Genomic DNA, 141,138 nt, shown 5'->3' with positions numbered 1-141,138 from the left:
TGGTGATTATGTCTAGAGCTTAATATTATGGACAATAAAATAACGAGGTGTTATTTGGAGAAATATCATTTATTTTTAAGGAGATGTACTTTTGGGGGGAGTCATTTACAAACAAACGCAGCTTTTATCAAACTTTCTAGTGCAACCCAACCAAACTTTAAGAAAGCAACTTCTAAAAGTTGAAGACACCTCTAATTGAGAGCGTACGTTAAATAATATTTCAGATGTTTTAAACTCATAATCGCGATACATGAATACAGAAGTTTTCTCGTCTCGAAGACCTCCTATTACTCTAAACATGTAAAACTTATATTCAAGGGGTGTAAAATACATTTATCTTTCCACATTCGATTGCTTTTATGTCGTTTAAATACCAGTACTATGGAAAACATATACTTAAAGTGTGTGAAATACATTCCTCTTTCCACGTCCGATTGTTTTTATGTAGTTTAAACACCAATAATACGGAAAACATACACTGCTGGCCAAAATCTTAAAGCCAATGAACATAAAGAAAAAATATGCATTTTGTGTTGTTGAGTAGAGCTTCGATAAATGAAAATAAGAAAAGGGGGAAAAAAAACTTTTTTTTAGCATTTAATAGGGAAATGTGAACACTATGAAATTAGCCTAAATACTAGCCGGTCAAAAGTTTAAGACTATACCAAAAAGAAGTCCTAAACAGGGTAGGAAATGCCCAACAAGAGGTCTTAGTAGTAAGTTGCACGGCCGTCATTGCGAATAACTGCAAACATTCGCTTTGGCATGGTCAATATAAGAGTTTGCAGAAGGCTGACTGGAATGTTATGAAGTGGTGAAGATGGCTTCACGAAGATCATGCACTGTTTGGAATTGACGTCCATTTCTATAGACTTCCCTTGCCATCCACCCCCAAACATTTTAAATGGGATTCAGTTCGAGCAAACATGCTGGATGGTCCAAAAGAATCACGTTATTCGCCATGAAAAAGTTCTTTGTCCTGCGGGCATTGTGGTTTACAGCGTTGTCCTGCTGAAAGATCCAGTCATTTCCACACAAGCAAGGGCCTTCAGTCAATAAGGATGCTCTCTCCAACATGCCCCTGTATAACCTGAAGTTCCATTGTTCCATGGAAGGAGAAAGCATCCTAGATCCTGATGGAACCTCCTCCACTGTGTCGTGTAGAAAATGTCTCTGGTGGGATATTCTTATTGTGCCAGTAACGTTGGAAGCCATCTGGACCATCCAGGTTAAATTTTTTTCTCATTAAAGAACAAAACCTTTTCCCACTTTTCTACGTCCCATGTTTGGTGCTTTTCAGCAAAGTTTAACCGAGCTGTTTCGTAGTGTGGAAGGAGGCGTGGCGTTTCAAGACATTTACGGTTTTTAAAGCCTTTCTCTCGTAGATGCCGTCTTATTATTCTTGAGCTCCATTTTGCGTCCGTAAGGGCCTTAATCTGATTCGACGATCGGCTGGTGTCTTGCCCGACAACCCGTCGAATCCTCCTGCTCAATGTTGGCGAAATTTTCTTGGGCCGACCACTAGAAATTCTCGTTCCGTATCCCTCAGGGTCTTTTAAGAAATTTGCAACAGCAGTTTTACTGCGCCCAATCTCACCAGCGATGACACGTTGAGAGATACCTTGCTTTTGCAGCTCGACAATTCTACCATGTTCAAATTCTGTCAACTTTTTAGCCTTTGCCATATTTTTACCCAATGCAACACAGGAGATGCCAGTGGGAGATGTTGATAACGCTAATGCTCGAACACAAATGACTAAATTTCGTTACCTGTTTACCGACTAACGCTTCGTTTCAGTATGGTCTTAAACTTTTGACCAGCTAGTATTTAGGCTAATTTCATAGTGTTCACATTTTCTCTATTAAATGCTATCAAGTTTTTTATTTTTATTTTCCCTTTCCATATTTTTATCTTTCGAAGCTATATTCAAATACGTGGTTGAGTCTAACAACGCAAAATGCATATTTTTTCTTTATGTTCATTGGCCTTACGATTTTGGCCAGCAGTTTATACTCAAAGGGCTTGAAATACATTCATCTTTCTATATTCATTTGTTTTATGTAATTTAAACACCAATAATACGGAAAACATATTTTCAAAGGGCGTGAAATACATTCCTATTTCCACATCCGATTGTTTTTATATAGTTTAAACATCAATTATATGGAAACATATACTTAAAGGATGTGAAATACATTCCTCTTTCCACATCCGATTGTTTTTTATATAGTTTAAATACTATTAATATGGAAAACAAATTCTTAAAGGACGTGAAATACATTCCTCTTTCCACATCCGATTGTTTTTATATAGTTTAAACATCGATTATATGGAAACATATACTTAAAGGATGTGAAATACATTCCTCTTTCCACATCCGATTGTTTTTTATGTAGTTTAAATACTATTAATATGGAAAACAAATTCTTAAAGGACGTGAAATACATTCCTCTTTTCATATCCGATTGTTTTCACAGAGGTTAATATAACCTCTCACACAACAATTAAGACACCAAACGAAAGTATCGTTTCTGCTTTAGTAATAAATACATAATTTATATTTTCTTGTGTATAATTACTTTTATATTAGAGTTTTTATGTTACAATCGCTAGCATAACTAAGAACTATTGGGTATTGAGAATCCAAACCACAGAGGGTTGGTTAACTGCATTTTATGTAAATCATTTATACATTCGAATACACCAGTGTATCGCCGCAGATGTAATCTATGCATGATGAGCAACATGTGTAACACCTGCTTTTTTGTTTTGCAGTGAATTCTCGACAATTTCAAAATGTAATCCCGCCACATTTGCCTTATTAGTAAAGGAATACTAAAGCCTCTTTACAGTAAAATATTCATACGTCAATATTTTTAAACAATAAATATACGGCTAACTAATACAACACTTCGAAGACGGTAGGATTAAATATTTTTTTTCCATGGAAACAGAGAAACTACAAAGTAAAGGATTAGGAAAGAAACAAGCTCCGACACTACTTTCTAACCAAATCCAGAGCATAACTCTCATCTGAAAAGTGAAGAGTTTGATTACGAAAGAGAATCCTTTGACCCAAAAATTTATTGCAGTGAAACTAGGCATATCTTTTATTGTCATTAACAAGATAATAAAAATGATTTAAAGCTCACGAGGACTAAGACAGAACTTGGAGTAAGTACAATCTTATTTTCACATTTTTAAGCAAGAATATGATGCACATGCGTGGCGCTGATGAAAATACAGTATAAACAGAATAAGCATCAGTAAACATAACAACAGCCTAAAGGATAATTATGTCATCTTTGTTTGTTAAACTGGTAGGTCCATCGTCTGAAGAATATGGGATTGACAGAATGTATGAACCTGTACAGATGTTTGTTTTATTTTGAATTTTTACGCAAGTTACACGAGGGCTATCTGTGCTAGTACTCACTAATATAGCAGTGTAAGACTAGAAGGAAGGCAGATAGTCATCATCACTCATGCCAACTCTTCAGCTACTCTTTTCCCAACAAATATTGGGATTAACCGTCACATTATACGCTCCCACAGCTGAAAGGGCGAGCATGTTTTGTGTGACGAGGATTCGAACTCGCGACACTCGGATTACAAGAAAGCGGGTAGTCATCACCACTTAACGCCAACTCTTGGGCTATTCTTTTACCAACGAATAGTGGGATTGACCGTAACATTATAACGCCCCCACAGCTAAAAGGGCGAGCATGTTTGGTGTGACGGGGATTCGAACTCGCGACACTCGGATTACAAGAAAGCGGGTAGTCATCACCACTTAACGCCAACTCTTGGGCTATTCTTTTACCAACTAATAGTGGGATTGACCGTCACATTATAACGCCCCCACAGCTAAAAGGGCGAGAATGTTTGGTGTGACGGGGATTCGAACTCGCGACACTCGGATTACGAGTCAAGCGCCCTAATCACATGGTCATACTGGGCCCTGTACATACGTGAAACCATTTCAATCAAATGTTGATTTACAAACACAGACCGACCGATTAATCATTTAACTCCGAATCAGACCTCGAGACGAATCATAAAATCTTTCTTTGCACAAATCTGATATTTTTTATATGGTCCCTATTCATACTGAAATAAAAATCTGTTTATCCTTTATAAAAAGTCAAACGATATCCGAAACAGGCTTCGTTACTCACATAATATAAATGTTATCAATACGTGGCTAGTTTGATGGCATTAGGTAGATATTTTGTATTGGGCAAAGTCCAATACACAGGAAAACTAGAAATGTAGAAGCTAGACTAGAATCTCAACGTAATACGTTTATTTGTGTTTGTCTTTTCAGTGGCGATAGTGCGTAAATTCTGGCTTATCGTACTCTAAGTGGAATGTTCTTAGGGATTTTGTGTGCTTGATTCCCCGAGCTCTAAACAACTACGACAGTTTATCCAAATTCGTTACTGGTCACAATAGTCTACGGATGATCCAACTCTTTCTGTAACCATCTAAACGAAAACACGAATCTAAGAAACCACCATAATTTATAATATTGTAGATTCTTTTTGTTTATTTCCTTTTTTTACACGTTCCAACTAACAGGGTCAGAGACGTAACATAAACAATAAAATTTTAATAGACACAAAACCCAAAAATCTATAACACCATTTTGCTATAATTAAGTCAATTGTTTCACACGTTTCTCACCGACAAAACCACGTACCCTGATTGGAGTGACATTCTTATTGCCACATGCAATAATTTTATAGAATATTTCTCTTAATGTTCTTAATTATTTTTCGTATGGTGAAACTCTCGCAAAACAGTTTGAAAACCATTGGTTTGTATGACGGGAAACCATTAATGGATGATATACGACGGCGACCCGGCATGGCCAGATGGTCAAGGCACTCGACTCGTAATCCGAGGGTCGCGGGTTTGAATCCTCGTCGTAGCAAACATGCTTGCCCTTTCAGCTATGGGGACGTTATAATGTGACGGTCAATTCCACTAGTCGTTGGTAAAAGGGTAGCTCAAGAGTTGGCGGTGGGTGTTGATGACTAACTGCATTCTTACACTGCTCAGTTAGAGACGGCTAGCGCAGATAGCCCTCGAGTAGTTTTGCGCGAACTTAAAAAAACTGTACTTCCAACTTGCACTTATTTCTCAGTTATTTCATCACTCTCGAATTAGTTCTTTATACACAACATTTTTAGTGAAAACTACGCAAAAAATGTAATGTAAACCTGAATGAAAGTGCGTGTGCATTATGAAAGAAACTTAAATAACACTCTTTAGCATTTTCACTGTATTATAGGTGAGGAAGTAAAAAGCGTAGTGCGGACATTCCGACACAAATTTTCAAGTCTTGGTTGTACAAAGGATAAAATATACTTGGTAGTAATAAGCGTTAATTTCTATGTATGTTTCAAAGCAAGTAGGGAATATATATATGTGTTAAAATAATATTTATTAATTAACATTTATTCAGCACTTAAACCATTTTAAATCTGACTCTTTTACGTTAGTAATAGTAAGCCTATTTGTAGCCTAATTTTAGCATTATGCCTAACACATAAACATAACGAAAGGCTTAGCGGAAAAATTACTTCGTAAAATTTATTTTGCTTTTGGCTACCATTCAACGTCATAAAACTCCTGAATTAAACTATTTGACTGTCATAACACCGATGTTACCCAATAAGTAAAGAATAATAATATAGACCTTTCTATAAAATCAACATGAAATGTCATGAATATTGAGCATTCAACATAAACACCATAGTTGGTGTAAGACAATCAGGTAATAGCTTTGTTGCTAAGCGACGATGTATAGTATTGAACATTACCAAAAAAGGGCCGTGAAAGCGTTCTAGACAGTGTCGGTGAGAATTGAGCCTTTTGTAACTAGTGATTACTACGAACATTTAAAGCATACTTTTGCCAAGAACGCATAATGTTAAGAAAAACTGATTTATTTCTTTTATGTTTTGAAATGTTCGTTTTCCGACCTGATTGGTTAAAGCTCGAATAGGCCTACCCACGAATGTAAAAGTTTTTCTCTCTCTTTTCTGGCCAGGCTGCTGTGATAGTTACCATGTGATACTTCCTACACTCTTAAATCTTGGGTGTGTTATAAGAGTGACGCTCGCTTCCTTATCGTGGATAGCTGGTAGTAGGGTATTGCTCACCTCTGGTCAGTAGTTCAAAATTATAGTCTGCAGTAGACAGATAGCCCTATGAGCTTTGTCACAAATACAAATACGAATGTTTTCTCTTTACATATTATTCAGAATTAAGTTCAGGTTTCCATTTCAGTAAAATGAGTGATTGATTGCTTGGTGTGTAATACTTGTTCACAGATGTGTGTAGGCTGATTTGGGCTTCGCCCATCCAAATCGGAAGAAATACCGTGAGAGAAATAAACAGAGATACTTCTAAAATACACTTTGTTTTACACTTTCAAGATGTTATCTTTATTATACAGTCTTATAGTATAATTTTTTTCTGAATATATTTTAATATATACCTTTATAAGTTGCATTTAAGTCTTACATATATGAGCACGTTTAACATCTTTATCTTCTTATCATTTGACTTACATATGTCAACAATACAGAAAAAATGAATTGGTTTGAAATTCTTACAAAGTTACATTAGGGCTATCTGCACTAGCAGGCCATAATTTTTCAGTGATAGATTAGAAGAAAAGCAGCTAATCAACATCACTCACCACCAGTTCTTAGGTTACTTTTTATTATTATTACAAACATTATGATTAACCATCACATTATAATGCCTCATGGCTGAAAGAGTGAGCATGTTTGGTGCCAGGGCGTGGGTATTAAGAAAGGCTATATATTTTGAAAGTTAGAAGCAAGAACTTTTCTTCATCAAATGACTAACTTACAGTAAACAGCGGACGCATATTAATAATAAACCTAAACTTAGCCTGACTGGTGTATCGGATTTTCTTAGAGAATTATGATTAGCAGTTGTTTTGGATGAAGTATGTATTTCTTGTAATAACAAAGCTTAATCAACTTAAACATTGACTACCTGGAATATGAATCATATGTTTATCCCACGCTTTCTTATCGTCGCCCCCTAACTCACCACTTCAAACACAAATTCAAACTGTTACCTTTCCAAGAAACCCATACCACTTGTACACCGACTGTAATAGATTTCGCGTGAGTCATTGTAGCTTAGCTTAAACTGAGAATTCTAAATCTCTCGTAGACCAACCCATGTTGGATATAGCTCTGATTCAACGGAAAATATCAATATTTCCTGATGTCTCTACTTTTAAAATCATTTCTTAGCATTCTATACACACACAAACGTGTAAGCAGAAATGTGTCGTTAAAAGTTGTATATCTATGAGGTGTCACAATAAAATTGCTGTTAGCTGTGATGTGTGACTGTACTCGTGGGCCTTCTTCCTGTTCAGTAGGCATGACACGGTCTAGTGGTTAGTGTACTCGAATCGCAATCTTGCTCTTTCACCTATGGGAGCGGTGTAATGTTATAGTCAATCCCATTATTTGTTGGTAAAATAATAGCTCTAGAGGTTGCGGTGGGTGACGTTGACGAGCTGCCTTCTCTCTACTCAGTCATTTCACAATTATGGACGGCTAGCGTAAATAGCCATCGAGTATCTTTGCATGAGGTTCAAAACAAACAAAAATTTCCCGTTCTTTGATTGAAAACAACGACAACAGTAATGGAAGCCATAGAGCAACCAATAGCAGAATCGTTACAATAACGGAACTTTGTAAAGACATAGCTAGCATTATTCAAAGGGGTGAGGTCTTTTCCAAAACATGTGCAATTTTTCTTCTACACAAATAACCTAACTCATTTACATGAAAGTCAAGTGTTTGTTTTAAAAAAATCAGAAGACAGCGCACACTTCAGACTTTTCAAAATACTGGGATGGTCGATACACCCGACATCCCTGACATTCATAAAGAGGGTGATAAAACATAGTTCTTCATCTTTCAAAAATACTAATTTAACCGGTAACTAAAAGTGTTATAAGTAAGTAATATGTGTCAATAATACTTCGAAATTTAAGTAAGAATGTGCCGGTAATACTTCGATATATAAATAAGAAGTGTTACTGATACTTTCAACACCACAGTATGTAACGTTGCTGTGTTTTTAATGTGTAAGTAAAACTGCGTCAACTAGCGTGTCAAATAGTGTCAGTTATCTTGCTGTTACTACAACATGTCATTTAGACAACGTGTCTAAACTGTCGTCTGAAATTTCTTATCGTTTATTCATATGAAAACAGAGTTGTAGTTTTCGAAATGTGTCATATGTGTGCACGTTATAATTATTTTTGATATAATTCAAGCCGAAAGTAATTGTGATTTTTAATGCAAATAAATTGAACTGCTCTGATAATAAATAGGAGAATGTTCGATACATTACAGCGACTAAAATATCATTTAAAACTTGATCTTGAAGTCATTGAAATTTTCGACCCTAAAGGGCGCCATAAGTGACAGCTGAGTTAAACAGCCAGTTAAGAAAATCTAAGCATAATCCTTCCTAGTTTTGAACTGCTTTATGGAAGGTGACCGGCCAATCACTAGGCGCTCTTTGTCTATATGGTTACTCTAACAGAATAGTGGGCTTGACTTCCAGGTTTTTAACATGTTCACAGCAGAGACTGTTGAGAAGGTTCAGCAGCTTAGCACGTTACAAACTAATAAGTTGCGCGCGATACAAAATTCGTTGATATTTTAGTTTCTGCGGTACACAGGATTGTCTGATAGGAAATGTGTTAATTTTACATCAAGTGACTAGCCAGTAATAATGTGTTTCATTGAGTAGACGTTTGGACTGTTTTTTTAGAAATAAAGAATACACGTTTTTACTGATTTCTAGGGCCAGTTGGTGTTTTTTTTACTTAATTATGACTAAACAAAAAGTTGCAATTATATTCATTTCTTGTATTGACATAAATAAAAAGTTTCATACCAAGGATACAGCCAATAAATAATTTGTTTATTCAAGTATGTTCGGGCAGTTTATTAGGCTGATGTAATTCTTGTCCAAGCTTTCTCTTGTCATTTACCTTGATCAATGATGCTTTTAAGTTGGGAGGCAAAACATGAAGCAAACAATGGAAGCAACTGAGGAAGTTTCAAGAAATGAAATAAAGAAGGCTTGACTGTTATCACTGAAAAGCACACTCGAAATGCGTGACGACAGGATGACGTAGGAATAACGTACACAACTCCTATATGATTACACCACTTAGTAGGTTATGTCCCCTTAGATCTAGGGGTAGCAACTGAAACAGGAAGGTGCTTTATTTGCCTTTTCGATTATATATGAAAATTAACAGCGGAAGGTTTCAGATTAACCACGAAGACGTTTAAACGTTATTAATTGCATAAACCTCAAACTCAAATAGCACACAAATTTATTTGTTAATCTTAGCACTTGAATTTTGTTTGTTTGTTTTGAATTTCGCGCATAGCTACACGAGGGCTACCTACGCTGGCTGTTTCTAATTTAGCAGTGTAAGATTGAAGGCAATTAATCATCACCACTCACCGCCAACTCTTGGGCTACTCTTTTACTGACAAATAGTGAGATTGACCGTCTCATTATACTCTCCCCACGGCTGAAAGGGCGATCATGTTTGGTGTGTTAAGGATTCGAAGCTGCGACCTTCGTTTTACGAGTCGAGTGCCTTAACCACTTGGCCGTGCTGGGGCCAATCTTGAAATTTACGGAGGTTATGTGATCTTATCATATTAGAGAGAGCGAAGGGACGGTACCCAAAATGATGTGTCGTTTAGTTTGCTTTTGAAATTACAATTTACATTTTTTAATTATCACTTAAATAATTCTTCGTATATAACTGGGATATATAAAGTTAAAAGGTCGAATGTCAAGGAATTGTTTGATATAATATATTCTAACTTCAACAACACCTTGCAAAACAATAAAAATGTTACAAATTAATTTCAGGCCAAAAAGTCAGAATTCAAAACCCGTTGTTTGATGTTATTATATGATCATCACCTAAACAATGTGTTTTATTTAAGATAACCAGTATGTCCAGTTTTATATAAAATATCTACAATATTATATGACCATTACCCAAACAATCTTATTAATTTAAGATAACCAGTACACCAGTTCTATACAAAATATCCATGATATTATACGATCATCATCCAAACAATCTTATTAATTTAAAATAACCAGTATACCAGTTCTATACAAAACATCCATGATATTATACGATCATCATCCAAACAATCTTATTAATTTAAAATAACCAGTATACCAGTTCTATACAAAACATCCATGATATTATACGATCATCATCCAAACAATCTTATTAATTTAAGATAACCAGTATACCAGTTCTATACAAAATATCCATGATATTATACGATCATCATCCAAACAATCTTATTAATTTAAGATAACCAGTATACCAGTTCTATACAAAACATCCATGATATTATACGATCATCATCCAAACAATCTTATTAATTTAAGATAACCAGTATACCAGTTCTATACAAAATATCCATGATATTATACGATCATCATCCAAACAATCTTATTAATTTAAGATAACCAGTATACCAGTTCTATACAAAATATCCATGATATTATACGATCATCATCCAAACAATCTTATTAATTTAAAATAACCAGTATACCGGTTCTATACAAAATATCCATGATATTATACGATCATCATCCAAACAATCTTATTAATTTAAAATAACCAGTATACCAGTTCTATACAAAATATCCATGATATTATACGATCATCATCCAAACAATCTTATTAATTTTAAATAACCAGTATACCAGTTCTATACAAAATATCCATGATATTATACGATCATCATCCAAACAATCTTATTAATTTAAGCTAACCAGTAATTCAGTTTTATATAAAATATCTATGGTATTATATAATTATCACCCAAGAAATCTTACTAATTTAAGATAACCAGTATATCTAGTTTTATATGAAATATCTATGATATTATATGATCATCACCTAAACAATCTTTACGAATACTTTTTATCATAAGCAACTGCCTCATTGACTCATAGTAATCAAAACATGTCATAGTGTAATACAGGCGTCACCAAACCACAGCCCTCGAGGTCATTTTGTCCGGCCCGCCAGCAGCTAGTTGCTTGGAAATAAAAAGTGACATTTCATCAAATGTCTGGTTATCATAACAAAATAAATCACACCGATGGTCGCTTAAAGCTGACAAACGCAAAACGTTATGATTAAAAGAAACAAGGCTGTCACGCGCATTTTTAACCAATAGTAAAATTTTTCTATCGTCCTTGTTTATTCATATCGAGACACGAAACTTATTAAAACAAGTAGGAAACTTAACCTTCGAAAACTCGATTCTCTTGTAATTTCAGCGGCCTAGGGTTACCGCTTCAGCAAGCTCATTTCTCTTAGAAGTCGGGTTATGTGCTTTTCGTAACTCGTTCTTAGGTAAGTATCGTGGCAAACGTACATTTCAATATATATTGTTTGTGTGTTCTTGGACCAGTACAATACTTTTCTCACAGCGTTCTGTGTTTTTCATTTTCAGATCCTGTTTTTTTTTTTTTTCACCCATCGTTATGGCTGCTTTTAAAAGAAGAAAAGTGGACTCTGAATGTCGTGCTTTCAATGAAGAATGGGGAGAAAAGTACTTCTTTGTGGAAATAAAAACAGAAAGCTACTTGTGTGATATGCACCGAAAATGTTGCCGTTTTGAAAGAGTACAATCTTCGGCATCACTATGAAACAAAACATCTATCAACATATTTGAAATTTTCAGGAAAGTTCCGTTCTGAGAAATTTGAATCCATGAAACGTGTTTTTGAATCTCAAAAGAATCTCTTTATGAGAAGGTTTGCTGAAAATGAATCTGTCACTCGTACAAGTTACAAAATAGTGCATAGGATGGCAGAGTGAGGAAAACCTTTTACTGACGGCAATTTCATCAAAGAGTGTATGATGGAAGCAGCAAATGAGCTGTGTCCTGAAAAAGCCAATTTGTTTGAAAGTATCAGCCTTTCAGCAACTTCAGTTGTACGGAGAATAGAAGAACTTGGAGAGAACATTGCATTACCGATACGCCAAAATGCTAGAAACTTCCTATGGTATTCTCTGGCACTGGATGAGTCTACTGATCTCTCGAGTACGGTACAACTTCTCGTGTTCATTCGTGGAGTTAATTTGGACTTTCAGATCACGGAAGAGTTGGCATCAGTTTGCAGCATGCACGGAAGAACTTCTGGAGAAGACATTTTCATGAAAGTGCATAAAACTTTGCAAGACTATAACCTTCAGTGGAATCAGCTTAGAGGTGTAACAGTTGATGGAGGAAAAAACATGGCTGGAGTAAAGAAGGGTCTGGTGGGGCTTATCAGGAAACAGTTGGAAAATCTTCAACTCCTAAGCGCTCTGTTCATACACTGCATCATACATCAGTAAGCACTCTGTGGAAAAGACTTGTGTCATTTTTGGTTGACATCACATCCCACATGAATGAATTGAACTTGAAACTTCAGGGAAGAATAACCTTGTCTGCGATCTCTATAGAATCATTAAAGGATTTCGAAGAAAGCTGTCATTGTCTGAAGCACATTTGGAAGGAGGAAACCTCCTTCATTTTCAGTGTTTCAATGCGTTTCATGCTGGAATCACAGAAGATGTCAACCTGGAGTTTCAGAAAAAGATTATTGGTGATTTAAATAAGCATTTTTTGAGAGATTTTCGGATCTCGACAGAATCTAAAGTGACATTCTTCTTTTTCAGAATCCTTTTGATTATGTCATTGATGACGTGCCAATGGAACTTCAGCTGGAGGTCATCGATTTGCAAGGAAATGACTTGTTGAAAGCAAAACACAGAGAGGGGCAACTTATTGAATTTTGCAGCTGCATACCTAAAGATGATTTTCCAAAGCTGAAGCAGTTCGCATCTGGTATGGCATCAGTGTTCGGAACAACTTATGTCTGTGAACAAGCATTTTAAAAAATGAAGTATGTGAAGTCGGTACATCGATTAAGGTTGACTAATGAACATTTGAAAGCAATTCTAATGATTGGATGCAGCAATTCAAAACCGAACATTGAAGATATTTTGAAAGCCAAACGCCAATTTCATAAATCTCACTAACTTTTTTTGCGGCTTAGTGAAATTCAGATATGTACTCACTATATGCGATGTGGCAATTGTTTTTTACTAATGTCACCTTCTTTGATAACCTTTCGGTAAATAAAAATGTTGGTTGTATTTCTGTTTGTTTTTTATTATATGTGTGTTTTGCATGCTACTCCCACATGGCTAATGTGGCATCCTGAACATAGTGTTAAACCTTTCACAGAGAGCTTTCGTTCTACCTTATGAGTGTTGAACATAATGATCATGTGGCCCGCGCTCCTCATTCCCCAAGTAATCTGGCCTCCTGTGAAAAACGTTTGGTGTCCCCTAGTGTAATATGTTAGCACATCACGTTTTTACCATTGTTATCAATTCGTACAGGAATTTCAAAATGCTCATATATCATGGTTTGGTTCAATGCAGTTTTTACATAAAGATGCGTTACAGAAAAAACACTGAGTTGTTTCGTTCTAGTTACTTCTATTCCTTTGTTTTTGTTATTAAACACAAAGCTGCACAAAGGGCTGACTATCTTTGCTTTGCCCAAACGAATACCGAAACCCGATTTCTAGCAGTATAAGTCCGCAGACATACTGCTGTGCTACTGGAAGCACATTTGTTGCTCTCTTACAGACAACGTCCATTTTGCCCACGGGTGTAACTGCAACTTCACCTTATGTGTTAAAATAACTTTATTGATGGTAATAATCTTTTTCATTAGATGATATGTAGAGTTACAGCCTTTGTCTGTGGTACAAGAACAATGTAAGTTATAGAGATGTGAAATGTCCAAATCCACAATGTCCTTGTTATGCTCTCTCTAGAACCTTAGTTGCTGGTATAATCAGAACCATTGTTACAGCATGTTGTGCTATATGCTATCTTGAAAGTGTCGAGAAATCCTATGTGTGTCAGTGAACTTTTTCTAATTTCTCAATATGTAGGCATTTTACTGGCCATTCTTGAAGAACAAAGTGTATGAATGTTATATATCACAGTATATGATGGTACATTATATATGATTTTTCAATGCCACAGTTGATGAATTTGTCAGCATTTGTGATGATTTATTTATTATCTTTACACTATGAGCACTTATATATGATATGTATTTTGTCCCATTACATATACTGTGCAAATGTTATGATGATAAATGTGTGTGTTCAAATGACTGTTTCTAGCAGAAATCTATACAACACTTAAATATGCATCCAATACTGATAAACACATACATTACACAAATTTCCACACTGATTTCGTTCGTGGTAAGATGCTACGGGGACTACTGAAAGCAGCAGTTGCTGTTTTTTTCTCAATATTATTTTCTGATTTTTAGGTTGAAAACTGACATTAAGGGGTGTTATTCTTTCGTGCTCCATCTTTCAGTTAATATGGTGTGAATAGAGATCTCTGTTTGAACTCGTGAGTTAAAAGGGTTTATTAGAATACTCTTTACTGCAGACAGTTATATATTTGCAAATCATGACCCAGATCGAAAATTTACTTCTGCAGAGAGTTACTTGTTAGAGCAAAGTGTTTAGTCCAAAATCCACAAGGGAGACAGATACTTTGGCCAACACTACAAGTCCTTATGAGTGAAACCAAATACATTTCACTGCAATGTATAAAGATGCTGCAAAAGAAGATTTGATCCAGTTTTAAAGAGATCGATAGTCAATACCTACATACAACACAGCAACTAGATGAAAAACAACAAGACTATGATGCAATCAGATATAAGTTGCACCACTGATACAATTCTGTAAAATATCAAGTGATCCCTCAAGACGAATTTAAGGCCAAAAAGGACAAGGACATAATGGTAACCACTAATATGGATGATCTGTGTTGATTTGCACAGTAAGGCCTACCCTACAATAGTATCGGCAGATCCAGAGGATATGTTCAAGGACAATTTCATTGAGGGAATATACAGTAAAATTATAAAGTAACATCTTGGCTTGAAGGATATCCTCATCTTGACAATGACAATTTTCATCATGACTCAGTATAAAATTTTAACCCTGATCTGGTTTTTAGAGAGAAAAGGTCCACAGTGAAAGCTGTGATAACTACACCTCAGATGGACTGACCTTCTCAGGTACTTCCATCATGCCAGGATAAATATGGCCTGAATATAACCAGCTGCCAACACATCTTGGCACTTTAAAGAAATAATACTGGTTTATAATAAACGGACAATGTTATCCAATTCCATTCTTTGTGTGCATGCTACATTCAATGCAGGTGATTTTATCCATTATTGAAGGATCAATGTATGAGCTTCATTTATGGAATAATGGGGAACTGATGATGTACTGCCTGTATTTTGCCAAGTAGAAAAGACAGCAAAGCTCTTAGTTCCAGCCAATAGCTTATCAGATGCTATCCAATCAACACCTTTCTTTTTTTTTTTTTCAAGTAGAAAAGTAGGCAAAGGTATCAGTACTCTTCAATGATTTAGCAGGAAAGAGTGTTCAAAGACAGAAATGCTATGATAAGATAACAAAAGAATGAATATTTCAGCTTAGAGGTTTGTCAGCAAGACAAAAGCGTTTTGGATCTGAACATACTGGTTCATATCTTATATTTATTAGTATATGAATTATAAAGGGCACAAGTCATATAAGACCAAGTGGAGCATGTCAATAATCTGCAATTATATACCACAGACAAACTTTGATACACTGACTTAACCAAGAAACATAGAGAAATATCAGGGTAAGAGAAGAATGAGGGGATTTTCCTGAGTCATACAGACTCATCTGACGAGGAAGAATGAGCTAAAGATACTTATTTGGCTGTTCACAGTGAACTAAATGAGGAGTTGTTAGAGATAGTAACCACTGACAGCTCAGACCTTTGACCAAGCCACTGATGTCGATATTCTGATCCATTTGGTAGGATTGATAATCATCTCCAGCTAGAACAGTCAAGTAGTTGAAATACTACTGAATGAAAAATGCAGTATTCTCAGTATTTTTTGCTTTCTAAGCCTTTGAACGATTATTTGATTACAACTTTATTAAGTAAAGCTAGGAGCATCATTAGACTAGAAATGAATGATTGAATGGTATTGCAACCATTCATTTCTGAGCTATCAAGTGGTATGGTAAGATATAATGAATATACTAAATTGTAGGATTATCGCTAGAGCCACAAAAGTTAGGATAGTTGTTTAATTAACAACAAAGAGATGAAAGAGCTTTGCAATCCTTACTTTCTGAGCTAATGGGCATTGTCCAGAAGAGAGCATGAACTATATTTTCTGACTATTTGTTGGTCGTTATCAACTAGAATGCTCAGACAATTGAAAAATAAATAAATAACTGAAATGATGTATCGTCTTTGCTTAATAAGTTTCTATGTACTGTCACCTGTAATACCAGGTATACGCTATACTGTTTGATTGTTACTTGGTCAGCAGAGCTAAGACACCTACAATGAATAGATGTCATATTCTAGCGTCAGTAGTTTGAACTACTAAAAATGGTACCTAGGAAATACAAGCTTGGTTGATAGGACTTTGCAACTTTAATTTCTCAGCGATAAATTGGCATTTCAGCGTAAACTTTACATTTTTGTGGTTATCACTTAATTTACTTGATAAGTTAAGATAGTCATGTAACTGAATTGACATTGTGAACCTTGGTTTCTGAGCTACTGAGCGTAGTTTGTGAAGTGAAATATTGTCCAATATTTTTATAAAATTACTCTCATAATCTGGATAGAGATATTAGAACTATATAGGGCATACCACCCTGTACTTATTAGATTTTCACTCACTTATCTAGGAAGCATGCTGGCTCTACAAAGAATGAGAGATTTATATTTCGTCCGATTGTATAATGAGGTAAAATGGTAAAAGCACGAATATGAATCCTAGTTGTAATTACATATGTAAAAACGGCTGTTATGGTTAGAGAAAGCACTATGTAGAGGAGCGAACAACGTTTCGACCTTTTTCGGTCATCGTCAGTTTCACAAAGAAAGAAAGAGGTAACTGACTGATAGTTTACCACATGTTTGAAGGCGGTTGTGTAATTGAGTGTAGAAATGTAGAGGGCGTGCTTAGATATTGGATATATTTATTAATATAGAGGTGTTAATATTAATATAGGTATATTATATGGGATTAATATAGTTAAGATTAATAGGTATAAATATAGATGTGTAATATAAAGGTGTTCCTTTGTATTAGTTTATTTTGGGCTTGAGTTGTTGTATAAGTAAGGCTTCTTTAATTTTGTGTGTGTTTATGTTTGTTTCTTTATTCAGTATTTGAGTATTTTCTATGGTATAATTTTCTCTGCAAGTGGGTTTTTTCGTCATCACGAATTATGAATCCTAGTTGATTAGGTTTTTAGCTAAAAGGTCTTAATTCATTCAAGTTTGTATTAATGTATTTGTATTAAAGCATAAACGAATTGAAACTTATGACTCTTAGATGACACTACCATCGCTACATAAGGTAAGCTGAAAAGATTGCCAAAGTATTTCACATGGTTTGTTTGTTTATTTGTTTTGAATTTCGCGCAAAGCTATTCGAGGGCTATCTACGCTAGCTGTCCCTAATTTAGCAGTGTAAGACTAGAGGGAAGACAGCTAGTCATCACCACCCACCGCCAACTCTTGGCTACTCTTTTTACCAATGAATAGTGGGATTGATTGTAACATTATAACGCCCCCATGGCTGAAAGAGCGAGCATGTTTGATGTGACCGAGATTCGAACCCGCGACCCTCAGATTACGAGTCGAACGCCTTAACATGCTTGGCCATTTTACATGGGATACAAAGATAATTTGTTATAAATTACCTGAGTATTTAACAATGTGTAATAATAATACACACGGGTATATAACAATATATACTTATATAAATAAACATACGTGTGTGGTATTGCACACATATATGAACATTAAATAAAGTGATTCATGAGTGTTATATAACGTAAATGAATAAATTATACAAAAATAAAAACTGGCAGCAATGACAGCATAGAACCAAAATAATTTATCTCAATGCTAGGAATTTATGAATATGATGTTATCTGTAATCATTGACCTAGAAAGTATGACTGGAAAATACGGTGTACCTGTTATTTGCATTAACTCTAGTAGGAGAATATTTCAATTTTGATATTTAAATATTTGACACGTAGTGAGTTATCACGAAAGAGACGAAAGTAAGAAAAAATATTAGCAGTATGTTTGAAGACAAAGAAAGCAACTTTATCTGAGTTTTTATACAACACAGATTTATTTTGTGTTTTTTCAAGTACTGCAAGAAATGTAGCGACAGTTGAAATATTCACGAGAATGAGAAGTTACTGGTTATAAGAGAAATTCACAGAGTAGCTCAGATATCATGGAAACTTATTTTTGTGGTAGAATACTTTTAGTCAGGATTGAAATATTTTTAATAAGCACATTGTTCTAATAAATACGTTTCTTCAGTTTGTTTCAGTACAAAATGTAGGCTGTACATACAATAGAGGAAGGCAGAAAGTAATATTCATATAGTGAAATCGTTGTAAATGACGCCGAAAACAAATGCACAACTTGCAAATTAAAGGAAATTATCCGTGAAGAATAAAAGTCAAAGGTAATGGCTAGTGTTTTCTAATCTGTGTCAATTTGAGTGTGTATGAACCTATTGTAGTTTTGACCCCCACTCCTTCCTACTAGAACAAAGTGCTGTCTTTGTCACAACAGACAGTAGAGAAAATAATAAGGCTTGGTTGAAAGTGTGGAATGTGTTCTAGTTTTAGAAAGGAAAACAGTGGGCAGCTTGATTACAGGTACGTGGTCATTTGAAAACTCATAGAAGCCTGAATAGGTTCTCGAGATACACGTTCTTTGGGTGATATGGTGCATAACCACATACAAAACCTATATACATATTATTTACTCAATATTGAAAAGTATAATTCACGATTCTAATCGTACATCATGAAATTCATTAACGTACACACTTTCGCGAAACTCTGATTAATTGAAATTCGTTTAGCAACTATATTTGAGTTTAGAATTTCAGTATTTAAGGTCACGTTTTAATCATAGCCAGTTTTTCTCTTGTTCCCTTGTCTTGTCACATGAGTATTTTCATATCCATTTTCTCTTTTTCTTTGCATGACCATGATTCCATCAACTTCCTTGTAGGAAACCTTCAAATTTCTGCATAATGCCCATAACTTCTTATGTAATGAATGGAATGATGATGCTGTCCAAACGAGAATGATTGAAGACTGGCTTGCTGGTTACTGTGGCTAAGCAAAAGGATAGATCTGCTATGGTGGAATTTTTAATGGTTTGTTTGATTTTATGCAAAGCTATACGAGGGTATCTGTGCTGGACGTCTCTAAGGGTCGTATCCTCAACGTAGTGTGTAATCACTAGTACGAATGATAAAAGGTTAACACACTTCTTCATTATGTTGCAACTTTAAAGTTATATTTAACTGTTGGTCTAGAAAAGAGATGAGGGGGAGATATTTGATATTCAGGTATATCATGAGTTTTGTACCATCTTTATTAATATAAGAATTTTGAAACATTGTTTAGCATACGATCCAGAAAACTATGGATATTGTTTCGTGTTAGTTGCTTTCACATGTCTTCGTTGTTGTCTAGCAGATAATATATAATTTGCCTATGGGTTTGTCACTGCAACTTCGCCATTTTTCTTGAAATAGATCATTGACAGCAATGCTCTTTGCTGGCTAAGTGAGTGATATACTGAATTTACTGTTTTTCTCCATTGTAGAAAAACAAGCGGCCACATGTCAATACATATTGCCTCTGATTAAACCCAAGGTTACATTTGAGCATGGACCATCAGATTTTAGTCAGAATAGATATACACCTAGTTCTAGCTGGTTCAAGAAGTGAATTAAACAAAAGAAAGACAACGTGTGAGGATACAACTTTCGTCCAATTCACTAATCTAATAGGAATATTTCTACTCATATATGCACACTATAGTTTGAGCTTTTAGGTAATCATAAAGATTGTGTTACACTTTAACACGTTTCCAGCATGTTTATTTCCCAGCTTAAAATCAGTAGTTTAGTTAAATTTACAAATATCTTTCTCAGTCATCCCAGTATACGTAGATTTATCTGATACTTCTACGAAAATTAGTATACTTGAAAATTCCAACACACGATATTAATATAAAGATTATCCTAATTGAATTTTTTTACAAAATGGCTGATACTGTAATATAATGACATATCATGTATATTTTTCCTTTAGTTGCTGGATGATTTTTAAAATTTTCGATATGTTTCAGGTTTTATTCCTAATATATAACATCAGTTAAGGGATCTGCTAAATTACTTCATCTTGGTTATTTATGGGATTGTATAAGTCACCTAGATCATCACATATTTTCCCCATGCTATTATTTTCACTCAGAAAAACTAAAGGATTCCTAGTTAGTAAGTAGCCACTGATTTTGAGAAATGTAGCAAACAACTTGCACTGTAAAATGTGGTGGTCAGCCTAGGCCTAGCACAGGTGGGTTGATATTTGTATATACCTATCAATATATAAAGACAAAATATAGAGTTTCTAGTTGATAGAAGAATGGTAGACATTGTCATGTGTAAGGCACTTCAAGTGAAACCACCATTGTGGTTTGTTAAAGCTGATTTCAATATAGAAGATAATGATAAGCTAAATTTGACTGAAGAAGCATGTCTCTCAGACTACATATGAGTCACATGAACCACAGGACAAAAGTAATCCTTGCCAATCTAGATTTTGGCATGGGAATTCTGGGAATGAACATATGTGGAAGGTGGCTGGTAGTTTCACTGAGGCAACAGAATAATTTAGTTTTTACACGAAAATTATTCAGTCTTGATGATCAGAGCAGTGGAATGAGGGGATGTAAGTTGAGGATACAATACCTCTATGTATGGTTTACTAATAAAGACATTGAATATGGTGGTATCGTTTAACATAGCTGTGGAACCACTTCATGAGATGATATTTTTGTCTTCATAAAACAGGCAGCATTAACTCAGAAAGTAATCTTTCCAGATTGGAGGGAGTCATTTCCAATGATATTTGCAATGAAAGAATGGTTAGTGAAAGGGCAAGCAACATAACTTGGGTCACGTTTGTCACATACGTTCATAAGCAAGTTCTTAACTATCAATGCATCTGAGGTCGCTGGATTCAACTTAGGGGCTAGTTCTCTAGTTCTTAGTGATCTATTAATTAATATGTTGATGCATTAATGGGACTGGGCAGCCAACCAGATCGAAAGGAAATCACTCGCCACCACATAATACAATGGAAGCATATCTGATTAAACAATCACCATGTAGGCTTTACTGAAACACTAGGGATATAGCCAACATTAAGATACAGCAGTTTTTGAAAGGTAGAATTTTACAACCTAAAGAGTGAATGAGCATCTCCAGTAGGGATTTCGAAAAGATTACAGCTTGTACAGATTCTGTGTTGGTTTCCAATGAGTGAATACTATGATACTTTACAACAACTTCCATTTACTTCAACAAACAAATGTCTGGACTCTTTGGAAAGCGCTAACAAGTTCAAACTTTATACTTAGTCTCAAAATGCTGACAAGTCAAGCTGGATAACGAAAACAAAGCCAAAATTGCATTTGCCATTTTAGCTGGTCTGTATGAGTTCTCATTCATACCATTTGTCCTGTATAATGCTTCTGCCACTTTCGAAAGATTAATGGAGATTAAACTGAAGAACCTGAAATAAAACAAGTTCCTACTTCCGTTGATGACGGCTTGATGTTTAATTGTACATTCGAGACTAATATTCTGAATATTTTCATGTTTTTGCAGTGGATACAAACAGCCATTTTAAAGCTGAAACTTGGAAAGAGCATGCTCTTACACACGGAAGTAAAATTTATCGGTAACATTGTGGGAAGAGATGACATTTTGATGCACCATGTATATGTTGCAGTGGTCTTGAGACTTGCCATAATCCATGGTGAGGCAAGAACGAAGAAGTAAAATGCATTTCTGCTGCTATGCAATCGCATTTTTATTGTCTGCGTTCAGAATAAGATTTTAGGCACTGGTGCTGGTGGTATATAGTATGTGCCTCCTAAAGGAAGTGATGACCTTGGCAGTTTAAAATTCAGTAAATTTTTATTTTCCTCTGCAAAAAATAGGTCTGGATATTGCTAGACCTTTTCTATAAAAGTGAATGAAATAATCATATGCTCATTTTTGATCACGTCGACAAGTAGACCGTAACTTATTTCTTGGCCAATACTTTAGCTCATTTCATGGCTATTTTTTTGGTGGAATAAGATTAGCCAGATTTAGTGCATTAGAATAAAGTCACACTGACCAAGGAACTAATTTCGACATTTAACTGTTCTATGAGTTGTGTAATAAAGTATTGAGTGTAGTAACGAGGTGCACTTCGCTTAATCCTCTCCAGTTTAATGGTTTAGCAGAACGGATAATACAAACTATTGAGCAGATACTTTTTAAAAAATAGTTAAATCTAGTCAGACTGAGTGGAATAAGCTCTTGCTATATACCATCATGGAATGGAAGAGAGGTTGACTGTTTTTTACCAACATATTCATGTTTGATAGATAATTACTACTCCTTCAGATGTTATAAGTAGTCTCCTCCAATTGTACATGTGCTGCAATATCCACATAAATATGTTGAGTGGCTGCAAACTGCAATACCTTTTATACATGAGTTTGCACATCAGAAGTTAGGAAAGGGAGCCACATAGTAGAAAAGATATTATGAGGAAACAGTCAAAGAGTGCTGATACAGCATGAATAGTAGGTATATCTTTGTATGTGTCACTCATCTCTGGTTTTGTGGGTTTTTATCTACTGTTCTGGTCTATTACTCCATTTACGTACGAGATACAACAGTCATACGGCACAGGTAAGAATATGGAACATGTTGACAAGCTAAAATCATATGATTTAGATGTGTCTCTCATCCACTGGCTTTATAAGGAATCAGAGGCTGAGACCAACAAGGGAGAAAATAAGAATAATATTTTTTCATACAATCTTATCTCAGCTGGTGAAGAGAAAGGAGCCGAAGACATTTACTGGTCACTACAATAAGTCAAACCAGGAAGTATCTGAAAAGGTGTTCGATAGCTGTACTGGTTAAGCAAGATACTAATGATGACCTCCTGGTATTAACTGGCACATAAGCAGCTAGGATCCATTTGATCGAGAAACCAATGATATGAAAGAAAGTGGTGATCCTTTCTTTCCAAGTTTGGAAATAATGTTCACCATGTAGTGTATTCACTCGATTATCACAGTTAGATCAGTTGTTTATTAAGAACCAATGACCAAATGGGGTTTGTAATCTTTGAATTCCAATCTGTTGGACAGTTTTGTCTGATGATATGTGTTAACTACGTTTTGTGGCTACTACTCAATTATCAATAATTTAAGAACATCATTGATTGTAAAATTGATGAGACCAAAAAGGATTTGCATTCCTTTTGTACCAAACTATTAATAGCTGATTAACAGCTGCTCGATTAATACATAATTAGGATAACTTATGCTGATAAATATAATGCATAGAGCGTTATCAGTTTGAAAAGTGGAGATCATGACTAGAATATAAAACCTAAACAGAAAGAGTTTTGTGACCCTTACTTTCTGAACTACTGAGCATCCTTCTCTGGTGAAACAGTCACCTGAAGCTTCGTTAGGAATATTTATGATCTAATTGAGAGGTGAAAGTGGTTCAGAGCCACCTGTGTTGTTTTCTAGAATTCTTTAATACATGTGAACATGAATAACACCTCCATGTATAGACAATGCGAACTGTGTTCATCACAGAAAGTAAATTAGGTATCATTGAATCTATATTGAATGGGTATCACTTCATTGCAATTGTCTATGTTTATTTTTATTTAGTACTAACTGAAAAAAGTGGAAGGTCATTAGTGTTGATACATAAAATTTATTAAGTCAGTTTTGGTGTTGGCAGCCCTCTGTGACAGTACATATTGTATTTCATCATGAACTGTTATGTTTAATGTAGGTTGATATGAATGTGTGATCGATATACAAGGTAGTAAAGATGTGAATGTGTGATTGATATACAAGGTAGTAAAGATGTGAATGTCAATCCTAGACAGGAGAAATTAAGGTATTAATTAAATTGAATTCTGCTCGTGAGGGTTTGAAACAATGCATAATTTCCTGTTACCTGACTGACCCTAACAATCCTAAGGTTTAGCCCCTCACTGACACAAAGGTATGTCGGTGGACTTACAACGGTAGAAACTGGGTTTCGATACTCAGTGATGTCTTAGCTTTGTGCTTAATTACAAACAAATGGTGTGCTTTAAGTATTATCCTAACATAATTATCGATAGGATAATCTCACACAATGATTATGTTAATCAGAGTTTTATTCTTAATGTTTGTAGTACTCAGGATCGTCCTTATAGTAGCATTGTGAGAGATAGCAGGTGCACAGATCACTTAATCGGAGCTATGTGTGAGATGACTAGGTATTAATCGCTCTAATTGGAATTGTGTATGAAATAAATAGCGTATGAATCGTCCAAATCGCAGCTTTGTGTGACACTAAACAACAATTACACCACAAGCTTTAAGTTAAACTGTGCACATTAAACAACATCTACACCACAAGCTTTAAGTTAAACTGTGTACACTAAACAACATCTACACCACAAGCTTTAAGTTAAACAGTTTACATCCATCTACACTATAAGTGTTAAGTTAAACTGTGTACATTCATCTATACTATAAATGTTAAGTTGAACTGTTTACATCCATCTACACTATAAATGCAGTGTAGATGTTGTTTTATATACACAGTTTAACTTAAAGCTTGTGGTGTAGATGTTGTTTGGTGCACACAGTTTAACTTAAAGCTTGTGGTGTAAATGTTATTTCGTGTACACAGTTTAATTTAAAAGTTGTGGTATATGTGTTGTTTCGTGTGCACAGTTTAACTTAAAACTGGTGGTGTAGATGTTGTTTTATGTACACAATAAAAAGAGCTTCACATTCAAGTACAACAAACCAATCAGAAACTGATTTAGGTTTCACAGTAATGAACCATTAAGAAACATCTTACGATTTACAGTACAACGAATCATTAAGAAACAGGCAACAAGCAAAACAAAGTATGATGAACCAATAACAAACAGCTTAAGATCTCCAGAAGATGAACCAATAAAAAACAGTTTAAGATCCACAGTATAACGAACCAGTAAGAAACGGGTTAAGAAAACGACACAGTATGAGAAACGAAACAGCTTAAGATTCTAAATATAACTAATCAATAATAAACTCAGTACAATAATATCGATCAGATAAAATCATGTCAATGGTACAGTTTGTGGAAGGAATTTGAAAATTATCTTATAGTTTCACCCGGAAGTTAACAAGTTTTAAAATTATAGTTCCATAATTATAACAAAACGATGTACTAGAGTCTATATAAAACTGACTTTTATCGGATTTCGAATACCTGTAAAATGGGCATGTGCCAATTAGACAAGTTCACGGAACGCGTTGAAAGGTCAAAATGATAACTTAAATTTGTTGTGTAATATTGTAAGTAGAATGCCACGCCCAGTCATGCGTGAGGTTCCACTGTTACACTTCTTTTTCATATCAAACCATTACAAAATAAAGTGCGGACTATTTGCTTTTATGATAAGCTTTGATCAAATAAATGTTTATGAAGAAATTCCTGTAGAGGGCGTTATTCGGAATACTTTATCTTTCGCTGTTATGTTTATGTAATTTCATTAACAAATAATAATAATATCAACAACTTTTTCCCTGGTATTTTATTAATGCATCTCAAATGTTAATTAAAAATCATAAACTCAGAATTCTAAAGACTATCTATCACATACCATATACTTCACTTCTCTGGTGACCTTAGTTACTATTCGTTGTTATTATACACGTGTCTGCCAACAGCTGATGAAACTGGAACTGTTCACTCTTATTATACTCGTGTAAATCAACAGTTGATGAAAGTAGAAATATTTGTTGTTATTAGGGACGTGTCTATCAACAGCTGGTGAGCTTAGAACTTCTATTGTTATTATACACGTGTCTATTTGCAGGTGATGAAAGTGTAACTATTCATTGTTGTTAGACGTGTCTATTAACAGCTGGTGAAAGTAGAACTGTTAGTTGTTATTATACACGTGCCTATCAACAGCTGGTGAACTTAGAACTTCTATTGTTATTATACACGTGTCTATTTGCAGGTGATGAAAGTGTAACTATTCATTGTTGTTAGACGTGTCTATTAACAGCTGGTGAAAGTAGAACTGTTAGTTGTTATTATACACGTGCCTATCAACAGCTGGTGAACTTAGAACTGTTCTTTGTTATTATACACGTGTCTATCAACAGGTGGTGAACTTAGAACTGTTCTTTGTTATTATACACGTGTCTATCGACAACTGGTGAAAGTAGAACTGTTTGTTGTTATTATACATATGACATGTTTATCAACAGCTGTGGAAATTAGTGCTGTTTACTGTTATTATACACGTGTCTATCAACAGCTGGTGAAAGTAGAACTGTTTGTTGTTATTATCCACGTGTCAATCAACATTTGATGAAAGTAGAACTGTTTGTTGTTATTATACATATGTTTATCAACAGCTGTTAAAAGTAGTGCTGTTCATTGTTATTATCCATCTGTCAATCAACAGCTGGTGAAATTAGAACTGTTCACTGTTATTACACACGTGTCTATCAGCAGCTGGTGAAAGTAGAACTGTTCGTTGTTTCTAGACACGTGCCTGTCAACAGCTGATGAAAGTAGAACTGTTCGTTGTTATAAGACACGTGTTTATTCCTCTCTGTTACTCAAACTTTTCCAAAGTTGGAACTTTCAGTTTAATTCAACAGGAAAAATCAAACATTTTATTGTGATTACCATTTTTATCTGTAAAGTAACATGTGCATCTTAGAGCAACAGAGGTATGGTAATATGCTTAGGTATGGTACGCTAAAGTTTAGAAATCAGCTTGTTAAGACGTTATAATTTCATATTGTTATAGATAAGGCCACATCTATACACAATTTTAAGATATGAAAACCATTTTGAGATCGTAAAGGAAATCAACACTTAAACTAATATTAAAGATTAGGATGATATGGATAAAGTAAGCTCTAAACATCTTACAACCTTTAACTGAGGTGCAACTTAGAACCAAATTAGATATTTAAACTTATTTAGACGAAGTAGCTTCTAAATCTGCGTCAATGATTGGACATGATATAGGAAAGTTAACTCAACCCAAGTTAAGAATGTGGTATCATATAGGTAAGACAACCCAAGTTAAGGACTGAATATCATACAGGTACGTTAACCAATATTAAATACTAGATATCATATGCTTAAGTTAATTTACATTAATGATTGGTAATCGAAAAGGTAACCTAGCTTAACTCACGTTAAGGATTAGATATTACATAGACAAGTTAAACCACGTTAAGGATTAGATATGATAGTTAAGTTAACCCACGTGAAGGACTAGATATCATGTAGGTAATCTAACTTAATTCAAGTTATTCATTTGATGTCATGTAGGTAAGTTAACCCACGTTAAGGATTTGAAATCGTATAGGTAAGTTAGCCCACGTTAAGGATTTGATATTATCAAATATCGTCAAATATAATTTACTTTAGTGTACGTTTGATACAAAAATAAAAAAAATACATTTTAGAACTATTGCTTCACAAATTATGTTTTTATTTACTACAGAAAGTTAGTTGTACATCGTAAGAGCGGTTTACTTATGCTACTAAATGGATATGTTGTTTGCTTATGCTACTAAATGGATATGTTGTTTGCTTATGTTACTAAATGGATATGTTGTTGTTGGTGTAGCATCTGTACAACTGATTTACTAAAATTCCAAACTATTCAAAAATGCAATGTCGCTGAGGGTAGATTATGGCTAGAGGCATGCTAAAATATACTATGAAATAATAATAAGCGAGGTTCTTTGACGATGTAGAGCCAACGAACACACCAGTTCTATAAATGGGGTCATTGTTATCCATGGAATCGAAAAAAATTTATATGGTAGAGTAATTAAGACAACAATAACTACAGTGACGAAATTCTAAGCAAGTCAACTTCAAATGCGTCATTCGCAAAGAAGAAAACCTATGGTTACGAAAGAGAATCTTCTGGCTTAAGAGGATCCTTTTGATAACTCCTGGTACTTTCTAGCAACGTTTAGAATGAGCAGCTGCGTCACAATAAAGATAGCCAATAGGTGAAGAGGATAAAGTAAAAACAAGAGAATCTCATTTGACCATTCAAAGTCCTCCAATACAGTTGTAAAGGCCTTTTATGCTTTTTATTTGCTTAAATGTAATAATTTTTTCAGTATGTACATATGGTTAAGTACATTATATTTAAATGATTCTGAAGTTTCTCCGTGTTATTACAGCCAACTTTGTCACATCTGTTTCTTATGCTCGTGCATGTTGACTGTAATTCTAGAGAACAGTTTCCATTGATAAAAATTCTGTCATAAGGCAGTCATATACAAACCATATCCTTCCTTGTAATCTAGGATTTCATATTATTTTAAAAATGTCTCTGTGATTATTAATATATCTAACAATATAAAAAAGTCATTAGGAACTATACAAAAATATTCCCACTTATTGTGAATGTTTACGTTATTGTGTACGTTCTAACTTGTGCATAACACCATATATATTTTCTACTTTTTTTACAGTTTATATCAGTGTAATCATAATTTATTAGATTAACACCCATAGATTACAACAAATTTTCAAATTTACAATTCTATTTTAATTTTATTGATTTATCAGTTTCTGATTTCCTTACAAACACGTTACCATTTTTTGTCCAAATAAAGTCACATTTCTTCTCTAAATAATGTTCCTGCCTTCCAAAACAGTTGTTTATTAACTGCTGTTAGACTTCCATTTATATAAACTCTGCCTTCACCGATGTGCTGGTAGATTTGGCTTTGTTCTGCCACTTTAAGGCTTGTCATGGCCAAGCGTGTTAAGGCGTTCGACTCGTAATCCGAGGATTGTGGGTTTGAATCCCAGTTGTACCAAACATGCTCGCCCTTTCAGCCGTGTGGGGCGTTATAATGTGACGGTCAATCCCATTATTCGTTGGTAAAAGAGTAGCAAAGAGTTGGCGGTGGGTGGTGATGACTAGCTGCCTTCCCTCTAGTCTTACACTGCTAAATTAGGGACGGCTAGCGCAGATAGCCCTCGAGTAAGCTGTGCTCGAAATTCAAAACAATCTACCACTTTTTTCTTATTCTCCAATCATTTCTCTTTATCAAAATTACTTTTGAATTTGACTATTATAGGTGCCATCTTTTTAAAAGTATTATATGAGCTATTAATATTTCATCTTTTTTTATAATTCGGTATGCTAACCTCTTAAGCCACTCTGTGTAGAATGAATTTCTGTTCCTAATTATCATATTTTATTATTCCATATATCTCTGTATTGCTTTATCATTCATACTGTTCCATATCATCAAATTGAATTATTGTTTTATTATTAATATTTTTGAAGTTAAACCACTGTTTATAATATTATTAGACTTCAAACTTGCACATCCTTTTTAATATCTCGATATTTTCTACATGTTTGCTTCGCATTAAGGATATTTCATCATAATTGGAATCTTTCCATTTTTATTCCATTTAGCATGTTTAATTTTTGTTTATATTTTGGATCATAGTAGGTACCGTTGGATTCTGTAAGTCATGTTTAGTTACATCCAGACCGTTGTTGCATGCTGTCAAGCTAAATTTCCCGTTGTTGAATAAACCAGAAATTTTAGATCGCTTACCTGTATCTCGACAGTGGTAACAGCGGTATGACAATTTTTGGACATTGGATATACTTTTGTATGTCGTCTCTATCAATCCACTACATTGATAAATACGTAAACCCTTACACATTCCATAACATTGTACATAGTTCCATCGACAGGCAAAATATTGATACATAGATCACAACATTCAGAAGCCATTTTATCAGTTATTTCCCATTTCTATGTATGATTTTTTTCAATAAATACATTAAAAATATTTTCACCGCAATAAGCATGCAGTTGTGAAATGACGCATGAACATTAACCATGCCAATGTAAATACACTTTTCGTATGAACATTAACCATGCCAATGTAAACACACTTTTCGTATGAACATTAACCATGCCAATGTAAACACACTTTTCGTATGAACATTAACCACGCCAATGTAAACATACTTTTCGTATGAACATTAACCACGCCAATGTAAACAAACTTTTCGTATGAACATTAACCACGCCAATGTAAACAAACTTTTCGTATGAACATTAACCACGCCAATGTAAACATACTTTTCGTATGAACATTAACCATGCCAATGTAAACACACTTTTCCTAAGATCTTCAAACATATTTCCTGTTTCTTCTTTATATTATAATCAGTAGTAATCTGTTCAAGTTTTTTTTTCAGTTTCAATTGTCTCACGATTATTCAAATATACTGGAAAAAAAAACAAACACAACTCCATATGAAAGAATTTACTAAATATCTACAGAACTAGTAAAAACAAGACTACATTACCTCTTCATGTTCTAATTCACCTTCTATACCTTTATAGTGTAAGGTAGTTCTAGTATTGTGTGCTGTATGGTAGTAGTATGTAATGTAATAGTTTATTGTTTAGTATATGATAATGTAATATTGTTGTGTTTTTTAAGACATGACAATATAATAAGTGTTATCTAATTTTATAATAAAGTAAAACCTGTTTAAGGCGGAATCGCACGGGACCGAGTAAAATTTCCGGTTTAGAAAGTGAACATGCATTTCCTTAATTATATATAATTTTTGAGCGGAACGTTATACTTGCTTGAATCAAGGGAAGTAAAACTTTGGTGAATAAAGTTATTATACTGTTTATGCTATATTTATTAGAATAAGAACAAAAATAGACATTCAAAATATACACAAGTACACAAAATCTTAATCAAATTTATTTGAAGAAAGTGTCCAGTTTCAACTGTTTGGTTTTTTTATGGGCTATTTTATGCGGTCAAAAGTGAACGCCAATTCTATGGAAAGTTCATTTTCCCCCTTCATTTTTGCATACAATTTGATAGCGTTAATATAACTTAACACTTGCGATAAAGTAGGAATTTCTATTTCTTCACTATCTTTTCCATTTTGTTCATCTTCTGAATCTCACACTGTTACCATCTTGCGATTCTATTATAGATTTTTAAATCAATTTCATCAGTTTTTGGTAAAACATTCTTGTTAACGTTCACAAAACTTTCCGCGTTCACAGAATCATCTGCATTAGTCTTCTCAATCAGAGTTTGGATTTCACTAGAATCGTCATAAGAAACAACTTCTCCACAATTTCTGCCATTATCAAGAATAAATCCAGTTTCAAAAGCCGTTTATTATGCATTTGATTAAATGACTTAAAAATGCAATTGCATCTAACACGTCAATTTTCATGGTAATTTTAGATGCTTTCTTACAGTTGTCCATATTTGCAATAATATGCAGAAGCATCAATTTTCTGTATTTCAATTTTATACTCTGTATAATTCCATTATCTAGTGGTTGTAGAACTGATGTTGTACATGGACATAGAAAGACTAAACGAACATTTGAAAGCTGAACTTTTGGGTGACAAGTTGCTTTATTTAGGAAAAGTAGAATATTCCTATTTTCTTGTTTCATTCTTTTGTTTAATTTGTTCAAAAAGTCCTCGAATATAGCACGTGTCATCCACACTTTATAATTCACTTTACATTCCACAGGAAGCTGATTCTTCCTTAAATTTTTGAAACAGCGTGGATTTTCACTTTTACCTGTTATCCATGGTTTCTCTAGTTTTCCATCAGCAAATGCGACCAAAAAACAGTCCAGTCAATCGTTCTTTTGAATAGCGATCGCCGGAATAATGACGTCAGAAAAAAGAACAGAATATATTTAACCAATACTTACTGTAACAAAATGTCCGATAATTTATTACTATCTAAAGAAATTATTAATTAAATAAGAAATTAATATTTTATCGAAAACATTTTTTGCCTTACTCAGGTTCTGATCCTACTTGTTGATAGATGAAGTAGGTGAAAGATAGTTTTTCTCTTCAATGTTACGCAAGTTTTGCCATATAGAGGGCCTTTTATAAGAGACATCTTGAGAAAATCTGCAAAATTTTGATATTTCCGGCTTGTACAGGTTTCCGCCCTATATGCAGTTTCCGGTTTAGACAGGTTTTACTCTATAATGTTGTTTTATATTGTATAATAGGATATGATAATATAATACAGTGTTATTTAGTTTCATATAATATAATATAGTTTTGTATTGTCTAATAGGATATAATAATATAATGCAGTGTTAATTAGTTTTATATAATATAATATAGTTTTGTATTGTCTCATAGGATATGATAATACAATACAGTGTTAATTAGTTTTATATAGTATAATATAGTTTTGTATTATAATAACATAATATGGTATTATTTATTTTCATATGCTAATATAGTAATGTATTCTTTAACGTGATATGATAATGTGGTATTATTGAGCATAATAAGTTGTAAGTAATATGTACCTTATCATCATCGTTGCGTTTATAAACTTTACAGTGGTCACAGAAAAACGTCATATTTCTTTAAATGATTATTATTTTTAACTGAATATCTGCCATTAATGTGTGTATAGAACTCTCTGAGTGGTGTTTAATCACGCAACAGCTTTCTTGGAGCTGCAATTAGCTCCCCCAACTTTTTTTTTAATTCCTTGTTTATCCTACGCAGTTTCGCAGTAATTCTCCCAACTTACATTTCACATATAACAGAAGTTTATAATACTAAGAAAATATTTCTAGTTCTCTGAAACAATAAAGAAAAAGAAAAATCTCTTCTTACACCTTTCCCTGTTTACAGTCCCCTAAGTAGAAATAATAATGATAAAAACTTTCTCGTTTTGAGGCCATAAAATCTAAACCGTTGAAGTTTGAGAGTATATTAAGAAAATAGCAATTTTTATACAACCCACACTGAACGTATGTTGTGTTTACTTTCTTTAGCAAAATGTTTTATATTCTTGGAAGGAATAATCTCTGTAAGAACTAAGAATTTAAATAAAGCATATTTTTACACGAATTGAGATGAAAGATAAGAATATTATTTACGGATCCTAACTCGTTTCCTAGAAACGCAGCTACACAAATAATAAACATGCAAAAACGTGTGATAAGTATTACCCACTAATCTCGTTGGAACTGATAACACAGAACCAAATAGAATAACAGTTGGTTATTATTTATTTAGCAAGTGACCACTGACGTGATGGTTGTAACACTTATTTTTTTAAGAGGTTACTAAAGTTATCATTGTGACAGGATTCTCTTTACTTATTTGTCGAAAAGCTAGCGAAGTGATGATTGTCTCAAGGTGTTTACTTTTTTGTTGAGAAGCCAGTGAAATGATGTTTGTATTAAAATGTTGTTTACTTATTTGTTGAGAAGCCAGTGAAGTGATGTTTGTATTTAAATGTTGTTTACTTATTTGTTGAGAAGCCAGTGAAGTGATGTTTGTATTAAAATGTTGTTTACTTATTTGTTGAGAAGCCAGTGAAGTGATGGTTGTATCAAGATGTTGTTTACTTATTTGTCAATAGGCCATTCAAGTGATGGTTGGCTCAAGGTCTTGTTTACTTATTTGTCAAGAGGTCAGTGAAGTGATGGTTGTATCAAGATGTTGTTTACTTATTTGTCAAAGGCAGTGAAGTGATGGTTGTATCAAGATGTTGTTTACTTAGTTGTCAAGAGGCCAGTGAAGTGGTGGTTGTATCAAGATGTTGTTTACTTATTTGTCAAGAGGCTATTGAAGTGATGGTTGTATCAATATGTTGTTTACTTATTTGTCAAGAGGCCAGTCAAGTGGTGGTTGTATCAAGATGTTGTTTACTTATTTGTCAAGAGGCTAGTGAAGTGATGGTTTTATCAATATGTTGTTTACTTATTTATCAAGAGACCAGTCAAGTGATGGTTTTATCAATATGTTGTTTACTTATTTGTTGAGAAGCCAGTGAAGTGATGGTTGTATCAAGATGTTGTTTACTTATTTGTCAATAGGCCATTCAAGTGATGGTTGTCTCAAGGTCTTGTTTACTTATTTGTCAAGAGGTCAGTGAAGTGATGGTTGTATCAAGATGTTATTTACTTATTTGTCAAAGGCAGTGAAGTGATGGTTGTATCAAGATGTTGTTTACTTAGTTGTCAAGAGGCCAGTGAAGTGGTGGTTGTATCAAGATGTTGTTTACTTATTTGTCAAGAGGCTATTGAAGTGATGGTTGTATCAATATGTTGTTTACTTATTTGTCAGGAGGCCAGTCAAGTGGTGGTTGTATCAAGATGTTGTTTACTTATTTGTCAAGAGGCTATTGAAGTGATGGTTTTATCAATATGTTGTTTACTTATTTATCAAGAGACCAGTCAAGTGATGGTTTTATCAATATGTTGTTTACTTATTTATCAAGAGACCAGTTAAGTGATGGTTTTATCAATATGTTGTTTACTTATTTGTCAAGAGGCCAGTGAAGTGATGGTTGTATCAAGATGTTGTTTACTTATTTGTCAAGAGGCCAGTGAAGTGGTGGTTGTATCAAGATGTTGTTTACTTATTTGTCAAGAGGCCAGTCAAGTGATGGTTTTATCAATATGTTGTTTACTTATTTGTCAAGAGGCCAGTGAAGTGATGGTTGTATCAAGATGTTGTTTACTTATTTGTCAATAGGCCAGTCAAGTGATGTGATGGTTGTCTCAAGGTCTTGTTTACTTATTTGTCAAGAAGTCAGTGAAGTGATGGTTGTATCAAGATATTGTTTACTTATTTATCAACAGGCTATTGAAGTGATGGTTGTATCAATATGTTGTTTACTTATTTGTCAAGAGGCCTGCCAAGTGATGGTTGTATCAAGATGTTGTTTACTAATTTGTCAAGAGGCCAGTGAAGTGATGGTTGTATCAAGATGTTGTTTACTTGTTTGTCAAGAGGCAGTGAAGTGATGGTTGTATCAAGATGTTGTTTACTTATTTGTTGAGAAGCTGTTGATTTTGTATGATAATTGTACCATTCTTTTACCGAGAAACGATTACAGTAATTGTTCTCCTCCGTCCAGGTTTTATCTTGAATCCTCCACCATTTGACACGAGAGGAACAAGTTTAATTTACTAACCTGTCTTTTGGAGTAATCAATGACCTAGCGGTGATTGGTCTGGATAAATAAGAAGTTTTACTATAGTTACAGTCGTGTCCTAACGAGGATGTTCTTTCTGATGTGATTCGGCATGACCAGTAATATGACTCGTAATATGAGGTCGCGGGTTCGAATCCGCGACACACCAAACATTCTCGCCCTTTCAGCGGTGGTAATGTTATAATGTTGCGGCTAACCTCACTATTGATTAGTTAAAGATTATTCCCAGCGTTGGCGGTGGGTGATAATGACTAGCTGCCTTCCCTCTAGTTTGACACTGCTAAATTGAGGATGATATGGCAAATAGTCCTCGGTTAGCTTTGAGAGAAAGTCATAAAAACACTAAAATTTTCTGAGATACATAGTTTATATGTTTTTTAGGTGAAAAAAAAACAGTTATATGTAACAATTGTAGACCTTAATTAATTTATAGATCCAATCAGAAACACAAATACTTTAAACGTAATTCTTCAGGAGTAAATGCAAATAACTAAGCCTTGTATGGGGTGTTAAAATCTTACTTGTTTATTAACAAAGCTGCACAATAAGATATCTTTGCTATATTCACTGCAGGTACTGAATCAAGAATGTAAACTTAAAGATCCTTTAAACATATTGTTAAGTCATTTAGGACTGGAAATCATGTTAATTAATTCAATTCCCCCTGCCTCAGACACTGAAGCCTCTGATACATTGGCTATCAGAATTCCATTAACATGTATTGGAAATGCAAAAGAGCCCGACAGGAATTTTATTACATTCCGAAACAAGTGTTAGTAATAGTTTTAACACAGTTTCTCTTGTGGGTCAACGGTAAATTTAGACTTGCAACGCTATAACTAGGGTTCTATTCCTCGCGGTACGACTTTGCGCTGAAACAAAACAATTTCTTACTTCACAATTAAAATAATGTTGTTTTTAACTTACTTTTCCTAATTTAATTTATCTCATTATTAAGTTCATTATATGTTTAAATGGTTTGAGTCAAAACGCTCTCTAACGATTATAAAATATAATTTTCACATATAATGGTAATTATTATCGTTTGGCAGCTTTACTAAACTTTAATTTTCAATAAAGTAAGATTATTTCGAAAAACAAAAACGATTTCAATTTGTATTTGCGTTTAACACAAAAGTAATCAGGACTGCAGTTAGAATTATTAGCGTAAATGAAAATCATTGTCGCGATTTAATTTTTCATTATATCAAATACGAAATTAAAAAGTTAATTTTCAATATAATGGAAAGATAAAAGGGTTTGTTTGTTTGCTTTTAAATTTCGCGCTAAGCTTCTTTAAAGCTATCTGCGCTATCCGTCACTAATTTAGCAGTGTAAAACTAGATGGAAGACGGCTAGTCATCACCACCCACCGCCAATTGTGGGCTATTCTTTTACCAACGAATAATGGGATTGACCGTCACATTATAACGCCTACACGGCTGAAAAGGCGAGCATGTTTAGCGCGACGGGGATGCGAACCCGCAACCCTCAGATTAAGAGTCGAGCGCCTTAACCACCCTGGCCATGCGGGGCCCAGATAAAAAGACTGGGTAAATTATACTTTGTCCCTGGTGGCTCAAAGGTAAGTTTTAGGACTTTGATACCTGCGGTGGACAAAGCACTGATAAGTCATTGTATTGCTTTGTGTTTAACAACAACAAATATTTGTCTTTGCTTTTATTTCCGGTAATTGTTCTACTTACTTCCACTATTTTTCTCGAAAGTACACACTAGTTTGGATTTTCCCTGGGAAAGACACGTTCACAAACAATAACTAATTATTGATTAACCATATTATAATTGGTATAACCTACGAACGTTGACATTACTTAATGTCAAATGCATACTTTATTAAATTCGACACTTGATAAATTCTTTCCACTATAAACACCTAATAATCATTACATTATTGAAGTGCAAAATAGAGTGAATAAAAATATATATATATATGCGAATAACAAAACAGATTAGTGCTTTTTAAATATGACAAATGAGCGTGACAAAAAAAGCAACCAAAAATCTCCACCTAATGAGTTTAACATAAATAAGTTATGTTTTATTTCTAAAAAAAGAAGTCTTCCTCCGTTCCCTGGTGGCAAGTCTGTGGATTCCTATTACCAGAAAGCGCGTATAAATACCCGTTTTTTTCATTCCTAATTAACAATCAATAAAAGAAAGTGCTCACTCTATACGGACTGTACGATAGATCCTCTTTACTTTGGTAAATTTGCGTAGAAAAGAAGATTCACTTACTACTTGATATAAACAACCTTTAAATTTGTTTAGTAATTTTTCTGTTTATCATATATGAACTACAAAATAACGAGTTTTTAATTAGTAACTGAGTATTTTAGCACCGTTAGAAGAACAGTCATATTTTATGAACTTGAGTTCTGATTACAAATAAAATAAAAACCTCTGCTTTAAAATAGTTTCAATGAGTGAAATGTGGAGCATTTAGAAAAAACGTGATTAATTTCCTGTTTTATTTTATTAAGAAGTCCATTCATATTGCGGCCCGGCATGGCGTGCGACTCGTAATTCGAGGGTCGCGGGTTCGCATCCCCGTCGCACCAAACATGCTCGCCCTTTCAGTCGTGGGGGCGTTATAATGTGACGGTCAATCCCACTAGCCCAAGAGTTGACGGTGGGTGGTGATGACTAGTTGCCTTCCTTCTAGTCTTACACTGCTAAATTAGGGATGGCTAGCACAGATAGCCCTCGAGTAGCTTTGAGCGAAATTCAGAAAACAAACCATTCATATTATGGAGAGGTAAAAGTAAGAAATAAACCTAGAAAAGGTCACAAGTAGGCCTAGCAAACTTCAGTCCAAATATTAAATACATCTAACTATTAATCGTTTAACATAAAACATTTTAGTTTTCTTTGTCACGTTTTTTGTTGTTCATAGAAGAAAGAAATGTTAAATTTCTTTTCTTTCTTCTATTGCATAATAATATTAAGGTAGTTTTCTGTAGTTTACAGCAAGATTTCTATTATAACATCGAAACAATTGAAAAAGCACTTGAGAAAAAAATGCATTGTGTATAGAGAAGTTGTTACTCTTTCGATAATCACATAAAAAATGTTAACTAAATACTATTCCCAGTAGCTCAGCGGTAAGTTTGAGAGTTTATAACTCTAAAAATAGGGTTTCGATACACGCGATGATCAGAGCACAGAAAACTCCTCGTGTAGCTTTGATCTTAACTATAAAATAACCAAAGCAATTACATTTTGCAAATCACAAGAAGAACGTGTTTTTTTAACTTAATAGTTATTTTCTACGGAATTTACTACACGAAGCCAACACAGAAGTCCTGCCACAAGAGGGCGAAGGATATTCAACATACAACGATGTCCAAAACAACATAACATTGCATGAATAAATGTAATATCTGAGATATTAACTCGATGTAAAGTAATTTTTTATACTGTCCATATCATAATCACCACCATATTAAAAGCAAAAGATATTTTATTTTGATAATGAAAAGTTTGTTCATAACCAGCAAATAAACTTTCTTTTCATCATATGATTGTTGTTCAAGGATCTTTCCAATTCATCACGAACATGAATCATCACGTATCTTTAGCATGTTTTCTTTGAGAAAAAAGAATCGTAAACTTAGCATTACTCTGAATAAACGTCTTTAGTGCTTTCACTTGCATTGTATCGTAAAAAAAAAGAATGTATTTCCCATTCCAGGTAACTTTCCAACCAGTTAAACACTAGAAAGTTAAGTCAGCTCGGTTCTTTACTAAGCAGAGGCAATGGTTAATGTCTTTCATTTTAGCTAATGACTAAGCGAAGTAAATGAAATCCTGTTTTATTAATATTTCAAAGAATCGTTCTACAAGTTAAACTGGTTAGGTTAAAGGTCACCTGTCACTATCCAGAGGTTATTATATTTTTGTTCATTCTGTGTGTGCAATTTTTCAAGATTTCGTAAACATCGTTACAGCTGCCTTAAAAATTCTGACTTTTATTTTGTATCGCCAACAATGGCTAATGTCACGATATTCTTGGTAATTATTTACGTATAATTATGTTGGATTTCGTGAAAACCATAACACCTGCATCAAAAATTAATATTGAGTTTTACTTTGTGTCACATACAATGATTATTATAAAGTTCAAAATCAGTTTAAATAAACGTTTCTTTTAACAATATATTTCTTCTTAGTCTCTCACGTTGTCTTTCTTTTATTAGTTTTGATCTCCAGTAATGTTCTCTCTATTGCCTGCTCTCTGTCTACACTTTCGTTGTTTTAATGTATTTTTGGTTTTGTTTTGAATTTCGCACAAAGCTACAAGAGAGCTATCTGCGCTAGCTGTCCCTAATTTAGCAGTGTAAGACTAGAGGGAAGGCAGCTAGTCATCACCACCCACCGCCAACTCTTGAGCTACTCTTTTACCAACGAATAGTGCGATTGACGGTCACATTTTAATGCTCCCACAGCTGAAAGGGCGAGCATGTTTGGTGTAACGGGGATTCGAACCCTCGACCCTCAGATTACGAGTGGAGTGCCTTAACTACCTGGCCTTTTATTCTATTAAGTATCGGTATTCTAGTTTTCATCCTTCTGAGTACCACTTCAATGACAACTCAGCATATTCTCAGTATTGCTTCCAAACAATTAATTTATGAGTTTTAAAAACGTAATAATGTGAACAAGCAACAATTGAATTAGATGTCTTCTGTAGGGTCCCCGAAAATGTCAAAATTAAGAGTAATAAATATTTTTTATTTCCTGCTGTTGAAGTTCATATGTCACTGAATGTTGTAACATACAGAGTGCATCATATTTCTTGTGATTCATAGCATGCGCACGTTTTACTGACCGTCACGACAATAAAAATTGCATCATTAAGCGTCTCTATGTGTCTTCATTTATTGTTTACTGACTGACTAATAGACAATGCACTACTGACAAGTGGTGCGAGTCGTTAAAACACGTGATTCTTCTAGACGGCCTTCGCCTCCCTTTCGGGGAAATAAACATCAAAATTACTGTTCTAATGATGAAAGCTGGCAAGCTATTAGAAATAGTATTCGTCTAACGTGATTTTGTATCATAAATATTTGACTTACTGCACTGAGCAATAATCATTTGTTTAGATGCATTTATTTTCCAGAAGTTATCCAGAATATAAATCATTATTAAAGGGTAATTGCATTCCTTCTTTTTTATCAGTTCATAAGTAAGGGCAATCAGCGAATATATTTCTTGTGTATCTTTGCACGAATTTTTGAAATAACAAACATTTTAGACTTGCATAATAATACTGTGGTAATGCACCTACCTAGTTGGCGGATTTTTCAGAATTAACAGATAAAACAACATAAAGTCCAGTCTGCATAATCTATAAAGAATGAGTCTATTTGATCCTTTATATAAATGTTTATACAAACCAGAACACTTGTACTGCCGTTAACTTGCTGTAGATCTACGTCACAAATAATGTTAATTAAGTTGAAAGAAATCAGCTTACTTCTTCAATGTAACCACAGTAGCTAACACACTTACAGATTCACTCTCTATCTTCAAAATCTCATCTTATCTATAATAATACAAGGGCGTGTCTGCGTGCGACCAACATACTTCCAAGAGAAAATAATCCAGAAACGTGGAATTTTTTTACACATTCTAAGTAAACCCTGAGGGTGTGAACCTGAGTATAACTACTTTTCCATGTTCATGAGGCAAGCTAATGAAAAATCATATAAAAAGAAATGGTTTCTTATATAACGAGTTGTAATATACAGAAAACACAGTGCATTTTAGTAACAATGCATTCCAACAATGGATTTTATGTCACATTTCTTAGCAACAAAGTCTATCGATTATATATATATATTCTTGCTAGAATGGGTTCAAAGTGCACACACTCTTAACCCAAGAACCCGAGAAAAGCAGGGTACTTTCGCTAGTCTGTAATTAAAAGGGCGTCTTTGTGTGTGTTTATATGATTGCCATAGCTTCAAATGGAAAAACCTAAAAACCTGAAATTTTGCACCCAAAGTAAGTGTACTCTGAGGGTGTACACCTGAGTATTATTATTAGTTTTACACGTGCGTGCGCATCTTTTTGTGAGGAAAGTAAGCGAAAAATCACATAGAAGAGAAGTAGCTTCTTTTTTAACAACTTCTAATATATTTTATTGTTTGTAATTAGGCATAAAGCTACATAACATTTAATAGGAAAAATGTGAACACTATGAAATTAACATAAATACTAGCTGGTCAAAAGTTTAAGACCATACTGAAACGAAGCGTTAATCGGTAAACACGTAACGAAATTTAGTTATTTGTGTTCGGGCATTAGCGTTGTCAACAAATCCCACTGACATCTCCTGTGTTACACTGGGTAAAAAAATGGCAAAGGCTAAAAAGTTGGCAGAGTTTGAATGTGGCAGAATTGTCGAGCTGCAAAAGCAAGGTCTCTCTCAACGTGCCATCGCTGGTGAGATTGGGCGAAGTAAAACTGCTGTTGCAAATTTCTTAAAAGACCCTGAGGGATACGGAACGAGATTTTCTAGTGGTCGGCCCAAGAAAATTTCGTTGCCATTGAGCAGGAGGATTCGACGACTTGTCCGGCAAGACACCAGTCAATCGTCGAACCAGATTAAGGCCCTTCAGGACGCAGAATGCAGCTCAACAACAATAAAACGGCATCTACGAGAGAAAGGCTTAAAAACCGTAAACGTCTTCAAAGGCCACGCTTACTTCCACACCACGAAACAGCTCGGTTAAACTTTGCTGAGAAGCACCAAACATGGGACGTAGAAAAGTGGACGAAGGTTTTGTTCTCTGATGAAAAACATTTAACCTAGATGGTCCAGATAGCTTCCAACGTTACTGGCACGATAAAGATATCTCACCGGAGACATTTTCTACACGACTCAGTGGAGGAGGTTCCATCAGGATCTGGGGTGCTTTCTTTTTCCATGGAACAATGGAGCTTCAGGTTATACAGGGGCGTCAAACAGTAACTGGCTACATTGGCATGTTGGAGAGAGCATCCTTATTGACCGAAGGCTCTCGCTTGTGTGGAAATGACTGGATCTTTCAGCAGGATAAAGCTGTAAACCACAATGCCCGCAGGACAAAAACTTTATCATGGCGAATAACGTGATTCTTTTAGACCATTCAGCATGTTCGCTCGAACTGAACCCCATTGAAAATGTTTGGGGGTGGATGGCAAGGGAAGTCTATAGAAATGGACATCAATTCCAAACTGTGCATGATCTTCGTGAAGTCATCTTCACCACTTGAAATAACATTCCAGCCAGCCTTCTGCAAATACTTATATCGACCATGCCAAAGTGAATGTTTGATGTTATTCGCAATGACGACCGTGCAACTTACTACTGAGACCTCTTGCTGAGCATTTCCTACCCTGTTTAGGTTTTTTTTTTTATATGGTCTCAAATAAGTAATTGAGTGTAACAACGCAAAATGCATATTTTTTCTTTATGTTCATTGGCCTTAAGATTTTGCCCAGCAGTGTATATATATAAAAACAGTGCATTTTGGTAACAATGCATTCCAAGAATGGCTTTTATGTGATGTTGCTTAGAAACATAAGTATAAACTAATATTCTTGGTAGTTTGTGTACTGAAAGTATAAAACTAAATGTATAAACTAAAAAAAACTTTAAACTTATTTGTTTATTTATTAGTTTGGATTTTCCTTTGATTGTTGTTTTTTTTTCTTTTTAAAACCGCTGGTGCTAAAACGGAAAATACCTTAATTCAGAAACAATTTAAGCTTAAAATTGGATCGATATATTTACTTCCATGATAAATCTTAAGCACTTGTCTATAGCCTAAGTTATCTTAGAGGAGCCGCCTACTTTCGCTAGTATATACATATACTACTTTCGAATATGTTAGAATATGTTACATCATCTTTAGTTTTCTAGACGTTCTAGACCTATTTCAAGTTCCCGATCTTAACGTTATTATTACTTCAACTATTTCTAGCTAACAAACAAATTACAACGTTAAAGAGATATAACTTAAAGCAATATAACATACAACAATATATACACCAAATAACATGAAAGTAAAGCTCTAAGTAAACATAAATAATATTATAATAAAAAAATAAACATAAATAATATTATAATCAAAGCTCTAAATAAACATAAATAATATTAGATTCAATGGCGCCATTGTATCCCTTCTGACCATAAGACATATCTCCTCATTCCCCGATTCACATGTAATCTCTGTTAATTAATTAATATAATGTTAGCGCCCATCCTCCTGCTATTCATGGCTGAGTGTTATGTAGTTTAATCAGACAGATTAATGAGAAGAGAAACTTCTTTAATTCTTATCAACATGTATATGGTTTACATAACAGAACAGAACTATGACAGGTATTCAGTTTTAAGGTATTTCACTTCTCTAGCGGGGGTGTTCAGGGATAAAATTATCCCCCTTCTCTCCGCTCGCGAATAAATTTTTAAAAATTCATGGTATTACTTATTTCGGTGTTGTCCGTAAAAAGTTCAATGAATTCCGATTGCAAGATTCGGTAAATGTCTGGAGGGCGTCGAGGCAGAGTGAAGGCCTTTAGTGATGGAGGTGGAGACGTCAAAGATGTCGACTGAGTTGTAAAGAAAAGAAGCAAGTCGGTAGGATGTGGACAAACCAACTAACAAGTCTTCATTAGAGCCACTTAGGGACAGGAATCTATAAATAATTCGCCTGGCGAATAATTTACAAATGTTTATTGTAATTGTTTTAAGTAATATTTGTGGAGTTGAAAATAGCTTAAGGACTGAATTTTAAAATAGTTGGACCGAGGTTTGAGTTGGTGAGAATAATAACTCGTGACGGATATTTTTTTTTTAGAGGAAGCTAAGCCTTACTCAGCCTCTTATATGGACCCCCTTCCGTATCTCCTAATAAAAAACCTTTTTATTATGTACCAGAACAGGTTTAAAATATTAATAGAGTTTTAATCTGTTTTTTCGTGTTATATAATATTTATCTCGAATTTAAAATATTTGCATGTAACGTATTAACATATATATTTTGTTTCTTATCAAACTATCTTTTAAGAGGGTTTGTTTGTTTTGAATTTCGCACAAAGCTGCACGAGGGCTATCTGCACTAGCTGTCCTTAATTTAGCAGTATAAGACTAGAGGGAAGGCACCTAGTCATCACCACCACCCATTGCCAGCTCTTGAACTACTCTTTTACCAAAGAATACTGCGATTGACCGTTACATTATAACGTCTCCACGGCTGAAAGGACGAGCATGTTTAGTGTGACGGGAATTCGAACCCAACCCTCGGATTATGAGTTGAGTGTCTTAACCACCTGACCATGATGGGCCTATCGTTTAAGAATCACTAGGAGATGCTTTTACAAATGGCTCAAAGAATTTTAGTTTGTTTTGAATTTCGCGCAAAGCCACACGAGAGCTACCTGCACTACCGGTCCCTAATTTAGCAAAATGGATAGCAAGTAGCCATAACCACACACCGCCAACTCTTGGTCTATTCTTTTACCAACAACCGTCATATTATAACGCTCCCACGGTCGAAAGTACGAGCATGTTTGGGATGTTGGAGATTCGAACCCGCGACAATCGGCTCACGAGTCGAGCACCTTATCTATCTGGCCATGTCTGACCTATAGCTAAAGAAAATCGTTAATATTAATATCAAAATTATTAACAAATTAGGTCTTCAGTAGCACAGCGGTATGCCTGCGGACTTATATTGTTAGAAACCAAGTTTCGATTCCCGTGGTAGGCAGAGCACAGATAGCTCTTTGTGCTTAATAATGAACAACAACATGAACAAATTACAACTGACTAGTTATACAACACTAAAAGTATAATCGTTGTCTTTTTCCCATCTGTTATTAAATAACATTTACACCCAAAATCTCTTTCTCAGATAACCATAACATGCAGGAAAAAACTTTCACTAGCTTCACGTGTATAGCGTGCATGTGCGTTATTAGCATCGCAGACTGTAATATATTAGTTCAGGGTGAGGGTTATTAAAAGTGTTCTCCTACTTATAAAAAAGGATAAAAAGAATAATGTAATGGATACTTACAGTCTCTCTGCAGCGAATTAAAAAACTCCTGGAAGTTACATGGTGATGATAAGTTGGGATGTTAGAAACTTTTCATCATGAATTAAAGACCAGACATACGGATATGATAGACTAAACTGAAACGGTTCAATCTATATTCTATAATGTCAAGGCAAACATATTGAGGAAAAATGTGGAGAATAGCGGGGATTCACCGCGTGTGAAACCGCAAGCTGATGACAGAGGAAGAGAATTATGTTACTACTGTGAGAACAGAATAGGAATGTCGAACTGTAGCAAACTAGACATTAATAACTTTTACTATATAAGATGATAATTTATACCCATATACTACGAGTCTTTTCATCACAATAAACAATAAAAAAACTAGAAATCGTTAGTTAAACTGAAGTGAAAAAACAATTATCAGAATTGTTGTAAATCTCGTTTCTTGTAACTAGGTGAACTGACTAGGCGGATAGGATTTTCAGTGGATAACCATTAGCATAATATCTATATACAACTATTATATATATGTCTGTGTCATCTTTATAGCCTGGTATGGGCTCGTGGTAAGGGCGATTGATTCATAATGTAAGGATAGTGTGTTCGAATCCTCCGTTACACTCAACATGCTCGTCTTTTCAGCTATGGGGGCGTTCTATTGTGATGGTAAAAGAGTAGTCCAAGAGTTTACGGTGAGTGGTATTGCCTAGCTGTCTTCCCTCTAGTTTATCACTGCTAAATTACGGATGGTTAGCAAGGGAATTCAAACCCAAACCTTTCTTTGTATATGTTACGCAATAAAAATGCCTTTTATTATATTATTAATTGAAAATAATAACACCGTCACACCATTCTTTAATAATTTACTGAAAGAGCTAAGAATTGTCGAACTTTTTTGGTATGATGTGAAATAATACATGTTATCGACAATGATTTGTAATTTATCTTTGCTATTATGGCTTGTTTGTTCGTTTGAGTTAGGCGCAAAGCTACACAATAGGTTATATGTGCTCTGCCCACTAGTGGTATTGAAACCCTTTTTATAGCGTTGTAAATTTTTGTTTTATTTTTGAAATTCGCGCAAAGCTGCACGAGAGCTATCTGCGCTAGCCGTCCCTAATTTAGCAGTGTAAGACTAGAATGAAGGCAGCTAGTCATCACCACCCACCGCCAACTCTTGGGCTACGGTTTTACCAACGAATAGTGGGAGTGACCGTAACTTTATAACGCCCCCACGGCTGAAATGGCAAGCATGTTTGGTGTGGCGGGAATTCGAATCCGCGACCCTCAGATTACGAACAGAGTGCTTTAACCACCAGGCCACGCCGGGCCGCGTTATAAGTCCACAGCCACATCACTGGGGAGCTACTTATTATGAAATGATATTAGAATGGCTAAGAAGTGTTAAAATGTTTTTATCTATATTGATATGAATTATCTTTCATTTAATTTTTATGGAATAATGTTGTATCGGTTTATATTGTTGAGCGGGTCATGGTTATTTTGGTTTATCTCACAAAAAGGAGGAGGAAAAATCCTGCACACTTAGTGAGAAATGAGGCTTAAACAATCAGTTCTAACGTTTAAATGTTTCACAGTTTACGTAACTAAAGAGAAACACCATGATTCATGGAACAGGATTCGTCTTTCCCCTCTCCCACTCAAAAAAATGTTGTTTAAAAAACAGCAATATTTTTTTTCAATTTATTCAGTGATAATTCTTTAAAGTTTCTTTATATAAATTTCAATTTAAAGTAAATTAGAATTTTGGTTTATTAAATATGTGGTTATTCAGAAAACGTAGACATAACTTTACAACTAAGAAACATCGAAACAAATATTACACTTACTCTCTAAGTTGCACATATTTAAAACAACTAAATCAGTATTAATAGAAATAATAAGCTTTTTATATGGTTAAAGTGTTTCTAGAAATTTGGATAAAATCCCAGATGTTTAGCCACGTACTCATAACGTGACACCAAGCCTCCCTCTTGCCAAGTAAAAATATAAACATTTACATTCAACCACAGCCTACAATAACGCCCCTCCTTGGAGTGTGGAATATTATGGACAATTCCTTTGCACATATAAAACAATGATACACTAAACATGACATTTCGGAGCTAACAACAATTTTTGACAATTACCGATATTATAAACCTTGTGGTTTTTCTTATAGCAAAGCCACATCGGGCTATCTGCTGAGCCCACCGAGGGGACACAAACCCCTGATTTTAGCGTTGTAAATTCGTAGACGTACCGCTGTATTCGCGGGAGGCAATATAAACCTTACTATTATTAATTAAATGTACTATCAAGTTTCATTAACAAAACGTTTTCTTGATCATTTATTGTTGCTTTAGTTAGTTAGTTAGTTTGTTTTTTGAATTTCGCACAAAGCTACTCGAGGGCTATCTGTGCTAGCCGTCCCTAATTTAGCAGTGTAAGACTAGAGGGAAGGCAGCTAGTCATCACCACCCACCGCCAACTCTTGGGCTACGGTTTTACCAACGAATAGTGGGATTGATCGTAACATTATAACGCCCCCACGGCTGGGAGGGCGAGCATGTTTGGCGCGACTCGGGCGCGAACCCGCGACCCTCAGATTACGAAGCGCACGCCTTAACGCGCTAGGCCATGCCAGGCCCTTTAGTTAGTTAGTTATCACCATTAGAGTACATTTAGGAACATAGGGCCGCAATCGCTTGCGGATTATTCAACAAGTATTTAAGTGAGTAGGTTATTACCCCACTGCACCGAGCCGTCCCTGATTTAGCAGTGTAAGACTAGAGGAAGGCAGCTAGTCATCACCACCCACCGCCAACTCTTGGGCTACTCTTTTACTAACGAATAGTGGGATTGACCGTAACATTATAACGCCCCCACGGCTGGGAGGGCGAGCATGTTTGGCGCGACGCGGGCGCGAACCCGCGACCCTCGGATTACGAGTCGCACGCTTTACGCGCTTGGCCATGCCAGGCCATTGTTGCTTTAATGCTCAGTTTTTTTTGTGTAGCTTAAGGATGATATTTTGCCTCTTTGCATCATTGCCATGTTGTTGTTAACTAGATGAATTCTTCTTAGGTGGAGGGAATCTGCTTGTTGGTCTGTTCTTGGTGATACAGGCTGATTTCCTCTTTGAAAGACCTCTTGGCTATTCTCTCATTGATTTGTATCCAGAGACAAAAACGGTAGATGACCTTTGGGTTATACTGTGTGACCTTCTAGATATTATAAAAATACATCGTATATTCTTTCGATTGCAGCATAAGATCTTTCCCAATTTCCAATTAACTGTGGAAGAACTATAGCTACACCTTGTCATCATAACGAAATGCAGTTTTATCAGCATTTACACCATTCTGCCTTTTGACTTATCATCAGCATATTTAAGTTATTCTTGGCTAAAGTCATGCATGGAATATGTGGTATTCCATTGTCTCATTGCATATTCTGAGTAAGACTCTACTGAATGATGATCTTCAAAGTATAAGTACAGTAGGTCCTAAGTACTTTTCCAAACATCAGTGATGTAGCTAATGGCTCAAGGTATCAGTAACTCATGTTCAAATCCTTGATCCCGTATAAATGGCTAATTGATTAACAGGTTTCTGGTTGTATCCCTACATCTTTTCATAAAAAGAGGGATGAAGGACTGTTACTCTCGTCTTTCTAATATTACAGATTTGATACGTCCTGCAAACTAGGCTAGCTAAAGGTTTCCTGATGAGAGTGAAGTTCCATTAGCACTCCAAATCATGAAAAATTATTTGACAATCTTCCTTGCTATAGCTTGTAGTTCCTGGTTAGGAATACTATATGTTTGGATTGCCTGCACATTTTTAGTAATAGTCCATCATCATTAACATGTGTTTATTCCCACTGTGGCTCTTTAGTATAGGATCAGACACATTAACAGCAAATCTGTTAACTAGTGCTGTAACATTCTTTCTTATTTTCTTGTTCTGCGCAGGTACATTTAGAACCCCTTCCTTTTTGCTCTAACAACCAGTTAAAACTTAAAGTCTTAGCAAATTAAGACTATTGTTAATATGATTAAATATGTCATGTTTTTCATTTATATCATTTGTCTTCTTTTCTTATCTTTGTTAGTTATACCACTCTAAATAATTTTTCGAAACGACCTCGGAGGTTGCACGGAGGCATTACTTGTTTTAACTATTCACACCACTTTTCAGTTGCATGTTGTCTGTCAGTCAGTCAGTAGACACTAATATGACGTCACATAAGGGACGACAAACGTAATTTGTACTGTCGTATCATCAGTAAAACGTGCGAATGCCATGAATCACGAGAAAAACTGAGCATTCTGTAAACTACAACACAGCACGACATATGAACTTCGAAAACAGTAAATAAAAATATTTGTTACTTTGAATTTTGGTTTTATTTACTATTGAAACAGAACACTTTGGGGATTGTGCAGAAGTACATTTAATATTTTGGGAATTTAAGTTGTGTACGGATACTTGTAGTTACCCCAAAGGATAGCAGTGCAGTTAAAAATTCAGTCATGTTATTTTGTACCTCGATATTTGTGATCTCAGTGTGTGTGTGTGTGTTTTTCGTATAGCAAAGCCACGAAGGGCTATCTGCTCAGCCCACCGAGGGGAATCGAACCCCTGATTTTAGCGTTGTAAGTGATCTCAGAGATAGTTCAACCTAACAATTTAAGATTTTTGGTTTTGTACAATTTGACATGTTCACTTCTTTTCATTCAAGGCCAGACGTGGCTTAATGATTAGCGTGTTGCAAATCTGACTTTTCGCGTCCAGTTATCACAAAATCACGTTTGAAACTTTAGAGTTGTTGATATTATAAGAATGACGTTTGAAGTAATTCGAAAGTGGATGGTGGGTTGTGTGGACTAGTTGCCTTCCAGCTACTCTGTCAGTTCGAAATTACGAGTGATTTTGAGTATGTATAACCATAATGTGGCTTTACGCAAAAATTCTGAAATAAACAAACAAACTTTATATCCATAAATGATGATTCTACACCGGTTGAAAAATAGTTCGTCAAAATATCATTTTAAGTCATCAGAAATCTCTTAAGATTTTGTAAATCGAGTTTTACCATCTGAACAATGTAAAATGATTTTGAAAGCATTTTGCTCTTGTTGTTAGAATGTACCAGTGAAATAAAACGACTACTTATTCAGAGAGCCGAAGAATACTAAAAGGGAGCAAAGTTGCTTCACACTGAAGATTTTTCAGTTGTTATATGCGCTTACTCAACAGGTCATCGAAAGCCGTCTGTGTAACGTCATATACACAGTGTGAGAAATTAATGATAAAATATGTAATATTTAATAGAGTTAAATATACATCAATTTAGATGTGTTTGTATCGAATGTATAAGGTTTCAAGGTAATCATAATGTAATACCTAAAATTATTACACATGTATATTTGCATCGATTTCAAGGGCTAGAAAATATTTGCACTGTAACGTAGTTATCTTCTGCAAAATTAACTACGCACCCTCACAAGATGAGTGTAACATTCAGTCCTCTAAGAAATCACGATGGTATTAGTATTTACAGGTACGATTATCTCATTCTTAATAAGGTAGCAACAGTTTTCCATCAACTTAATATGTGTGGTCCCAAAAGTATTGGTGATTTTTTAACTTATATAATTGTTTTCTTTTTTAGAAAACGGATTTCTCGAACTGTAAGTATTACAAGTAGATAGAGCTGTAGAAAACCATCTTTTTTTTCCCCATCTTACCAAAGTTTTATTAATGACTATACACAGGTTAAAACGTAAAAAAACTAAACGTTTTTTTAAAGGAAAACGTATTGAGAAGACAGAAAAGTAGGATTTATAATGCTAAAACTCGGGTTTCTGATACTCGTGTTGGACACAGCACAGATAACCTATTGTGTAGTTTTGAGCTTAACAACAGAAGCACAAGAATGGTACATTGTTACAACTCTGTACTGTTAGGTTCGCATTGTTTCTGTAATTTGTCGGGGAGATTGTACCATAACTGTTTCTGGATAGGCTTAGCGTGTAGCATGCTGAACGATGAACTGGAGAATTTATGGTTCGCGACCCATTTCCGAAAATTGCGTTCCACATTTGTGGGTCGTGGATGTGTTATAAGAGTGATGACCAAATCCCGGTACTTGATTAATGTAGTCCAAGAATTGACGGTGGTTGCTGATGATTAACTGCTTTCTACCATGTCTTTCAGTTCATAGCTGGGAATGGTTAGCACAGATAGACCTAGTGTAGACATTCGTAAATGTGTGAATTATAAGCTCTAATAAATTCATTATTATCGATCTGATAATTGGTACTTTGAAAGTAATTATGTAAAAAGAACAGATAATATATTTTTGATATTGTAGGTAAAATGCATGAGGGCATTCGTTTAAGAATATCTACTATTCATACCAATGCACAAAGATAACTAAGCATATTTGAAACACAGTAAGAACATGATAAACATAAAGGGATTGATAGCAATGTTTGTGTGTGACAAAACCAACTTCAGCACACACAGACCTACTATTTAAGATTTCTGAGAGATAAGTATTTGTTTAAATTTTCTGAAACAATGGGTAAATAGACAAAATATATGTTTGCTTTCACCAAGATGTTGATATCATTCTATACCAAACTCTAACCAACATGTTAATGTCCTTCTGTACCAAACTCTTACCAACATGTTGATGTCCTTCTGTATCAAACTCTAACCAACATGTTGATGTCCTTTTGTACCACACTAACCAACATGTTGATGTTCTTCTTCAGTATCGAAATGACTAGAACTGAATACAATGTTTAAAGTTAGATGAATTTCCTCAGGATTCTCGAAAGTGTTCTGTTTCAAGAGTAAATAAAACCAAAATTACGAGTAACAAATAATTTTTGTCTCATATTTGAAATGTTTGTGTCGTGCTTTGTTGCAGCCAACAGAGTTTTTAATTCTTCTCGTGGTTCAAGATATGCGCACGTTTTACTAACATCACGAAAGTAGAAACTGCAATGTTAAGGGTCCCTTGTGTGATGTCATCTCATTGTCTATTGACAGAAAACACATTACTGTATAGCGGTGTGAAAGAATAAAACAGCGGACCCCTTCAAGCGACTTTTTGGCTCACTTTTGGGAATATAAGGTGTGTGTGTGTTTTCTTATAGCAAAGCCACGTCGGGCTATCAGCTGAGCCCACCATGGGGAATCGAACCCCTGATTTTGTATTGTAAATCCAAAGACATACCGCTGTACTAGCGGGATGTCAAAATACAAATCGGCTCGTCCGGGATATGAATATAAGGCCTCATCCATTTTATTATACATTGTTACAATAATGTTCTTGTTGTTAGTTTTCAAACGCACAACCAAGAATTTTAGAACTCTTGTACTTGCTAAATATCTTTATCCAGCCACACTACTAACCCCTTACACAAATAGTTCACTTTAAAGTGAATCACTACGTTTTTCAGTACTGAAACTTGTGTTTTGACTTAAAACAGTCTAAACCCTTCTGCACAAGTCCCCCGATGATTCAGCAGTAAGTCTAAGGGCTTATAACGCTAAAAATTGGATTTCTATTCCTACAATGAACAAAGTACAGATAGCCATTGTGTAGCCTCACGCTAAACAACAATAAACTTCTTCGTAAGAAAAAAACACTCGAAGCAGTAACAGTTCTTGTTAGGGGACCCTCGGTGGTTCAATAGTCAGTTCACGGATTTACAACACTAAAATCTGAAGTTCGATCGATCGTAGTGAACAGAACGCAGTTAACATTTATGTAGCTTGGCACTAGAAGATGTCTAAACTACAGAGCCTCCCTTATCTTTTCTACTTGTTTCAAAGGTAATGTTATTGCCCTGCCTAACTTTTTATTCACCAACTCTCTGATTAGCTTCTGTGAAACACGATAATAAATATAAAATTTATTATAAAAAAAGCAATAGAAACTATATTTAAAAAACAAAACTTCTTTTAATTTGTAAGATTTGTTTGTTTTAAGGCAAAGCGCCTTATTGGTTTGTTTGCTTACGAATTTCGTGCAAAGCTACTCGAGAGCTATCTGCGCTAGCCGTCCCTAATTTAGCAGTGTAAGACTAGAGGGAAGGCAGCTAGTCATCACCACCCACCGCCAACTCTTGGACTACTCTTTTACCAACGAATAGTGAGAGTGACCGTCACATTATAACTCCTCCACGGCTGAAATGGCGAGCATGTTTGATGTGATGGGGATTCGAATCTGCGACCCTCGGATTACGATTCGAGTCCCTTAACCACCTGGCCATATTGGATTATTAACTGTGTTTTCTGCGAGATATCGAAACTAAGATTTTAGTATCGTGACTCCCTAAACTTACCGTTGACCCACCAGGGGGCAGTTGGTAAGGTAAAAAGATCTTTCTAGTTTCATGCTTAACATTGTTCGCTAAATGTAAATGTTTAACATTAATTTTTAAATGATCTCGGACAGAAATATTATAAAGTAAAGCTAGCTGCAAAAGGTGTCTATAATTTCCAAAGCGTCCCTTCAACTCGTTCGTAAAATAAAAAGTATCACTAATATTGTAATGATCAGGGAAGTACCCGGTAAAAAGCAATATTTAAAAAGATAAAACACGCAGTTAAAGTTCACATCAACGCTTTGCTGAGATGTTTGAGTGTTTTAGCAAAAACTCTCATATCCACCGACTTTACCTATTAGAAGTGTCCCTGGTTTGTTTTACAATAAAATGGGATTAAGAGCTTTACCAAGCTGTGAAGAAACTCGTAAGATAATGATTTTTATTTTCTTAATTAAGAATAATAATACAGGAATACTTAATCCGTTATACTTAAAATATTTTGTATTAACAAATTGACAACACACGTGACAACCACAGCTTGTATAAAGTTTGTTTGTTTTTGAATTTCGCACAAAGCTACTCTAGGGCTATCTGTGCTAGCCGTCCCTAATTTAGCAGTGTAAGACTAGAGGGAAGGCAGCTAGTCATCACCACCCACCACCAACTCTTGGGCTACTCTTTTACCAACGAATAGTGGAGTTGACCGTCACATTATATATGCAAAAACTGCTCGTTTAGGTTGAGAAAATATTTTACATAGAAGAGCGAACAACGTTTCGACCTTCTTCGGTCATCGTCAGGTTCACAAAGAAAGAAAGAGGTAACTGACCGGAAGCTGACCACATGTTTGAAAGGGGTTGTGCAACTTAGTGTCGGAACGTAGAGGGCGGTGTTAGATGTTTGAATATATAATTTTTATTTATTTTATTATATTAATATAATAGGTATAAAGGGGTTCCTTTATATTGGTTTATTTTGGGTTTAAGTTGTTGTATAAGTAAGGCTTCTTTAATTTTGCGTTTGTTTATGTTTGTTTCTTCATTTAGTATTTGAGTGTTTTCTATGGTTATGTTGTGTTTATTTGACTTGCAGTGTTCGAAAACGTGTGAAGGTGACTTTTTATGTTCTTTGAATCTGGTTTCCATTTTTCTACTTGTTTCTCCAATATAGATGTCGTAGCAGTTATAACATTGTATTTTATAAATAATGTTGGTGTGGTATTTGTCAGTGTAGTTTTTACATAGTATAGTTTTGTGCCTGGTTTTTGAATAAATTTGGTATTAACTGGAATGTCATATTTTGTTATTAGTTTTTGCCAAATGTTGGTTATTTGTCTGCTGATGTCAGGAATGTATGGTATACAGCAGTATACTAAGATGCAAACAACAGAAAAGACTTCAACATGACAAACCATTGACTGATCTCATAATTAACAGATCCGACCGACAATTAAACACAGACGAGATACATCTACTTAACAAAGGACTCAACTTCGCAAGAGCACCTAGGTACATTCCAACCATAGAAATCAAAACATGTTTAGAATATCTAGCCAGGAGACTGGTGATACTTTCTACAGAAAACAAAAACAAAGAAACAACCAAAAACAACCAACAGAAAGAAGACAACTTAGATAATTTTATTGACATCCAACAACCAAACTTCCCAGGTAAAATTACAAATTTATATTTTCCAGAAACACCTAAAAACAACATCTTAAACGATTTTTTCAAAAAATTTTCTCACAAAACCATCAACATAATTTCACAAAACAGAAAACTAAAAAACAACCTTACAAAAAGAGACATTAATTCCATTAAAAACCTAAAACAAGACAAAAACATAAAAATTCTAAAAGCAGATAAAGGTAACGCTATAGTCATAATGAACACGAATTAATACATCCAAAAAATGAAGAACATCCTATCAGACACGAACAAATTTAAACCAATACACACAAATCCAACAAAGACACACGAGACACAACTGAACAAATTACTACTACAGATGAAAAAAGCCAACACAATTTCACAAACACTTTATTCCTACCTACGTAAAACCGACTCACGCACACCACAAATATACGGCATCCCCAAACCTCATAAACCAGATTGTCCATTACGACCAATAATGTCCACATATGAATCGTTTAATTACAATCTTGGAAAATACATAGCATGGGCATTCTTCAAATATGTAACATCAGCCAGCTAATTCATCAAAGACTCTTTTAATTTCAAGTCTAATCTAAATCAACTTAATCATAAAGCCTTAATGGCCAGTTTTGATGTTATATCCCTCTTTACAGAAGTTCCAACCACTGAAGTCTGCAAGATAGCCTTAGAACTCTATATCCGAGACCCCAACCCAACTACAGACATTCCCAGTAACCAATTAGCAACCCTCATAGAATTCACCACGATAAAGACAAACTTCATGTTCAACAACCAAAACTATATACAAACAAATGGCCTAAGCATAGGCAACCCAGTATCACCAGTTCTAGCCAATATTTTTATGACACAAGTTGAAACACAAGCAATTAACACAACATTACATCCACCACTATACTGGTACAGATATGTAGATGACACAGTTGCGAGATTCAAATCTACAGAACACATACTTAATTTTTTCAATCACATTAACTCTATACATCCCAACATTAACTTCACATGTGAACAGGAAGAAAGCAATCAAATATCATTTCTTAACCTCAAAATTACAAAAACCGACACACAATTCAAAACAGAAATCCACCAAAAAATCACCCATACTGGACTATACATTCCTTGGGACTCAGCACATGAAACAAAACAAAAACTCAACATACTAAGAAACCAAATAAACACAGCCATAAAACTATGCTCACCAGATAAAATTAACGATGAATTAGACAAAATAAAACAATACTTCATCAACATCAATAAGTTTCCTCCACAAACCGTAGAAAACATTATACGCACACACCTAGACAGAAAGCAAAATCAACCAACAAAAGTAAATATATCTCACGAATCAAAAAATCATGAAACCATATACTGCTGTATACCATATATTCCTGACATCAGCAGACAAATAACCAACATTTGGCAAAAACTAGCAACAAAATATGACATTCCAGTTAATACCAAATTTATTCAAAAACCAGGCACAAAACTATACTATGTAAAAACTACACTGACAAATACCACACCAACATTATTTATAAAATACAATGTGATAACTGCCACGACTTCTATATTGGAGAAACAAGTAGAAAAATGGAAACCAGATTCAAAGAACATAAAAAGTCATATTCACGCGTTTTTGAACACTGCAAGTCAAATAAACACAACATAACCATAGAAAACACTCAAATACTAAATAAAGAAACAAACATAAACAAACGCAAAATTAAAGAAGCCTTACTTATACAACAACTTAAACCCAAAATAAACCAATATAAAGGAACCCCTTTATACCTATTATATTAATATAATAAAATAAATAAAATTATATATTCAAACATCTAACACCGCCCTCTACGTTCCGACACTCAGTTGCACAACCCCTTTCAAACATGTGGTCAGTTTCCGGTCAGTTACCTCTTTCTTTGTTAACCTGACGATGACCGAAGAAGGTCGAAACGTTGTTCGCTCTTCTATGTAAAATATTTTCTTAACCCAAATGAGCCGTTTTTGCATATATATTTCAATACAAGTGGGTTTTCTCGATATCACTGACCATCACATTATAACGCCCCCACGACTAGAAGGGTAAGCATGTTTGGCGCGACGGGGATGCGAACCCGCGACCGTCAGAGTACGAATCGCCCGCCTTAACATGCTTGGCCATGCCAGGCCTCTTATATAAAGCCATGGCGGAACGGTAAGTACCAGAACTCCATTTTGATATTGATTGATGTTTTGTAGGTAGTGTGATGCTACCAAAAATTGTTTCCGAGAAGAATGTGTAACATCTCTTTCCAACTCAACATATTCACACACTCTGATAATAAAGATTCAGATCGGGAAATTAGAGAGTTCATGATAGGGATATCCCTTGTATTTAATAGCAATGGAAAATAAAGGAATATGAAGCAACTTGGGAAATTAGAACCATCCAGAAAGAGACTTGAAACAAGTTACACCCCAGCTGTGGTAAGCGAAGTGCAGACGCCCCAAGCGACAATACTTCCGAAAACAAGACGAACAAGGTATGGGTTCACCAAGATAAAACTCCCATTTATACTTTACATTCAACTGTTGCATATTTCAAACAGTTGAAGAATCAATTGGGTTTTCATGCTATTCCATAAAAGAAGTACCTTTCTTGGAAGCATGTGGATTCCTGTACAGTTGGACTTTTGAAACTGGCACAGGAAAACCATCGTCCTCGTTTACAAGATGGATTATGTAAATTAGTGGTGTGCTTTGAACGAGACAGGCCTACGATGAAGATACCCCTCAGGAAGCATTATCAGACCCATTCTTTTTAATAATATTCCTGATTATTTATTGGTTAGTAAAGAAACAAATTACAATATTAAAAATATAGCTTACAACAATATTAAATCTAACTATGAACTGTCCATAAGTTCAAGAAAAAGTAACAATGAAATAGGGTAAAACATGTTTAAATGAAGACTCGTTTAATTTTCTGAGCAATCTCTAAGTATGAACTGCTTCATGATGGGTATCTGCTCAAAACATCGCATGAAACAGAATACATTTTTCATTCAGACTTGTGTTAACCTACCCATTATCACTTTTTTTTTTTTGTCTCAAGTGTTCCTTCTCACCTCTTGCGGATGTGTAGCTATGGCCTGATAGTTAATGCGCTCGGCTCGTGTGTTGGGTATAAGAAACATATCTTTGGATTTAAACACCTAATTTCCTTACCCAGAAAGACTACAGAATACAGTCATACCATGAACGAAAGGCCGCATGGAGTAGAAGTGAATGCGCCATAGTCAGCAAGGGTTCGTCTGTTTACTTTCAATGCCATTGAAAACAGTGACAATAAAGTTTCAGTCACATTCTAGAAACCACAGTTGATACACAAAGTCCACAAATCGGATCCTTCGTACTCTGAAGAACGATTTACTTCAAACGGCCACTAGATGGAGAACTGGCAATTGTGTCTCAGTGCCGTCAGCATGGGCTAGAATGGAAGAGTAGCTAGATGGAAGCCATTCCTCACTCCAGGCAATACTGCAAGGTAGCATCAGTGTACATCACGCCTCCCTTTCTTTAAGGACACTGACTGTTCAGACGTCCACAATTTTCAGAGAGTGGACGGTTATAGGTTTGGTGACTACCGTATCCAAGAACATCAACTGAAGTGCCTACAATTAACGAGAAAATCTGGGTTGGCAGTATGGGACGGGGCAGTCACTAGTGCTCAGCTCATCACAGTTCTCTATTGAGACCTTCTTCCTGTCTTCTATAATAAACAGCTAACCAGAGAAGTAAAAGATGATGTTCACACAGTTTAGGTCAATGTCACAAAAGAATGGTCTGAAAAGCAAGTCACTGCCACTCTCCCGTGGCCAGGCTAATCGTCGGATATGAACTCTGTCGAGCATGTCTCGTTTTTGACTGTTCATCCCAAACAACTAATTTCTAAGTACAAGTTATTTTCAGGGATGGGTGATTTCAAACAACCAGGTTTCAAATTTATGAATATGAACTATAACCATGTTTCTTTCTACCTTAAATATAACAACGAGTATTGAAACTAATGGTAATCTTTTACCTTTTGGGAGGGGGGGATTCATTGAGACAAAACGACATTTTTGTAGGGGACGTTTGCTGCATTACAACTACTTTAACTTATAGAGGTACTTATACTAGTTACCAGGATGGTTCATCAATAAACTTTCACATCGTGTGTATACATTTTTATACTGTTGCTAAATAAGTGCGAAACTACACAAAAGTCTGCTTGCACTTTGCCTACCATAAGAAATCAAGCTTCAGATTTCTGCATTATTTATAAGTCCATTCTACATAACTTATACCACCTTATACTTCTAGTCTGTAAAGATAACCTACACAAATATTCTTCTCAAACTTTATGGAATAAAAAAATGTTCCTTGAAACAGTAAAATATCTTTATTTCTAAAATTTAAACCTGGGGAAAACCCATCCGCTATTGTACAAAATATCCTTAAATATCAAAGTGAATCAGGAATAGGGACCACATAATCATTTAATTTGTTATTTAATAGTTTCAGAAGCTTATTCTGTTCTCCACATGATCCAAGATAATCATCAAGGTCGACTGCCCACATCATCACACCTCCAAAACCATGGTCTCGGATGTAGTCTAACTGTAAAAAAACACAGAACAAGACAATGAAATACTTATAAACAACACAAAAAGTAAAAACATATGAGATTACAACACCATCATAAAATATTACAATACCATTATCTACTTAAAAATACTTATGTTACGGTTTGACGTCCACGGCAGTTGTACACTCGCCTTATTTCATGACTTGTTTATTTTTATGCTAATCAGTCCACGCACGAGATATTCATTACACAATAAAAGGTAGAATGAAGTCAATTATTCAAACACACGGACATAAAAGAAAACTTTAAAGTAGTCTGATAAACTATGAACTAAATAATTTTGGCTCATGATATACAATTTTGTTTGTAACAAGAAGAAGTGTCTCGTTACTCTTGGTTGAACAATATTCCTCAACCGCTACAGGTCATCCCAAAAAATCGGTTGTCACTGTACAACCATACAATTGAGAAACTTTTCTTGTTTTGTTTTTTTTGCAGATTCTTTAAAGATAATACTATAACATGTTCATGAACATGTGGAAGAGATTTGAACTTAATGTCGTCAGTATTGTATCGATTAAGAAATTTTGAGCAAATTCTGTAAATGATTGTAGATATTCGGTCAATGACAATTGACCTCTGAGTGATTGCATGGTTTTTAAACAAAATAATAATAAATTAATTTTTTTATCTCTAAAGATTTCGATTGTTGAATAAAACAAAGAAAAATGTTTGGTTTACTTTAATTCCAATACTCTCTTCATCTTCGTAACCCATCCACATGGTTTCGTTATAGATGATGTAAGGACATTTGCCTATATCGTCGAAGTGCCTTATCCAACCATCTGATTGAACATGCTTACATATCTAAAGGAAAAATACATACAGTGAACCTGAGGTCTTGAAAATTAACTCTGAAACGAAAATAATTAATTGCTATGTTTCATTTTCACTAAAACTGTTAACGGGTTTTTGTACCTTATATGACCTGAATAATTACGTTTTCAGAAACCTGTGCTATTTTTGTTTGTTTGTTTTTTTGAATTTCGTGTAAAGCTATACAAGGGGTATCTGCACTAGCTGTCCCTAATTTAGCAGTGTAAGACTAGGGGAAAGGCAGCTAGTCATCATCACCCAGAGCCAACTCTTGGGCTACTCTTTTACTCACGAATAGTGGGATGACTGTTACATTATAACTCCCACGGCTAAAAGTGCGAGCATGTTTTTTTAAAGGGAATGTAATAAAAGAGAAGTAAAACGGTGAGTAAATAATGTTGTAGAAAAGACATAAGAGCGCGTTTTATTGTGTGCATTAACTGAACTATTATCGTATGAAAAAAACGGGTTTGTACATAATTTTCAGCACAGAGGATTTCGTAAAAGTCCACGTATATACCCCCAATTTTAGCCGTGGTTACAGCTAAGATGCGCAGCCACGTGCAATCTTAAAATGACAAACTAGAAGGGCAGCTAGTCAAGAACATCCACCATAACTCTTATAACATAGTTATGCCCCCGTATACCAGAGTGTGGTTTTGTGGCAACGGGGCTGGAACCGTGAACCCTCGAATTAACAGTCCGTTCACGTTCACCGCTAGACCACACCCATCTCTTTATGATATTATCAGAATTTATTTTGAAATCAGGTTGCATGTTAGTTAGTACGATCTTTTAAAGAAAGCCCTATAAGGGTCGCTGTATGAACGGTTTTCTGAATGTTGTCTTCATCTTGATAACATTCCCCAACCTTACCTCATAATACGCTAAGGTTGTCTGGAAGGTTTTATTTGTTGGAGCACCTTGGTGTTGTTGGTCCTGGTAAAGGAGTTCGAATGCCTTACCATAAAATGGTATACCAACTACTAACTTGTACTTCGGAGCTCCCATCCTTACCCATAGGTAGAGCCCATCGTTCTGAATAAAATAATGTTTATTAGGTGTTAGTATATGCGCGCAAAGCCATCGACGTTTAATGTAATTTTTTTCTCTGTTTTGTTTTGATTTTTTCTTATCCAACGATATAAACTGAAATTGTAATTGATTTGGATTTCTCATATTAGTTTTCGGATAAGTCATTTATAAAGAAACTCATGCAAAGACTTTAGGCTACTGGATGCTTCGGCTTTATTAACCTGGTGAAGAAAAATAACTTTTTTGTTGCTAAAATTTAATTATTTTTATTTAGAACATTAGTTTTTCGCTCTAATGATCACTTCTTTATATTAAAATTGATAAATTAAAACACTTTATTTCATTAAATTTTAGCGATCACTACAAACTACAATTATTTAGCATTACCAAACTACTTCTTTTTGTGTTCCACAATAAACGTATTTATAAATTCAAAAATCATACAAGTAAGTCTTACCACATTCACATTTTCATACGCAAATCTGTCAAAAGGGCGTCGATAGAGAGGGCTGTGGACATCAGCAACACCATCCCAATACACACGAAGATCATACGTCATAACATTTATCCAATCCAAATAACTAGAAAAAAACAAACAAATAAAATAGGTTATTAGTTTGCTTTAAGGTATATGGCTTGAAATGGTTTATCAGTGCTGTACCAACTGTATAAATCAAACTTTGAATGTTAGCATAATAAGTCCTTAAAATTACCACTGACACAGGAAGCGTATTTTGGTTGTTAAAAATAGTAAGATTTTACAAGACTGTCATTTTAACAAATCAAATTAAACTCTAACAAAAATATATGTTCAAATAATGAAACTGCAGTAATAAAAACTTAATTATGTTGATCAGTTGACCAAACAGAGCACATAAATAAAATTCAGCTTTTAGACAATAAAAATTGTAATTTTAAACAAACCATTACTGTCTTACTGAGAGACACAGTGAATCAAGCTTATAACCTTGGTCCAACTGAGTATGAGGTTACCATACTGGTCCAACTGAGTGCGTACGAGGCACTTTAGTAATGTCTTCCGAATGGACCAACTACACTAAATAACACCCAAGTAGAAATTTGCTACATGAAATATCATATCCTATAGACATCTCGTAATATACAGGGTGTTCGGAAAGTCACTGTGCAGTTTTGTAATGATATTTTATTCAGTCTATTTCAAGCCAGCAACTGATAGCAGTGTTTAGAAACAAAATAAGAAAGATCCAAGCTTGTATTGATGCCAAAGGGGGTCACTTTTAACATTGTTTATAATTGTCATTCATTTTTACCTCCTGTATTCTATATTGAAACATGTCTGTTAATAAATATATAAGTGTACAGTGACTTTCCGAACACCCTGTAGAAAAACACCCTCTGTAGAGGTAACCTATTACAATAAAAACACTCTGTAGAGATCTTCCAATACAATAAAAACAACCTCTGTAGAGATACCCTAATACACTTAAAACCAACCTCTGTAGAAATCCCTGAATACACTAAAAATGTCTATGTAGAGATCCCTCAGCACACTAAAATACACTCCGTGGAGATCACCTACACAAATACAATTTCAGTGTAAAATAATAAAACTCTTCTTGGCATATCTTTGTGTGGATTTTTTTTTCCAATAATTAATTTTAGAAATGAATTCTGGCACTTTTGTATGATACGAGCAGGTTATATAAACTTGGTGTGTTTTAGAAGTTGCATTTTCCCTTGTGGAAATAAAAGAAAAAGAATTTCCGAGTTCATTATTCTAAAGATAAAACATGGAGATAAATTACTCATGATGCATGTTATCACATCGTTCATTCTTTCATTAATTTTAAAAGTACAAATAGAAAATAAAAACATTAATAATATCAGTGCCAAAAGTCTTTGATTCCAATTTTTACATAATCTTTGAGCTACTGGTGGCTCAGCTGTCCATTTTTCACCAGATTTGAACTCATTCCCTGAAATAAGGTTATTCGTCCAAAGAAATTTCTCTTTAATATATTTTTCAGAAGTTCAACTGTCAGAAAACGTTTCGATTTTATGATCTAGAATCTTGAACTCGCCCACCAAATGCTAAGTGCACAGTACGTAAACACGTTACTTGTTCTGAAGAGGAGTTCCGTATCATATTTTGTCATTTTAGCTGTAATTTGACGCCCTCTTACCCTGAATCTTACTTCTCTCCGAATTTACTTAAATAACCAACTTAATAGTCTCGCGTGTGTCTAGAATATCACAAGTAGGTTTTCTTGCTCGTGCAGTTTGACGATTGTTCAGTATTTAAGTTTCCTTATGTTCTCTTACACAGAGGTCCGTGATGTTATTAAACCAACCTGATAGCTATTCAATTTATTTTATGTCTTAACTTGAAAGTTTATACATAAGAACTATAGCGCAGGTCACTGGTTTATCGCACTTGCTTAAAAGTGTTGTAAGTACTTACAGCTATAGCTTCAAATTTTGACACAAATTAACAAACAGAAGCATTGAATTTTAACAAAACGTTGGTGCTCATTAGTACTACTTTTGGCTCCCAATCAGATGTTCATAGCCATTAGACAAAGGAGGATAACATGAGAGGGTAAGACACAAAGGCCGACTTCCCACGGGAAAGTGAAAGCGGGCTAAGGGTTTGGTTACAACTAAGCCAGTTACAAGGGGAAACATATATAAACTTTTGTTTTGTTTCTAAAATTTCACGCAAAGCTACACGAAGGCTATCTGCGCTAGCCATCCATAATTTAGTAGTGTACGACTAGATGAAACGCAGCTAGTCATCACCACCCACCGCCGACTCTTGGGCTACTCTTTTTATCAATGAATAATGGGATTGACTGTCACATTATAATGCCCCCACAGCTGAAAGTGCGAATATGTGTGATGTGACGAAGCTTCGAACCCATGACACTCAGATTACGAGTCAAGCACCTTAACCATCTGTCCATACCGTGCCAAAGACTTTTGTCAAATAATTGGTTAGAGTTAATTCTTCTCAGTGATGTATACTAAAATACTGCTTACATTTGAAATAACACTTGTTTAAAATAGTGTGACTAGCACACTTAGCTTAGCAAGTAATTCTTTACATAGATATCAGCGACTCCAAAGACAGCATTTTTCTGCGTCTTGTAATTTAGTTTAGACAGAGCAGAAATGTATTACGACAAGAATTTAAAAGAGAAAGAAACTGGAGAAGAGATCTTGCGAATGTTTGTTAATATTCCCGATGTCTTTTTCTAAATTACATATTTTGTTGTTTTTATTATTGATGTCTATTACCTTGCAAGCTGTGGAACGTCGTAGCCATCCCATACTCGACATTGGTGAATTGGAACAGCAGCTGTTAGCAGCAAACTGTACGGTTCGAATACTTCTTTCAGCTCCTGTAGTGACAAATATAAAGTGATAAAGTTCACTTTTATATCACTTCTATAATATCTTACTGCTAATTATCACTGACGATGGAGACCCCCTCAAAGAATTTCAAGTGCCACAGCTATTGAGAATTCCCTCTTATTTACTCTGTTAATAAATACATAAACGTCTGTATAGGATTATGTTTTTTGTTTTTTTAATTTCGCGCAAAGCTATTCGAGAGCTATCTGCACTAGCCGTCCCTAATTTAGTAGTGTAAGACTAGAGGGAAGGCAGCTAGTCATCATCACCCACTGTCAACTCTTGGGCTACTCTTTTACCAACGAATAGTGGGATTAACCGTGGCATTATAACGCTCTCACGGCTGAAAAGACGAGCATGTTTGGTGCGACGGGGATGATAGAACTATGTTTGTGTACACTTAGATAAATGTTTGTAAAATATACATATATTAATACTTGCTCATTACAAGATGCTGGGCCTGTTTTGGATGGCCTAGTGGTTGGGGCACTGGACTCTCTAGACAATCTGAGGGTTGCAGGGGTGTTATAATGCGTGGTCAATCCCACTATTCATTGGTAAAAATTAGTCCAAGAATTGGCAATGAATGGTCTTTAACCATTAAATTATGGACGGCTATCTCAGATATCAGTTATGTAGTTTTGCGCGAAATTCAGAACAAACAAATGCTAACAATGTCTCTTTATACATGAAGTATCTTATTTCTTTCAGTGTTTTATCCAAGACCATCATCCGTTTCTTCCAACGTGTCTCAAAAACCCATAAAAGGTTTTTTAATGCTATTTGGTATCAGAAGGGATGTAATTTTGATTTCAAAATTTAGAGAATATGGGACAGTTCCTGTCAAGAATACACCCTATATATAATCTAGATACGTCATCGCATCCAATGATTTCATCACAAGGTTAAGTTTAACATCTGTTGATTTCTCATAATAATCTAATAAATTTTATAACACTTATGTGTTTTAACATAAACTAAGAGATTACCAGTGCAACTTTGTGTTGGTTTCTGCTGGATCACAGTTCGAATAATAGGTAATTTAGCTGTTTGAATATGAGAGGACAATCCACAGTTAAAGAAGAATAGACATGTTATGTTCTCTCACTGTCCTTGTAAGCAATGCCTAATATACATTAGGAACCACAGATAACTTTGAGGTACTTGGCTTTATAATCCATTTGTTTCCTTTGGTTCTTGTTGTTGTTACTATTATTTCATCTGCCACAAAACTCATAAGTTTTAATCGTCACAAGTCTAAGAAGATGACAGCTATGTTTGAGGATTGCGGTAAATACCACCTTCACAGTTATCAAATTTGAAGAGTACTTAATGCGAGTCAGGCGGTTAAACATAAAATAGACAACAATATCTATGTGTGTATCTTGATTTCATTGTTTGTTTTGTTATTAAGCGCAAACCTATGTAATGACCTAGCCATAAGGTGAACTTCATGGGGATCAAACTTCGATTTTCCTGTGTTTCTTTTGATTACGACTTCTTAAATACCTTCCCCATCATTCCCAGTGATAAGTCTGAGGGCTTAGCTTATAACGCGAGACATTAGGTTTTTACACGTGTGGTGGGTAGAGCACGTTATGCACCTTTACGCCTTGCAACAAGCATATTAATTTTTTAATCTCTCTTCAAAGAGTGTTAACAACGTACTTAAAACTGTTAACAACGTACTTAAAACAACAACAACAACAACTGAAATCACACCGAATTTTCAGTTTAGAATCAGCAGATGTGTGAGCATGTTCAAATTAGAATATGTTAATGCATAAAGGCTTGTCCCTAATAGCTCATCTATAAGTCTGAGAGTTTTTCAAATAAAAAATCTGGTTTCGATACCCGCGATGAAAACAGTACAAATACCCTATTGTATAGCTCTTTCTTCAGTAACATACAAAAGAAAAAAGGCTTTAAACAAAGAAAATATAGTAAACTTATTTTCAAAATTATTCCAAACTGTCTTTACCCGAACAAGAGTCACAAAGTTTTCTTTGTCTCTTCTGTGCCCATTCCTATCATAAGAACCTGGATATTCCCAATCTAAGTCGAGACCATCAAATCCTAAGTCCAGCAGCCACTTGAGGGCACTCTTGACAAAAGCATCCCTTCGTTTCTTATGACAGACCATCTGCGAATATTTTTTGCCTCCTTCACCCCAACCTCCAACAGACATAAAGAGACGCAGATGAGGATACCTAACCCGGAGTTGGGTGAATCTTTTATAACCATCTATAGATTATACAAAATGAATCAAATCACTTCAAACCAATGATCATGAACAAATATTGTACTAAACTTACACTTTCTTTCACTAGTACTGTTGTATACCTTCAAACTAGATGTTTAATCTCACTGTTGTATACCTTCAAACTAGATGTTTAATCTCACTGTTGTATACCTTCAAACTAGATGTTCACTATTACTGTTGTATGTATTCAAAAAGATGTTTACTATCGCTGTTGTATGTATTCAAACTAAAAAATGTTTTACTAGTACTGTTGTATACCTTCAAACTAGATGTTTACTATCGCTGTTGTACGTATTCAAACTAGATGTTTACTATCGCTGTTGTACGTATTCAAACTAGATGTTTACTATCGCTGTTGTACGTATTCAAACTAGACGTTTACTGTCGCTGTTGTACGAATTCAAACTAGACGTTTACTGTCGCTGTTGTACGAATTCAAACTAGACGTTTACTATCGCTGTTGTACGTATTTAAACTAGACGTTTACTACCGCTGTTGTATGTATTCAAACTAGACGTTTACTATCGCTGTTGTATGTATTCAAACTAGACGTTTACTATCGCTGTTGTATGTATTCAAACTAGACGTTTACTACCGCTGTTGTATGTATTCAAACTAGACGTTTACTATCGCTGTTGTATGTATTCAAACTAGACGTTTACTACCGCTGTTGTATGTATTCAAACTAGACGTTTACTACCGCTGTTGTATGTATTCAAACTAGACGTTTACTACCGCTGTTGTATGTATTCAAACTAGATGTTTACTACCGCTGTTGTATGTATTCAAACTAGATGTTTACTGTCGCTGTTGTATGTATTCAAACTAGATGTTTACTATCGCTGTTGTATGTATTCAAACTAGATGTTTACTATCGCTGTTGTACGTATTCAACCTAGATGTTTACTATCGCTGTTGTACGTATTCAGCCTAGATGTTTACCATCGCTGTTGTACATCTTCAAACTAGATGTTTACTATTAATGTTGTATGACTAAACCGTCTTGTAAATTTTCAAGTACCCATCATTGATAAAATTTCTTTGGTTCTTTCGTTTCTACTAAAATATTACCTTAGAGAAACAAATGTATAAAATTAAACACATAATTTTGCAAGAGTAAGAAGATAATAGATATGAAGAGAAACAGGTTGATTCATTTTTCTTAACGTTTAAATTGTGATGCAATCTACCTAGTAACATAAATAGGAACAAACATTATAGCCTACCTTTAGTGTGGTACTGCTTACACAAATATAAACAGAAAAAAACAGGCATTATGGCTTAATTTTACTACAGTTTAAACTGGGGAAAGATCACACAGATATAAACAGAAGAACATTCCATCCTACGTTTACTACAGTCTAAACTGGGGTACATGTTACAAGAGATGCCAACTATTTCAAATGACTGAGCTTAATGATTGCAGACAAAGCCCTTTATCATTTGCGGCTACGACGCCTGACCAATATCTTTAAGCTGTTTATTATTATTATTTATTACTGCTATAGACTGCTCATTTATGACTGTGTTTTGTGTATTTAATAAATAAATTTAAAAAATTATTTTGAAATTATGTCTTTTATTTAGTTCAGAGTAACAAACATACTGGTAAAATAACATTGAACATGCACAAACAGTAAGCAGAAAGCGCCTTTGTGTAAGGACTAGTTTATATCATGTTTATGACACTTACTGCAATAGTTTTGCAGCTGTTGCAGCCTTTGCTTTCATGAAAATGTCTCTGGATGGTTGGGAGTTATAACAACATTGTCCATTTGACTGCATACACATCTTGTGTGTTATAATGCTGCTCAAAACAGATGTGCTCAAGATTGGTCTGAACATGCTTTTGTTTTTAGTCACTAAACTAAATATCCTTTCACTGTCAGCATTAGAATAGAAGATTGTAAGAATTCCAAGCATAACTCTACACAGAATGTCATACTTCTGGTTGCCATTTCCATCCTTAACTGTAGACAGCTGAACCCAAAACTTGTCAACATTTAACTGAAGGACAGTTTCTAAGAAAGTATCAATTTGATAGTTCAAATATTGCCCTTCCAACTTGTCAATAGTGTCGTGCTCATGTGTATTGACAAGGAAAGGATACCTGTCTGTGAAGAAGCATAGAGAAGAGAAATCTTCGCTGACTTTCAGTTTTGGATCAGCAACCTCTGCATGAAAAGAAGTTCATCATTTAGAGGGAAATGTTTCATCATGTAATTTGTAGCTGCAAACTAGCATTTATTGACACTGATGTAGAAGCTGGTCAGGTCCAGGTCCTTTTCATATTTAACAATGTATTCCTTGGCAGCATTTCCAACAGAAACTGCCTCATCAGATTTGTGTAAGGATTCATTGTTGTAGTCAAGTTCAGTGATGTTGCCTCCAAGATATTCAGGCTTGATGCATCTGACAAGTATATTTTTAACTTGTGTAATCAGAGTTCTATGCATAATGTGTATGCAAGGTTCTTCTCTTTCCAATATCAAATTGGCTTGCTCAAATAGAGGAATTGCAGACTAAAGAAAAAAGACAAAATAACAAGTTCATTTTATTGTCCAAGAAAACTGTAAACTTATCTAACTTGCTCTGTGCATAACTTTTCTTGGTAACTTCCTTGCTAGCTTTCGTTTTTCTTCTCTTTTTTCATTGATTGTCTCTTCTTTAGTTCAAGGTAAGACTGCCTAAACATATATTGAGTTATATCAAATGTTTCTTTGTCTGCTTTTAGAGACTGTTGTCTTGTGTCCCTGTGTGGCTGAGAGGATATCCTGACTGTTAAAGTCGTGCAACTTAGTCAGGCAGCAAGATTCTTCAATGGCTTCCACATGTCCAATATTCTGTTGAGGCACACCCCAAGTGATAGCCATCTTGTGTTAACAAGTTGTAGAATTTTTCTTGTTTCTTTTTCATACAATCCTTGAAACTCTTTGAAATGTTGTTTTCTGCTAGCACTTTTGTCCAGAAACTAGTAGATATCTATCAATATATCAGAAACTGGGCAGGACAGTTCTCTGGAAGCTTTCTGGGCAGCAATATTCATGAGGTGACAGGCACAGCCCATGAAGTAAATGCTAGGCTGTCGTCTTGAGATGTGTCCCATCACACCTTTACCTATACCAGACAAAACTGAGGCATTGTCTGAAGAAAACCTAAGACAGTTTTCCTATGGAATTTTCCTCTTTGTCAGTTCGTGATCCAAAAGCTTGAAAATATTATCTCCCGTTGAAGCTTCTTTCCGTTCCACCATTGTCAAAAGAGAAGAAACAATTTTTCCAAGCAAAGGGTCAAGATATCGTACAACAACTGGATACAGTTTTGAGTCATCCATGTCTATGAATCCATTTGTGGCTAAACTATAAACACTGTTAGTAAGTATGCTTGAAATCATTTTGCCATTTTCACAACCCAACATTTGTACAATGGCTATAGTTTTGATTCTAGCACAGCCATATTTTTTCGCTATATCAGAGTCTGGGAATATTTTTCTGAATAGATGTCCTGCATGATCGGCTACAGCTAGGGGTAAATTATGAGCAATGACGAATTGCGTGAACATCACTTCTGCATTTATTGTTTCATATTCTGAATTCTTACTCATAACTGTCGTTATCTGTATCGCTTTTGTCTTCGCCTCAGCCTTTTGTTAATGAGATGCCGATTTTGTATGTCTGGAACAATCGTTTATCCCGCCATACGCCACAGAAAAATCGATGTGACAAACTGCACAAAACGCATGACTGTCACTGACTTTTGATGCAATGACCGGATATTTTGCACTATACTCTTTCTCAAATTTTCAATTCACAGCTTTTGTCCTTTTTTGATTTGCCAGAAACAAGACAATCTGGTGAACGAGGCCTCTTTTTTCCAACTTGTGAACGATCGCATTGGTGTTTCTATGCCGCTTAGAAAACAAGAAATATCCATCTACGCGAGCGCTGTTTGGCTGACAAGCACTGATGACGTAACTATGGATTCCCCCACGTACCCAGTATGGAGAAGCATCGCACTCAAACTATTGGTAGACGTCGGAGATGCAAATATTTTTTATTATTTCAAGCGCAAACATGATTATCGCAAGTGGCCATTTGGACTATGTCTTTTATTTATTATAAAAATTTATTTGTACCTCACTAGAAATTTTCTTTTCACCTCTTTCAAGCCCTGGGAACAAGTTATCACTTTATTGTATAGGCCTATATAATATATAATAGCTTGGGAGTTGCAACAAGTCGTAATATTTGTCTGTATGAGCGTATAATCGTAATGTATACACCAAAATCGTAATGATTACGCTCAAATCGTAATGGTTGGCATCTCTGTGTTACACAGATATAAACATAAAAACAGACATTCTGGCCTACTTTTACTGCAGTCTAAACTATGGTACATGTTACACAGATATAAACATGAAAAAACAGACATTATGGCCTAATTTTACTAGAGTCTAAACTGGGGTACATATTATACAGATATAAACATAAAAAGAGACATTCTGACCTGTATCTACTACAGTCTAAACTGTGGTACAGGTTATACAGATATAAACAGACATTCTGGCTTACCTTTACTTAAGTCTAGTCCAGACAACACAAATAGAAACAGACTGGCTTATATATACTGAAGTCTAATCTGGGATCTAGAATATGTAAATAGGAACAGGCTGGTTTACCTTCGTTAAAGTTTAAACTGGGGTCCAGGGTGCGTAAATAGAAACAGGCTGGCTTACCTTTACCAAGGTCTCAATTGGCGTCCAGTCTACATAGATAACTTGCTTACCTTTACTAAAATCTAAACTGGGGTCCAAGCTACTGAGCTCCCACGTGTTGTTGTTAAGACCAGCGAATGAATACATAAGATCCGTGCAAAGGTTACCAGGGACGTCTTCTATATCATAACGGTAAGGCTCAGGTCTGTAGACTGCCCAGGTTTGATAGTAGCAGACGATCTTCTTCTGGCGAATGTCCTGAGGGTTACTGAATACAGCGACATCTAAGATGTGTTTAATTTTACAATATTAATTGAATTCGTGTACTCAGTAAGTCACGGAGATTATTTTACTTAGCAAAAAAAGTAACGAACACAATTTACATTTCTTTCCGAAAATATCAGGAACATTTTTAATGACTTATTGTCACGTGCACATGTATCAAAACACAAACGTTTAAACACAGATAGAGATACTTTTTCTCATCCGCACAAAGTTAATATATTTTATATAAAATAAAATTATAAGTAACTGAACTTTGGTGTGTAATGTTTTAGCTTGTTTATTTCCATGAATTTTTGTATAGTTAAAAAAGATAACTGGTGTACTTACCACCAGGGCGGCTATTAACTGGCTCTGCTCCGAAAGTCCAACCAATCATAAATAGAAGCATTAGAGATGTGCAACTTATTTGGCACACCATCCCGAAAGACTTCATAATCTAAATAAAGATGCAACATCTGAAAATCAGGTATGCCAGTTTTATTGTTTTGGTAATTTAAAAATACTACATTAAATTGTAGGGTTCTTCCTAAAATTACATTGGTTGCGACTTCTATAGCCCCTAATCCATATATTTGTGCTCTGTGAAGCTGTGATATTCTTAAGTACAGTAATAAGGTTTAGGAATGAATTTAAGGGACAGTGGCTCGAGGAATGGAAAGAAATATATTACAGAGTTCAACTGAATTTCTAACCAGGCTGAATTCAAGAACGCAAAGACAAAATTTTGGCACTTCTCTAGATGGTGGATAATTTGAAGTTCTGTTCTGAAATGAGAAGACTAACCATTACATACTGTCACGAATATGGTCAACTTTCCAAGAGTGTAAAATGGTTTTGAGTAAAGATCTGATGCAACATACAAAGAAAATCATATTTTTATAATCTCCATAACAATTTCAAAATCACATCTCAAAATACCAGAGCTGGGTATTTGCACAAGTGTAAACTTACTTAAGAAACTGAAAACATTTTTAAGTTGGAAAGAGCTCTTTTATCAACTCCAAAACATATCATATTGAAACCGTATAAACTCTATTACTTATAGATTTTGATAACAATGCATCCAGCACAGCACCAGTTCTAGTGCTTCCTTGTAAACAGCTTCTTATGGATTCTGGCAACAATACACCCAGCATAGCACCGGCTCTAATGTTTCATTGGTATACATTGTTTATAGAAATGTTCACAGCAGTACCTGTTTAAAATTATATTGTTATAATTACTGTGCCCTCTTTGGTTCTATCCATTATTAAAGCGTGTGGCAAGCTGTGATATTTGACAAAATGATGCAGAATGATACAAGTGAAGACGATAGTTTTCACGCATCATCGATTATGAAGAGTTTAACTCGGTATAAAGAAAAAAAGAAAACAGTGATTGGAATACACAGTAAAATATTACAGTCAACTGTAACAAATAAAACTGTTTTTATTATTCGTCATAGCACTGACTGTCCCTTGGACATTCTTTAAGCAATAACATGGCAGACGTAACATCAAGGTATTTATAAACGTGTACACAACCGGCAAAAAATCCAAAGTAGTTATTCAGTGACATCATCGGTGGGAGAGCTCATAAACACTAAAGAATGATGACACTGAAAATATGTAACTAGAATAAAGAACAAAGTTTTTTAAATTAACACTAGTTTCTTCATACTTTAGACTCCACACACACCGTATATTGTCTGATCTTGTGAAGTATTTTGAAAATTTAGAGTATTCAAAACTAGCAATTTAGTGAGTTAAAAGAAAGAAAACTTTTTTTTATGTTGTCTGATCCCCAATCCAAGTGATTGCTTTTTCTGTGTTCCCCGAAGTATCTCTGAATGTTTCTCTTACAGTATATATATATATATATATATTGTTTTCACAAGCTACATTAGTTGTTTCTTCTGCAGCAAATGCACTTGTATCTTTTGTCTTCTCTGAAACTAGTTTTTTTTTTCCCATAGTACAAGTAGTTATATCTTATTTCCTCTCTGAAGATACGACTACTTGTAGTACAAGAAAGGCAATTAGTGTAGCTTCAGAGAACAGAAAATATGACTACCTGTAGTACAGGAGAGACAATCAGTGTAGCTTCTGAGAGGGCAGATAATACGAATACCTGTACTACAGGAGAAACAATCAGTGCAGCCTCAGAGAACAGAAAATATGACCGCCTGTAGTACAGGAGTGACAATCAAAGATACACCGATTGTCTTTCCTGTACTACAGGTAGTCACATCCTCCGTCCCCCGAAGCTACACTGATTGTTTCTCCTGCAGTACAGGTAGTCATATCTCCTGCCTTCTCCGAAATTAAATTGGTTGTTTTCTCCTTATTTCAAGCAGATGTATCACGTCTTCTCTGAACCTACCCTGGCTGCCTTTTATTTAGTTAATATCTTCGCACCATTTTCCTGCTCAAAATATAATTGTATAATATTTCGGTAAAGATAATCTTCAGCACTTATTGAATGACCTTGCCACGTAATGTAGTGCCTATTCACATCTTGCTTGTCCAGTAGTAGAGCTCCGTGATGACGAGAAGTAGAACTAAGTTTTCATTACTTTTTGTCCATGTTCCTTCTTGACTAAACCCCATGATCTTACTTCTTCTCTCACAGTTGTAATTTTTAGCCCCGTTTTATTTTTAAAGAAAAGGTGTACATGTGTCTGGAAATATGTTCTACGTTCAATAGTATATGATAAAGTTTTTGAAATGTATCAGTATAACATGGAAATACATGATTTCTCACAACAACAAGTATATAACGCTAAAACATGAATGGCAAACAAAACGTGTGCTGTGATACTTCCCAGGCTAATATTGTCCATCACAATAGATGTTTGATATTTTCGAAAAAATCTTTATCAAACAAGTTCTACCTTTAAATAAGAGGAAATCCTCAAAAGCAGCGGAACTTGAAATTATTTCAGGCAGGATTAGAGTAAATTAATCTTTATTTTTTTTATTAGCTGTATTATTTATGCGCCAACAATACCAAACGTGGGGCTCGCGTATACTTGATTCGATTTTATTGCTCATTAGGATCTCTACAACCTACCTCAAACTGAAATTATTTTAGAAAAGATTAGAGTAGCTTAATCCACGATACTGGCGTGGTAAGAAAAATCAATCGAAAGGGTTTGACCTCCTGAGTTCAAAACTGCAATTGGAATTTAAATCGATCAAGAGATGAGAGGAGATATGATCTAAAGGTTTCTACTTGGAAAACCAAAAACTAAGAAGGGTTTTATTAGCCGTTATGCCGCGGCTAAAGTTTTATAATTTTTAACAATATCTTCATCTAATGATGTTTAGGTGAAAAAGGTTCTCTACCATTTTAATGCCTGACAACTTAATAAATATATTATGATTTTCGCCACTTTACTTTCGTGTATTTGTTACTGTAGGAAAAGTGTTAAATATCTACAACAGTGCCTCATACATAATAACGATATTGGTAGAAAATGTGTAGTTTGAAATATTCATAAATGGAGAGTATCAATAAGAAACAAATATTAAAACCTCTATTTAAGCATAAAATTTCATAACTTGTATACTGAAGGTTAGGCTCGTCTCAGTTTTATTTGTTTGTAATTAATCTGCACAATGGACAACTTGTGCTGTATCAACTGTGGGTATCGCAACCCTGTTTTTAGTGTTAAAAGTCTTTAGACTCCAATGTGCCACTACGAGGTTAAACTCACTTGATAAAAATAAATAAATAGTTCCCATACCACACTTCTCCATTCGTTCATCAATCTTTGCTTATTAACCATTATTACACAATTATGCCCAACACCAGTTTTCATTGTAATAAGACTATGCAAAGGGTGGTGAGAATAGACTTGGATGACATTTCCACTGCACGTGGAAGTTGTCTTCCAACACCTCAATTTGAGGAAATCAAAGAAGAAGAAATCCTTAATTGGAATCGCCTAGAATTTAATAAGTTTGTGGTCAAATGGAATTGTTATTATTCTAGTCTTTTCACGATTATTAAAACATTCACCGAGAGTTAGCTTCATAGATTTTGAGCTTTTATATGTTAGAAGGTTTTCTTTTCTAACCATATATCTTACTTTGTTGATTAAAATGATGTTTCAGATTGTTTGGGGTGTGGTAATAAAAACGGTTGAGAAAATGAAAGATTTACTTCCTCGAAATACGTATTTTAGTGTGACGAAATTTTTCTTTTTTCAAAAAAGCCTAAATGTTACAGCAAAATATTTTCGGTTTCACACAGTTAGAAACGGTCCAGCATGGCCAGGTGGGTTAAGACGTTCGACTCGTGATCTGAGGGTTGCGGGTTTGAATCCCCATCACACCAAACATGCTCGACATTTCAGCCATGGAGGCGTTATATTGTGACGGTCACTCCCACTATTCGTTGGTAAAAGAGTAGCCCAAGAGTTGGCGGTGTGTGGTGATGACTAGGTGCCTTCCCTCTAGTCTTACACTGCTAAATTAGGGACGGCTAGCGCAAATAACCCTCGTGTAGCTTTGCGCAAAATTCAAAACCAAACAAATAAACCGTTAGAAACCTGGTTTCGATAACCATGATTGGCAGAACACAGATAGCCCATTGTACACAGTTTTGTACTTAATTCTACACAATCAAACGAACAGAAAGTCCATATAATTATTTTATTTTTTTATTGCCATATAAAGCGCAAAATGTAACCTTTGATTATGTACGAAATCGGAGAGTAGCGAAAACATCAGAATAAAGTGTAACCATAAACATTTAAGCAAGAGTGTTTTTATATATAATTTTTCCACTCATAGATCTACATTTGGCAATATGCAAATCATACAAAGTGTTATTAATTATGTGTAGAAACTTAGAACATTCTAGAATACAGATAACACGACTAAGGGCAATATATCCACAGTATACATAAACAACTACTATACAGTTCATCATGCTATATTGGGTAAGTTATGTATTTCGAAATCTCTGATACTATTGTAACAAATTCGTACTGTTTAACGATAACGAAACAGTTTCTCACGTGTTAGTTTCAGATTTTTGTATTTCGAAGTGTAACGTCACAGAGCCTGATCGATCACACGAATCCTGGAAGATAACCTCACACTCTATAAAGTCATTAACCAGCGATATGAATATAATTTACAGTGTAATTGAAAATTAGCTAGGAGGTATTGTTAAAAAAAGAAAAAAGAATCGTTACAAAAACAGATGTTTGTTAATAAAATCTAAAAGGAAAGCACAAACAACACACACACACACACACACACACACATACTCTCTGACGACTCGTGCACATGGTAACAACTGAATCCCAGCAAGCCACAACCATCGAGCATTTAGAAGAAATATTTGATTGTTGCTTATTTCGGGAATTCGCACAAAGCTACATAGATAGACCCGAGGGAAGCCGACTTGTCAATAGTTCCTCCCACTCTGACAGGATGTTTGGATTTAGTCAACACGTTAAGCTGTGGATGTGTAATAAGAGTGACAGTTAATGTGTGAATAGTGGGTACTGACTGACTGGCTGGCTGCCTTCCGTCTGGCCAGAAGTACAAAATCAGGAATGGCGACAAACTGCCTCAGTAGCTTTACCATAAACTGAAAAAACAACCCTAATATTACATAGTAAAAACAAAAAATTATCGGTGCCAAGTTGTTTGTTCGATGAATTTTAATAGATAAACAAAATCAAGTCACGTTGAGAAACGCGTTTTGTGCGTATCTACAAATAAGCATAACAGACTCATTTCGCGAACCAGAAACTGACTGTCGACAATCTTCAAAATATCGATATCAGATTACCAGTTTCATAACATTTTTCTGTTCTAAATAATTTCATTAAATGATATCAGTGCACTACTTCTGCAACAGGCTCGACAATTTACGATATTTTCTAGAAGCGTGAATTTTTCCCAATAATAAAACAACACGAGTACATGTGTGCATTTCATCTTATTTTTCAAACTGCCGATGTAACTCTTCAAACCAAACAATTAAATAAGGTTTTATAACTTTTAGGTATTTTTTTCTGATAAATCGTCGCAAATATAAAGTTTTTACTGAATGAATACAATGTTTACCAACATATTTTTAGAAGTTTATTATGAATATTTATTATATTATAATTATCGCATAACTAACGAAAGTACCCGGCTTCGCTCGGGTTATTAACCTGATTTTTTTAGATGACCATGTTAGTTTGTGTATTCTGAACCAGTTTTATACGTAAAAGTATCACGTATATACGTTTGTTGCTCCTTTTCAGGTTGTGACCCGTTTATAACTATTTCCTTTATTCCAAACATACAGTACTTATTTCCCTAAAGGTAATCCAATAAACTGGTTTCTCCATCGTATTACCTTGGGCCAGTAATCAAAATGTTCACATTTCAGATGCAACACTTTGTTGATATTGTGCTTTGTCCAACGATTTATTGTGTAAGACAAATTTGCATGAAACAAGTGTTTGCTAGAAGAAGAAAGAAACAAAACCCAATGTTAAATTAGCAATAGAAACTAAAAAAACAACACTTTTTTCTAGTTTGCAAATCGTTTGAAAGTAAATAACAGAATTTCTTCAACTAAACTGTCAGTTTTGACCAATCATGGTGTAGTTAATACTTAAATAAACTAAAGATGATTCGGTATTTGAAATAACATACTTTACTAGCTGGCTGAAATACCTACGATTTCACAGTTGAGGTAAAATGTTTTCGCATATTTAGCACCTTTGTATTTCAAATTCATTCAGATATTTATGAGTGGCTACTTATATTTTCTTTAAAGTATGTATATTTCACTTATTTCAAATAAGAATAAAATCTTAGGATATTTGTAAGATAGCAAGTGTTATTGTTGAGCTTATTATTTCTTTCTATCACTGTTTAAAAAAGAATTTTTATTTCATTAATACGCTAACTCCCCTTCTACGTAATCATCTGTATATTCAGTAAATATATATATGTGTGTGTGTGTGATGAAACTGAAATCAGCCTCCCTAGCAATGACGTACAAATGCTATTAATGTAACAAAAAAGTATGTAAATTTAGGATCACATGAGGTGTACTCTCGTCTCTCTTTTAGCGAAGCTTCTAGCTTCACAACAACTAAACCAGATCTCCCATATCTAACCCTAAAATTTAATGGTGTGAAAGTAGTAGGTCCTATTATTGAGTCGAATTATTCAGTTTATATATATGGTAACAAATCAAGAGATCTAACAATTAGGCTAAAAACATGAAGTACAGATAACGTGTCTTGCACATGGAATGATAAACTGTCAACCGCTAGGATATTTTGAACAAAACTATCAGTAACAAATAAAATGGTGGACGAATGTTTTGTTATCGTCAAAGGTTTGCTTGCATCTTGTCTTATTGGTTGAGACTTCATTCTGTAAAACGAAACAGCCCTTAACCTCTGCACAAATGTTATTGACTTAAATTTGTCATCTATTAGGCATGACTTTAAAACTGAAAATATATTGATTGAAGATGAAAAATGTTCACATTTAAGGAGTAAAGAATTTGAATAATTAAAGAAACTTGTGTTGATATATGCAGGTATGTTCAACAATAAACCTGGCGTTACATATTTGTCTGAACATAGTATTGTAACAACAAGAGAAAAACAGTGTTCAGTAAACCTTATTGTTATTTGCACACTAAGTTACAAGTGCTACATAATGGGAAGGATGAAATGCTTTATGATAGGTTAACTGAACATTTTACTTATTATTGGGCTTCTACAGTAGTTATTGTCAAGACTACTGATTTTAGGTTTTGGGTTTACTACAGAAAGTTAAATCAAGTATCAAAATTTGACCACTATCCATTGCCTCATATAAGTGATATTTTGAATGCTTTGTCAAAAGGACAAGCTGTATAAGTCAATTAGACTTATTGAAGAGGTGTTATTCATAACACCTCTTAAAATGGAGGAACGACATACAACTACGTTCATAGTGGATAACAGACTATCAAGTTAAAATAATACCTTTAGGTCTTAAGAATGCATTTGTAATTTTCCAAATACTTATGGATAAAGTTTTAGTAGAAACAACTGAATGTTCCCAGGCTTATATTGATGATATTATTATATAATCTTTTTCGCCCACATTTAAACAACAGTTGAAAGACCTTGAATTGATTTTCTACAAGTTACGTACATCTAATATTACTGTAAAAGTTTCTGAAAGCACATTTTGCCAATCAGAAGTATCATCTTTAAGATTTATACTCTCTTCTGAGGGAACACACGCAAATGATAACAAAGTAAAAGCTGTTACAGACTTTTCAACTCCAAGCAACTGCAAAGATTTAAGCACATTATTGAGTAAGTGTGCGTGGTACAGTCAGTTTATTCCAAACTTTGCTACAATTGCTGAGCCTTTATATCAGTTAAGAATGAAGCATGTCTGATAGAAAAGGACCACCATTCCCCAGTGTAAGGAAAAATTTCAGAAATTAATGCAAGCATTATGTGAACCCTTGTCTTTGCAACTTCCAAGAGAATGTGAACATTATTTTTTGTATACTGATACTTCAAATGTTGGATTAGGAACAGTTATGTGTCAGAATGGTGTCGCAGCACATGAGAGTAGAACAATGAATTCTGCAGAAAGACACTATACTACTACAGATTTGTAATATCTAGTCAGAGTCCGGGATACAAAAAATATAACTAGATGGAGAACAGTTTGTAGTTGTAACACACCATGCTGCCTTAAACTGGTTACAGATAACTCCAAAGACAGCTGGTAGACTAATGCGCTGGTCACTAAAAATGCAAGACTTAACATTGGAATACTGCACAGAAAAGAAAAGAGAACCAGTTCCCTTATGTCCTATCTATACATCTCAATGATCCTTACCCAGAACAAACTTCAGATTTGAACACAGTAGACTTTCACTTAAACTTATTGACGTTGTCCGTAATGTCAATTAACACCAGAGAACTGGCCACTGAAGAAACTAATGATGATGAATATAAACATATATACTCTTATTATACAACTGGGTTATTTTGCTTGTTTTGAATTTCACGCAAAATTACATGAGGGCTATCTGCGCTAGCCATCCATAATTTAATAGTGCAAGACTAGAGGGAAGGCAGCTATTCATCACCACCCACCGCCAACTCTTGGGCTACTCTTTTACCAATGAATAGTAGGATTGACCGTCACATTATAATGCCCCCCACGGCTGAAAGGGCGAGCATGTTTGGTGTGACGGGGATTCGAACCCGCGAATTACAAATTGAGTGCTTTAACCACCTGGCCATGCCGGGTCTCTTTCTAAGTGTTACTATTGTGAATAAACTATATTTTTTGTTATTGAACCGTTACTGTAGTGGCGTCTTTATTTTAGACTGTTACACACTGATAAAAATGTTACCCACTTGAAATTTATATAAATCATTTGTATAAGTACTCATAAATAATTTTTTTCCTTAACCTAATTTTCTTTTTGTTGTTAGATATGCTCAAGAAAAAGCATAAGTAATTATGAACGAACATGTTACTTTAAATATTTTTAATATTTTATTACTAGATGTGCGGATAAGTGTTAATACACACACACATACTTTTTTATTACATTCTATGACAAAGTCTTTGTAAACTAATATTGGACCCGAGCTTCAATAAGAATAAAACATTATGGACATTTTAAGCCTTTTACTAGACTATACTACACTAGTTTATTCAAACAACCGATCTCTATTTCAAATTCAACTTAATATTTAATAGTAATCGAAAATAGTTTACTCTCGTATTAAAATAATTTCACACTGTAATAATCCATAGTATATATCATAAGTTTTTCTCCTAAACTATTTCACGTTCTTGAATTAATGCACAAATAGTAGATTGTACTGTAAAGGCGCATTGTATTCCACTTGTAATTTACAATAAAAGTAGTAGCATTACTTAAGAGTATTCATAAAATAAAATTATTTGCACTTACCATTAATATTTGTTGCCGTCTATCGGCAGGTACTATTTCTTGTAAGCTACAGAACCTCTTTCTTCTCATGAACCTTTCAGAGTACTCTCGATAAACGTGTTTTAAACCAGTTTTACGAAGGTCATACATATTAAAATTGACCAAGATTTACAAAGAGATTAGCGCCATCTTTCATACTTCAGTCGAATATCGCATTGCACTATTACATTTTCTTTAAGAGAAACAAATAAATTCATATTATACATACATTGTTTTAATTAATTAAAATAAATCATTATTATCTACAATTTAATCTAGTTTGTAATAAATGGCGTCTACATAGTTGCTTGGAGCCAACTCTCATTCATTAAATGTTTCCTAACATTTTTCTTTTTCAATATTTTTACAGATTCAATAAGATTTTTATCGAGGTCAGAGTGCAAGAAATAAGAATAATTCCTAAGTCAACTTCTTGTCTACAGACTTGCGTATGCTGATAGTTCGGCCAATGAAGGTATCCTCGAGTTTCAAGCTTGGTTTGAATCTTGGTTGTGCCCTCCTAGGACGTTATGGCCATAAAGGTGGTCAACAACTATCTTGGAACCCTACCATGTTCCATTCACTACCATCTGGTTGCTACACTAAACAGATCCTTGTTCTAACAAGAAAGAAATAGGGAGAGAGGTATCCATACTAATAAATGAAATAATTGATCAAACACCCTGTAGTCACTAATTTAATTGTTCCCAATGTGCACATTGTTTTAACATCAACACCTATTATCCATTATGAATTTCTTGAGCTACATCTAAACACAGAAGAAAGTCATTAAACCTTGCCGTGAAGGCGTTACTTCTCGCCACTGGTCCTATATGAATTGTCTGCATTATAACTGGCCTTGTGATAAACAGTATTGAGAATACATTCAGAAAGCCGTGCGCTTTATGAAGTATTTCAGTCTGGATGAATGAAAATGAAATAATCAAATACAAATTGAGTATACCAACTCTACATATGCTCTGTGATACGTTTAATCATGTTACATAGATAATTTCACCTTACAAACTCAGATTTCAATTTGAATCGATTGAAATGTTTCTGACCAACACTTATATATCACTGGCCATTCTTGATGACGAAAAACCCACTTGACATAAAAAGATACCTCAGAACGGCTGGTATGGGTATTAACACTTTTACTAATAAAGCAGAAAATAACGTTTTGACCCATACCAGCCGTTCTGAGATACAAATCACTGGTCAAACTGTGTTTTCCTGCTCATGTAATATGACTGTAGCCATTATCACTTTCCACAAAATCCGTTACCTACCAATTGTTTAATGTCAAAATTAAAACTTCCCACACATACATTAATGAAAACAACAGCCACAGTTTCTTTAAATAATGCCTTTTGAATAATTATTGTCGTTAACTTTGTAACTCGAAATCTTAACATTCTGATCAAATTCTCATTTTATCATTCAAACGCTGCCTACCAGTTGTGTTTTCAGTGACTGATATATTTTGTATTGTACTACACTTATAAATAATCTTGAGTAAAGTTTCGTGTGTAAGCAAAACTCGCATACATTCATACGTACTTCCCCCAGTGGGACAGTGATGTCTGCAGACTTACAATCCTAGAATCCGGATTACATTAGTAACTTTCGTAAGACCACATTAGATATATGTTCCATTACTCTAACAACCTACTCAGTTACCTTCACAAACTGTTATTGGGTGGTCACACATTGGTAACTTACCTTCACAAAATGTTATTGGGTGGTCACACATTGGTAACTTGCAGTCCTCTGTGAGTAATGAAAAAGTCAACAGTTTTAAAGGACTTATAGACGAAATAATATGTTGTGGAAGTTAGTTGAACTAGTCTATCCAGCCAAAATTTATGTGGACAGAATTAATATTCATCTTATGCCTACCCCATACACCAATATACCTCAAAATGAATTTCGTCTCAATACGATAGTTTAGCAATTAATGGTTATTTACTATCTGGAACAGCTGTCAACACAGACCATTAAGACACTGTACCGCATAACGCAATTTAATATATTTATGTTAGTTGACACCTCTGGTAAGTAACTAGTGATAACAACAATAAAATAAGACAAACTCCACTGAAATTCTCAAACCCCCAATATGCTTTCTACATCTGTGGAGAATACAATTCTCACTATACATGGAGGAGTCATATACAGTAAATTACCTGCGTGAGACTTTCTTTTCAGCACTCTAAGTTGACGATTTTGACGGAATACCAAATTACTATTTTCCAATGAAATATGTTTTTTTTTTTTTAAGAGCAAGGATTGCGCAGCTACTTTATTCACAAGTTTCTCGACCAAGCAACTGTTCTACCTTGAGGTGATCGAGCAGATACCATAAAATCTTGCCTTTGCATTATCTTCCTGCATGGTAATGATTCAATGATTACCCATGTTAATTTTGGGTCTTTCAGTTACCCTTCCCACAACTCTTAATGGATAAATTTTGGAATCCAGTCATCAGTGAAACTGCCCTCTGTTTGGATCTGCATCATGAAATGCTTTTACTTCGACTCAGTGTTATATATCAGGATATTCAAGAAATGGAGATGGTCTCACCACGCAGCAAGACATGTTGTCTGCATTCCTGTTCCATTCTCAAATGATGCCACGTGACCGTATTGTGATTCAACATAGAATTATTCCTTAAAGGTTTTAAAGCCCATGAATTACATCAGTGATCCACATTTATTTTGAACTTCCTGCAATACAAGTGATATCACTAGGACTTAAATGAAGACTGAAACTGCCAACAGTTCTTTCTTCATTATGTAGTATCTGTAGTAAAGAGCTATGAATGTGCGGCTCATGCTGTCACTCTTTCAGTCTCATCTTGCAACTACAACAGCACTACCTCAATTCTGCTGTATCTGGTATTGATATTCAACAGGAACTCACAATCTTTTCTTAGATACACCAGCATAGGAGCTTCAACTAAAACACACGCTGTAAGGAAAATAACGTGTGCTAATACTCCACTCCGCATCTGAAACGTCATCAGCTTTGCTTGTTTGTTTTTGAATTACGCGCAAAGCCACACGAGGGCTATCTGCGCTTGTAACCCTTAATTTTACAGTGTAAGACTAGAAGGAAGGCAGCTAGTCATTAACACTCACTGCCAACTCTTGGGTTACTCTTTTATCAACAAATAGTAGGATTCATTGTCACATTATAATGCACCCACAGCTGAAAGGGCAAACATGCTTGGCGTGACGAGGATTCGAACCCGCGACCCTCAGATTACAAGTCGAGTGCCTTAACCACTTGGTAATGCCGGGCCTACCATCAGCTTTAATGAAAGCAGATATTGATATGATAATCTTAGAAATATTGGCCATGAAACGTTAATAATATAAAACATATCTTGGAAAATACTGAAACTCTCAACTCTTCATGTTGAGACACCTTTTCTACCCCTTATGTGACCAAGATATTCTACTTGTCTACTTGTGTGTGTGTGCATTAATGCAAACATTCTTGGTTTAAACTTTAAATTAACCATTCTTATTTAATGAAATACAATAGACAGGTTTCTAAAAAGCAGAATTGAATGGTTATCCAAATACCAAGTCATTCTCTACACATACAAGGTAGATTTCACATTGCAGCTTCATCACTTTTTCACGAATAGTACAAGCCAAATAGTATGACTTGGAACATAAAAACAAACAATTTTGAATGCTAAAGGCCACTTTAGTCCTGCTCTCATCACCCACTTTCATTTTCTAGTATTCAGAGGCCAGACCTAGAGTGCTAAACCATTGGATACTTTTCAGTGCATCCACATGAATATGGTTGCATTGTCTTCGTCCTGGGTAAATCAAGCACTCATGCATTTGTTCTTCCTGACAATCACCACTGAAGATGACTATGCACTCTAAGAGGGCTGAATAATTCCATCTTTTAACACCTACTCTGTTTTGTTCTCGATATATTATTATTGATTCATGTCTGGTTGTTTAATCACACTCGTACTGCCAGTTTTTATTTAGTAACGAGTGATTGTAGTTCCATCCAGTAAGTCATTTGGTCACACAAATCTATTGTACTATTTAATAAACCAATCACTAAGATATTGTGTGTATTTTTTATAGCAAAGCCACATTGGGCAATCTGCTGAGTGATGTAGATCAGTAGACTTACCACCGTACAAGCGGGGACCTTAGACACTACCATAATACTGAGTACAGATTTCTGCGTCAGTCGTAAAATATTAACCTCAAACTCACTGTTAACTGAGTTTTAAGTTTCAGATGCGGTGGGATGGAAGAAACTTTAACTTTGTTTGTCATTCCAAGGACCATTACAATGGAAAGCTAAATTCCTGATTGCCTATAATAACAGAGCAATATCGGAACTTTGTCTCTCGATGGAAAGTCACTATTCATGCTATTGCTGCCTGCTTTGGGAACAGACAATTTTGTTTCAGCAAATTGGTTCACCAGCCATGCTACATGCTGCCAAACAACTTGACATCCTCCACAGTAAATCATGGCACACCACTTGCATAGACTTATGTACTGTTGTTTTCTCTGCAAGTTATGAATAAGCATTATACTTTTCCTGGGCTCATTCTGAGTAAAATTTGACTTATTTCTAACCAGAATTCAAAAGGTGTTGACAGAGGGTTTCTCAGGTGGATCTTTTCCAATATTGCAAATGTCAGATAAGAGGTCTACAACAACAAGTTTTATTCTGGTTCATATGTGCTATACACATAGACACAGCAGAATGAGGTTAGCGTTCCTTGACCAGTCTTCATTGAGTATGCTCAATACACTGCACTATCCATTAAATTTCTTACATCTCTTATACTAACCAGAAACTCCATTGCCCTGATATGTATATTTTCTGTTATAGACAAAGAACCAGCCAGTCTTGAAAAGGTTGGATTAAGCATAACATGCTTTGGTATAACCTGTCTGCTGCTCTCTTCCAAGTTAGAGGCCATATTCATCTTAAGTTCTTTTAATTTTCCACACAAGGGTAGAAACTTTAACTGCATTTATTGTGGCACAAACATCAGGGAAGCCTTCATAGCCTTTTCAATCAATGGGAATCAACTAGTCAGAAAGCACCAGCTCATTTCGATGGGAGGTATCCACTCAAGAAGAGTGAACCATGCTGAAACTACAATAACAGTTATAGCTTTTATTTTCCTCGTTTGTTTACAAACCAAAGCCACATTGTGCTACGTGCTGTGTCCACCCACATGATTTTAACATTGTGAATTTGTAAACTTACTATTGTACCATCAGCAGATAGGTTTATTGGAAATAGAATGTTAATACAGAGAGAATGTGTGTATACACTTTAGAGTTGAAATATAAATACTGCAAAAATTAGAGCACTTAAAACTTAGACAACAAGAATACACATAATGTATTTAAATATATTTTAGTAAAAACTAAGAACCTGTGATTATATGGGGGTCAATATTTTAAGCCACTGGTTGTACACGGCAGTTTGATTACTTCATATTAGGCATAAAATACATTGTCTCATCATGAGAACCAACTGGTCTTTTTTTTTTATAAATACTTTCAGATAACATTTTATGTTTCTTTAACCACTGATTTTGTAACTTTGTCTGTTATAAAGAACGGATCCTTGTTTAATTTTGCGAATTGGCAGGTATTCTTTAGCGTATGGATGACAATTACTCATGTAATCACTTTTCATGGAAATATCTCTTTCATTTCCTACGCCTGGTATTCATATAAATGAGCCATTACGTTTTCCAAATTTGGTAAGAGCTTTCTATTATTCTTGAAATAAGTTATAAGGTTTACCCTGAGAAGTATAATTATTATAACAACAAGACAATATAAGATTACTTATAGACGTTTGGAACAAGTCCAAATGATAATCCTTATGCTAATACCCTCTATTCTCAAGATCATTTGGTTGATAAGCGGACACATCGGGAATTATATCGTCTGGTCTGTTTTGAAATGAATTCCCAAGTTGAACAAAACGACGAAGATTCAATGTACGAACAACACAAACTCTGCATTGAAATAAAACATTATAGTGGTTCTTATCACTCAGGGTTTTAAATGAATTAAATTTATCTTAGAATTTGAATTTTTGAAAGTGGTTAAAGAGATATCGAAATAACTTATAATTAAACTAATTTCATCTTCCAAGAACTGCATTCTTTATGTAATTTCAATTTGTTATTTCCATATGAAAAACATGAGAACAGCTCATAATGTATGCATTGTTTCAAAATTTTATATAAAGTTCATATGAGAGCACAAGTGAAATTTTTTGTTGTTCTATAAGCTTACAAAGTTTGTAATCCACACTTACTGGTTAAAGCGTAAACACAGTATTTAGTTTAATTAAGTACTTACTGTTTGTTTTTAAGGGGAAAGCTACACTCGGGGGTATCTGTGCTCTGCCTACCACGGTTTCTAGTGTTGTAAATCCGTAGATATACTGCCGAGTCACTAAGGGGCTAGTGTTATAAGCCCCGAGATTTGTCACTGAGCCACAGGGGAGCTATTTTAAGCAAAATATATAGAAACCCACACTTAAACTATTTTATATACAATATATATTTGATTAAGTAAATTAAATACAGAAAACTTTTAATTTAAAATAGTTTCACTTGATATTCAATTGTTGTTAAAAACATCACTAAGCCATCATTATAAAATAACAGTGGAAGAGTTCATTTGTTTTTAAGTGTAAAGCTAAACAGTGGGCTATTAAGCTGAGTCTGGTACGGGTATCAGACTTCGAATTTTAGAGTTATAAGTTCTTAAGCTTAAAGCTGAGCCATCAGAGTGAAGCAATAAATGTAGGAGAATCAGACAGTTGAGATGTAGATTAGCAGCATGAGAAACTAGTGACTGTTAAATTGAAGTCTACTTTAAATCAACAGAACCCAAAGGCACTGATCTTCATATAATTGTAAACCTTTCTAAGTTGTCCAATGATCTGTAGAAATTAACTTCTATATCATTAATTTATAGACAAGTCTGATAATGAAAAATAATTAGATTTGGTTGGTTTGTGGCTACCTGGATGACAATGGTCTTAATGTTATTACAATTCACATGTTTTATTTTTTTATCATTGTAAAATCGACCTGATGTATTAGGCCTGTGGCTGAATAGCTGCAGCTAAAATAAGTTTTATGTGTGAAAAATGAAATAAGAATAGGAAATAAAATATGATAAATAAAATTTAAAGCGATTATAGAAGACTACGGAGCTCAAAAGAAATACTAAGTATAAAAAGTATCGGTAGAGAAATTAAATCATAATATAAAACATTTGTCAGATATGGACATGAATCAGGGCCACTTATAGAATATTTAGAGAGAAAAAAAACAGGTCTTTGATAATACCGCTTTATGAAATTACTTAGGGCCAGTATATGGTGCGGATGAAATTAGGTGGAGAAGATGACATAACCAAGGGTGGATGGATTTTAGTGGATTAATTCCTATTACAAACGGTGTAAAAGCCAGAAGAATAAAATGGGTTGCACCAAAGTGAAAGACTACCCAAGACTGTTATACCCGAAAGACCATTAAGAAGACCAAGGAAAAGTTGGCGAAATAATGTAACAGATGATGGATGTCTCCCATATCGGTATATAAGAAGGTCGCACAAGACGGGGAGAGATGGACACTTCGTGAGATCGAACAGTGATATTATATGATAGAAATAAAAGAGTATAACAGGAATATGTTTGAATGATGAAGACACTCGAAAGCTAAATCCACCTGACTCACTTTGTTTTCTTGACGATGTATATAGTCACTCTCAGAAGAACTTTAAAAGATTTAAACTTTGTAAGATTCAGATGATAATGATTAAAGATAAGCATGACATGCGATGGGCTACGTTTAATAGTGTTTTTTTTTGTGTTTTGATGAATGAAACGATTGGTCTTATTATTTTGCTATAAAATCGAAGTTTTGGTTTGTTTTGAATTTCGCGTAAAGCTACACTAGTCGTCCCTAATTTAGCAGTGTAAGACTAGAGGGAAGACAGCTTCTCATCGCCACCCACCGCCAACTCTTAGGCTACTCTTTTACCAACGAATAGTTGGATTGACCATCACTGTATAACGTCCCTACGGCTGAAAGGACGAGATGTATGGTGTGATGGGGATATAATCAAAGGAAAACGACATCAACTAAACGGCTATCTTCATCGATTCGAAACCTGGCAAAAAATAAATGCTGCGTGAAATAAAATATTGTAACTGGGTATTTGTTCCCTTTAGGTGCTTTGAACAGTATGTTATTACTAAAAGTAGAGCTTAGAATTGTACATCTGGAGCTGTATATCGATGTAAAACACATGGAGTCATACAACACTGGAGACATAAGTGTAGAGGACGACGTTTCGAAAATCTTCCGCCTTTCGTCTTTAGGTTTATTAAAGAATCTGAAATCAACTTGGTTAGAAAGGTATAGGTAATTCTGTTTTTGTAATACGTTGTAAGTAACCATTACATTTTAGAATATTCTGTGCGAGAGACGCTTTTGAGCGTAAATTAAAGTACATGGAACACAAGTTGTAAGCTCTTTATAACAGGCAATGTTGTTTAAGTGGCCCAGAATGGCCAGGTTGTTAGGGCGCTCGACTCGTAATACGAGTGTCGCGGGTTCGAATTCCCTCACATACCCGCCCCTTCAGCTGTAAGGGCAGGGCCGAATTAAGGGCAACTAATGCCCCAAGCACAGCCCCACAATGGTACCCCCGGCCCCTCCACTGTTTAACTGACAAGACATTGAGACTCAATAAATGCTGAAAGTGGAGTAAAAGTTTGAAAATTTATAACTCTTCTTCAGCTTTCTTCCACGCCAAACCACGCAACTATATTAAAAAAACAACTTTTTTATTTGTTTAACAGACTGGGCATGGATCAAAATCAAGTAATGACTGAGGCCTTTTATTTAGAAATGATGAGGGAAATCACTTCTTTGATTAATGATAATTAAAAAGAATTATTTTTCTGTATATTTGTTTTCACTCCTCTTCTACTCATCTGGGTTTCTAGTTTGTCAACAATTGTGCAGAATGTGCACCACATAGGTGGTGATACGAAATTTATCTTTGGCATTCAGATCTACTTCTTGTGCATCTTGGTCATTGAGTACCTTATTTCTGACACGTTTGCAAGTTTGAGATGCGTTGTAATCAACATCTGGTAGTATATTCTTTGCAACTGCTTCAAATCTTTCGAAGTCATTCCTCAAAGTACATAGTTGGTCAGCTAACGACCCGATCAGATCTGCACGTTTTAAATTCATATCTTCTCTTTGCAGAACTTGACTTGCTTTATGAAATTTTTGCAAAATCTCATCCCACATGATCAACAAATACAAATTCTAGCTCTTGCATCTTACTTGCACTATTGTCTGCTTCTCTTCTAGTGCCCCCTTTTGTAACTGGTCTTCAACTAGACATTATAAAGCTTCCAAAATCTTAAAGACTTAAGAACTGCTGTTGTTACCATAGCATGCATCATCCAGCTGTTATCAGAGATTTTAACACACTTTCATTTCCAAGACAAACTTTAAGAATTTTCCACTGGCTGGTTGAGGCTGAAAAAATGTATAGAGCAAATGCATTGTGCAGAAAAAATTAATTGCCACTTGACAGCAGTCAACAACTCTTCGGCCTACCAAATTTAGTGAATGGCTGCACAGGACACATATATGACAAACTTAATTTCTTCTAAAATCTTCTGCTGCATCCCCTTATAATGTCCAGATATATTAGCAGCATTGTCGTAAAACTGACCCCTATATTTTGAAAAATGAAGTTTGCAAACTTCACCTAAGTACCACAATACCTGGTTTGCCATTTCCTCACTGGTATGGCTTTTCAGTTCCAATAGGCTGTTCACTTTCAAGTATCGAAGTACAACCCTTAACTGATCTATATGTGATAGATTTGGCGTCCAATCAACTAACAAGCTAAAATAACCAGAAGAATTTACTTCATTAAGAACGAACGCGTGAACCTTCTGAGCCATTGGCTCAATGAGTTCTTCACAGGTGGTTTTGGAAAAGTAAAAAGAATTTCCTTTTCCAGAATTTCCATATTTTGAAATGTGCCCTGCTAAAAATGGATCAAACTGACTTATGAGCTCAAGCAGCCCTAAAAAATTTCCATTCTGCGATGAACAAAATTTTTCATCTGTTCCTCGAAAAGCCAGGCCTCGTTTAGCTACCGTACAAATAACAGCTATCACACGTTCCAATACAATTTCCCAGTAATTGCACTCTTCTTTAATTTGTTTCTCCAACTTCTGTCGCAAGCCTAAACCTTGTCTGCGAGTTATGTATGTTAGCAGAGTCTCGGTGAGTAGTGTGTCTTTCATGATGATCGATTATAATAATATTTTGCCAGTCACTGAACCCTTCTCTTTCAACAAAGCGCGAGGAAAATTTAGGGGCAAAAAGTTTACAAACAAAGCAGTAAACTAACCCTGTTTATGGTGAATACAATAACAACTCTCTCTTGTATTGCTCACCATTGGCTTTCACCTCAAAGAAAAAGTTTCTGCGAACAGTATCTCGTTGGTTTGCCACTATTGAAAGTCCAGCAAGATTTACCAAATGGCCCATTGTGGTGTTGACAGTCAGTGGGACCACAAGCAATCCAATAAGACACATCATCAGCAGAGAAATCAAGCCACAATCCTGGATCTTTTGCTTTAGTTTCTTCACCTTTTGTATAGTGATGCATTTTACCATATACAGTAAATTTTCATTTTCAGCAATTATTTCAACTTCAGACTATCTTGTAGAGTAACTTGCATCAACATTAACACTAGAGATATCACGAGAATTTAAGGCAAAGTGAGATCAGTTGTGAGACTTGTGCCAGTTGAGCCAGCCTGTGACACCTCAATATCTTCATGATGTTCTGACCTCGAAATGGACAAAGTGGTACTTGTAGGTGAGGAGCATGGTTCAACTTCAGTTTTGTCAAGAGTTAGATGCAGTACAAGTGACTTCTGATGGCGGAGATGGGTTTTGATTTGGAAGATCATATTGTGTAAGTTGAGTGAAAACATTAGTCAGCTTTCCAGTCTTGGCCACTAAATCCAAAGCCCTTTGTTGGTTCTTTTTTGTCAGTTTTATCTTTAGAGCACCATTTAATTGAATACGTTTAATCTTGTAGTTTGAAAAATACAGAAACAAAAATAAAAAAGAACAGAAGAACACTGAAATTCATAAAGAAAAACGTTGGTAAGACAGTCAAACATACTAAACTCCAGGTCCTCATTTAGACAAAAATTGTCAGAAAGTTATCCTAGGTCCTAGGTCCATCAGCACAAAAACATGAATTCATAAATATCTTTATTGATTTGCTGCATTCTAATTAGTTGAAAATCATTCGAGACTGGCTTCAATCCATTTTAGGAGAATTAGTTTTCAGTCATTGCAAAAGTTTTATTAAGGTTGTTGCTATGGTAATTGTATGCAAGAAGCAATGGTAATATGCAAATACATTTTGGGCCAAAAAGTATTTCAAAACAATTTGTGATCAGAAACACAAACTGTAGTAGCCTATATACACAGTGATTATCCTGTACTAGTACAAAACATAATATATAATCAATTGTATACTGTACTGCACATTAAACTACTAAATACTGGGTTAGGCCTAGGCTAGAGTACCTTAATCCTAATAAAATATTTGAAAAATGAGTTATAACCTCAACTTTGAGCTCAGTTTTGACCTGGGGATTTTAGATGAGACAACAAACCATACGTCAACAAAATAGGCATATCTCAGAAACTTTATACGCATGCCTGGATGCGAAGGCAAATTCGAAACGATAGTCTAAAATTGGGAATAGTCCAATTTATTATTCCAGGCTACAATCGCGTTTCCACTATACTTAACACTAACGTTAGGCCGAATGCTAATATATTGCGACTGAGGCCACTAAAGTTAACCCTAGTACTCAGTACTAACCTTGCTCACTTGAACTTGTTCAATTCATGCACATTTTCAGAAAATCCCAAATTCATTTGTTTAATTGTCGGTTCTTTACAATATCTTTGTATGACCACGGTGCCACAGTACTGTACTACTATTAGTAGTATAGTGTATACATAACGTTAAGAGTCACGATGTCGTACATTGTCGAAGTCTTACGCAATTTGACCTAAAAGGTCGAATTATCGCCTTTAGACTGTTCTGATCAGTCAATCGTTTTCCTGCTTTTTAGAAATTTAACAGAACACATACTGATCTGAATTTATAGTCGCAAAATAGTTGAATTACACCTGAAAGTTTGTCGTCGTTGTCTCTGTTTCTGTCTCGGATTATTCGTTCGTCCCGTTAAAAATATCACCAGAGGGCTGGTCGGGCCGGGACATTATGATGTCAGGATAGGATCAAGGAAGAAATGAGGAGAATATAATTGTGATCTCCACTTTTGGGTCTAAAAATGGCATATTTGACAAAATTTTGTTGACTATTTATGAATGGGAATAAAAAGAAAGGTGCCCAGTCTTAAATCAGATTTAAGACCGGGCACTCTTGTATTTATCCCCTAAGTAAGTCTCAGCTTCAGATCTTGTTTACATTATTACATAATCACAAAGAAATGCATACATGCCCAAATATTCTAATAGGTTACATCTAATCTATGAACGGTGGCATTGCTACAGTGGCATTCTTTTCTAATTTTTTTCTTGGTATGATAAATTTCAAAACATGTATTCACACACAAAGGAGGATTTTTTACAGCAAGTTGTTTGAAGCCAAAAAAATTACGACTCAGAAAAGCTTCAGTGAGCATGCTAAAATGACATCAATATCAAAGTATTTTAATCCATAAGTTTACTTGTATCAGAAAATTCAAAAGTATTTATGAGAAACAGCTAGCTGATTGTGCTAAAACTAACAGCAAGAATTTAAGTATGTTAAATTACGACTGGGCCTTCAGCTGTAAGACACAGATAAGTTGTTTTGACATTTATCTAATGTTTTCTTTATTGCACAGCAGAAAAAATTATGGATACATTAATAAGAAACAAAAATGCTTACCTTTGTTGTAGATTTTAATTACCATAATTTTCCAAATTTAACTTACTTCCAAATATAATAAGCTCTCTCATCATCATGAACAAAGAATGAAATCTGCCTTATCACTATAAATAATACATATCTAGACTCATGCAACACTGTAGTCAAAGCAATCCTTTGATGACAAGCACATTAAAGTGTCATATAATTTTAATTACACACTCGCCATAGTGATGGCTATCTTTGTAATCTCAGCCAACAAACAGACATTGTCAAAATCTTAGTGTATCCATAAAATCATTAAAAGATAGTTCGCCTCAGCATCTGCAACATAGAAAGTCGTGCCAACTATTTGAAGACAATGGTTTGCACACAAAATATGAAAGTTTTACTGAAATCAACTAGTAGTTCTGAATATCAAAAGTAATGTAGGAACAATTAGTTTTGTATCGCCAGCCATTACTAAGTGTACATATAAATAAATTTTACAAATTATAAGATTTAAGTTTTTGACAATTTTATTTAAAAAAAAACATATTTAAAGATGCTGTAAGTGAATGAAAATAGTCAGTGGTGGGATTCAGGGGGTTCGCGCGAACCCGTTCTTAAAAACTTTTGAGCTTAGCGAACCCGTTGATGGCTTCAAGTATACCGTCGAATTGTTGATGTCGTGGAAACTGATTGCGTCACACTTCATCACACATTTCGACAAGAAAGATTTAATGAGAAAATCACAGACCGTATTATTGACAAAGTTCGTCAAGTGAATGCAGTCAGTTTCTTAATTGTCCATACGTTGAACCCCATCTCGTCGATGTAGATGACACGGGGTGCGCGAAGTGCCGTCTCCATGAACCACAGGGCATAGTCTTTCCTTTCAGCCTTCACGTCAGGCCGATTTCTGTCGGCTGGGGCGGCTTGCAGTTTGAGATCTGCACTTGCTGTATGGCGTGTTTATCCAGCATTGTACAGATATTTCTCTAGTGACACGAAATTTTCAGGAATGGCTGCGCGTCTTGGCAATACATATTTCTTTCATGACTTGGCACTGATGATAGATATACTGACAGAAATTTCTTTACTTTCTGATGCCCTTCAAGCTAGATGTTTAACCTTGTCAAGAGCTGAGAAACTGATAAAGAGATCTATTAAGGCTTTTGAAATACTGAAAGAAGGTATTGGAACATTTGAAAAAGAAATCGACGATAGAATTTCTTCTGATGAATTTAAGGATATCCATTTTATCAAAAATAATAGATTTGTTAGACTTCCTCGTAACAATTTACTTGATGTAATAATCGAAAATATGAAAAAAAGGCTGATGGACTGCGATCATTTAATATCCAAGAACAATGACCGGGAAGCTGACAACAAACTTCATGAATTGCTGAACTTGCTGGAACCAAATACTTGGAATATTCAGGAAATTGTTGTCCCATGGAAAGCTGCGGAAGAAAAGTTGAATGGCTTCTGTAAAATATTTCATCACAACATTCCCATTAATGATTTTCGTGATTATGTGGAAAATGTCCTGAAATATTTTAATAATCCTATAATTCCTGAGAGTATACAAAAGGCGAAAACCATTATGAATACGATTGCCCTCAGTTCTGCAGAGGCAGAAAGAGGGTTTTCAAGAATGAATATTATATACTCAGATAAAAGAAGCCGCCTCACAGTAGAAAATGTCAGAAACCTATTGACGATTAATCTTATTGGCCTTCCTTTCGATTTATGGGATGCTACTCCTTTTGTTAAAACATGGCTTCGCAATAATCACAGTGCAGATGATAATAGAGTGAAACAGAAAAAAACGGACAAATATGATGACAATCAATTGACTATTTGGAAATTTTTAAAATGAAATAAATAAAAGATTTTAAAGCACTTTTTCCATTATTTTCCTTTTCAAATGATGTATCAGTATAGACTTCCGGAAAAGTAAGAGAACCCGTTGTTATTGAGGCCTTCCCTTGAGAGAACCCCTTCTTAAAATTTTTGAATCCCACCACTGAAAATAGTACACAATTCTCATTTATGCCTTAGAAACAGAGACATACTCTTAGAGTGTACTATTCCTAGTATGTATGCATTACTATTCCCAATGTTAGAAAAGACTTGTTACCATACCTTATACATAATCCAGCATTGCCAGGTGGTTGGGGCACTTAGCTCACAATCTGAGGGTTCTGAGTTCGAAACTCAGTTCCATCAAACTTGCTCACCCTTTCAGCTCTAGGGGCATTACATTATGACAGCCAATCCCATTATTTATTGGTAAAAAAGAGTGTCTCAAGAGTTGGTGATGAGTGATGATAACTAGCTGCCTTCCTTCAGGTATTTCAGTAATAAATTAGAGACGGCTAGCACAGATAGTCCTTGTGTAGATTTGCATGAAATTCAAAACAAACCACAAACCAAATATTATATGCACTATATCCTCTAGGTAAGCATTTAGTGAACCCAAAAATGTGTATTATATTTGAAAATTACAGTATTGATGTTTACCGTCCCACATTCTTTTACAACTTTCCAGTAGAGTTCGTGTTGCGTAAAACTGAAAATTTTTTATCTGTTACAATTCAAAAAACAACACAAGCAGTTACTGTCAGCTTCTATTAATTGTTAATGAGAATATATGTGTACATATATATAGTGAAATTAAATAATTACATTTAAATGAAGTTAAATAAGTATGCAAAATTACGAGGAAGGACTGCGTTAAAAATAGCAAATCCCAACCTCTGATTAATTATAACTATAAATATTTAAGCCATAAACAAAACACATTAAAATTAAACAAAATACGCTGCTTATTTTAAAAAGATCCTAGGGTAAAAGCTACAACGTAGGATTACAAAATGTAAAATAAATAAAATAAAAAGATGAAAGTAAAAATAAAATAAAAATGAAATAAAAAATAAGTTATTGCCATTCGGAAATAAGTAAGATAAAACTTACCTCTTGTTGTTTGTAGCCCTGCCAGCAATATGGTAGACGCACTAATTAAAGTGACGCTCAACCGTATCAGAATACCATGTTTTCTGTAACTATCGTGCTTTCATGTGCGGGTGAAGGTGAACATCCGCATAAAGTAGTGCCAAGTTCTTAAATGACCTTATTTTTAACTAAAAGTAATTGTTTGTAATTTGTAGTAAAATTTCTTCGATTTTAATTTATTTGTATTCATTTAATACATTTTTGTACTTATTACGGAATAATTTAATAATTTTATTTAAAATTTCTTTATTAAATCTATTAAGTATTAATTTTTGTATCAAAATAAATTATTATAAGTAATAGGGTGTATTTAGAGTATAGTATCATAGTATTTAGAGCAGGACATGTGAGATATCTTTTTCAATTTTTTTTTTGTGAAAATAAGATTTAAAGTGATCAAACTTTGTAGAATGGACGGCAACTGCCTGAAGACTTGAAGACGAAAGGCAGAAGACTTCCGAAACGTCGTCCTCTACACTTGTGTCTTCACAACAGGCAGTTGTCGTCCATTCTACAAAGTTTCATCATGATTACTCTGCCAAAACAATCTATCAAAGAGATTTAAAGTCTTACGCTTTATACCGCATATTGTGAGTTTTATGGTAACTGTAAGGAACCAGTTTTCTACCTTTTTGCTATATGTATGATCAAAATTAAGTACCACCTGGTACCATGAGATACCACTCATAGACTAGTAGGTTGTCAGATTAATTATCACATCATTGTTTTCTACAAACAATAGTTATTTGCAGCATATGTTTTATGGATCTTTCCAACATTTGTATGATCAACAAACTATATGAACAGTATATGGGAAATGTTTTTCTTGCTCCAGCTGGTCAACTCGTAAACTAATTAGTATGACACTTTTTTTTTTGTCAGTTTCATGGTATCTTTTACTTAATGTGTTGGTTATGTTGTTTTTCACCTTTAATGATATTCACCACAACAAGCAACAATTTTTTTTAATAAATCATTTTTTTAAAGTGGACACCAAGCAATTCGTTAAGATTTCTAATGTTACTCCAGGAACCGACTGAAAGTCTAAAAGTTTTACTTTTACTCCTTCTGGCAAAAAATATCACACATGACATGTATAATTTTGGCATCTTTTCGGTTTGAAGCATCTGCTGTAAGTGAAACGAATTGGATCCTCCATTAAGTCTCTCTTCAATTCCTGTGCTGCTAAAGGAACAATTGCATTCAAAATAATAGCCTCATTCTTCATTCTGGTCGCACTGAACTTTGGTTCAAATAACTTTACTATCAGTTTGGAAAAGCAATCAGTTGTTTTAAAGCTTATGTTATAGACATCACTGTGATGTTGCTTTGGCAGCTATTAACAAGTCACCCTCTTCAGGCACAGTTTTTCGAAAAACACATCAACTCTTGAACTTTGAGCAGCTACTGAATGACTAGCTGCATGTTTAGCACTTTTTAAATGGTCTTTTATGTCTGAGTGACCACCATGTGAAACAAAGAACTCAGATGAACACTGCGAACATTCGACTCTGTCATCCTTGTCACAAATGTTTTTCAGGAATGCATATTCCTTTTGCAATTCACTGTTGAATGTACACTTTCTTTTACCAGCTTTGGACATTATGACTAGGATTAATTTCTACAACAAAAGAACGAAAATAATTAAACATGTGCCGTATGAATAATGTAATAAATAAAGCAATCACAAAGCACAAACACTTGATCAAAGGAAGCTTTGTATATGCTAACCCTTGTGCAGCTGCCGTTACACGCGTACCCCCAATAGCAGCCCACTGATGAATTATTATACTTGTACAGCTACCTTATCAGCGGTTTGTGAATTTCGTCTTATGCAATACCTTTGAAAATTTGCATGCTACAGCACTATGGCTCTCTCTACCCATCAACTAATAAAATGAAGACTTAAAAATATTTTTTGTCAACACCAAGTCAGCACTCTATGCAGATTTTAACATTTTCCGTTTGACGTTTTTGGAGTTTACTACTTTTCATCAAAAACCGGAACATTCCGAGACAATTCAGTGTCAACTGGGACAAATTAGTAAACCGGACGGAACACCGGAACAGAACCCTCAAACTGGGACTGTCCCGGCCAAACCAGGACGTATGATAAGCCTAATTATATAGTATACTTTATTTAGGGAATACAAAAGCACTTGAATTTTCTAAAGTTTTAATAGATTGGAATGTAACAAAAATTAAAAATATCATCCAATTTTATTTTAGATTAACATGAATTGGGACAAGAAATTCATTTTTCTTTTGGTTTGACTTTAACTAAAATATAGTAAGGAACTTCCACAGCAAGTTTTATTATGTCTACTCATATATTTACTCATGATCTTCTTACGTACTGTTATACTAGTCTGTTTACTTGTATTAATTATGCATTAATTCAGTCACAAAAATTTGCTGTATCAAACGTGAAGCTATTAGCACATGAACTGGGCACTCTAGCTGCCACATCACAATCTGACAAAAGGTGGTTAAGTTATGCACCTTATATTATTATGTAGAATTGTATTCAGAACTATATTTACAAAGTAAGATAATGTTATTTAACATACATTTCCAGCAGTAGAGAACCGTTCAGTCCTTCAAGACTGTCATTGCATAGCTAACCTCGATTAAAGCAAACATTTAAACCCACCATTACTTTTATTGATTATGTTCTTGAACTCCTGTAAGGTGCATTTAGTACTGCTTGTGATAACTCATTCTGTAAGTTAAATGCCTTGTTAGAGGTATAAAGTTGTTTTAAGTGGAGATTAGTCTGTCTTTTTCCTAATCTTAAATTTGTCTTTCCTTCTTTTATCTTCAGAATATAATTTTGAGCTTGTCCTTCCAATGGTATCTTAAGCTATTTTCATAAGATATCCCTTAAATCATCCTAATAAATTACCTGAACATACTCCAATGTGTCAGTATTCATTATTAAATAAGGATACCAAAACTACACACACTATTCCAAGTGAGGAATAACTAGTACTCTTCATAAAAGGATAATTTCCTCTTGACTTATAATCAGCATATATTTAAATAAATCCTAAAATTATATTAGTTTTATACTAGTACTAGTACAGTTCCTCAATTGAAAAATTGTGAGAACTTAAATGTGATTATTTTTGTATTAGAAGATGGAAAAAAATATTTGTATGCGGAAAGATTGTTGAAAATGATTGGTCATAAGTAAATAAATGAAAATACCATGGTGTCGAGAGGTAATTGATATTTGGTGTAGTTGAACAAAGTAGTACTTGCATGTTTTAGTTTCAATTGAGAGACCTGATTTTGACACATCCATTCGGCATCATGAAGGAATGTGTTTCATTGGGAATAATGCCATGTTCAGATAATTGAAAAGCTTATTATTTTCTGTTAAAAAATGAATATAAGTATATGATAGCCAAATATTTACTATAAACTAAAGTCAGCTCTACGAGCCATCATACTCGGCTCGTATGAAACATGGTTCTGTGTCAAATACATAGCTATTAAAACATGAACTTGTGATAAATACATAGCTATCAAAACACGGTCCTATGATAAATACTTAGTTATTATAATATGGACCTGTGAGAAAGACATAGTCATTACTTCATTATAAAAATCTGAAAATCTTCCCTTGGCTCTAGTACCATGCATAAATTTTTTGAGACCAAATTTCTTTGTTGGGCCATGTTTTAAAAGCAGCAAATACTGCCTAAAATTAGTTTGGTTTATAATAAACTGGTAGAGTTTGAGGACATTGGCAAGATGACAACCAGAGTTAGCATGATCATATATCCTGGTTACGTTGGGTCAGTCTTGGTTTTTGGGACATTGACCTGGAATCCAATAGAATGTTTTGGGTTGCCTAAATATGTCCTGGTTTTTGTTTTGTTCAGTGTTCTATAACATGTTAATGCTTGTAGTAAATACTTTGAACCTCTGACAACTGTTAATCAGCAAATCAGATGTATATTTTTAATAGTATAAGATAATTATAATAACTCAGAATGACCAGATGTAGATTTTTTACACTTCCTCTGAAGTTGACTATATGCAGGCTAAAGTAGATGATTTGATGCTACTGTTGCATACATCGCTAACAAACGTGATTTAACACTTGCCATGATGAAGAAAGATGGTTGAATGCAGATAACAAATGTTGTTCATAGTCAGTATTTGATTTTTTAAGTCATGAAGTATTCGTTGAAAGTAACTCAAAGAATAACATGAAAAACAGTTGCACTGTATTTTACCATAAGGTTTTTCTACTAGTTAGTGTTATATCTCACAAAAATAGTCAACTGATTCAAAATAGTTTCCATTTATTATTTAAAACAAAGCTTGATAGATATACGAATGATAAAGAGCGGCTTTAAGTTTTTTGTAAGTTCTTAAAATGTGGCCATAAGCTAACAGATTGGAAATTAGCTAGTGCCCCTCTTACCTTCAAGAGAGGTAATAGAAGTTATCTCGGTAATTATAGGCTTATTAGTCTTACATCAGTTGTGGGAAAAAGTTTAGAAAGTGTGATAAAAGATACTTTGCAAAGTCATTTAACAAAAAGTTTACAATTATTCTGAATAGTTATCATACTTTCACCAAGAGAAAATTTTGCGTTAGAAATCTTTTGAAATTCTTTGTAAAGGTTATTGCTTATGTAGATATGAGTGAGGGTTTCAAGTTGACGTATCTGTACTTTCAGAAGGCCTTTGACAAAGTAACACATAAAGTTTAAAAAAATCTCTATAGGGTTTGTTTGAAGTTAGGCGTAAAGCAACACATGGGTTATCCCTGCTCTGCCCACCACGGGTATCGAAACCTGGGTTCAGGAGTGGAGGATAAGTTAGCTAATTGGATAGAAGAGTGACCGGGTGGAAAAAGCAGAGGTTATTATAAACTGAATTCTATCACACTGGATTAATATCACAAGTGGTGTCCTCAGGACTCAGTCTTTAGACATTTGCTCATTGCGATTTACATGAATGACACAGATGAAGGAATGGTCAATAAATTACTTAGATTTGCTGATAATGTTAAGGTATTTGGTGTTTCTAGCTGTAAAGAGAATGCTGCTGCTTTACAAAATGATTTAGATCATTAGTGAATTAACAAATAAATGACAGATGGGTTTTAATTATAATAAGCACATGATAATGCATATGGATTATCATAATTTAAATTATAAGCATAATTTATATGGGAATATAGTGACAAGGGGCAGCTCATAGTTATACGGAACAGCCAGATGAAATGTTATAGAGCTGGTTGTTAACTATAATATAACTACAAAATTATTTGCCCATGACGTTGTAGTTTCCCACGTATTTTTCTCTTGCGAGATACAAGTGCACTATTAAACCTTATCATTAAAAGGAATGAACTTTGATAAATTATATTTATGTGTGGATCTCTGTATTAAATTGCCTGACTATTTACGTAATAGCTGCTGTTAGGGTTGGAATGAATGAAGATAGTCTGCTGTGTTTATTTGGTAAAATAAACTCGTTTTCGCGACGACCTTGACACCCCGTATAAGGAAAACCATGTCTTAAGTGTATTAACTGGAATGGAAGCCTAAACTTTTGATTTAGATTGTAGAATATGCTTGGTTTGAATTAAACAAAATGCTTGTAATATAAAAATAAAAATTCTGTAGTTTAATACCAGTGAGTTAATATTTTATTAATTATCTGTAAAGTTCTCGAAGCCTAACACAGATACTTTTACTAGGGCTATTTCAAAATATTTTAAATCTAGATTAAAAAGAAGACTAAATTTTCTGATTTACGTCTTAACTTGAAAAAGGGCCTAAAATATGTTAAGCTTTATAGACTGTTTAAAAACTAGTTACGGTACAAATACTCGTTAAACATATGCTAGTAGCAATTGCGTATTTTTCTTTTCCTCACTGAAAATAAAATGTATAACTTCGGCGATGTAAGGCCTGGCAGGGCCAGGTGGTTAAGGTGCTCGACTCGTAATCCGAGGACCGTCGGTTCGAATTCCCGTCGCACCAAACATGCTCGCCCTTTCACAAGTGGGGGGCGTTAAATAGTGATGGTCAATCCCACTATTCGTTGGTAAAAGAGAAGCCCAAGAGTTGGCGGGTGGTGATGATTAGCTGCCTTCCCTCTAATCTTACACTGCTAAATTATGGAGGGCTAGCTCAGGTAGCCCTCGTGTAGTTTTGCGTGAAAATAAAAACAAACAAACAAATAGTAATGTAAAGAAATAATTCGTGGGTGATGTAGAGGCATAACTATTCTATGTTTCGCTACTACACCCTCTACATTGGACTTGTTTCTCCGAATTCACGATTCATCAATACTCCATGAGATAGTTGGAAAAGCAAGCAAAAGGAGTACAACAGACCCTTTATACTGATAGAATGCAAAGTATTTGTACGATTTAATATAATATCCTTTACAACTCACTAATGATCAGAAAGTATCTTAAGTATTTATGTAACTCTATTGTGTGTGTGTTTTTTATAGCAGTGGCCCGGCATGGCCAAGCGTGTTAAGGCGTGCGACTCGTAATCTGAGAGGCGCGGGGTCGCATCCCCGTCGCGCCAAACATGCTCGCCCTTTCAGACGTGGCGGCGTTATAATGTGACAATCAATCCCACTATTCGTTGGTAAAAGAGGAGCCCAAGAGTTGGTGGTGGGTGGTGATGACTAGCTGCCTTCCCTCTGGTCTTACACTGCTAAATTAGGGACGGCTAGCACAGATAGCCCTCGAGTAGCTTTGTGCGAAATTCAAAAAACAAACAAACATTTTCTTATAGCAAAGCCACATTGGGCTATCTGCTGAGTCCACAGGTGACTCTTTTGTTCAAGTTTCAATGGATTAATAAATTATTCGTGAATATTACTCAAAAACAGCCGCTAAACGAAAGATAAAAATTGAAAGCATTAATAATCAAAATATTAAAACATATCAGAAATAAGGAGCACCGTTATAATTCTATTAACTTATTTGCATAAAAATAATAACTAAAAACAACGTGAAAAATATCATCTAAAATAAAATTATTTGACTGAATGTAAATAGCATTTGAATGTATTTATTATACATGTCGGCCCGGCATGACCAGGTGGTTGGGGTATTCGAATCATAATTTGAGGGTTGTGGGCTCGAATTCTCGTCACACCAAACATGCTCGTCCTTTCAGCCTTGGAAATGCTATAATGCGATGGTCAATCTCATTATTCGATGATAAAAGAGTAGCTCAAGAGTTGGCGTTGGTTGGTGATGACTAGCTGCCTTCTCTCTAGTCTTACATTGCTAAATTAGGGACGGCTAGCGTAGATAGCCCTCGTGTAGCTTTGTGCAAAATTCAAACCAAACCAAAAGTAAACCATTTTAAGCGTTGACAGATGTGTACTTGTTCCTCCCCCCTCCAACAATGTGTTATGATACGATTAAAAGAACTTTCTGATGAGGCATAATTCTTAAGCGCGTGTCGTTTCGCAGGGCGTGAGAATAAAAATTTGAATAAATTATAATGAAGAATAAACTGATATGTCTAAATGAAAACTTTCTGTAGTATATTTTGTGAGACATTTAGGGCAGATGCCTTTCGTCAGGCGATAAAGACCGCATCAATTACTTTTTTTATTATCATTTATCCGTGTTGAGGTATAATACCCAAACATTAATTAAAATAAATACTTTTCCTGCAGTTAGGTGTTCTTAAAGAACTTTAGAATAAGTATGCTTCATTTAGGATTACTAATCTTGAAGAACAAAAATTTTGGTGATTACAAAGATATTGATGGGACCCCCTTGTGGCATAATGGTATGTTTGCTACTAGAAACCAGGTTTCGAGACATGTAATGGGCGGAACACATATAGTCCTTGGTGTAGCTCTCTGCTTACTATGAAAAAACAACAATAAATTATGGGGTTTTTGATCCCCTTTTTAACTTACTATACAGAAGCCTAAATGAATTTAGAGCCCCCTAGTGGCACAGCGGTACGTCTATAGACCTAAACCGCTAGAAACCGGTTTCGATACCCATGATGAGCAGGGCACAAACAGTCCTTTGTATAGTCTTGTACTTAATAACAAACAACAAGGAAAAAACTAATTTCGGTGTGTGAATAATATCTTGACGTTGTACCTAATTTGTTATTTGAAATTATACAGCAAATCAAATACTTAATGATTATGTTTTATATATCTTTTGTTTTCGCCATTGACTTGGCATGGTCAGATTGTTAGGGTGCTCAAGTCGTAATATGAGGGTCTTGGGTTTAAACACCCGTCTCACTAAACATGCCCGCCCTTTTAATCGTGGGAGCGTTATAATGGTACGATTATTCGTACTATTCCTTGTTAAAAGAGTAGTTCAACAGTTTACTGTGGGTGGTAGTGACTAATAGGCTTATACCTTTGCTCCAGTCTTACACAGTTAAATTAGGGACGGCTAGTGCAGATAGCCCTCGTGTAACTTTGCGCGAAATGCAAAACAATATTTCGCTAAAGATAAAATACAAAACATAATCTGTGACGTAAAGAGGCCTAATACGCCCTCTGCTGTGGAGTTTTAGCAGAGACCGAATGAAAACAAAATAATGCAGTTAGGCGTTTTATAATAGTGTATTTATGAAATTGTTAATTCCCATTTAACCCACCATATCGGTGTGAATATTATCTTTAACCAAACTGTGCATGCGAACCTTGAATAGACAAAACGGTAGCTCTTTGTTTTGAATTTCGTGCAATGCTACATGAGGGCTATCTGCGCTACCGTCTCTAATTTACTGGTGTAAGACTAGAAGGAAGGCAGCAAGTCATTACTACCACCACCTACCGCCAACTCTTGGCTACTTTTTTGTAAGGAATAATGGGATTGACCGCGACAATATAACGTCCCTACAACTGAAAGGGCGAACATGTTTGGTGTGACTGGGATTTGAACCCACGACCCTCAGCTTACGAGTCGAACGCCCTAACTGCTTAGCCATGCCTGGCCAGTCCACAGAAGGTTCTGCATATCAAAACCAATATCAGCTCTCTAGTTCACAGTATATATTTGGTATTTTATCTTTGGTGAAAAGAAAAGAAATCTATAACAATACTGCACAACAAAGTTGTTGTTTCTTGAACACTGTTGGGTGTTCCTTATAGATTTTTAGCTGCTGATCACGAAAATCACATCCAAATTTGCCCATCACGTATCGTTTCATCGAAATCTTCAGTTTCACCAGGACATTGCTGCAATGGAAAAACGATATCAGGGCGCCTTGAATCAGTCAATGTTTTCTGACTACTGTTGGACACTGCAACGTGATACACCGGACATTGAATACAAACGAAATTCAGAAGCAAAACACTTTTAATTATGTTGAACTTAATAGCGTATTAGAAACATAAATGCAATTAAATACGTTATTGCCGGTAAACAGTTAACTGTCTAATTCTCAGAGTTTCTACGTGATGAAGCAAAACCAAAACTATATTTGTGCATACCACCAGGTACCTGTCACAATCAGCTAAAACTTTTCAGGAAGCAAAACTTTTCAAAAAAATTGTTGTGCAATGCAATCATTAAATAATTGATCCGCTGCATATTATCATGTGATACATTAGATGAAATGGCATAACATTACTGACACACCCAAGCAAATTTATATATGGTGAGTTAAAAATATTCAACAATCTTATAAATATTATATACGTATCTTTGATTTGCTCACTGAGCTGTACCGATGAGCTGTGAATCGGTGAAATGCAGTTAACAGCAGAGGGCGCGGCGAATCAAAGATTATATTAGGCTTTTAGGTCGTACAGTATATTTTTATTCTGGGTCTGGGTTTGTTTTGAATTTCTCGCAAAGCTACACGAGAGCTATCTGCGATTTCCGTTTCTAATTTTGCGGTGTAAGACTAGGGGGAAGGCAGCTAGTCATCACCACCCACAGCCAGCTTTTGGGTTACTCTTTTACCAACGAATAGTGTGATTAACCGTCACGTTATAACGCCCCCACGGCTGAAAGGGCGAGCATCTTTGGTGTGACGAGGATTTGAACCCACGACCCTCAGATTACGAGTCGAGTGCCTTAAACACCTGGCCATGCCGGGCCAAATTTTCTATTTTATCTCTGATGAAAAGAAATGAAGTGTGTTTAGAATACTGTTCTTCTTATTGTTACCTACGCGATTTAATCTGATTATGCCATTAGTCTGGTATTTTTAATAGAAATAAACGATCTTACAACATCAAAGTGTTTCATTTAATTAGACACTCAATGTTTCGCTTTACATATTCTTCAGGAACGTTCATTAAAATCAAAACCGACAGTACAAAGCTTCAACTGCTTTAAACAATAAACTATGTTCAAATCTATAACGTGCATTTGTACAGCGTGCTTTTGATGTATTAAGTTGTAAAGTTTATTGTTGAAAGGAAAGTGTGGTTGAAATAATTAACTGTTACTTGTCGCAAACAAATCCTTGCCAAAGCCACCATGTACATTGACAGAAAATTTTATCAAAGAATCTCTTCTCATCGAACTGCAACTACAGATGAATAGGAACAAAGGATTGTGATTTGTAATTTCGCACAAAGCTACTCGAGGGCTATCTGCGCTAGCCGTCCCTAATTTAGCAGTGTAAGACTAGAGGGAAGACAGCTAGTCATCACCACCCACCGCCAACTCTTGGGCTACTCTTTTACTAACAAATAGTAGGATTGACCGTCACATTATAACGCCCCCACAGCTGAAAGGGCGAGCATGTTTGGTGTGAAAGAGATTCGAACCCACAACCCTCAGATTACCAGCCTTGCCTGACCATGCCGGGCCTAGGGACAAAGGATGGCAACTATAACTTTAATTATTTTATCCTATCGTTTTGTTATTTCTTTCAGTAACTTTGATAGAACTTTTGTTTGGTACACGCAACAGTTAATTATTTCAACAATACCTTTCAACAATTAAATTTATTATTTAATATGTCAAAACCACGCTGTACACGTTACAGATTCGAATATAATTACTATTTAAACCATTTGATGCTTTGTACTGTCAGTTGTACTAGAAATAAATCACCTTATAACATCAAAGTGTTGTTGATATTATAAGGTAATTTATTTCTAGTATTAATATATTTTCTATACACCAATATTCGGTACAGAAATTAAATAATCTAGTATTGTCGTTTCCAGTATATATTATTGAAGAAGGTGGTTGTCATGGAGATGCATTACCGACACAGAAAAAACGAAATTTTCGTTTACCGGTTTGCATCGCTTTAAGTTTCATTATGTCTAATAATGACGAGTTAAGCACTGAGACTTCAACTTCATTTCCTAAGCTGCATTTTGAGACAACAAAATTAATTCTGAAGAGAAAAGGCGGCTTATGGAGACCAGATATCAAAAGCACACATCTATTATTACGAAAAGGATACACCATTGGGCCAGAAATTTATCGAGGATTCTATTCTGTTACTAAAAGAGGAAAGCTAAAAAATCCAGGATCTAAGGATCTAAATATAGCAGTCAAAATTTTTAATAAGTTGACCCTTCCTAAAGATTATTTTGAAAATTGTTTGCAAAATGAAATAAAGGCGTTAGAGACGGTCCACCATCAGTCAGTGGTAAGTTTGTGTTATATTTATCTTTAAACGAGCTTTTGTTGTTTGTTTGCTTTAAGAATTAAGTACAAAACTCTACAATAGGTTATTTGTGCTCTGCTCACCACAGGTATCAAAATCTGGTTTTCAGTGGTGTGAGTCCGCAAACATACTGGAGGGCTTTTTTTAAAGACATATCTGGTGTTTTCATCCATGATTTTATACTTATTTGTTTCTGCAATCGGTTTTGGAATACTTTTTCTATAAGTATGTGGTGAAGTTCCGATTACATAATCATTCTTGCTAGATTTTAACAAAACAGTTCTTACTTCATTGTAATAGTAATGCCAAACATACGCTAGCGTTGTCAGTTAAAACTATTTTTGTCAAGTAGTTTTCAGAACTTCACACATTATTTTTTATTTATATCACAGGGCTGGGCGTGGTCTAGTTGTAATTAGCTTACCAGATAATTTCAGTGTAAAAGTGATAACAAATCCTGTTTTGTTCGATGAATCGAGCAGAAATATTTTAGCGGTGAGTTCTACTTTCTATAGTCAGTAATTCAAAACTAGTTAAGAGTTATATTTGAATCATTCTGAACAGGTCTGGTGGTTAGGGTACTCGACACGCAAACTGCAGGCCTAGGTTGCCGAATCCCCGTCACGACATATTCGCCTTTTTTCAGCCGCAGGAACGTTATGGCATGGTACTCAATCACCCTATTTGTTCGTAAAAGAGTAGTTCAAGAGTTAGCGGTTGGTGATGTTGACTGACTGCCTTTTGTCTAATCTATTACTGTTAAATTAGGGACGTTTAGCACAGTTAACCCTCGACTAGCTTTACGCGAAGTTCAAGATAACAAATAAATCTTTTTGAACTATTTTAAACCTAACTGCTTGGCCCTTGGCGCTCAGTAAAATAATATTCCTCGATATGGCAATGTGCAATAAATTTTTCATGGAATCATTTGTTATAATTTTAATTACATTAAAAGTTACATGAAGAATGCGATACTCAATTTCTTTCAAACAATAAGTTTATTTAACGAAATGACAATTTTATCGAATTAAAAATGAATAGTTATGCCTCGATTTCATGTGAAAACAAGATAATCACTTGAATAACGAGGAGGTGTTACCAGTGTGATTAATATTACATAAATTAAGTAAAACTACTGTTTAGAACAATTTAGAAGGACTACACACTCGAAAAAGTAAAATGCTCATAGAAGTTATTGGAGCAATATTGAAAGGAAACTTTCAGCAAACTGATAATTAAACTCCTTTCTGGAATTGTCTTTTAACACTTTTAGAAAAGAGAATCTTTCATTACTTGTTTCTAAAAAAAACGTTCTTTACACGTATGAAATTTTAATATTAAAACACAAATAGGATGTGAGAAAATCTATATTTCAGTGTTTTAAAAGACACTTTCAATGTATATAAATATAATAATACTCTCTACTGTCTGATGTATGTTCATGTAACTGAACAAATTATGAAGTTTTAATCTATATAAATATAGTAGTACTGTCATCTCTCTGTTGTATGTCCATGTAACTGAACGTATTATGAAATTTCAATCAATATAAATATAGTAGTACGGTATTCTCTCTGTTGTATGAAATTTTAATATATATAAATATAATAGTACTCTCTACTGTCTCATGTAACTACTTCGCAGGCTGTGGATGGAGCTTCACAAAAATTCGTATAGAGGTTAATGGGGGTTTACACGTATTTTCAGTTTGTTTTTGTTTTCTTATGGGTGTTTTTACCAGTACTTCATTTCCTATGGATAAATCATGGTCAAAGGTAGCATGGAGGTTTGTTGGATCCATGCGGATGGATAAATCATGGTCAAAGGTAGCATGGAGATTTGTTCGATCCATGCGGAGATACATGAAAATTTTCACATTTGTTGTTTTACAGTTTTTATGAGCGATTTTTACAATTACATATAAATGAAGCAACTTTTCCTGTCCTAAGATAACTTTTCATAAATCATAAATTCACATAACTTCCGTTCAGGGTGCGGTTACTCAAGCTAGTATTGAAATACACAAGTAAGATGAGGGAAAAAGCTTTATTTAAGTGTTTTAACAGATAGTTTGAAAGCGATAATAATACAAGTAGGATTTTAACTCCTTGTGGATCTATCTACGTTGTTATGGCTTATAGTTTAGGCCATTCGTGCCTAAACATATTACGATAAGTAGTGGAAGTTCAGGAAGAGATATGTGTATGCCTAAGATAAACAAATATCAAAAAATTTACCCCCCATGTTATGACATTGTTAACACTGTGCTATAGTTATGCACACACAAGTAACACTATAACCATGATAATTTAACAATATTTTAACTAAAATCAGAAACTGCTTAAAAGGAAAGCTTTAAAACCACGAAACGTTTTCTGGCTAGGATGTTAACGAAATAATGTATATTTGAAATATAATATATTTTATTGTTAAGGTTTAGTTTTGAGTAACTCACACTAGGGGTCCCCATTGGCGCAGCGGTACGTTTTCGGATTTAAAATACAATCCGGGTTTCGAAACTATAGTAGGTAGAGCACAGGTAGTCTATTGTATTGCATTGTGCTCAATTTCAAACAAACTAACACATTAAGGGGAACTCATATGTATCATTTGATGTTTGTACAACATATTTCAATGTTCAATAAATTAATGTTTTACGACAATGAATCAGGCCCGGCATGGCCAGGTGGGTTAAGGCGTTCGACTCGCATTCTGAGGGGAGCGGATTCGAATCCCCGTCACACCAAACATGTTTGCCATTTCAGCCGTGTGGGGCGTTATGATGTGACGGTCAATCCCACTATTCCTTGGTAAAAGAGTTGGCAGTGGGTGGTGTTAACTAGCTGCCTTCCCTATAGTCTTACACTGCTAAATTAGGGACGGCTAGCGCAGATAGCCCTCGAGCAGCTTTACGCGAAATTCAAAACAAACAAACAAATGACAATGAATTTATACTTCTGGTAAAAACAAAGAAAAGACTAGCTTAGTGGTGTGATTTTTTATTTTCTTATTCATCGTTCTCACAACGGTGACTCTACGAACTTACCACGCTAAAATCTGAGGTTCGATTCCCCACAGAAGCCACAGTAGAAAGCCTAATGTTTTAAGAAGTCTTAAGATATTGATCGGCATGTTCTCTCTAGTCCCAATTCTCGAAATTGTTTCATTTATAAGGTTCAAAATATTCATTATTGGGACATGATTCTCTACTTCTCAGCTTGTTGTGAAACATCGCATGCCTATACTTTAACATTTTATCATAAAGAAAAGAAAAAAAACTTTTAAAATAGTAAGTAAATGTATGAATGACTAATATCAATCGTTCACAACAATGTAAACAAGATGGTCGGGATGGCATTTGTACAGGCAAGAATTAACATATAGCAGTATATAGATAGATATATATTCAATCGTAGTTGAGTTTTATTATCCTGTTCCTGTCTGCTAACATTCTATTACACTGTGTGCCTGTGATATTCTTACTATCTTCTTTGTATTGTTTTGAATGAGTGATATTAGCCATCCTTACATTTACTTCCTTTTGTGAAAAAAATTATTTGTTTTTACTTAATGTAATGTTTCAATATACATAGGAAGGTTGTATTTAAAACCAAGTTATAAATACCATGAGGTTCTAACTATGATATTTATTGTTTGTTTAGTATTGGCTGATAATTCCTCTTTCACCCTATACTTGTATTTTTTGAACATCACGCTAACTTCAAGAAGTAATGTTACAATCGTTTACAGTAGAATTATGATTTTTTAAAGATTACTACTAATTATTAACAACACATAGAAAAGTGGATACTTTATTTGAAACCATATCACCTCAGTGTGATTGGTTGACACCATACTTTTGGTTTTTCAGTTATCATATAATAAAACCAAGAAGAAGAACGAAAAATTCAGACATTTTACTGTGATATTTACATACATTCACAGAACTTATGACTCAGTCATTATATAGATATTGTTGTAAAAAGATACATTGTATAGTATTATAAAATTCTGATGGCTTACTGAGGAGATATATAAAATACCATATCGATGAACAATCCAAGCCATACCTAGTTAGGATGTGCTACCGCCTGCCTGATATTATTTGAAACTCTTATAACCTGTTTTATGAAATATGGTGTGGCATAACTTCTTACATTATATATTTAAGTTAAAATTGTAGCACAGACGGCTGATGTAACACAAAATATACCTATATATACAACTTTCTAGTTCGTCCCAGGGCACTAACTTGTGTACTTGTTTCAGGTATTAGCGAGCAACAACACAGGAACTCCTTGCATCTCAGGACGGCTGGTATGGGTATTAACACTAACCAAAATAAAACAGAGAACAACGTTTCGACTTTCTTAGATCATCTTCAGGTTAACAAAGATGACCTGAGAGGGTCGAAACATTGTTCTCTGCTCAGTTTTGGTAAAGGTATTAAAGCCCATACCAGCCGTCCTGAGATACATTTTTACTTCAAGTGGGTTTCTCGTCATCACGAGGGACTATTTGCTCTTAGTCTTGAACTGATAGGCTAGATGGCAGCACCGACAGGCAGCTTTTGGCCATGCAGTTCTAAACTGCAAAGTACGTTTTTAATTTACAGATATTCTGTCGTATCTCGCCAATATTCTAAATTTCATTTTCGTTTATGATCTATTTAAATATGATTATTAAGGTTTAAAAAGTAATTCCATTTATGATAAAACCCATTACAAACATGGTTATGATGGTTTACGCCAGGCTTTTCTAAATCTGTTGATTGATTGGAATTAAGCACAAAGCTATACAGTGGGCTATCTATGCTCTGCCCACCACAGGTATCGAAACCGAGTTTCTAGCGGTGGACCAGTGGCAGGTGACATTGCATTTTGAAAGCGGTTTCAGGGATGGACATTAATAATCGTTGAAAACCGTGCTATTACGACTTTATCACTAATGTGTGTAAGAGAGAAAGATAGCCCCACCAAATCACAGTTTTAGCCCCCTATTCCCAATAAAGGGAATAACTTTAAACAAATTACTTAATTATATTTATGCAATTTTAAGCACAAAATATAAAATAAATAGTGTCTGCCTATCGCAGGTCACGAAACCTATTTCAAGAGTCAATTCTATAATGTTTTAGAAATCCTGTGTAAAGTATGGTTGATATAAGGGGTCGCATTATTCAAGAGCCTTCCAGTGGCTCAGCGGTAAAACTGAGGGCTCATAACGCACAAACTCTGGTTTGTATACCTGCAGTGGCTAGAGCGCAGATATTTCTTTGTATACTTTTTGCGCTTAACAACAATACTAGTGACTTGCGTATTTCATTCCCACGATTTTTATATCTTAATATAATACGCTAGCGCCACGTGTGATATGATCAACGCTTACATATTTGTCTTGCGGAAACTTCTCTACCATTCAACACTACAATGCCGCCATATGCAAATTTATATGTTAGCGATATAAACAATTTTTTTCCCTGGAGTAGTTTTCATAGTACAGCGAGATTATTAAATTATATGAAGCCAAAGGATATGTCAAAGAAGACAGACTTTAATGCTTTCCATGAGAGTAGAAAAAAATACTTACTTAGAACCATATGATTGCAACAAAACACCAGTCCAATCCAAGGAACTCACTCCCTTATACTGTAAATAATGCCTGTTGTTACGAAAGAGAATCTTTCAACCCAAAATACTTTTATACTGGAGCCGAGCTTACCTCCTGGTACCATAAGTAACATAATAAGAAATAATTTAGAATTTACCAAGACTCATAAGTCAAAACTTACAAAGTTTCAAGCCACATCTTTAGACAACAGCTATTGTCATATAAAAATAATCGAAGAAACTGAAATTACAGCATTCTCATTCGACCACTAACCTTTTAAGTTTTCTAGTGTAAATTCAATGGACGTTTGTGTTATTAGTTTGTTGAAAATGAGTCTTGAAATATTTGGCATTATTACCCAGTCAGTATTTGGAATTGTTTTAACAGGTGATCTAATGTAGTTGTTGTTGTTTTGAGAGCTAAGGAACTCATATTTTTGTCTTTCTAGAAATCGGTGTCTAAGGATAGTTGTTACAGCCAAATACTTACAAACCAGATCTAGTGTACAAGATAAAATACGCATCAGTTGATTGCCTGTTTTGAATTTCACGCAAAGATACACGAGGGCTATCTGCGCTAGTCGTCCTTAATTTAGCAGTATGAGACTAGAGGGAAGGTAACTAGCTGATCGTCAGCATCCATCGACAACTCTTGTGCTACTCTATTATTAACGAATAATGGGATTGATCTTCACATTATAACGTCTCCACGGCTGAAAGGGCAGGCATGTTTGGTGTAATGGGGGATTCAAACCCACGACCCTCACATTACGAGTCAAGCGCTCTAACTACCTGGCCGTGCCGGGCCTGCCTCAGTTCAATGATTAATTGAAGCCCTTTGAAATTAAAAATATCGTTTAACGTTCTCGTTTGTTCACTGATTATAGTATTAGAATGGAAATGCTAACTGGGTGGCCTTTGTAAGTTATGAAAGTTTTAAGTCAACATTATCTTAAAAAAAAAAGTCATTTTTTTCCGTTTCTGATCGTTTCCAAAGGATTTCGTAAATGGAAGAAAAAGTCTCTATATATATATATGTGTGTGCATTTTAAATTGGATAGTTATTCGGGTATTAGGTTTACATTTTTCTTGTGTGTTTACGCCTTCTGATAAGTTAAACTACAGTTTATGTGAAATAGAAAGAGTTGTATGAGGAGATAAATCGTGATTTTTATATTTAAGAATCATGAAACTTATTTTTTGCTCGTCTTATCAAGATACAGGCCCTTGAAGCCATTGAAACACGGAATGCCTATTTCATCATATTTGAATACATGGATCGTGGAGACCTCCGAAATTATGTCAACAGTCAGAAGTTTCTAACGGAAATAGAAGCACGTCGGATTTTTCGGCAGCTGGTGGACGCCACAGACGCTTGTCACTGTCAGGGTGTATGCCACAGGGACATTAAATTAGACAACATCTTCGTAGATGAAAACGAAAACATCAAGCTTGGAGGTATACGCATGTGTTTTAAGATAAAACAACAAGTGGCGTATTTAGATAAGGGCTAGGCCCCAGGGCCCATACTCTTAATAGGGACCCATTGATAATCTCATTCTATGCTAAATTACATGGAATGTAGGGCCCACAAAAATGATTAGCCCCTGGAACCATATAACTTTAAATCCGCCACTGAAAACAACCAAACTTAGTTGAATAAGGTTATAAAGGCTTGTTTCGACGAAAGAAAATATGTTGTATGGGTCAGCCATATCATTACTTATTGGCCCGGCGTGGCCATGTGGTTAAGGCGCTCGACTCGTAACCCGAGAGGCGAGGTTTCGAATCCTCGTCACACCAAACATGCTTGCCCTTTCAGCCGTGTGGATGTTATAATGTGATAGTCAGTCCCACTATTCGTTGGTAAAAGAGTAGCCCAAGAGTTAGCGGTGGGTGATGATGACTAGCTGCCTTCCCTCTAGCCTTACACTTCTAAATTAGGGACGGCTAGCGCAGATAGCCCTTGTTTAGCTTTGCGCGAAATTGAAAAAACAAACAAACAAACACTACTTATTTTAGGCCTTAAAGTCGAGAAATAAACCATTAAACTTGCTAAGAATCAATAACAAAAATATTAAGCCTAAATCACCCTAAAGATTTTAGTGAAGCAAGTTTTATGTGTCACATTCTAATTAAATGATTAAAGTGGCTGTTCGTGAACGTATTGTTTATTCTTATAAAATAACGAGTCCTAAACTATTTATCTCAGACATAAAAAGGAAACAATAGCGAAAGGAGACTTATACATATCGTCACGTCGTTTTAATACAAAGTTAACCCCTCGCTCTCCCTTGTGCAGCACATATTAACACACCAGCCACCATTAGCCTTCTCAATTACAAAACCAAATATACTCCATCACTATACTCACACTAGTAATCCCAAACTGAAAGGCGCAGTGTTAATAATCGATTTCTAGAAACGACCATATGATCGTTCTGTACTGCATAAGTATTGTGATTGACAGGCATGTCGTATGACAACACTCGTTTTCGATAAATATATATGTTATGGAAGTTCATTGAGTTTATGAAGAAATACAAATTTTCGATTATGCATTTTGCGGTTTTTGTAGACAAAACTTTAACCAAATTAGACATAAATATTTCTTGGGTCCTTGCGGAGATACATGCAAACTTGCAGTTTCACGTTTTCTGTTTTGCAGTTATAAGCGTGTTTGTGTTTTTACAATTACATATAAAAAAAGTAACTTTATATGTCCTGAGATATTCTCTCGTTATTCATGAATTTACATAACTTCTATCCAGAGGAATAGTACTCCAGCTCGTCATTATAATATAATTCTATATCATTTTACACTCGTGTTAGAGACTTCTATTATAACAATGTAGTTTCGTGAAATATTAATGATAGCTTTGTATATAATAGAATATACTAACAGATATCAACATTGTTATTTCTAACAGTATTGTTCTTAATGCAGCGTATACTTATTTAACATTAAAAAAAGGCTATAGCATCCAGTAGTGTATGTTAAACATTACAGCGCCGGAGCCCTGCCATATATTTTCACCATAAGTACTTAACACTACTTACATTCGTAATAAAGTTAATAGGGATATATTACAGAGAGAAAACCTGCAACTCAGCTTTCTTTAAATTAAGCACCGAGGAGGAAACAACAATAATTGTGGATTAAAGGTACAAAATGCTTATTCTTCTTCAGTTTCAGGCCTAACAGCAGTAGTCTACAAACCATGTTACAACTTCGAGTTTGTTATCAAAATGAATAACTAAAACAAAAAAGCGACCTTCGTTATATATTATCTAAATAATGAGCCGTTTAAAAATGTTATACTGTAAATACACAATACAGTTGTAAAACATATTTTATTAAGTGTATTAATACCACATTCGCGTGTTTTAATAACTCCGTGACACATGGCAAAAAAGGTTTGTAGAAGTCGAACTGTGCCTGATGCCATCTCCTGAGCGAGAGTGACAGAGTATATGTGTTTGAAAGTCTATGATAACTCTACCAGTGGACTTGTTGGCTCACACGCAGCTATAATGTTGTCTGACATCCTGAGAGTTTGGTTATGAAAGACTTTTAATTTCGTTTGTGCAGTGAATAATTTATTTTAATACACAAACAAGGTGGATGCTGGCCAGGAAATAAGGATTAATTTTTATTCTCAAAATTGTATCTAAATAAATGCTTTATAAACATATTTTCTAAAATTTAATTATCATCTGGTAGCAATATAGTATGAGGAATGCCTATCCTATTTCTAGCATTTTACAAAAATAACAATTACGTATATTTGGTCATTCTCTTTAAGTATGGCTCGATTAACATTTTGATTTCTGTATATTTTTGTCATTTTCAAATGTTATTCTATATAAATTCTTATAGACTAAAGCAGCATACTCGTACTTGGTCAGCTGTATGGCCCTGCAAATCATTAATTGTAGTAGTATTGTTTTGAATTTCGTGTAAAGTTACTCAAGGGCTGTCTGCGCTAATTGTAGTCGTAAAGGAAGTGAATTTTATTATGAATTTCGGAGTATTTTATTTTGGACTGCCTTTCTGGTTTTATTAGCCTACTGAGCTGAAGAAACGTGCATTTATTTCGAGAATTTTGATAATCAAAATGCGGTGCGGGTAAAACATGAGGTTTATTATAAAATTATAACTGAGGGTTCCAATTGGACAAAATTTGGTAATGTTGCGTCAGTGTGCCAAATAAACATAATATTAATTTTAGCCAGTGCTTACGGTTTTTGTGTGCGAGCAATACATAACGTGAGGCGCATGTATACCCGATTCAATGTTATTAACGATTGCCATTGGAACTGATGGTGACGCATGACTCCTTTCCATAATATCCAATCACTTACAACAGTTCTCTTGATTCCTAGCTGCATTAGGCTATGCTCTCCACCCACATCTTTAGACCTGCCAGTGTAAAATGCAATTCAAACGTGATGTTAAACACATGTAATACAACTGTCATTCATACAAATTGAAAATAGTAGCATATTTCTCGTCTAATATATGATTTTTAAGGTGATTATTATTTTTATATTTTACTTATCGTTTAAAGACAACAAACCCACCCCTCCTGTAACATGGAGCAACGCTCAAGTTAGTATCCCACCTTCTTTTTACGAAATATGTGGACGGCCCCAAAGTTATATTTATTTTCTTTTAGACTTCGGATTTGCTGCGGTAGGAGGAGATCTTCATCGACTCCGCGAGCACCGTGGAAGTTATGTTTATACAGCACCAGAAGTACTGAACCAGCAGGAATATGACGGATTCCAGGCTGACATTTGGAGTCTGGGTATACTTTTACGTTTAATATTACTGCTACTGGATAAAGGAAATAGATTCATACATATTAGATTTTTTTTGCTTAACAGTTCTACAGAAATATAATAATATGTAATACAATATAATATAATAATATGTAATACAATATAATATAATAATATGTAATACAATATAATAATATGTAAAGACGAATTCCTTCAACTAAATTTTCTTTTTTCATTTTTGATTTTTCAAAATACCTAAACAACAGTAAAAATATTATTGTTATGAGTGTGTGTTTTCTTATAGCAAAACACAGCGGGTTATTTTAAAGACGAATTCCTTCAACTAAATTTTCTTTTTTCATTTTTGATTTTTCAAAATACCTAAACAACAGTAAAAATATTATTGTTATGAGTGTGTGTTTTCTTATAGCAAAACACAGCGGGTTATTTGCTGAGCCTATCGAGGGGAATCGAACCGCTGATGTTAGCGTTGGGAATCTGTAGACATACCGCTGTACTAGCGGGGGGACTTCGTGTTATGATAAGTTAATTGAGTTGCTAACAAACTCACCCACAAAGCGCACTATATGCAAAGGTCATTTGGTTTGAATTTCGCCCAAAGTTAGCCGTCCCTGATTTAGCAGTGTAAGACTAGAAGAAAGGCAGCTAATCAATACCACCCACCGCCAACTCTTGGGCAAATCTTTTTCCAACGAATAGTGAGACTGACAGTAACATTATAATACCTCACGACTGAAAGGGCGAGCAAGATTCATGGAACAAAGAGTCAAACCCAGGACTCTCAGATTGCGAGTCAAGCGCCTTAACCATCTGGCTATCCTGGACATTATGTGGAAAGTAGACAGATAAATAGGCAAATTGATAAGCAGATTAATAGCAGATAAACAAAGTCTTTTTCGTTAAAAATTCTTAAAAGCATTCTGATTAGAAATTAGAAACTCGTATATATAAAGAAATGGTAAAAATGCTATTTAATTTGTACTTCTTATTTGGTGCCATAAACAAAATTGACATGCCACCTAAAGTGAATCGATTCAATACAAATCAAAATCATCACTTCATAGATATTTTAAGCATCATTTTTTATGACAAACATTTCCATAATGTAACGTGACACTTACAAGACGTTACATTAACGTTATTTACTTTATAAGAAACCATTTAACTGTCCGTTTAATGCGGGATAATTAGTTTTATACGCTGTAGTTCTGAATGACGAATAGTAATTTTTAGAGCTTTTGAATACATCGCTCTTATCTTTGTCTATTCAACAGTGGGTGCGGAAGCTGTGTAAGTAACCAACAAATAAAAATGTGGTTATATACACAGCTTGTTGTGGCGTCTTTATTAAATATATGAGCCTCACCACCACAACGGCACAAGGACATGTTTATGGACTTACAAAACTAGAAATCAGGTTTCGATACATGTTAGGGATAGAGCACAGATAGCCATTCTAAGATCTATAAACGCTGGTTTCTCGCTATTATTAGATTAATAGTTGATCGAGAACACAAGTTAGCTGAAAAGTATTCATCAACTCTCTACACTTTGTTTCTGATTAGTAAATTTCTATGGTTCTCATGAAACAAAATTTTCTTGTTTCTTTCCATAGCCTTTCTTTGCTCAGCAGTAAACACGAGGACCGATGATGTTAAAAGTCAAGGTTTAGCAGTTTATTACGAAATTTCGTTCTAAAATAAAACATTCAATTAACATTTAATCCTTTTCAAAATGACATTTTTCAGGTGTTTGTCTGTACGCAATGGTCTGTGGGAGACTGCCTTTCACGACTCGACAGGACCCACAAGAATTTCTGGAAGCCGTTTCTCTGAAAGTTATATTTACCAAGAAAGTAACCAAAGGTGATATTTGACTCGTAGTTTGTGTTTTGTTTTTCGAGAATTTTGTCTGAAAATTGAAGTATAAACAAGCAAAATTTTATAGAAATGATAGAGAATTATTCAGTTAGATTGATGTGAATTCGTGGAAATAATAAAATATCAAATGATTTGGTTTGAATTTCGCGCAAAGCTACACGAGGACTATCTGCGCTGACCGTAACTAATTTAGTAGTGTAAGACTGGAGGGAAGGCAGCTAGTCATCACCACTCACCGTCAACTCTTGGGCTATTTTTCTTAGCAACGAATAGTGAGATTCACTGTCACATTATAATGTCCCCACGGCTGAGAGGATGAAAATGTCTGGTGTCACGGGACTTCGAACCCACCACCCTCAGGTTACAAATCGAGTGCCTTAACCACCTGGCCATGCCGGGCCCAAATATCGAATCTAGAAGTTAATTTGAAATACTTATAAACGATGACAATTTAACGAATCTTTTCAGTGTTGGATATTGAAATTAACCTAAATACTGCACAGCGAAACAAGACTTCACGAACTTTAATATCAAACTTATCTAAAAGTAGGAAACTTTTAACTCGAAATGTACGTTTTATCCTCTTTTTATTCAAGTTTACGAGAAAGTTAGTTATACATTTATACAGCTTGCCGTGATATTATTCGACGAATGCTAAATCCTGATCCCGAGAAGCGTCCCACACTTAAAGATATTCGACGTAGTAACTGGTTCAGCCAGCCGTTCAACTTACCTACAACGGACAGACTGTCATTGAAGCCATTCCGCCAGTTTACGCCCCCTATTATAGGCAAGTCATAAAATGAGTAGTGGTAATGGAGACCAGTAAACATATCTGGGTAAAACATTCTGATTTACATTAATCTGTCGATTTATTACTAGATTCCTTAGTTTTTTGTTTTACGTTAATATTTTGTTATTGTTGGCACGAACGTACCATATAGTTACATATCTTAATATTTCGCTACTGTTTTTGTTGTTGGCGATGCGTCCGTTTGGTTTCATCTCTTAAGGTTTATACTAATATTTTGTTATTATTTTGTTGATTAAGGTGCAGAGCATGGCTACTTCCAGGACCAGAAATACCATCGCGAACCAAGCCTGAATTATGTCACTTCTTTTCTCACTTACGTAGCCAAACAGGCTCGGAGGTCAGTGTAGTAGTGCTTGAAAGTTTAAGTCGTGCCTGCTTTTATTTTTATTATTAAAAAGTATTCACAAGAAATTCATTCTCTACGAGATAAAACTACATGTACTTACCAGCACTTTGGTGGCTACTAGTTTTAGTTTTGTTTTTACCTTAATCTTTAGTTGCGATCTTAATAGGTCTAGTATAAGGCTCCTCTGACCCTTAATCTGTCCCTGCAGTTAACCATTGACCGAAACGATGAGATAAACAATTGCACTCGTTCATCAGACCTTTTATTAATAATACAATAAATCGCCTTTGTTAAAATACTAGTTCGCGTAGTTCTTTTATCGCCACCTGGCGGAAAATCAATTGGAATTCTTGAATCTCAGCATACTGCTTAGTCATCAAAAGGGTTATAAATAATGATAATTGTCACTGAGAAAATAGAAGAGGTGCATGTGTTTATATGTTAACTAATAAATATAAGGGTGTATGTATATGTCAACTAATAAACAGAAGGGGTGTATGTATTTATATGTCAACTAATAAACAGAAGGGGTGTATGTATTTATATGTTAACTAATAAATAAAAGGGGTGTATGTATACGTCAACTAATAAATATAAAAGGTATATTTATAAATCAACTAATGAACAGAAGGGGTGTATGTATTTATGTGTTAACTAATAAATAAAAGGGGTGTATGTATACGTCAACTGAAAATATAAGAGGTATATTTATATGTTAACTAATAAATAGAAGGGGTGTGTGTATATGTCAACTTATAAATATAAGTTATATTTGTATGCCAACTGACAAACAGAAGTGTATGTATATGTCAAAGTAGTTGATAAGTGGTTTTAACGATTGTATTAGACCAGAATAAAAAAATTCTCAGAAAGTGAATTGAAACTATTTAGCGTGTTTAAACAGGGAACATATCAGTTTATAATAGTTCAGAAAAGGAACATTTCAATTCGTTCCTAGGACTAAAAAAGACACGTAAGCGAGTTTGTGCTTAATAATGTACTGGATGCATTTACCTTGAATGCTCATAGGAGAAATTGAATTAAACTTGAAATATTTTTACCTTAAAACCTGCAATTTTTGCAAAGTATAAGCTAGTTTTTTTCTCATAATTGCAGAAAACTATATTCCAACAAAAGAAGACAAAAAAACTTTCGACATTTTGAACATTTGTACACTATCGTAACTTGCTGTAGTCCTACTTTATAAGTTACGTTAACTAACGTAAACAAGTTAACTTCTTTTATGTGTTTTTGACGTTTATTTTGGATTACGATGAAAAATTCACAGAAAGTTAACTGAAACTATTTAACATGTTTAAGAGAACATATCAGTTCATGATAGTTCAAAAAAGGACATCTCTTTCAAGGATCGAGACTTTGCTAACACTCAACTTTTTAACGTCTTTGTGATCTTACTGGACAATGATATAAAATATCATGAACTGTTATCAAAATAGCTAACTAACTCAACGACTAGTTCACTACCTATCTCGAAAACAAGTAAACTCCGTTAATTATAACGATGATAGTGCCACCTTTTGAAAGTCAGTCGTACTGAAAATTAACTTTCTATATTACAAATCTATATTCCTGTAAGACATGTCACTGCATTCGAGTTAAAAAACGTCAAAATAAAAACGATGAGTAACAAATCAGCATTGGCATAACTATTTGGTTTATGGTTTCCACCATATTTTGATTGTTTTTTCCCTATGTATCTTAAATGATGGAAACTTTCTTGTTTTTGTTTTAGAACAGAGCTACACAGAAGGTTATCTACGTTCTGTTCACACGGGTTCACTGTTCGTTAACCTTTCCTTCCCAAATTACACTCCCCATTTTGAGACCGTGCTCATATTACAAGAGTGACGCTCAATCCACACTATTATATCTGATAAAAGTAACCAAAAAGTTGGCGATGGTAATGTTGACCGGCCCAAAATTAGGGATAGCTAGCGCAGATAGCTCTTATAGTAGCTTTTGTTTTGCTCATACCATAAAACAAACTTTGTATTCGAATGTTTCTAAATTTTTTATTCTGTGACCTTTCATTTTTAGTAAAAGGCATAAATAGGGTGTTTAAGTATGAAACACCAACAAAAACATTTTTACAGCATCACATTGTACAATTTAAAATCTATACCACAAACTTTCCCTTAAACATATTATTTTAATTTAAGCGAGGGCTGTCCATGTGAAAAGTTTATAATCACAAACTTATACTTGACACGATATTTGTGGTCAAGACATACTATACTATACAAAACTATTTATAACATTATAATATTTATAACCTTAGAAAGCAATAGGATAAGGAAGTTACGTAACTCGTTAATATCTTGTATACAATTGAAAGGTTTATTGGAGGGTTTGCTCTCCAATAGAGTAAACTAATGTATACATTAATTTAATTTTTAAAGCATTAAGTTTCAGATACTTCGTTGAACTTGTGCGAGAGATAAAAATAATTAATATAAAGTTTGTTTTACATATCTTTTTAAATATGGTATGAGGATCTGATTATTCTCTTGTAACTTTAGCTATGACAAAAAAGAAGAACAAAACTACTGTTACACGATAATATTAAATAACTCTAGTCGTTCATTCTTAAGCCAATCAGACTCCTGTTCAACTGTTTCGTGATCTGAAATGTAAATGAATGATTACATCATTACAATTTATAACACATCATTGTTCAATACGATCACAAAGATGTTAAATGTTGAGCTCAGAGTATTAGTAAAGTCTCGACCATTGAAAGTAATCTTTTCATGGTCAATTCAATACCTAAGGTCAGTTAATGAGAAGATGGTTAGGGCACTCGACTCGTAACCTGAGGGTTGTGGGTTCGAATCCCCATCACACGAAACATGCTCGCGCTTTCAGCCATGAGGACTTTATAATGTGGCGGTCAATCCTACTATTCTCTTGCCTTACACTGGTCAATTAGGGACAACTGTCCCAGATAGCCCTCGTGTAGCTTTGCGCGAAATTCAAAAACCAAACAAATCTAAGTCCATATCATATACGGTGAATGAGACTGAAATCACTGAACCTTACAGACCACTCCATTCTGTCACACACACACCCTTCTTCTTCAAAAGTTTTGTGGTATTCGCAGATGCTTTGATTATCACACAGGCCAAATAATGCGTTGTGTACCGCAATAAAGGAGGATAATGCAGAAAATATTATGTAATGTTGAAACTGAATTTTTAACGCGACTGAGACGAAGGAAAGAAGCTTTGTTTGTTTGTTTTTGAAATTCGCACAAAGCTACTCGAGAGCTATCTGTGCTAGCCGTCCCTAATTTAGTAGTGTAAGACTAGAGGGAAGGCAGCTAGTCATCACCACCCACCGCCAACTCTTGGGCTACTCTTTTACCAACGAAAAGTGAGATTGACCGTAACATTATAACGCCCTCACGGCTGGGAGGGCAAGCATGTTTAGCGCGACTCGGATGCAAACCCACGACCCTCAGATTACGAGCGCATGCCTTATCGCGCTCGGCCATGCCAGGCCGGAAAGAAGCTAAACGTTATACATAGCAAACTGTAAAGTTGTACAGCTCAGGAATGACGGACAATACATTATGTTCTCAGGCTGTCGAGAAATATAATGAGGAGAAATTCGGAAAGAAGACTGAGATAGTGTAACCACTACATACAAAACAATGTAGAGTTATCTTTCACAGAGAATATGCGCTAACCATTGCAAAAATAAGTAGTTTCCATAGATGACTTCAGTATAATAACACACGACGGTAAAACAGTATAGAACTCTCCCAAAAAGATGTAAATGATGAAATCGAAGTTAGTTTTGTTCCATATTTTCTAAATATGAACTTGTTGCTTAGCTGCAGAAAAGGCACGATAACCTGATAACATAGAAAGAAAGTTTGGTTTGTTTTGAATTTTGCGAAAATCTATAAAATGGTTATTTGTGCTAGCCGTCCCTAATTTAGCAGTTTAAGACTAGAGAGAAGGCAGCTAGTCATCAGCACTCACCGCAAACTCTTGAGCTACTCTTTTGCCAACGAATAGTGGGATTGACTGTTAAATTACAACGCCCCAAAACATTGGTGAAATGGGAATTCGAACCCGCGTCCTTCCTATTGCGAGTCGAGCGTCTTAACAATCTGGCCATGTTGGGCCAAATTGTTGTTTGTTGTTGTTTAGAATTAAACACAAACTAAACAATTGACTATCTGTGCTCTGCCCACCATGGGTATCGAAACTCTGGAGGCTAGAAGGAAAGAAAAAGCTGTACACGTTCATTGTTCACTGGGTGTATCCTTAACGTCCATTGCAAATTAACTGTTCTATTGTCTTATTGTGAAAGAAATTCACCTCGTTGGCTACCTTGTGAAACGTGTTTCTCGCCATCTGTACGTAGAACAATTTTCTGTTGCGGGTACTGACATGTAATTCAATCTCGAAGCAAGTACCTTATAACTGCAGCAATGTGAGGTCGAAAGATAGCTAATGTAGTATATGAGAACGTTCCTAGGCGAGGCACTCATCAGTATGGCTAGTTTGAAAATAGATCGATATTCTATCGACGTCGATATAGCATACAACATTTTGGGATCGTACAGCTTCCAATACTTTACTTTGCTATCCACGTGAATGAAATATTGACATATATATATATTAATGTTTAGCCTTTGTTCAGATTCGTTTTAAGAACAGAAGCAGAAGCAAGTGTCAGAACGCTGTAAACATAACTAATTTACATAAGAATTAACCGTTTTAGTTGTTTCAACTTAAGTTTTATTAATTAGTTTGTTTTCAAAATTTGTATGTTCCTAAGAGGATTTATGTAATAATGGTAGTTTGTTACATCTTTAAAATAGCTTTATTTTTAACAAAAGTTGCCCTAGCGAACTTTTCTGATCATAAAATTTATTTTATAACTTACAAATAGTTCACGAATTATTTTATCATAATCTTTTTTCAATCAGTTGAGCTGTTTCATAAATGTTTTATTCATCATTGTATTATTCTTTTTTCTTTTTTTGTCTAGTAAGATCCGCACTGACATTAAGTCTACCAAGCCTCTATCGGAAATTTATGGAATCAAAGGCCCAGTGTGTCAACGAATAGTCGAAAAACTAAAAGAAAAAGGTTAGCTTATGTGTTTTTTGTAAGATTCAGAATAAGCTTTTGTACAGTCATAGGAGATAATAGCTTTAAAATAGGAGAACACCCCCCCCCACATACACACATGCAGTACTTATTTTTTCGTAACTAGTAGGCAGGTTGCGCCATCTTTCCGTGATTACACTCTATCAAGGTACTCAATTTGCATAATACAAATATGCACGTTAAAAAATCAGTGACAAAAAGTTTTACTTTAAAAGATGATTTCTATTTACTTTCATTTGTTTCCCTACCCAATAAGCCTCAAAACGAGGTAATAAACCATCGCTAAGATATCAAACCAAAAAGTGACCAAATTATTAAATATTTCGATTTTCTTCTTGTTGTTTCAGTCGAGATAATTCTACTTTATCACTAATTTCATTGTAAACCTAAATATACTCTATGTGTTTCTGGACAGTGCAAGATGTCATCGCTCAGTTATAGTAGTTGCTTGTTTTTTTAATCGTAATTATAGGGTAAATGATGTTACCATTACCCCTTGAAATTAGCTTTTTTTATTACAGAACTAGAGTATTCCTTTAAAACGTTTTAGTGCAGGGTGGAACAGAAATTACCAGCTAATAAAAGATGAACATTGGATGACTGTAACATATAGAATATTCAATGTTTTGTACACTATATAATCATTATCTTTAGGGAGCTAACCTCTATATTAGATATGAAGTTAAGAAGTAAAAAAATCATTACACATTAAATTTTATTATACACATTCGTAGAATATGCTATCTCACATTCAGGGAGTAGCCCAAGAGTTGGCGGTGGGTGAAGATAACTAGCTGCCTTCCCTCTAGTCTTACACTGCTAAATTAGGTACGGCTAGCACAGATAACCATCGTGTTCAAAACAAACCAATTTCTGTATACGTTATTTCTAAAAATAATAATAATAACTACTTTAAACTAACAGTTCTCTTTTTTTTACATTTCATGAGTAATGTTGTATATGTACATCTAGAAAATAATATAATGTTTGTTCTTTTTTAGTGTTATGTGTTGTTATATTAACTAAAGTCTACCTTACTCATTAAGACTAATTCCAGTAAAACTGAATTTTGATGAACAATGTTATTATGATAATAAAGAAAGAAATGCCCATGTTTCTCAACCCTTATTTTTAAGTATATGTGTAATACATATTTTAAGTATTAATTAATTACTATCATCATTTTCATCACAAGGAGTAATGTCCTCTGGCAAGAGATTTTCATCTTCGTCTATTGCAGGGGTGTGCAACATTTTTCGTCGGTGGGCCATATAACCAACTTCATCAATCAAGCGGGGCCACTTAAAAAACAAGCTTATTCGTGTACATGCACAATAAATTAAAAAAAATTCTCAAAATGCAAGCAATAATATTTTATATTTTTGCATGAGTGATCATTTTAGTGCGACACTTGAAATTTAGAGTCCTTGCAGAGCTTGTCAATATCAGCTTTGACAGAAGTGGTTGCCACTCTTAACTGACTGGTCAAATGTTCATCAGTCAGCTGACTTCTACATTTGGTTTTGATGAGCTTCATTTTGGAGAAAAATTGCTCACAGCAGTAGGTGCTACCAAAAAGGGAGGCAATTCTTTGTGCATGACGGGACAAATTGGGAAACTTTTCACGTACACAGAGTTTGTAAAAGTCTAGCAAACTGTTTTCAGAGAATTTCCTTTTAGTGTCCATGTCAGCCTGCAGTTCAATGAGTTCCATTTGGCAATCATCAGGACTGTCTTCCACTGCCAAATCAAAAGGTTGAGCGAACAATTTCAATCTAATTTCAGTTTGTCTGAAATCTGGAAATCTGTTTGCAAACTCATCACGCAGCTTTTGTACACTGGTTCCATATTTGGTGCAATCCAGATTAGGAAATTCCAGTTTCCTGGTTGCAAGACATGTAAAATGGGTCAATATGGCTCTTCTCAACTGAACCTGGAAAAGTTCCAATTTCTTCTCAAAAGCACAAATATGCTCAAACAACTTATTCACAAGTTGACTTTTCCCTTGTAGTTTTAAGTTTAAATCAGACAGATGCTGTGTAATGTCTGTGAGGAATGCTAAGTCATTCAGCCAGTTCTCATTGCTCAAGAAGTCCACATTCTGACGTTTGCTCTCCATGAAGAACTTAATCTCCTCTCGCAGATTCCAGAATCTCTTCAAAGTAGCAGCTCTACTAAGCCAACGTACAGCAGAGAAGTACAAAACATCTGAATACTCACTGTCCAGCTCATCTAAAAAAGTTTTAAATTGTCGATGATTTAATCCTCGTGTTCGAATATAATTTACGCATTGGACGACATTTTTCATGACTTCTGCAAAATCCAGAACTTTGGTGCACAAGCTCTCTTGGTGAATAATGCAATGGCTTACAACTACGTCTTGTGCTCCAATTGCAGTTAGAAATTTCTTGGTGAATCCATTTGTCCTACCTGTCATGGAAGGAGCACCATCTGTTGTAACACCACATAATTTATAAGGATTCAGTTCAAACTTTTCTACAACCTTAAGCACTTGTTCACAAATATCCTGTCCTGTGGTTGTGGAGGAAAGGCTTGCCATATCTAAAAACTCTTCGAAAACATCAAAGCCTGCAGTAACAGCTCTGATGAAAATGACAAGTTGGGATGTGTCATTGATATCAGTGCTTTCATCCAAAGCCAGACTGAAAGCTTCACACGAATTCAATCTCTCTTTCAAAGTTTCTTTGATGTCCTCTGAAAGATCTTTTGTCCTGTGTGAGACAGTAAAGCTGGAAAGGCTAGTTTGCTCCACCAAATATTTTTTCTCTGGACATGCATATTCTGTGAATATTGTTAAACAATTTTAATAAATTCTCCATCACTGAAAGGCTTTCCTTTTCTGCCATACATTCACAAAGCTTAAAACTCAGTTTTGTCACCAGTTCTGAATTTTTCTTGAAAGTGGTAAAAACACCTTGTTGCTTTTCAATGGATGTTTTTAAATGTTCAATTTTGTCCTTTCGTGCGTGACCAACAATTTCATCAAACTGGGAGGAGTGCTTAGTTGCGTAATGTCGCTTAATATTGTACTCTTTCATGACTGCAATTGTAGTTTGACAGACGAGGCAGACAACACCTTGATTATGTGGGACAACAAGATATTTTGTGCACCATTCACTGTTGAATAACCTTCCCTCATCATCAATTTTTCGTTTCTTAACTGCTGACATTTTACTAGCCCTGAAATCAAAACAAAAATTATTCTCACGAAAATAGCAAAGTAGAAAAAACATAGAATTTATTTACACATGGAACCTCTTATGGACAGAAACACATGTTTCTAAATTGGCATCCCGATCATAGCCTTCCGGTACTTAAATTAATTGAGAATAGCAAAATACAGTGTGACCTCGCCTATTCGCGGTTCGCCATTCGCGGGTTATGCGCGAACTGCGTTTTGTAGGTCACAGAGACTGAAAGGGCTTTTCGAGGAGATTTCTGTTGTATTTACTCAATCAAGCCGTTTTATCAATTGTCGTCTTCACCAAACAAGATTGGACTGCTATTGGCTGACTGCCTCAGCTTCCCCAACAACGCAAACGGCAAAGCACAGCCCGGTAACGCATGGTACAATTTAGTGAAATACATAACAGTATGCAATATTGCTACATTATTACTGCATCAATGAGTATAAGTATCATTAGTGTTTGGGAAGCATTTCATATAGTATATAATCGCATAGATATACGTTTTAAAACTGCGTCCAATATTCGCGGTTTTTCGCTATTCGCGGGAGGGTAAAGAACGTAACCCCCGCGAATAACGAGATCACACTGTACATAGAATCAGATGCATCTGAAAGCAAAAATTTTAATAAATTCAGTAAAGTCACAACAATATGCTAAATAATAATCAATTTACCTTCAATCTCTTGTAGTAACTGTAAAAGGTAATAAAATTTTCACCAATAATGAATGACGGACAGCAGAGGTTAGGGAAAATTGTCGCCAGCGGGCGAAGGCGAGGTTCAGGACATGACGTTGAGTCGTAGACAATAGTGCTAGTGCACGTCACCTATTCATGCCCTAAGGAGGCCGACCAATCGAATTCGGCCTGCTCCTCTCTAGCAAAGATAATTTTAGAAGTTTGTCGAGTCGAAGCCTGGGAATCCCGTAGGATCGATGCTTTTAAAAATATTCCATTTGCGTTGGATTACAGATCAGGCCACATGGTTAGATTACAACAACTAGGGCCACACTAAATGGCTTGGCGGGCCGGGTTGTGGCCCGCGGGCCGCCTGTTGCACACCCCTGGTCTATTGCATCTTGAAAGATGGTGTTCTAGTGACAATGGTACTATAGGTCCTGCTCTCCATTGAGGCTTAATATTGTTATTGGTGACAGTCTTGCCATGTTCATTTGTTGATTTGGGAAGGTCAGGTAGAACAGTGTTTTGCCCTTTTCCAGATTGCCACCTAATAGTTTGATCTTTTGATATATTGGATCAAACATTGTTAGCTGGTAGGATGTTAGGCAAATCAGCATTACACGATGGGCTTATTTTGCCATTTTCATCACATTTACGTAAAAGTATTTGAAAACAAAAGCCATTCCCTTTAGTAGTGTGCACTTTATTAAATGTGTTAGAGGTAAACTCTTAAAAATATTAATCAGTCCAGGTGATACGTACGTCCCTTGATTCACCAACGCTGGCAAGAAAAGTCTGAAATTTAGGTCAGCTTTGTCAGTGCCTTTAAAAGCATTAGTACTGTCACGTCTGGTAAATGCTACAATCCCATCAAGGCTGTACAATGTTACTTTATATAATTCAGAGCAAGTTTGCACGTTGATTGGCTTTTTCTAGCATAAAAGAGAAAGTTCAGCCCTTCAAAGTGGCTGACGAAGCATGGGGTAGTAACAAATATGTCTGTATCAGGACTCTTGACACACATGTACTGGTATTCTTTGTGTTTTGCACAATAATGGTACTAAATAACTTTTCCATCATTTTCTTTTTACGTTTTGGATTTCACTTCTACTTCAGATGACATCCGAGGCCCCTTCAGTCAATAAATATCATTTTTCTGTTGTGCAGTCACATAGCAAAATAATTTTCACTTCAAAGAATATTAAGAACGTTAATGAACTGCATTTTTTACATTATATGAGTAGAGCTTTCAGGTTGAGTCAGCCTTTAAAATGTTGTTTCAGAATCCCTTGTATCAGACAGGTAAGTAAAGGATTCTGCCTCAGAACCATAAAAACGGGAAGGTCAGCACACTGCAAGTATTTTTTATAATTTTAAATGTTTTTGTTTTCAATGATACTTGATACCACCCCCCGACAACCCCATACACACACACACATAAATGTAGAGGGGTGAGTTACTTTTATGCGAGAAGGACACGTTTTGTAATTACGCCACTATATGTAAGTATAATAAAAAGCAAATTTCGTATGAAATACTGTTTACTTTTTAGTGGGATGAGAGAGGCTGTTTATTGGAGCCCAGTAATAGTATTTGCTCTATTTTATCTATAAAATAAATGAAAGATGATTTTGGTTTTTAAAAAAATGTGAACCTCCTAACGCTTTCCAAGGGATACATTCCTCCCAACCCCCTTTCTCTCACAACCACTCACTGATTTTGTAACACTTTGTGGTCCTAAATGTATGTATTATATAAAGCATATAATTTTAAGTTATACCTTTGGTTTCATATGTTTCTATTTCATTTTTTTTTTCTTTTATATTTAGAAGCTGCCAAAAGTAAGCGTCGATCACTGCTTTCCCTACCTACTGAAGAAATAGACAATTCCGTTATTGAGAAACGAAGGGAAAATGTTGCCCGCGACCTGCGAGCCCTAAGATATAGTACTGGCGGCAGAATTGCTCAACTAGCAAGAAAAGAGCACAGGCGGCTAATGGCGCAGACGAAAATAAGAAACGAGTCACGGATTCAGAAAGGTTTCCGTTGGAAACTTTTAGTTTCCAAAATAAAACAAGAAAGGATAGAAAAATGGTGTCGTCTATGTGTTCTACTACTAGCACAAGCGGAAGCCGTCAAGGAAAACAAAAGTTAACCTGTTGTTTGAATTTTCTATTTTAACACGGATTTCCGTTTTTCTTTTTATAAAAGAAATTTCAATCAAAGTAATAAAACTCAACCTATTTATATTTTTATTTAAACAATACAACTGGAAAAATCAAGTGAAATGAAATACTTTCGGTTTGTTAGTCGCACTTTGTACTTAATTAAAAGATCTCACCTACAGACAGGTGAACATGCAACTATTAGTCCATTAGTTGGTTTGTACAAGTTACAACAACAAAACTTAATAAAAAATTTTAGAGGAAGGACGATTACTCATTTATCTACTAAAAGATCTTAAGTGGTTAATTCTCTCTGTGTTGATGAGAACCAAGTTAATAGCATTTGTAATCGATTGACGAATGGAATCTCCTTTCAACATCATTGTATGCGAGCTTTATGAATTAGGTTATTTCAAGATCATCTTATGTGAGAGCTTTGGAAAAGCTTAGCCTTCCCACACGTGTTTGATTTATTGTGAATTTCGCCAAAAAGTACATAAAAGCTACTTACAGTAACCATTCCTAATTTAACAGTGATAAACTAGAGGAAATGCAGCCACTCAACCTACTCCCAACTCTTAGGATACTCTTTTATTAACGAATAGTGAGATTGACCGTCACATTATAACGCTCTACGACTGAAAGACGAGATATGTTTGGTGTGATGGGAATTCGAACTCGCAACATGCAGATTGCAAGTGGAGCACCTTAACTACTAGACTATGCCTGGTTCTCCTCCAGTGAGTGAAGATAATTAACCTCTGACCACCCGAGGAGTAACCCCCTTGAACACCTGTCGCGGACAAACAAACAGTCTTTTTATGTAAAAGGTTCCTTACAGAATATCGTTTCTATTAACTCTAAAATACTATACAGAGCAGTCACAGAATAGACTACCCAAGCAAGAGGCTCAAGCGTTATCTATTTTTTATTCTCGTAATCCTTTTGTGTCCCTTCTTTCGTTATTTAATGTGAGCTTAAATGATTAGGCGATATTACAGTCTGTGGTTAAAATTATATTAAAAGATTTGATAAACATGTATAAACATGTAGAAAATGCGCTATATTGAGAAATATGATTTTTGAAAAATGCTGTAATTTGTACTACGCGGTATGGATGACAAATATTGCCTGTTTCTTGTTAATTGTATTCTACTTATGTGTGAAAAAAAGTAAAATTAAGTTATATTTATTTCCCATGCACATATGGATTTGCATCTTAGGTCAGAACTTGTAAGCTCACACTGATAGACAATCAACACTGATGTTTCACAATCCCAAATAAGCGGTTATATAATTTTATTTCTAGTTTGTGTAATTTCTTATGGGAAAGCCACATCGGGCTATCTGCTGTGACCACTGAGGGAAATGGAACTCCTTATTTTAGCATTGAAAATCCATAGACGTACCGCTGTCCCAGCGGGGGACTTAGTTCTAGTTGAAAACGAGCGTTATAAACTGAAGAAAATATCGTAAATTTCATTGAAAATATCTTATTTTACAGTGTTAAATATACTGTTAACAGAGTACAGAGAAGCATTATTGATGCATTTATTTTTTACATTTGGGACTAAAAAGCCAAGCCATCAAAACGGGTGTTATGGAATGGAAAACAGGTTATTGCAAGACGTTAAAGTGAAGTAAGAGGCGATCCACAGTCAAGAAAAAAAAAACCCATTCAGTATGACGTAGAATGTAACTTAAATTTATTTCATAAGCACTTGCTTTTAAATAGTTTTCGTTTTCGACTGTACATTACATTCAAAAAACATTGTGTAAATGCACTTGTGTAAATGTCTGTGTATAAATATATATAACTGTCAAACAAAACTTTGAGAAATAAGGGTTAATTGCATAGCATGCTTTGATTGGTTTTCCTTGGATGCCAGTCTTGATATGTCCCAGTTATCAGTCTTTGAACTGCTAGCTCAGCTAGGGGCTAGTGCAGTATCCCAAACTTTAAGCATCCTTGTACCATTTTCTCAAAATTTAGCCTTAGTACCACCATCCTTAGTCTAAGGATGGGAGACAGTCACGTGACAATGTTTTGTTTGTTTGTTTTGAAATTTCGCACAAAGCTACTCGAGGGCTATCTGTGCTAGCCGTCCCTAATTTTGCAGAATAAAACTAGAGGGAAGGCATCTAGTCATCACCACCCACCGCCAACTCTTGGGCTACTCTTTTACCAACGAATAGTGGGATTGACCGTCACATTATAACGCCCCCACGGCTGGGAGGACGAGCATGTTTGGCGCCACTCGGGCGCGAACCCGCGACCCTCAGATTACGAAGCGCACGCCTTAACGCGCTAGGCCATCACGTGACAATGTACAAAAAGAGAAAACAATTGCCAGAAGCTTATGAACTTTGTTAATATTGTCCACTGAAAGTAGGCCCGGAATGGCCAGATGGTTAAGGCACTCGAATCATAATCTGAGGGTCGGTTCGAATCCCTGTAACACCAAACATGCTCGCCCTTTCAGCCGTGAGGTCGTTATAATGTTACTATCAATCCCACTATTCGTTGGTAAAAGAGTACCCCAAGAGTTGGCGGTGGGTGGTGATGATTAGCTGCCTTCCCTCTAGTCTTACACTGCTAAATTAGGGACGGCTAGCGCAGATAACCCTCGTGTAGCTTTGAGCGAAATTCAAAACAAACAAACGAACAAACCATTAAATGTAAATGTAAAGTAATAATCATTGCATTCAAATCTACATATGTACCTGGAAATAAATAAAGTGATGATTGTTCAATGCGAGGGGTGGAACTGCTTGTTCTCAGAGGGTAAGACAGTGACATCTTGCTCGATGTTGGTGAGCTTAAAACAAAGATGCGATTCCATGTCAATAAGACGATTTCGGGTTCGAGGGCAAAACGTTTTAGGGTGAGTATCCCAACTAATTTCTTCCCCTGCCAGGTACCACCGTTGATACATTATGCACCACACTCTGGGAAACACTGACCTAGTTTATACTGAGGCATTCTAAATTTGCAGATGTCTATGAAACCTTCACAAAAACAAACAAATTGTTACTCTACAAAGCCTTTTCCGACGAATCATATTCATACACATAGATCACAATGATGTGTTAAGATCGGATATTTATAATTTCCAATATGAGGATATCCTTGAAAAACAAAGGCATATTTTGAGACCCAAAACCACCCAGAAAGAGACCTGCAGCAAGTCGTACCCCAGCCGTGGTAAACAAATTGTAATGTCTTGTAATAGGTGAGAACATGAACACAAAAATCAGTGGCAAAAAGCGTTTATGTACTCCAGGCGGCAGTAGCAGCATAATCAAGAATCTTAACCTAGAAGAACCACATACCTCGTGTGTACACAAACTGCTTCCATGACATATCTATTCACCCACTACATACCTAAAGAAGCTAAAGAATGAAACGAGAATTAATGCTCTTCCATAACAAGAAATGTTAGGGTAGTTACTGGACACAATATCGGCAAACTTCTGTGTGATCAGACTGTTAAAACGGAGATTGGGAGACTGATATATTCATATACTTGATAGATTATAGAAACGATGCAGGGAAGAGTGGTGTGCTTTAGACATGAATAGTTTACTTCGGGGTCTCCTGCAATGGAACCTACTCTACATCCTTACATGGCTATTATCAAACTGTAAGTTCCTCAGATAGAGCATTACTAGGCTTAATAGCGTTATTATAAACTTTCCAATCTATTTTGACATAGACCTAGAGGATGAATAGAGGGAAAATATATTTCTCTCTCTGAAATTACTTGCGTCTTTTCATTTTGCAGGTCTTCTTAGTTCTAAAAGTCTTTTTGCAGTCTTTCATGAGGTAGTCAAGCCGTATTGTAGTTCACTGGTTTATGTGCTATCTTTTAACATTTCAGCAATGTTTGAAGTGGGGTTATCCAAATATACTGTATTATTACTTTTAAACGATGTAAGAATGCGACAATCATATCTGCCAACTGCATTTTGATGGTTAAGGAACATTATATACAATGCTCTAAAACAGGGGTGTGCAACATTTTTCGTCGGTGGGCCATATAACCAACTTCATCAATCAAGCGGGGCCACTTAAAAAACAAGCTTATTCGTGTACATGCACAATAAATTAAAAAAAATTCTCAAAATGCAAGCAATAATATTTTATATTTTTGCATGAGTGATCATTTTAGTGCGACACTTGAAATTTAGAGTCCTTGCAGAGCTTGTCAATATCAGCTTTGACAGAAGTGGTTGCCACTCTTAACTGACTGGTCAAATGTTCATCAGTCAGCTGACTTCTACATTTGGTTTTGATGAGCTTCATTTTGGAGAAAAATTGCTCACAGCAGTAGGTGCTACCAAAAAGGGAGGCAATTCTTTGTGCATGACGGGACAAATTGGGAAACTTTTCACGTACACAGAGTTTGTAAAAGTCTAGCAAACTGTTTTCAGAGAATTTCCTTTTAGTGTCCATGTCAGCCTGCAGTTCAATGAGTTCCATTTGGCAATCATCAGGACTGTCTTCCACTGCCAAATCAAAAGGTTGAGCGAACAATTTCAATCTAATTTCAGTTTGTCTGAAATCTGGAAATCTGTTTGCAAACTCATCACGCAGCTTTTGTACATTGGTTCCATATTTGGTGCAATCCAGATTAGGAAATTCCTGTTTCCTGGTTGCAAGACATGTAAAATGGGTCAATATGGCTCTTCTCAACTGAACCTGGAAAAGTTCCAATTTCTTCTCAAAAGCACAAATATGCTCAAACAACTTATTCACAAGTGACTTTTCCCTTGTAGTTTTAAGTTTAAATCAGACAGATGCTGTGTAATATCTGTGAGGAATGCTAAGTCATTCAGCCAGTTCTCATTGCTCAAGAAGTCCACATTCTGACGTTTGCTCTCCATGAAGAACTTAATCTCCTCTCGCAGATTCCAGAATCTCTTCAAAGTAGCAGCTCTACTAAGCCAACGTACAGCAGAGAAGTACAAAACATCTGAATAATCACTGTCCAGCTCATCTAAAAAAGTTTTAAATTGTCGATGATTTAATCCTCGTGTTCGAATATAATTTACGCATTGGACGACATTTTTCATGACTTCTGCAAAATCCAGAACTTTGGTGCACAAGCTCTCTTGGTGAATAATGCAATGGCTTACAACTACGTCTTGTGCTCCAATTGCAGTTAGAAATTTCTTGGTGAATCCATTTGTCCTACCTGTCATGGAAGGAGCACCATCTGTTGTAACACCACATAATTTATAAGGATTCAGTTCAAACTTTTCTACAACCTTAAGCACTTGTTCACAAATATCCTGTCCTGTGGTTGTGGAGGAAAGGCTTGCCATATCTAAAACTCTTCGAAAACATCAAAGCCTGCAGTAACAGCTCTGATGAAAATGACAAGTTGGGATGTGTCATTGATATCAGTGCTTTCATCCAAAGCCAGACTGAAAGCTTCACACGAATTCAATCTCTCTTTCAAAGTTTCTTTGATGTCCTCTGAAAGATCTTTTGTCCTGCGTGAGACAGTAAAGCGGGAAAGGCTAGTTTGCTCCACCAAATACTTTTCTCTGGACATGCATATTCTGTGAATATTGTTAAACAATTTTAATAAATTCTCCATCACTGAAAGGCTTTCCCTTTTCTGCCATACATTCACAAAGCTTAAAACTCAGTTTTATCACCAGTTCTGAATTTTTCTTGAAAGTGGTAAAAACACCTTGTTGCTTTTCAATGGATGTTTTAAATGTTCAATTTTGTCCTTTCGTGCCTGACCAACAATTTCATCAAACTGGGAGGAGTGCTTAGTTGCGTAATGTCGCTTAATATTGTACTCTTTCATGACTGCAATTGTAGTTTGACAGACGAGGCAGACAACACCTTGATTATGTGGGACAACAAGATATTTTGGGCACCATTCACTGTTGAATAACCTTCCCTCATCATCAATTTTCGTTTCTTAACTGCTGACATTTTACTAGCCCTGAAATCAAAACAAAAATTATTCTCACGAAAATAGCAAAGTAGAAAAAACATAGAATTTATTTACACATGGAACCTCTTATAGACAGAAACACATGTTTCTAAATTGGCATCCGATC

At 35.0% G+C, this 141,138-nt stretch overlaps 3 protein-coding genes and 1 pseudogene across 7 annotated transcripts; 2 read left to right on the top strand and 2 right to left on the bottom strand.

Annotated features, from left to right (window-relative positions):
* Positions 1–59,984: 59,984 nt before the first annotated feature.
* LOC143240012 (endochitinase-like) lies at positions 59,985–98,877 on the bottom strand. Of its 5 annotated transcripts, XM_076481768.1 has the most exons (11): positions 98,741–98,868; positions 89,117–89,264; positions 84,456–84,503; positions 73,086–73,194; positions 72,545–72,757; positions 67,478–67,740; positions 65,380–65,483; positions 62,558–62,681; positions 61,942–62,103; positions 60,931–61,056; positions 59,985–60,221 (listed from the first exon to the last, which is right to left on the bottom strand). In XM_076481768.1, the coding sequence occupies exons 4-11, from the start codon at positions 73,189–73,191 to the stop codon at positions 60,066–60,068; spliced, it is 1,254 nt and encodes a 417-aa protein (XP_076337883.1). In that variant the 5' UTR covers positions 73,192–73,194; positions 84,456–84,503; positions 89,117–89,264; positions 98,741–98,868; the 3' UTR covers positions 59,985–60,065. The 5 variants fall into 5 exon arrangements, with proteins under 5 accessions (XP_076337883.1, XP_076337882.1, XP_076337884.1 ...); XM_076481767.1 differs by lacking the exon at positions 84,456–84,503; XM_076481769.1 differs by lacking the exons at positions 84,456–84,503; positions 89,117–89,264 and having other exon boundaries at positions 98,741–98,877.
* On the bottom strand, positions 92,418–93,113 carry LOC143236156 (zinc finger MYM-type protein 1-like). The gene is made up of 2 exons (XM_076474440.1): positions 92,873–93,113; positions 92,418–92,779 (listed from the first exon to the last, which is right to left on the bottom strand). Exons 1-2 carry the CDS (start codon positions 93,111–93,113, stop codon positions 92,418–92,420), a joined length of 603 nt encoding a protein of 200 aa, XP_076330555.1.
* Positions 96,783–97,643, top strand: LOC143236154 (E3 SUMO-protein ligase KIAA1586 pseudogene; annotated as a pseudogene).
* Positions 98,878–110,792: 11,915 nt separating the features above from the next.
* LOC143239425 (serine/threonine-protein kinase SIK2-like) lies at positions 110,793–136,260 on the top strand. The gene is made up of 8 exons (XM_076480458.1): positions 110,793–110,894; positions 117,226–117,466; positions 120,688–120,819; positions 122,563–122,679; positions 123,323–123,484; positions 123,746–123,845; positions 128,880–128,980; positions 134,719–136,260. Exons 2-8 carry the CDS (start codon positions 117,283–117,285, stop codon positions 135,042–135,044), a joined length of 1,122 nt encoding a protein of 373 aa, XP_076336573.1. The 5' UTR covers positions 110,793–110,894; positions 117,226–117,282; the 3' UTR covers positions 135,045–136,260.
* The last annotated feature ends 4,878 nt before the right edge of the window (positions 136,261–141,138 follow it).

Source organism: Tachypleus tridentatus, chromosome 13, assembly GCF_004210375.1.
Source record: "Tachypleus tridentatus isolate NWPU-2018 chromosome 13, ASM421037v1, whole genome shotgun sequence".
In the NCBI taxonomy this organism is placed as follows: domain Eukaryota; kingdom Metazoa; phylum Arthropoda; class Merostomata; order Xiphosura; family Limulidae; genus Tachypleus; species Tachypleus tridentatus.
The sequence above is the reverse complement of the archived record's forward strand: the minus strand, read 5'-3'. Positions and strand labels throughout refer to the sequence as shown.

What these genes read in the sequence shown, in the direction of transcription:
- LOC143240012 (XM_076481766.1), bottom strand. Translation starts at nt 82,841, where the DNA reads ATGTATGACCTTCGTAAAACTGGTTTAAAACACGTTTATCGAGAGTAC. An exon ending in AGTTAATAGCCGCCCTGGTG is followed by an intron (nt 72,758 to 73,085) that starts GTAAGTACACCA and finishes AACACATCTTAG; the next exon opens with ATGTCGCTGTATTCAGTAAC. An exon ending in GACGTTCCACAGCTTGCAAG is followed by an intron (nt 62,682 to 65,379) that starts GTAATAGACATC and finishes GTTTTTTTCTAG; the next exon opens with TTATTTGGATTGGATAAATG.
- LOC143236156 (XM_076474440.1), bottom strand. Translation starts at nt 93,113, where the DNA reads ATGAAAGACACACTACTCACCGAGACTCTGCTAACATACATAACTCGC. An exon ending in AGGGCTGCTTGAGCTCATAA is followed by an intron (nt 92,780 to 92,872) that starts GTCAGTTTGATC and finishes CCACCTGTGAAG; the next exon opens with AACTCATTGAGCCAATGGCT.
- LOC143239425 (XM_076480458.1), top strand. Translation starts at nt 117,283, where the DNA reads ATGGATCGTGGAGACCTCCGAAATTATGTCAACAGTCAGAAGTTTCTA. An exon ending in GGCTGACATTTGGAGTCTGG is followed by an intron (nt 120,820 to 122,562) that starts GTATACTTTTAC and finishes GACATTTTTCAG; the next exon opens with GTGTTTGTCTGTACGCAATG. An exon ending in CGAAAAACTAAAAGAAAAAG is followed by an intron (nt 128,981 to 134,718) that starts GTTAGCTTATGT and finishes TTTTATATTTAG; the next exon opens with AAGCTGCCAAAAGTAAGCGT.